Source organism: Schistocerca piceifrons, chromosome 7, assembly GCF_021461385.2.
Source record: "Schistocerca piceifrons isolate TAMUIC-IGC-003096 chromosome 7, iqSchPice1.1, whole genome shotgun sequence".
Classification (NCBI taxonomy): domain Eukaryota; kingdom Metazoa; phylum Arthropoda; class Insecta; order Orthoptera; family Acrididae; genus Schistocerca; species Schistocerca piceifrons.
Window position 1 is genome coordinate 168,954,209 of NC_060144.1, and position 144,179 is coordinate 169,098,387.

Below are 144,179 nucleotides of genomic sequence, written 5' to 3' on the forward strand. Positions count from 1 at the left end.
CGTTCTAAATTTATTTCCAGACTTCTCCGCAGTGTCTCATGAAGTAATGGCATGTGACACTATTGATGGTTAATCAGTCTGCCTTATCAGCTTTCAATGATGACTCAAAAAGAAGATTCTACACTACCAGAAAGAGAATGCAACATCGACAAGGACAAGTAATGTGACAGTTAGTCCCACATCGCAGAAGTAGTGGCTAATAAACTTAGACCAATTCAAACACACATTTCGCAGAAAAGGGTATCCGAACAGTCACACCATACAGTGTACAACCCCTCTCTGTTGGCTATTCAGGCGTGTATTCTCACATGAAAATGATCATAAAGATGCTAAATGGCATCCCGCGATAGAGTATCCTGTGCACCTAACGCCTTTTGCTGTAAATCGGCACTGGAGAACGATTCTCATTTCATCATGTTCCGTACGGCGGCCCCCTTGGTGCTTCTCGATAGGACTGGGCTATTTGCCGGTACTAGGTTTCACCCTCTCTCTTCCCTTCTTTGGTGACAACCCTAACCAAACACTACACTGTGCAGTCACTCCCACAGCCATCCACACGACGGAAACTTGGCACTTGTTAATAGGTCAGAGGAAGGCAATGGTGAACCACCTCCACTAGGACCTTCCCATGAGCGGCGGTGCAGGATTATTGCATGTACTCCCCGTACGCTCATTTCCTGAGTAAGGGACTAATTAAAACGTACGTTGCAACACCCTCAGGGACTGTGTCAGTGGCTCTCCGATATAATACGTGCATACTGAGGGTTTGTGGTGTTAGTCATTTGTTTCTCACGGTCACCAGCGATCACGACGCTTCGGAAGCCTGTCTATGCTCTCTCTGCTTTGACTCTGCAGGTAGCAGTTGCGCTCAGTTTAGGGATGAACAGTGTTTGTAACTTTAATTCTAGTACGCAACCATAGCTTTACCATATGAATGGGGTCGGATTGTGGGCGCCTGCATGAAGCTGGATGGATGTATCGAAGAACTGGTGCATATGATGGGTACAGTTTATCGCTGGTGTGTCACTGGTTTCAACAGTGGTCTGTGGAACATTCCTACATCTGTAGACCAGATTCTCGTCGTCCGTATAGTACAGACGTGCGTCGGAAACGACGCATTGTGCGAGTGGCAGTGGTAGACTGAATATCATACAAGTACAAAATCTGCTCACATTTTCACTGCTGTGTCATCAAGGACCATTTGGAACCATATTCTTGCAGCAGGACTGAGAACACGCGCTAATCTGGCCACGCTACCACTGAGACTACGACAACGCCAATCATAGCTACTCCTGTGTCGTGAAAATGTGCAGTGGTGAGAGGAAAGACGCGCTGTTGTTTCCAGTGGTGAGAGTAGGTTCTGTGTGCATGGATATACCCGGTGATCTGCCTATTCCGGAGCGCATTCGTCCACGACACACAGGGTTCATCCGACGCTTCATGATGTGGTGAGGGGGGAGGCCATCAGTTACAAATCGCGTTTACAGTTGATGTTCATGTAGGGTAAGGTAATCAACCAGTGTTCGCCACAGTGGACAGGCTGTTATCCCCATGCTACTGGCATTTATTCGAAAGGAAGGTGATGTATTCTTTCAGTAGGACAATGCGCGTGTACATACGTCTACTGCGGCATAACATGCTCTTTATCGGTTTAAAACAGCTACCCTGGTCAGCGACATCACCAGATCTCTCGCCAGTTGAACACGTATGGGGCACGATGAAATGAGAACTTAATCATTCTCTAGTGCCGATTTACAACAAAAGGCGCTAGGTGCACAGGAAACACTATTGCAGGATGGTATGTTTATGATTATTTTCGTGTGCGAATACACGCCTGGGTTGCCAACAGAGACAGGTAGTACACTGTCTGGTGCGATTGGACGCCCTTTACTGGGACATGTGTGTTTCATTTGGTCTAAATTTGTTATACAATACTTCAGCGATGTTGAACTACCTGTCAAATTACTTGTCCTTGATGGTGTTGGATTTTCTTTCTGGTAGTGTAGAATATTCTACTTGAGTCACTATTGAATGCTGATTTTATGTGATATTGGCAACAAAAGTCGACCTGTTGATAAACACTCCCGGGTTTTTCACAGAATGTCAGGATGTTATTGCGGTAATCACAAGAACCTTGCAGATCATTAATTACTAGCACTGTTTCAGTCACACTGTCGCAGATGCATAAGGCAATATCAGTCGTGGAAAATGGATAGGCAGAGGGAGACCAAATCTGTAGCCTGCAAGTTTGGTGGCTCTCGATGTTTAAGGTTTTTTCTGTGGAGTCACATGAAACAATTTGTTAATACAATGGACATTCAAAATGCAGACACGCTTCAATGTTCCATATTTCTACAGCTAAATGACGGTCCCTTATATAGGTCCATATTTATGTGCATTATGTCCTACGACCCTTCTTGAAATTGGAAATGAGCTGCCTTTTCTTTTCCCAATCTCTTGGTTCTCTTCGTCGCTGCAGCGACCTATCATAAAATGCTGCTAGAAAGGGAGTAATTTCTTTTGCATAATCTCGTTATATCCTCATAGGCAAATCAATCGATGCAGTTGTCTTTTCACTGTTCAGTATTTTCCATTGATTTTTCATTCCGTGATAGCTATCTCGATACTACGATTTCGGAATTTGTGTGATGACTGGTAGGACAAATCGTACTACGATTTTCCGCGGTGAAACAATTTCGGGAGACAGAAATCAATATTTCCACCGTCTCTCGGTCATCTGTTTCAGTGCCACTGTGGCCATTTAGTTTCTGAACAGATGACTTCCGTTCACTCGCTGATGTTATATAAGAGAAGAAGTTTTTTGGATTGTTAGATCGTTCGGAAAAGTTTTGCTTCGTATCGACTGAAATATTCTAGAATGGCTCTCATTCTACATCTACACCTGTATCTACACCTGAATAACTAGTATGCAGTTCAGTGCCTGGCAGATGGTTCGTCGAATCTCTTCCACGATACTTCTCTCCCTTTCGAACAGGGACCGGTACAAAAGGACCACTTACATCTTACAGTGCGATCTCTGATTTATCTTATTTTAGTACGATAATCATATCTCCCTACATAAGTGGGCGTCAATAAAATATTTTGGCGTTCGGGGGAGAAAGCTGTAGATTGAAACTCTGTTAAAAGATCTCGCCGCAACAAAGAAGGCCTTCGTTTTGATAACTGCCACCCTAATTTGCGTATCATGTCCGTGACACTCTTTCCCCTATAATACAAAACGAGCTTCCCTTCTTTGAAGTTTCCTAATGTCCTCCGTAAATCGTATCTGGTAAGGATTCCGTAATGCATAGCAGTATATTAGCATAGAAAGGGCAAGAGTGGTGTAGGCAGTCTCTTTAGTAGGTTTGTTGCATCTTCTAAGTGTTCTGCCAATAAAACACTGTCTTTGGTCGCCTCCAAACAACATTACCTGTCATGGTTTGAACTTATGTTCGCCGTAATTGTTATTCCCAGGTGTCTAGTTGAACTGGAAACCTTTAGATCTGTGTGATTTATCGTGTAGCCGAAATTTAACGGATTCCTTTAAGTACTGATGCGGATGACCTCATGTGTTTCATTATTCAGGGTCAATTACCACTTTCCCCCCACACAGATATTCTGTCTAAATCATTTTGCAATTGGTTTTGTTCTGATGACGGTAAATGATAGCATCATCCGCAAACCATCAAAGACGACTGTCCAGATTGCCTCCTTAGTCATTTATACAGTTTAGGAACAGAAGAATGCCTTGCGCTCATTTTGGTTTCACTCAACTTTTGTTTGTCCACTACGCTTTGAGTTCGTAAAACCTGTGATGCAGCTGTCTTTGTTTCCGCGGCAATTTTCTAATACGGCTACTGACCCACTGTAGATCCCTTCCGTTCCTCACAACTTTGCTCGGTCTAACTGTCGTAACTGTCCGAGGCAGAGCACCAGTATGCGGGGTAAACATTAAAGTGCGCATCAGTACCTTTGCTTCTTCATAAATACATGAAAAGGCAGTTGTGACTTTGCCGCAAATCCACCTGCCTAACGATGAGAACGATGAGAGACGTGAACGTCTGTCTGTCTGTCGCGCGTTATCTGCTCTTTGCTGCGTTGTGTGTAACGTTACGTGGAACTTACAGGTTTTCACCAGCGAAGTTCTCACATGGTCTATGTTTTGCAGAAATGCGTGGTGCATCCTGGCTGTTTGTCGTCCTTTCGGCCGTCCTCTGCGGCAGCGCTGAAGAGGCGTCCACGGTGGGCGACGAGAAGGACGTCACTGTCGTCCAGGACACAGCCGTCAGCGATGACGGAGTCACAGTCGTCGATCGAGATCTGATAGGCGGAGGCCCCGACGATGAGGACGTGCACCTCGACGCGGTAAGTCGTGTTAGTTTGATGTTATTGCGTATGTTGGCGCCGGCTGCGATGGGACATCCCTTGACGGGACAGCAAGTAAAAAGGTATTGCAACGTCTGCGTGTTCGGTTTCCATGAGAACATAGACACCCCACAGGCATAGCGAGTAGCTATAATTTTAGTGGGAAACCTATCACGTTCAGCAGACAATAAATATCACTGAATACACACTTCAGTATGCTCCATGTAACGCCTCTGCTGTCGTGACTATGTGTCGACGTTTAAGATGAATCGTCTGGCCAAGAATCCAGACACACACACACACACACACACAATTATAATTTTTGAATGAGACAGTGTTTACCTAGAAATAAAACAGTTCCAGCCCCTCAATTCGGATTAGTTCCGTTAGTCAAATGCTGGAACTGGAAATTCCCTCCCAAATACTCCCAACTCGGAGCCCCTCTACCCCACTCGCAGCCTGCTGGGGTGTTTAGCTGAAAAGAATGAACTTTGCTCTACACTGCCGCAGAAGCTGCAATACCCTTAGGAACTGTGTTTATTGGCCCCAGGGTACAAAATGTTGTATTGTTAGTCATTCGCTTCTCATTGTCATCGTCGATGAGATGGCGCTCAGAAGATCTGTCTGTGCGCACTCTACTTTGAATCCGCAGGTGATAACTGGGCTGAGTTTCGAGGTGAACAACATTCATTATAGGGTACAACCATGCCCCACCAACGAGTACATACTACTGTTGAACAGCTTCAGCCATTTGAATGGGGTCTCATTGTGGGCACCTGCAGGAAGCTGGGTGGATTATCGACAGACTGCTCCACATGTTGGACACAACGATCAGTGGTGTGTCACCTGTTTTCAACGTTAGTCTATGGAACATTCCCTCACCCGCAGACCAGCTTCTAATCGTCCGCGTAGTACAGACGTACTTCAAGATGAACACATTTTGTGAAGAGCGGTGGCCGAATGAACATCATCCAAAGACAAATCTGGGCACATATTGGACCTGTTATGTCATGAGGGACCATTGGCAAGCATCTGCTTGCAACAGGATTAAGATAACGTGCGTCTCTGGTCAGGCCACCACTGGCACCATGACAACATCAAAAATTGCTATTCTGATGTCGCGAAAGAGTTAACTGGAGAGAAGAATGCCGCTCTTTTGTCTTCAGTGGCGAGACAGGTTCTGTCTGTACGCGAGTGATAAAAATACAAGTATATGGCGCAGAGTTGGTCAGCTGCCTGCTCGAGAGTGCATTCGCCCACAATATACAGTCTCTGTCCCAGGCTTCATGGTGGTGGTGGCAGGGGATGAGAGAATTAGATACAACTTGCGATCACATTTGTTGTTTTGGGAGGGTAAAGAAACCAGTGCCCGCTACATTACACAGGCTGCTATCTACGTGCTACTGCCATTTCTTCGACAGAAAGATGAGGCGCTTTTTCAGTAAAACAATGCACGTTCACATAAGGTTGCTGCGACGTGACGTCTTCTCCGTGGATGTAGAGCTATTTCCCTGTCCATTTAACTGGATTATGTTACACAGAAACCAATAAGGATACAAAAGGAAATAAATATCATCATTCAGTATTATCTATCCCGTCATTTTACTCATTCCACTAGGAGCTCTAACTCAGCCAATTACTTCTGACTAATATTTTCATCTCAACATAGACTATGTTGGTGTTCAGTTTCTTACTTTAAACGATTCTTAACGCTGTTGAATTGTTCTCTATTTTTCCTACTCTGCCCATTATGACTTCTCATGCTAAATTGCAAATTTTAGTGGTACGAATTAATACTCAGAAAAATATGAAAGCATATTGTTTTTATGTATTAACTCATAAAATGTTAAATATTGTATGAAATAATAAATTATGACCTGTACATCGAGGAAGATGCTCTATTTGTCACTGGGAGCTACCTTCCAGCTGGGAAAGACTTTACTCAGTGATTACAGTTCATATAGTTTGATAGGTTGGTTGGTTGATTTGCGGTAAGAGACCAAACTGCGAGGTCATCGGTCCCAATGGAATAGGGAAGGTTGGGGAAGGAAGTCAGCCGTGTCCTTTGAAAGGAAACATCCCAGCATTTGCCTGAAGCGATTTAAGGAAATCACGGAAAATCTAAATCAGGATGGCCGCATGCAGGATTGAACCGTCGTCCTCCAGAATGCGGAGTCCAGTGTGCTAACAACTACGCCACCTCCCTCGGTATAGTTTGAAACTGTGTAACTATAGGGAATCACTTTCCGTCAAGTTTTCTTTCTTTTTTCCTCCTCGGCTCCTCGATCATGAAAATTTTATTTCGATTGTGTTAATATCTATGAAGTGTCACATTCTCTTAAGACAATCATATTTTGTTGAATCAACCATACTAACATGATTCGAAAAAATATGGCAGTAGGACAGTCCAGATTAACTTGGGAAAAGATTTAAGCTGTATCTTGCTCGATTACTATTTTTTATGTATATTAATAATGTGTGCGTTAAATAACAAGTGTTTCTGTAAGGCTGGTAATTCAGATTTCTACTGTTCACACTGATGACCAACATGCAAAGTACTCTGGAATGCAAAGTTTAAGGGAGAAAGTAATTTTCTTATAAAATGCGTGTTTGACCATCAACTGTTTTTATTTTAAGCTCAAATATCGACTGGTTTCAGTCACGGACCATCTACACGGATTACGGTTAAAACAATTTAAGCCACAGCGTCATATCTGACATTACATAAATAATGGCCACGCCTCATGTGTAGAGTATGTCATGAATTCCAGTAAACGACACAGGACTTTCAGAAACAAACATACTAATAACAAGCGTAACCAGAGCAGTACAGTTGCTTCTAGAAGTCCTGTCTCGTATACTGGAATTCATGACATACTCTACACATGAGGCGTGGCCATTATTTAAGTAATGTCAGATGTGATGTTGTGGCTTAAACAATTTTAACCGTTTCCAGAATGAGATTTTCACTCTGCAGCGGAGTATGCCCTGATATGAAACTTCCTGGCAGATTAAAACTGTGTGCCCGACCGAGACTCGAACTCGGGACCTTTGCCTTTCGCGGGCAAGTGCCCTACCATCTGAATTACCGAAGCACGACTCACGCCCAGTCCTCACAGCTTTACTTCTGCCAGTATCTCGTCTCCTACCTTCCAAACTTTACAGAAGCTCTCCTGCGAACCTTGCAGAACTAGCACTCCTGAAAGAAAGGATACTGCGGAGACATGGCTTAGCCACAGCCTGGGGGATGTTTCCAGAATGAGATTTTCACTCTGCAGCGGAGTGTGCGCTGATATGAAACGTCCTGGCAGATTAAAACTGTGTGCCCGACCGAGACTCGAACTCGGGACCGTTGCCTTTCGCCGGCACTCGGTCGGGCACACAGTTTTAATCTGCCAGGAAGTTTCATATGAGCGCACACTCCGCTGCAGAGTGAAAAGCGAGCTATGTTACTAGGCAGTGAGACATCATGCAAAAGTTACTTTTTCCTTAAGTGCTGCACACCAGTGTAATTGAAGAAGAGAGTTTCTGTGAGACAAACTTTTTTAAATCATTGTACACGGGTAATCCTTAGGAATTAAGAACCAAGTCATCATTCTCATTGTATGTTATGAAGTGCACACTAAATCCCTGTTTTAATGTTCTTGCAGCCTGGCCTTCTTACGAAGTATGGGTATCCGGTCGAAACATATGAAGTGACGACTGAAGATGGCTACGTACTGACAATGTTCAGGATTCCCTATGGCAAAAAGTCGCCTTTGACGGAAGGAGAACGCAGACCAGCAGTCCTTCTCCAGCACGGTCTCATGAACAGCGCCGACGACTGGTTAATCATTGGTCCAGACAGGGCTCTCGGTAAGTTGATGCTGTGTCCACAACCAGTGTTGCAGTTCGGAATCCCCGTTCTTGTTTTATACCCAATTGTGCATGATTCTCTGCGTATTTCAGCTATTTCAGTGTACACTGTCACACGGCCGTACGTTAGTTTTAAGCTCGCTTGTCCATACTAAGAATAGCTATTTATCGTATGGAAAATGTTGGTAGATTCAAGAAGATCGTCATTTCAATTCTTGATTTATCCTAATCCTTATACGTACAGGTGCTGAGTTAGTATGCTAGATCGGTCGCAAACTATTGAAGCATTCGTGTGGTCCGCGGTTCTCAGCTGTATTTTATAATAATGCGCATCTACCAGCTAAAATTCGCAACCATAAACGTCAGCTAACGTTAAGAGCTTCGTAAGAGTGTAGTTCTCCTGCTCTGTAACACACAAAAAATAATTACTCAGACAGTAATATTTAAACATGTGCTTAATTGTAATTGGCTTGGTCAATACCGCCATGAGCTAACTAAAGTTGGCCGCTTACCTCAAGGGCAGAAGGATAAGTAGTGCAGCGACCGCAGGGTTAGAGGGTGTGAGAGAGGGACCGTTTTATTGCTTGTCTTCCGAAATGAGAACTGTGCAACTCTTACCGATCAGCTGATACTGTACAAATTTTAATACGAAATTAACATGGATTCGTGAATGCGCGTTAAAGACAAATCTTTGAATCTTCAAATCCGGAACTTGTTTGTAGAAAGGGATATCCCAACAGGAAGAAGCTGCCTGTCTCACTGGAGATAGTGAGTCGTTTTTCAGACGAAAATCCCGCCTTTGAATTATACTAAAGAAGATATGGTTTCATTGGAAAAAGCTTGAAAATTAACAAGTTCCGTGTCTGTTTTTCCTGGAGTTGAAAGAGCAGCAGTTGATTCCTGCAGCTTCCTGGAAAAGGTGTTCTACCTGAAAGGGAGGATATCGTTGCCTGGAGATGCTGTTTTTTGAGGCAACTATCTAAATCCAAACCTCACGACGTCGTATGAAAAATGCTGATCATACCACGCCGACTGCGAGGGCTGATGGCACTGCTCCAGAAAGAATGAAAGCTCCAGCTGGAAATGGCAGTCAAGGCATCCTTTTACGTACTGGAACAATAGGTGAGTTTGTTCCAAATGCTTTGTTGTTGTTTACATCAAAGAAATCGGGGGAGTTCCAAGGGGAAACGACGCGAAGGGAATTTAAAGAATGGTTCGTACACTCTCTGCTTCCAAACGCACAAAACAACTCAATTACAACATTCAATCGTGCACCATATCACTCCGTTCAGTTACACAAAGTTTGCACATGCAGCAGCAGGAAGAGCGACATAGTGGGGTGCATAGACAAGAATGGTATAAGTTCGTTTGACAGGGAAATGAAAAAAAAGCAAAAATGGTGGAAATCGTGAAAGGGCATGAATAATGTAATATCACTTATGAGATTGATAAAACTGTAGAATAAAATGGCTATAGTATGGGGCGCCTTCCTCCATATCATTGCCATTTCAGAGCAATGGAAATCACGTGGGCTCAGGTAAAATCACACACTACGGACAGAAATAAAAGTTTTAAATTAAAAGACGACGAAATTTAAGCGCATTACATGAAAGGAATACAAACGTCTCAAAAATGAGATCGACAGGAAGTGCAAAATGGCTAAGCAGGGATGGCTAGCGGACAAATGTAAGGATGTAGAGACTTATCTCACTAGGGGTAAGATAGATACTGCCTACAGGAAAATTAAAGAGACCTTTGGAGATAAGAGAACGACTTGTATGAATATCAAGAGCTCAGATGGAAACCCAGTTCTAAGCAAAGAAGGGAAAGCAGAAAGGTGGAAGGAGTATATAGAGGGTCTATACAAGGGCGATGTACTTGAGGACAATATTATGGAAATGGCAGAGGATGTAGATGAAGATCAAATGGGAGATACAATACTGCGTGAAGAGTTTGACAGAGCTCTGAAAGACATGAGTCGAAACAAGGCCCCGGGAGTAGACAACATTCCATTGGAACTACTGACGGCCTTGGGAGAGCCAGTCCTGACAAAACTCTACCATATGGTGAGCAAGATGTATGAAACAGGCGAAATACCCTCAGTCTTCAAGAAGAATATAATAATTCCAATCCCAAAGAAAGCAGGTGTTGACAGATGTGAAAATTAACGAACTATCAGTTTAATAAGCCACAGCTGCAAAATACTAACACGAATTCTTTACAGACGAATGGAAAAACTAGTAGAAGCCGACCTCGGGGAAGATCAGTTTGGATTCCGTAGAAACACTGGAACACGTGAGGCAATACTGACCTTACGACTTATCTTAGAAGAAAGATTAAGGAAAGGCAAACCTACGTTTCTAGCATTTGTAGACTTAGAGAAAGCTTTTGACAATGTTGACTGGAATACTCTCTTTCAAACTCTAAAGGTGGCAGGGGCAAAATACAGAGAGCGGCAGGCTATTTACAATTTGTACAGAAACCAGATGGCAGTTATAAGAGTTGAGGGACATTAAAGGGAAGCTGTGGTTGGGAAGGGAGTAAGACAGGGTTGTAGTCTCTCCCCGATGTTATTCAATCTGTATATTGAGCAAGCAGTAAAGGAAACAAAAGAAAAATTTGGAGTAGGTATTAAAATCCATGGAGAAGAAATAAAAACTTTGAGGTTCGCCGATGACATTGTAATTCTGTCAGAGACAGCAAAGGACTTGGAAGAGCAGTTGAATGGAATGGACAGTGTCTTGAAAGGAGGATATAAGATGAACATCAACAAAAGCAAAACGAGGATAATGGAATGTAGCCGAATTAAGTCGGGTGATGCTGAGGGAATTAGATTAGGAAATGAGACACTTAAAGTAGTAAAGGAGTTTTGCTATTTGGGGATTAAAATAACTGATGATGGTCGAAGTTGAGAGGATATAAAATGTAGACTGGCAATGGCAAGGAAAGCGTTTCTGAAGAAGAGAAGTTTGTTAACATCGAGTACAGATTTAAGTGTCAGGAAGTCATTTCTGAAAGTATTTGTATGGAGTGTAGCCATGTATGGAAGTGAAACATGGACGATAAATAGTTTGGACAAGAAGAGAATAGAAGCTTTCGAAATGTGGTGCTACAGAAGAATGCTGAAGGTTAGATGGGTAGACCACATAACTAATGAGGAAGTATTGAATAGGATTGGGGAGAAGAGAAGTTTGTGGCACAACTTGACCAGAAGAAGGGATCGGTGGGTAGGACATGTTCTGAGGCATCAAGGGATCACCAATTTAGTATTGGAGGGCAGCGCGGAGGGTAAAAATCATAGAGGGAGACCAAGAGATGAATACACTAAGCAGATCCAGAAGGATGTAGGTTGCAGTAGGTACTGGGAGATGAAGAGGCTTGCACAGGATAGAGTAGCATGGAGAGCTGCATCAAACCAGTCTCAGGACTGAAGACCACAACAAGAACATGAAAGCACGATGTCTGTTCTTTTGGACATGTGTGCACAATTACGTCCGACATCCTGCGGGGATCTCTAAGTAGCGAGCTTAGAAGAATGGACAGGGACTGCAGATAGGTGGCGCTAGATGAGAATCTGGGTTAGTCGAGAGGCGTGTCAAGCAGCCCGCGGAACTGCGACGAACATAATGTCTGGGTGGCACAGTGATTAACACAACAGTAGACCTCGGTTCGGTCCGCACAATGTCTTGATGCAGCTGATATCAATAATCCCTTTTCTTTACCTTTCCTTTCTCCCCCTCTTCCTTCAATTTGAATAAAAATTGGACAGTATTACTCCCACAAAACGGAACAATATTGCTACACACATCTTGTTACACATATATTGTTACATCTTAGATTCGGGGATGGCAGCAGTAGCAGCAGGAGCGAAGACAGTGATCGCCACATAATAGATGTGGCTAAGGAATACACTCTCACTTAAGACGGTGATTCGCTAAATTCTTCCATGAGACGGAGGTATGAGATACATCTCCGCATTAAAATATGTACTGAGATACTGAAACATCGTTATCTTTACTCTCTCACGACATATATTCCCAAACCTTAAATTCGTTTGGATTACGAAGAACCACGTTTCAAGCCCCCAGTGTTATTAGCGGTTGTTCACGCTTTAGTGGCACAACATTGGAACGGCTCTACAATTGTCTTGTGGGACGATTCGGTGTCGTGTGACGGTTGTGAGCTCGAAGATAATCTGGAGGTGGTAGTTTGTATTACGAAGTCATGATGCTCGATATTTTTGTCCTCGATACTGACGAACGTATATCTGTCTCTCTCTCTCTCTCTCAACTGTCGGTAGACAACTGATTCGCAAGTAGACTAGTAAATTTTCCTTTGCCGAAATCATAGGCATAACAATAGTCTGCATTTTAAAACTTTTTGTCAGACGATTTCTTGAATATAGGTGTTCTTGAATCAATTATTTGTGCTGGTTCTAGAAATAACTCCAGTTTTTGTCTATCACGTTAGGTATTTACACAAAATAAGACGTAATTTTTTGACGATTTTTACTTCTGAGCCCACAAATCTATTCAAACACCATTTCACATAAGGCGAGTTTTCCATTAAAACACATTTAAAAAATAAAATACATTTAAGAAATACTTTACAGATCCCGCTCCTAATGTATTTCGTGACTACCTTATCCAAAAACAAGAAGTCAACAGTGCTCTATTAATTTTTAAACTTTCTCTTCTTTGACTTACTTGCGGACCTTTGTATATGATGACTCTCCCTCTTCAGCATCGAACAATATTCCACCATTGTAGTTGCTTTCAAGATCCCCTGGTACCTCCTCTCCACCTCCTTAATATCTTTGTGAAAACGTTTACCCTGGGCTTCACGGTAATGTCCCAACTTTTCCGGAATGTTGTCGATACTTGAGTGTAGGAAGTGGACTTCCAGTCTCATATTACACCCGATATTCTCGAAATCCTGCAACATTTCTTGAGCAAATGCGTTGCAATTAGGACATTTGTTATTTCCAGAAAGTACTCAGTAACTGATCGGAAGGCGGTCCATGAGTCTTTCTCTTTCCTCTTCATTGTCTTATCAAAATCTTTATCCTTTATCAGTTTATTTATCTGAGGACCAACAAAAATTGTCTCGTGTGACGAAGGGAAAATTCTTGGAAAGTTACTTGAAGCAGTCAGTGTCTTAGAGCCTTTACAAACTGCTTCATCCAGCCCAATTTTGTGTGTAGTGGCAGAAGCAAATTTTCTTTTTTATTGTGTTTCTACAAGCAGTCCGCCAGGATATTATTAGTTCCAGACACAAAATTTCAGTGTTCTGGCCAAACTCTCACTCTTCAACGTGTTTTCGTTGTCCAGCTGTCCCATTCGCGTATAAAGCAAGGGGTTTTTGTGGGCCCAGTTTGTTGTCCTAATAATATTCCGATAATTCTGAAGTCTACGTCTACGTGATTACTCTGCTGTTCACAATAAAGTGCCTGGCAGAGGGTTCAATGAACCAACCACCTTCAAGCTATCTCTCTACCGTTCCACTCTCGTGCGGCGCGCGGCAAAAAAGAGCACTTAAATTTTTCTGTGCGAGCCCTGATTTCTCTTATTTTATCGTGATGATCATTTATCCCTAAGTAGGTGGGTGTCAACAGAATGTTTTTACAATCGGAGGAGAAAACTGCTGATTGAAATTTCATGATAAGATCCCGTCGCAAGGAAAAACGCCTTTGTTTTAATGATGGCCACTCCAATTCACGTATCATGTCTGTGGCACTATCTCCCCTATTTCGCGATGGTACAAAACGAGCCGCCCTTCTTTGAAATTTTTCGATGTCATCCATCAGTCCCATCTGGTGCGGATACCACACCGCACAGCATATATTCCAGAACAGGGCGGACAAGCGTGGTGTACGCAGTCTCTTTAGTAGACTTGTTGCACCTTCTACTTTTTCTGCCATTGAATCGCAGTCTTTTGTTTGCTCTACCCACAACATTATCTATGTGAGCGTTCCAATTTAGGTTATTTGTAATTGTAATCCCTAAGCATTTAGTTGAATTTACAGCCTTCGGATTTATGTGACTTATCGCGTAATCGAAATTCAGCGGATTACTTTTAGTACTTATGTGAATAACTTCACACCTTTCTTTATTCAGAGTCAGCTGCCACTTTTCGCACCATACAGATATCTTATCCAAATCATTTTGCAGTTCGTTTTGGTCATCTGATTACTTTACAAGACGGTAAATGACAGCATTATCTGCAAACAATCTCACAGGGCTACTCAGATTGTCTCCTACGTCGTTAATACAGATCAGGAGCAATAGAGGGCCTATAACACGTCCTTGGGGAACGCCTGCTATTACTTCTGTTTTACTCGATGACTTTCCGTCTATTACTACGAAATTTGACTTTTCTGACAGGAAATCACGAATCCAGTCGCACAACTGAGGCGATATCCATAGGCATGCAGTTTGGTTAGAAGACGCTTGTGAGGAACAGTGTCGAAAGCCTTCTGGAAATCTAAAAATATGGAATCCATTTGACATCCCCTGTCAATAGCACTCATTACTTCATGAGTATAATGAGCTAGTTGTGTTTCACAAGAACGATGTTTTCTGAATCCGTGCTATGTGCCAATAAATCGATTTCTTAGAGGTAATTCATAATGTTCGAACACAGTATATGGTACAAAACCGTACTGCAAATTGACGTTAGTGATATAGGCCTGTTATTCAGCGGATTGTTCCTATTTCCCTTTTTGAGTATTGGTGTGACTTGAGCAATTTTCCAGTCTTTAGGTACGGAACTTTCTGCGAGCGAAAGTTTGTGTATAATTCCTAAATATGGAGCTATTGTATCAGCATACTCTGAAAGAAACCTGACTGGTATACAATCGGGACCGGAGGCCTTGGCTTTATTAACTGATTTAAGCTGCTTTGCTACACCGAGGATATCTACTTCTATGTTTCTCATCTTGGCAGTTGTTCTTTATTGGAATTCAGGAATATTTACTTCGTCTTCTTTGGTGAAGGAGTTTCGGAAAACCGTGTTTAATACCTGTGCTTTTAATGTATGACCAGAATCTCATTGGGTTTTCTGTCAGATTTCGAGACAGAGTTGCGTTGTGGAAATTATTAAAAGCATCTCGCATTGAAGTACGCGCTATATTTCGAACTTCTGGAAAACTTTGCCAATGTTGGGGATTTTGCGATCTTTAAAATCTGGCATACTTTTTGCTTCTGCAACAGCGATCTGACCCGTTTTGTGTACCAAGGGGGGTCAGTACCATCACTTATTAATTTATTCGTAGACGTCACTTCGTCTCAATTGCCGTCGATACTATCTCTTTGAAATCATTCCACATATTTTCTACATTTGCGTGATCAGATCTGAAGGAGTCGAGATTGTCTCTTAAAAAAGCGTTAAGAGCATTTTAACAGCTTTTTTAAATATATGTACTTTTCTTTTCTTTTTGCTGATTGTAGGTGTTTACCACAGATTAGCCACTCGTGTTCCTCATAATGGACACTTGTTAAGAGTATCTTAATATTCTCATACGCCTCTCTCAGTTGAAATGAATGGGCCACAGGAATGGACCCACACACGTTACCATTATGCAGTAACAATCCTTCAGGCTCTTCGCTGAGGAGTCTAGAAGAAGTTCCCACTGAGCAGGATCATGTTCAGTGCCATAGAAGTGCATTAACTGATTCACATTGCTGCAGTAAACTAAGGAGTCGTCCTGTGAAAATAGAGCAACTAGTTCTTTCTCTCTATGTCCGTATCATGAGCAATGAGTTTCTGGTTCCAGAAGATTCTTAGTTTTTAACAGGGAGCCAAGTATTTCCGCAGATGCTTTAGGCAAATTGAAATCTCGTACGAAATCATTAACTTCGCTCTGACAGAATAATTGTGGAGTAAAGTCATATTCAGATTCGTAGACCTCACTATCGTCTTCGGTAATTGCATCGGCTTCATTTTCATCATCGTCTTCTGCCATTTTCTCTAAAACAGCTGGAGGAAGAAAATCAATCAGATCTTCTCCACTTGCAACTGGCCTAACGGCTGAATCAAAGTTTGCCTACAGAGCACCCCTGAACAATAACTAAGCAGATTACCATTCGTTAAGGCGATTTTTGCACTACCTCCACACCATTTGAATTGCAAAACGCATGCTTGGTTCCTTTCCACAATCCTCAACGTAACAGCGGCGAACTGTCTTTGGCGCCCATCACCTGTCCTGGTCACCAACTTTCATTTTAAAAGAAGCATGGTAAGCTTTTTTCACAAAGTCTGTTTTAACCATTCTCTGATAAGGCACTGTATAATTTCCACAAATGCAGCAGAAAACATTTGGGTCGTCCGCACACTTGTGTGTTACATTGCAGTAACAGCAAAACAACAGGCTAACTGTTTTATTAATTCCTTTCTTAAAGATACAGAATATTCGAAATAAAACACTGGTAACGTAAGCTTGTGAGGTAAACACAATAACTAATATCAACAGGTGTAGCAACCGTAAATTATACATTGCCGTATTGACAAAATTTCCCTCCAACAATATGCATAACCTACTGGCACAGCAATATACTTTGAAGCAGATTGCGGCAACGCTGTATGTGACGGAAAAAACTTAAAACAGATTTGGAATCAGCATAAAAAGTTGAGGTAGAATCAATATTAGTTTTCAGTAATCTGATACCATGCAGGCTAGTGTAATGTATCACATATTATGTGAAATTTGAATTTTTGACTGCCTGGTTGCTCAATCGAGCAATTATTTGAACATTAAATATCCATACAAAATAAAGTCCTATTGATAAATAAATTGTCTCCTCATGTTGGTCTTTTCATTAGCTGAAAAACAGTACAGTAAAAGTTTCCAGAAGACATTACATTTCTATAATTTGGTTGTAACCTTCATCGAAAGTCAATTACAAGTTAGTTGACCTTCATTCGAAATAAAATGCTTTATATGTTTACAACGAATCTAACATTCTGAAATTTTTAATTGTTTCTTGTAGTCGGTTTTTTGGAAAGGAAAGAACAAAATTTGAAAGTAAACAACGTTCGAGTCAATATTACTTTCTATTTATTATTTGTACTAGACATTTCAAAACAGAATGATTTTTGTGGGCTTCTGTCGTACAGAACAGTTTTTCCCTAGACTTTACTAGTTGCAATTTTTGATTTAGCTCTTAATCTAAGTCCAACATATATTGATGCAATATTTTTAACGACTTTTCTTCCGTTCATATCTTCTAGGTCGAATGCAGAATGTATTGAATGTCGTTTAGAAATATTGTTTTCATAAACAGAAAAATGGTGAGACATTGAATTAACGAACTGAGCGTAAACCTTGCCCAGATTTTCCACAGTAGCAAAACTACGAAAATTCTTCTCAAATAAATTATAATTTTATAAACAGTTTCAGAAGCAAATTTAAGTTCTCCATAGAGACTTTCTAAGTAAAAGCAAAAGCATCAGACAGGCTTTTTACAATATGCGTTGTCACGTACATGGACATTCTCAAAAATTAACAACCTGGAACACTCACAACACTTAATAAATGGATCAGCGTTTGTTAACAACAGATACTGCTATGTATTACGAAATATTGTTGATGTAAGTGCCAATATTTATATCATTAAGGGTACAGCAATAATTTAAACATTGTCTTACTGAAGCATCATTGAAATCAAAATTTTCACTCTGAACATGTTGGTACCTAGTGTGCAAGGGAAAAAAGATGATTTGCATTCTGAAGAAGATCCTCTTAGTCGTACTGAATCCTAGTCAAGGTTTGTATATTAAAATTATGCAATCGGTTGGCTGTATACTTCATATATTGAAAATTTATTTATGGTTGTGCCGCCAGCAAAGTTTAAAATTGTGGAATAAAGATGTAATGTCAGAGCAAACTGTCTTATGATATCAGAGTACCTTCTGGCTTGTTTGTCTCATATAGAGTTTTTCAACTGGTTAACAATGAAATGTAATGGAAAACTACTAAAATTAAATTTCAAATGATTGCTGTTGAAGTGTCCTTTTTTCTTAAATTGAACCATCATCTGGGTCACCACTGAAATCAAATCTTTTTGTTTCTTCGGCTTACAGCCATTTGTAAACTTCTCGTCTTCTTCCTCAAATTTATTTTTGTTGGTAAACGGAGAGTTGTCTCCGTTCCTTTGTTTTCACTAAGTGCTTCAGGAGACCTTACCAAATGTATGTCTGCCTAGTTCACATACTGCAAGGAAGGTGATCACTGAAATTTTGCACTCACCATAGTTCACAATTGTAATTGCTTCTCTAGAATAATAACAAGCAACACTTTAATGACAAATGTTGTTTTAGCTGTTATCTCGTTGATACAGCTATACCTTAAATGCTTGTAATGTATTTAACTTACCTGAGTGCCAACAGATTCTTTTCGGACCAATTATCTCCTTGCAACCATCGTTTTCTGCATATATTTAGGCAAGTCAAAGACAGACGGGACTGCATCGTCTGTTAAAAATCTTAGTAATGCTCTTGGTCTCGCTTGGTACCAATTGCACTGTAGGAAGTAGCGAACCAGTCATCTCTGCAAATTGCTTGTACCTATAATTTTAGAATTTCCGGCCGAGAAAAGGGAAATCTGCGTAAACAAGAAACAGCTATACAATTGAATACGAGAAGCACCACCAACAGTAGTGTAATTTATACACTAAATACAAAGTGAGAAACACTTGTTCTGAATAAAAATATAAATTACCTATGAAACTGAGCTCCACGTCCTTTCTTTTAGAGTTGTCTATAACCATAAGCTACACATTGCTTCACCGTTATACGTTTATAAAAGTAATACGAGTAAATCGTTCACAACTTATTTTCAAACGAGGGAAAGCATGAAACAACATGATATATAAGAGCGGAGTTGCCAATCTAACAATAATTGACCGTCACGATTTTCATAGATACAAAGCACTACAGTTGTCTTTCATGTTTGTATTGAAGACCACTGGTTGACCGAAACGGCGTAACAACAAACATCCGTGTAGTAGCGTTCGCAACATAGTTGCGGGCTGTCAAGGACGTTACTTCGGCAGCTCGACTGTAATAGTAAGTTCGATAAATATTCTGCCCGAGATGCTGCCCCGCAACGTCAAAAAAAGTTTGGCGATCACTTGTTTAGGTGAATGCGATGAACGCAAGTGCGGCCTTAAGGCTGTGATGCCGTTTTTATGAGCAAGTGCGTTAACAGGAGAGAGAGAGAAGGTGAGATCTTATAACAGAACGTAGCCTGTTTTAAATCATCAATTCTGTGGATGGTTCGATGCCATCTGTGCTCATTTTCTGTTCTGTTCTTATCTTTTATCTCTACGTAATGCTCCTACTGCATTTCCCCTTTCAGTGCCCAGTTACATATTCCTGGCTGCTACCAAATGCTCACTGTTTCATTCTGTCCTGCTAAGTCACACACCCATACGATGCTGTATTGCTAGACTTGCCTTTGAATTTCTTAACAACATTTGATATCAATAATGCTCTTTCATTAAGGAAATATTTATATGCACCAGCCGACCTTTCTCTATCTTCCTTGCTTCGGTCATCATGTGCGCTCGTACTTTCTAGGCGGAGGAGTTCCTTTACTTCTCCTACACCTTCTGTTTTAACAGTTTCGAACAGAAGCCAGGCTTTCTACTACTCAGCAGCGCCTTCTTCTTAATTTATGCGTAACTCTACTTCTGCTATGCACAAGTAAACAATATTTGTGATAAACTACGATCCTGCTTACGTTGCCCTTAGCATAGATTCTCCTTTCTTAATATTCCACTTAAGTTAGTCCCTGTTGGCATTTGTATATGTTGTATACTATTCATCTTTTTCCATATTTTAGCTCCACATTTGTCAGGATTACGAATATCACATTTTCTACGACATTCTCACTGGTTTTCAAAATGCTTGGATTGCTTTCTCGACTATTCTTCGGCTTCCTCCCCATTACTAATCGTAGGGAATTGCGGCACATTTACCTTTTCATCTTTTGTAACTGAACAGGTCGTCGTCCAGTATGTCATTACTTTCTACCTACTTATCTGTCTATTAAATACACATTAAATAAATAGCACAGCCTCCTATCTTAATGTCGCCATTTGCCGGACAGATCAGGGCGATATAACGTCACACAATGCGACGCTAGGGAGAAACGACATTTGGAACAGAGCTGCAAGTCTACCGATCAGCGACTGTACCTCACCACCTGGAACTGGTCCTCAAAAACCACTCTTGCGGTTGCGGGAATGATTCACTGAAAGTAGTCCACATCTAACTTCCTGTTCAGTACTTTTCCAGCTGAGCTAGTGCTCAAACTTTAATTATTTCACTACCATTAAGCTCTAAACTTTTTCTCCAGATCTACATCTACACCTACATACATACTCCGCGAGCCACCATACTGTACATGGTGGAGAATACCCTGTATCAATATTAGTCATTTCCTTTCCTGTTCCGCATGCAAGTGGAACAAGGGGAAAACGACTGTCTATGCATCAGTACGAACCATAATTTCTCTTGCCTTGGAGGAATTTACGATAAACATATATTGGTGACAGTAGAATTGTTCGGAAATCAGCCGAAACACTGGTTCTCTAAATTTTCTCAATAGTGTTTCACGAAAAGAACGTCTTTCCTCCAGGGATTCCAATTGGAGTTCATGGTTTATTTCGGTAATGCTCAATTGTTGAAGGAATCTATTGGTAACGTAAACTGATCAGCCAAAACGTCATGATCGCTGCCCACCGCGGTGGCGTTGCGGACACGTGACACGGTAACAGATTGATGTAAGCGGAGCATCCACGGACGCGTGATCACATTAGCAAAGATATGGGCTGCAAATGGGGAAACCCACTGAGATAAGCGACTTTCACCAAGAGCAGATTATTATTACGCAGAGCCTCTGTGAGACGATCCCGAAAACAGCGAAGGTGGTCGAATGTTCACGTGCTACTGTCGCAAACATCTACGGAAAGAGGTAGAAGGGCAGTGAAACTACCAATAGGCGCTCAGCGGGTGTACGTCCACGACTCTTAAAAGACGTGAGGTTCGGAAGCTTGTCTGTTGTGTGAAGTAGAATAGATGGTGATCTGTGGCATCTGTGCCGTAAGAACACAATGCTGGTGCACGCGCAAGTGTTTCGGAACACACTGCTCATAGAACATTGTTGAACACGGAGCTCTGCAGCAGACCAATCTTACGTGTTCACATGTTGATTCAATGACATCGTCAATTACGATTTCAGTGGGCACGGGACCATTGGGATTCAACCGTCTATCAATGGAAAAGTGTCGGTTCTTCGGGTGAATCACATTTTTGTTACTCAAGGTCGCTGGTCGACTGCACAAACGCCGTCATCGAGGTGAACTGCGGTTCGAAACGTGCAGCGCCCCACGGACGCAGGCTAGTGGGATCAGTGTTATACTATGGGAGGCAGTCTTCTGCTCTGGCATGGGGGCGAATACACGCTGACAGCTGCGAACCAATTGCATCCCTTCATGTTTGATGTCTTCCCCGACGGTATATATGCCCGTGTCTCGGAGCCAGGACCATGCAACAGTGGTTTGAGGAGCATTATAGTGAACGCAAGTTGATATCTCGGCGACCAATTTCGTATGATGTAAATCATATGGAACCCATCCGTGTCGCTATCGGGCGCCATCACTGTGAACGCATATCAGCAGCTCCGTATTTACGTGAATTACGTGACCTGTGCGTAGACATCTAATGCCAAAAATCTACCAACAAACTGCTGGATCCCTGATAGGCGGAATCGGTGAGGTATTTCGTTCTAAAGACGGACAAACAAGCTATTAAGCAGGTGGTATCAGTGTTTTGGCCCTACAGTGTATCTGATAGCAGGCTTCTGAATTGTTCCGATGTCTTCCTTTGATCCGACCTGGTGGGGATCCCAAACAGTCGAGAAATACTCAAGAATGTGTCCTGCTAATGTTCTATAAGAGGTCTCTTTTCTAGATGAGCTACTCTTTCCTAGAATTATACCGATAAAAACAAGTTCCTACCACCGACCTTACGCGAGCGTTCCATTTCATATCGCTTTGCAACGTTACACCTAGATATTTAATCGACAAGACCGCGTCAAGCAACACACAACTCATACTGTATTTGAACATGAAGGACTGTTTTTCCCACTCATCTGCATTAACTTACATTACCCTACATTTAGAGCAAGCTGCCAGTCACCTTACCAAGTAGAAACTGTGTAAATCGTCCTGTATTTTTCTACAGTCACTCAGTGCCGGCACTTTTCCATACACTACAGGATTATCATCTAGTGCCAGTGCACCAGTATGTGTGAGCGACTTCGTCTACAGAAGTGACTTTTTTTGAATTCGTATAATATTTGCGATGAGGCGTACTTACTTCAGTGTTGATATTTACACACACACACACACACACACACACACACACACACTCACACACACACACACACACACACCCACGCACACCCGAAATTAGCGCTACAGGAACAGTTCACAATCCGAAAACAAAAGTTATTTTTCATCTTTTCTGATTAAGCTGATAAGACAAACGAAGACTTTCGGGAAACGGATATGAATTGTAAATGTAGCGGGAGTCCTTACTGTTGCAAAATACGAAGCAATTTAGGAAATTTGGCAATGAAGAACGAAAAGTTAGATATGAAATTCCTGTCGATACCAGTGTTATTAAGCACAGGACACTGCATCAGTCATAATGGACTACAGGAAGACATCGCATGTGTCTTTTCTGAGGAGACATCCTGGAATTTCTATGTTTGATTTAGCCACCAAAGGTAAACCAAACTCCGAATGGCTGGATAGGAGTGCTTTCTAGTTTATAACATCAGGGTACGCTACAGGGGAAGGAATATATATATATATATATATATATATATATATATATATATATATATGAATCTTTTCAAATCTACAGTGAACGCAGTTTTCATTAAGTTCTAATAAGTATACCACAAAGGTCTGTAACGACCTTGTCTAAAATCGTAGTAACTATTAGCACATCTTATGTTATTAGGCATAAGCACATAAACTCGCTAAGGTTCTCTAAATTGTCTGAACAACTGCTCCTAATTGGGTTTGCAATACCACAATTCCTGTAATACAATAACAGCTGCTGATGCATTAATTTTATTTCCATAAAATGTCCTTGCAAGAGCGTCGATTCGAGCGTCGGTATCAGGAACCAGGAAAGAAAACCGAAGACTATCAGTATAGTGTCTGATGCGGTCCCAGGTTTCGTAAAAGAATAATAAAGCCAACGTGAGCCGTAACAATACGCCTTTATTTAAAATGTTATATTACCTTTCCTCTTACAAAATGTTAGTGTTTTACGACGCACCGCGAATGAGTTATTCGAATGGGATGGAAATCGGTAGATGTGATGTACATATACGGACAAACAAATGATCACAATTTCAGAAAAAAAACTGGATGATTTAAATAAGAGGAAGAGCTTCATAAATCGAGCAAGTCAATAACGCGTTGGTCCACCTCTGGCCCTTATGCAAGCAGTTATTCAGCTTAGCACTGATTGATATTGTTGTTGGATGTCTTGCTGAGGGATACCGTGCCAAATTCTGTCCAATTGGTGCGTTAGATCGTCAGAATCCCTAGCTGTTTGGAGATCCTACCCGTAATGCTCCTATCGTTCTCAATTGGAAAGAGATCCGGCGACCTAACTGACCAAGGCAGGCTTTCGTAAGCACACAGACAAGCAGTAGAAATTCGCATCGTACACGGACGGGCATTACCCTGATTATATGTAATCCCAGGATTCTTTGCCATGAATGACAATAAAAAGGAGTGTAGAATTTCGTTTGTGACGGCAAACACAGGTGTCCTGGTATGAAAATAAATGACAACCCCACACCATCAGTGTTGGTTGTCGTGCTGTAAGACGGGCGACAGCCAGGTTCGTATCTCACTGCTATTCGGAGCGTCCCCAGACACGTCTTCGCTACTCATCGGGGGCTCATTTCGAAGCGGGGCTCAACACTGAAGACAATTCTACTCCAGTCAATTAAATTCCAGGCACCATGCTTTCTGAAAACGTGTCTGGAGACGCCCCGGACAGCTGTGGGATACCAATCTAATTGTCGCCCGCCATATGGACCAACAACCAGGAGCGATGGTTTTGGGTGTTACTCCTTTTCGTAGCAGGACCCCTTCGGTTGTCATCAGCGGCAACCTTACAACACGTCGGTACGTCGACTGTATTTTACGCCCCATTTTGATGCCCTCCACGGGAAGCCATCCTGGGCTTACATTTCAGCAAGATATTGCTCGCCCACAAACAACGAGAGATTCTCCTGCTTCTCTTCTTGCTTGCCAAACCCTACCTCGGCAAACAAGGTCGCCGGATCTCTCCCAACTTGAGAACATTTGGCGCATTAAGGGTAGGGTCCTCCAACCAGCTTGGAATTTTGATAATCTAACGAGCCAGTTGGACAGAATTTGGGACAACGTCCTCTTAGGAGAACAACCAGCAACTAGCAATTAATGCCAAGTGAATAACTGCTTGTATAAGGACCTAAGCTGGATCAACGCGTTATCGATTTCCTTAATTTGTGAAGCCCTTTTAATTAACAAATTATGAAGCTTATCTGAAATTGCAATGATATGTTTGCTTGAACATTTACATGACATCTACCGATTTCCGCCCCTTCTAATAATTCCTTTGTGGCGCGTCTTTTTTTTGTCTTAGAGTGTACCTACGACTATAGCGTTTTCGCCTCTGTGCTAGTTTGCTATATATTCATTCACCTTTGTGGTCGGTGTAATCGCTACTGTCCTCCATGACATGTAGCATGTTGAATGGTCTAGGCAGGAGTGAATGCATTTGGACCTATGAAGGTAGCTACTGGATTATTTCCTTTCCTTTCATTTCAGGGTACATTTTGGCTGATGCTGGATATGACGTTTGGCTGGGCAATATTCGTGGTAACTGGTACTCACAGAAGCATCAGGATTACTCTCCAAAAAAAGATAAATTCTGGAAATTCAGGTAAGTTTATTATCGATTAATTTAGCTTTGAAGACAATAAAACTAAATAGCAGCCAAATAAATTTTTTATGGGGATTAACGTCCATCTGTTATGCAAACAGCTGTTGTTTTTGATGCTCAACACATTCGTGCCGTCATCACTGGGTATTTTTATTCAGTTCCGTACAACGCAAAGAATATGCTTATTATAATGAAGAGGGATGGAGAAAGACATGAAGGCACAATTCGTCAGCCTAAGCAAGACAGCCGTAGGGATGGAACTGAGGATCGGGTAGGACAAGACAAAGATGTTGACACCACCCAGTACTGGAAAACATACACGGCACATTGCAATAGGTGGACAAATTTCAATACGTGGAAGAATATATAACTGGAAGAAACAGTAACAAAGAAGGAATGTATATGAGAGAGGTCACCTTTCGGTATGAGTAGAGTTGTATACAATAAAGAGAATACAGACACAAAGATGAAACACAACAAGGCAACGCTGACGAATGTGGTATTATATGCGGCTGAGACGATAAAACAAGGAAGAAATGATGCAGGTGCTGTTGTTGGTGTTGTGCTCTTCAGTCCGAATACTGATGCAGCTATCCGTGCTAGTCTACCTTGTGCAAGCCTCTTCATCTCTGCATAACTACTGCAGTCTAGATTCAGTTGAACTTGCTTACTGTATTTTGAACCTTTGGTCTCGCTCTACATTTTTTATCTCCCACTCTCTCTTCCTTTACCATACTGGTAATTACCTGAGGCTTCAATATGTGTCCTCTCAACGGATCCCTTCTTTTAGTCGCCGTCCGCTGTGGCCAAGCGGTTCTAGGCGCTTCAGTCCGGAACCGCGCGACTGCTACGGTCGCAGGTTCGAATCCTGCCTCGGACATCGATGTGTGTGATCTCCTTAGGTTAGTTAGGTTTCAGTAGTTCTAAGCCTAGGGGACTGATGACGTCAAATGTTAAGTCCCATAGTGCTTAGAGCCATTCGAACATTCTTTTAGACCAGGCTGTGCAATGAATTGCTTTTTTCCTCAGTTTGATTCAGTTCTTCCTCATTAGCTGTCAGACCTACCCACCCAATCTTCAACATTCATCTATAGCACCAAATTTCAAAAACTTCTGTTATCTTCTTGTCTGAACTACTTATCGTCCGCTTTGCAGAAGAACTTGAAAAAGAAGAGAGAAAAATACTGAGGAAAATACTAGGCCCTAAATGAGGTACTGAGATATGGATGCAGTGACCTAGGGAAGAACTATGTTGGGCCATGAGGAAGAATGCAAACGTAATGACGAAGTGAGTATGGGTAACAACGCCCGCTCGGCTAGCGCTGCTTCCAATCCGCCCGGCGGATTAGTGTCGAGGTCCAGTGTGCCGGCCAGTCTGTGGAAGGTTTTTATGGCGGTTTTCCAACTGCCTCGGCGAATGCGGGCTGGTTCCTCTTATTCCGTCTCAGTTACAATTTGTCGGCGATTGCTGCGCAAACGCTGTCTCCACGTACACGTACACCATAATTACTCTCGCATACAAACATTTGTGGTTGCACTCGTCTGGTATGAGACGTTCCCGGGAGGGGAGGGGGAGGGGGTTCCACTGGGGGCCGAACCGCACAATAAACCTGGGTTCGGTGTGGGGCGGCAGTGAGGTGAGTGGACTGTTGTAGCCAGTTGTGGGGTTGTGAACCACTGAGGGCTACGGGGGGGAAGTAGCCTCTCTGTCGTTTGTAGGTCCCTGGTTCAATAGACATGCACATACACATGGGTAACAACAAGGAGGATAAGAGGAAAGGCAGGGTCAAGTGGGTTTTGAAGTCATGAATAGCTGGTCGGAATTTGGTGGTCAATCTAAAAGGGAAATAAAATTGGAGAAGCAATTATACAAAGGCAAATTATGCCAGAGATCGACGACAGAGAAGGACGCAGGAAATGAATAGACAGTCACCAGTGGAACAGAGAAGAGATAGCGAAATCGAAGATCCTCGGAAAGAAAAGAACGGGAGGGCCAAAGGGAAGGGATGAAAGAGGTTGTGGGATGGTAAGAAGGAAGTCGGATAGTGCGATTATCTGGACTTCTCGATTAGTTTCACAAACGTTCACGCGGCCTTGGTCAAACTACTGGCACTGTTTACCATTTTATCACTGTTGGACCCATACTACATTTGGCCTGCCAGAATTTCACCGTGAATCTATCTGCAATTAAGACCTCTGTGCGGCCTTAGTCAAATTGTTGGCACCATTTCATTACGGCTGGACGCAACTTTGCATTGCATTTGGACCCCCAGAACGTCATGGTGAACCTCTGTGCAATTCAAACGTTTTGTCCACGCTAGTTGTATTATCCCACGTAATTCGAATCTGGAGTACGTTTCCAGTAGTCGTTCTGTTTCAATCGAACGCACTTGTTATCCGTACCGCAGCAGAACTGAGTCTGCAAGAAACCAGGAGATTGTACTCTCTTCTGATAATGCACCGTTCTTGTTCAATGGTCTTAGCATGAGACAAAATGTGTATCTTACTTTCTGAAGTCGCTTCGTATTATGAACTTAGTGGACGAGATAGCAAATTTCTTATGTGACCATCATCCAACCCTATTTGCGGACGTAATGTACCGCACTTCCGAGGCAATAATAAAAAATAGAATAATATAAGCATAATTTTAGTGACATGACTAAGTGTTATAAGCGAAAAGTAGTTATTGTTATACAAGGAAATGCGTTTTTTGTCAATGTTTAAAGTGTGCTGTTAATTAATCTAGGCACCCCACCCAAATTACCCCGGCTGACTGGCACATTAGGACAGAAGTGTAAACAAACGTTCGCTCGTAGCATCCATTTGTTTAACATATGAATAAAATAGATTGTTTATTCCAAATACAAACACCCTTCAAGTTAACATACAACTATGTATTCTTCAGAATATATAATTGTTACCCACAAAATATGAAGCCAAGAAGTTTTTAACATCAATGTAACATTGCAGTTCACAGATACTGGCCAATGTCTTTAACAATGTGCATCTTACCAAAACTTATAAGAAATTCCCACAATGTCTTAACAACGTTAAAACAGTTTCTTCAAACGTAATTCAAGTGGACTGCCAACACGTTTTTTTTTTAAAAAAGCGTAAATATTTCGTAAACATACAAAAATATCAGATAAAGATCGTTCAGCAGAACAATAATAAGTTCACAGAAAACGACAGGCTGTCTGAAAGATAATTTGGTTTGTTGACGACGCATTACCATTTACGTCATACGTTCCACGTATGCTGAACATCTCTTAACGACTAGCATGGCTACTGACGTCTGCTTTCACTACAAAATAGCCCAGCTTCACAGTCTTTGACCATAATGCATCCCGTTTCCTAAAATATGCATATTTTAGTCACAGCGTAACAGTAGATGATACGCAAGCAAAAACTAACGGTAGCGCTTACTGCGCGACAGGAACTCTAACATTCTGCGCGGTTTCTGTTTGTTCTATGTTGTGTCTCCCTACCAGTTTCGCGCAATGACGCTCTGAGCGTGTTTCTTGGGGAATTGACTAGTTGGAACCTGGGACCTGTTGCTGGTAAGGAGACACCAGACCACACATGACATGTAGAGTTCAGAAAAGTTCAGTGAGACTAGCGATGATATAACCAAATACTTAATGATTTCAGCGTCAGCTCCACTGCACTCTCTGTAAAAGAATCTTAATACTAACTAAATTTAGTGGACGGGGTTCAAGGCTTTCCTATTTTTAGTTAGCTGGTAAAATAACGTCGAAAAGGCAGTTAAGTTTACCATTGAAAATTTTATTCTACTCACAAAACCTTGTTTATAAATTGCACTATTGATAAAAGGAAATATTTTAATACAGGATGATAAAAACCAACTGCGTTCAACAAAAATGTGAACGAAAATTCCCTGAGTGGGTTTCCAAGTTCTACACTGGATCGAAGGATGACCTATGCCATATCACATCTATAATTTCAATTAAGTTTCACAAAAGAGAAAACTATCAAAATGGTCTACAGTGACCCTCAATTATCTTTAATTACTTATCTAACTTGTCGTAAATTACAGTGGCTGATGTGGCTTCTCAATAATTATATAACCGAAAAATCATCGCTTTTCAGATTTTAACTTATGTAGCAAATGTGAATACCATGAGCTTCAATTGACGATCGACACTAGTATTACATAAAAAGGGGATGTAACAGATGAGACTTCTGCAGTTCTGAGTGAAGCCTTATGCGCTCAAAAATGCAGCATCATGTGCATTCATTAGCTTGTCGGTGTTCGTCAGGGGGCAGCGGCCGGCGCAGCACCGTACAGATCGCCGTCTCAGAAGCAACTCTCTCATGACTACAATTTACCAAAGTTGGTTTAAAAAAAAAACCATCTGTCTGTGTTTTCATCTGACCAATCAGGGTCTCAATGTTAACCTTAAGCTCCACCTACAAAAATTTGCAACGTAACAGAGACGCGAAAAAGTCTCACGCTAAAACTTGCGGCTGGTGTGGTCCTTTTAGTGTTATCGTAAGATCTATACTGTTCTTCTGGAGGGCTCTAGCTTTTAACATGGACTGGGGTTGGTCCTGGTGGTTAGCTGCGACGTGGGTGTTTGTCCCTTGTTGTAGGGCCTTCTAGCTTAACACAGTTCTGCTCTCGGCTTCTGTTCTCGTTTCTCCCCTCGGAACTGCGTCTGTCTCACGGTGGGAAGGTACGACACGCATTTAGGCATTCTTGTGTTAGTCTGTGGTATTCCATTTGCTCACTCGTTACTCGTTTTACTTTGGTTAATTTAATGTCATGATTTATTCGGAGCTATGTGACATACTACTGGATTTGCTTATCATGTCAGGGTTTTCATGGAAGGTGTTGGATTTGCCTGACACCTTACATATCACCACCCATCGAACTTAATTTTTGCACTGAAGTTAGGCAATGATTGAATCATTGTCTAAGTCAGTCAAAAATGATTTCTTTATCTAAATTTTGTTGCCTACTGTTTAGCCACATTATTCTGGTTCTATGTTAGTTCGTATTACTGATTTATATTTTTATATTCTTCCACAGTATTCTCGAAAATATGTTTATATTGACAAGAGAAGAATATTTTTATGCTATTATTATTATTAATTTTCAATTATTTTCTTTATTTATTTAAGTGTGAAGCTTGTTTTTTAAGAAGTTGGTTATTGAAAGTGAGGAGTCTTTCACATCGATTTTCTTAGAAATATTTGTTTTTATAAATGTAGTAATTAAGTAAAATCTATTCCTAACACATTTTCTGAATATCATGTACAAGTAAAATGTTTTTGTTTCTAGACACTCATTTCACCATTGTTTCACTGACAAATAAGAATTACTTCCAAGAATTGCTTTGACAAAGAAATATACATACACAAGTATTGAGATATTATCCTAACAAATGGTACAAATGTTAAAAGAAGGGAAAACATCAAACAAGATAATTTTTTATTCTTTGTTTTTATAAGGAGAAAATAAGTAAAATATAGTTATTCGTTTATTGTTATGAGGAGAAAATAAGTGGCATATAGTTTTAGTTTTTGTTATGCCTGACTTTTGTTCTTTATATATTGTCCATTTCAGAACTAATGACTTATTTTTATCGATAGTCTATTTTTTACTTAAGTCCGTAGTCAATGACTGTTATTTTGTAGTTTATTAGCTGTCTGGTGTGCTTAACTTATTTAGTTTTTCAGACATTTCTTTTTGCACAATTCCTACAATACATAATTTGATTCACACATTCACACAATCCTATGAATGTTTAAGAATGAGGTTGACAAATGTTTTTGCATGAAGGTGATGGACTTGAGCGAGATGGATATGGGCAAGTGTTTGATGTACAGCTTTGTTCGTCATTCCTTGTTGGCTTTGCAAGTGTGTGTTGCTGTTGTGGAGGTCCCATAATGGAATGGAGCTGTGAGTGCAGAATCTCGTGGTTTACTGGCTTTGTATGCGTGAAAGTCATCGTTATGTGTCGCCGAAAGCTGTCGTTTTTCGTTGTAATACTTCGCAGACGACTACAATAGGATAGGGATTTGGGAAGGTATGTCCCCTATTCTTCACACATCTTCTTTCTTGGTCTCAATCTTGCGAATCTTCAACTTCTGTTTTTCCTGCTTTTTCTCTGCTTCTTACTTGCTTCTTGGTTCTTCTCTGGGCAGGATATGGAAATATTTATTGATAACTAGTCGCTTTGAAGTTCTCCTCTTAGTAACAGTTTGATAAATTGTTTGGGTGTGTCATTTTTACTTTGTGGAAGGTTTCTTCAGTTTCGTGCACCAGTGTGCTGTTTAATAGCAGTAGTGTGACTTTTACCCATTTTTTTTTTTTTGCCAGTGGTGGCTTGCCCAAGCGGTCTTCTCGTTGGGCCATTTTTTGCTCGCTCCGGTGAGTCGGGACATTCCAAGACCCTCTTGGCCTTCCATGTTCCGCCACTCTGTGGTTCCGTGTTCTGCCCCAGCAGGGTTCCGCTTAGCGGGCAGATTTACTGCCCACTTCGGCTACAAGGGCCCTCTGTTGGTCTCGCTGTCCTTTCCCTTCTCTTGACGCTTCTGCCTTGTAGGAATCGTGTCTTGCTAATTACGTCGTTTTCTTTCTTGATATTTCTCGCATTGCAACTTGTGGGTCGTTGCATCTGGTCTTTGCTGGAGTTTTTACAATGGTTCTTACAAATAGTTTTACTTATAATCATCTAACATATGTCTAGTACCTACATTGTTTTGTGCCTTTTTAAAAAGCTTTACAAATTTCGGCACCCTTTCCATGTTACAATTCTAAGATATTTTGAGTCTTAACTTCTACAAGAATCCTCAAATTCGTTTTTTATTGTTGTGTAGTGTCATGGTGTATAGCATTTTAGTATTTCATGCTGTTAGACTATCTATGCTTTATCCCTTCACCTTAATCTGTGCTACTATTGGTGTAATTTTTGTTTTTGTTTTTATTGAAACTACTTTCTTTTTCCCACCTTCCTCTCTCTTCATTCTTCTTTCTCCTGACGATCTTATCTGCAACATAATCTTGAAATATTGTGCTGATTATTTACCAGTAATAAAATTTATCTTCAAACTTTTTGATATGGCTCACATGGTGAAGTGCTAAGGTTTTGCCTGTTTTTGGATTCATTAGTTCCACAACATTATCATGAGAAATTCGGCTAATTATGACAGGTCCATGGTATGCAGCGTAAAACTTATGTATTTTATGTTTCTGTTTGCTGGAGAGATGGTGTGTTTTTACAAATACTTTGTGGCCTACTGAGAATGTTCTTTTAATTGCTGTTCTATCTCCTCTTTCTTTTCTTTTAATGGCTGCTTTTCTGATGTTGGAGAGTGCTGTTGCTATGACTTGTTTGTGCTGCCTACGTGGTACAATAGGAAAACTAACATTTTCCATAGTTAAGTTTGGGGGTTCAATATTTTTAAGTACAGTAACTGGAGGTAGTAGTGTAGTGCTATGTGGCATTTCATTTATTACTTCTTGAAAATCTTTAAGGTATATATCCCAAGTGTTGTGTCTTTTGCCTGCATATAGTCGGCATAAAGTGACTATGTCCTTCATAGATCTTTCTGCTGGATTTACGCTAGGTTTGTACTTAGATATATAGATGGGTTTTATTTTGTGTTGTTTTAACGTGTTCTGCCATTGCACTGATTTGTATTGTGGGCCATTATCCGAAATTATTCGTTTCACTCGACCTACTTGTCTAAAAAAATCTTGTCTAAATGCTTTACTTATAGTAAGACCTGTTGCCTGTTTTAATGGTGTCAAGGTAACATATTTAGAAGTAAGTTCCAAAACGACAAATATGAAAATTTATCCAATTTTTGTGCATGGGAGGGGCCCCATCAAATCTGTTGCAGCTATTTGTTTTAATTTTTTAGGGATTATTGGAAACATAGGTGGTTTGGTTTGGAAATTGACATGTTTAGCCCTCATACATTTTTTGCATTTGACTAATACTGTTCTAATTTGTCTTTCCATATTCGGAGAATGGCTTGTTTGTTTTATTTTTAAAAAGCATTTCTTTGGTCCAAAGTGGCCATTACTTAAATGTGTATACCATATGTACTTATTAATTAGTTCATATGGGATATAAATTAACCATTCACTCGTTGCAACAGTTCGTCTAAAAAATAAAACATTGTTTTTTACGAGATAGTGCTGTCGAATGTCTGGAAAATCCTTACTTCTCCACTTGTGTTTGATTCCTAGTATTTCGGGATCCTTGTCCTGTTCTTTGCCTATGTTTTTCAGTGCTGTCGTAATGTAGTTTTCGAAAGGTACTTGTTTCATATAGTGCATTGTAAACTGGTCTTCTGCTGCTTCCAAAGCTATGTTATTGGATGCACCCTGTGGACATCGTGATAAAGCATCTGCTAGTACATTCGCTGGTCCTGGTATGTGTGTAATAGTGAAGTCAAATTCTTGTAGTATTAACATCCATCTGGCTAACCTTCCATGAGTTAGTTTGGCGGATAACAGAAATTCTAATGCTTTGTGGTCAGTGTATACTTTTGTGATTTTTGAGTTTCTCCCAGCGTATTTGATAATCAAAATATCCACGGGTATGCTGCCGGTCTATAGTGTCCAACGGGCACAATATTTCGGCGATCATACATGTCGCCATCATCAAGTGATCGCCTGATGATGGCGACATGTATGATCGCCGAAATATTGTGCCCGTTGGACAATATAGACCGGCAGCATACCCGTGGATATTTTGATTAGTGTATACTTTTGTTTTCCTTCCGAATAGGAAGTATCGAAGAGGTTGGAAGCCCCATACAATGGCCAATGCTTCCAGCTCCGTGACTGAATAGTTTTTCTCGCTTTTTGTGAGTACCCGACTGGCAAATGCAATTGTTCTATACGATCTTAGCCCTGCCTGTTCGTATTCTTGGAATAAAACAACTCCTAAACCTGTTTTCGCGCTATCAGTGGCCATACAAAAATTTTGTGTTAGATCAGGATGTGCTAAAATCGGTGCTGTTGTTAGTACGTTTTTCACTTTTAAAAATTCTTCATTGACTTGTTGATCCCATACCCATGGCGTGTTTTTTCCAGTCAATGCACATAGGGGTGGTGTTGCGAGAGAGTCGATCCAAATAAATTTTTTATAGAATCCGGTGAGACCTAGAAATCCTCTGAGAGTTTTCTTATTGTATGGAGTACAGAATTCTTTGATTGCCGTTAGTTTTTCTGGGTCAGGAATTACCTCTTTCTCTGAAATTATGTGTCCTAGAAATTTGACCTCTCGCCTTCCAAATTTGGATTTTGTTATATTTACTGTGACCCCATGCTCTTTCATGATCTGTAAAACCTGATTTAATGTGTCATTGTGATGTTCCCAAGAGGGTTCTGCTATAATCACATCATCAACATAACAAGTAATTTTTGTAAAATTTCAGGACTGAGTATAGTATTAAATCCCCTAATAAACGCTGCTAATGATATGTTTAAACCAAATGGCAATCGTTTAAACTGGTAACATCTACCGAATACGATAAATGCTGTAAATTTTCTACATTCTGGGGCTAATTCTATTTGCCAGAAACTACTCCGTAAATCAATTGATGAAAATATCTTAGCACCGTGGAAGTTTTGTATCAATTCCTCTAATTTTTCTGGGCGGTCTGTCTCAGTGATTATGATTGTGTTGATCTGTCTGGAATCAAGCACTAACCTGATGCTCCCATCTCGTTTTTGTACAATATGGAGCGGGCTGTTATATGTGGAGGTAGCTGGTTCAATAATATCATCAGCTAACATTTTAGATATCTCGTGGAACACTTTATTCCTGTAGCTTAATGGGATTGTATAGGGTGGCACTCTAAATGGTTTGTGCTGTTTTACTTCAAACTTGTACTGAAAGTGTTTAATACTGCCAGTCTCAGGTAAAAGTACCTCTGCTTTATCTCGTAAGATACCCTCTAATTCTCTTTTACTGTGTTCCGAAATACCTTGAACTTCTTGCAATTTTTCGTCGATTTGTTTATGGACTTCTAACATGAGTTGAGGCGATTCCCCTTTTTGTGCATACCATTCTAATTCTTCATCCTCTTTATCTCGCGTCATTCTTAATTGTTTGTTTATAACTGGTATTTCTTCTAATTTTAGCTTTTGCTCAAAGAGAAGTGTGACATTCCCGAATGTTACGCTACCTTTCCCCATATCTATTATCGCTCGTCTCTCATTTAAAAAATCTGCACCTATAATCAAGTCTACAGTTAGTTTAGGCATAATCACGAGGTTGGCTTCGATCTTTTGACCTTGGCACGAAAGAGTTAACCTTGTTTATCTCCAAACTTGCGCAGCATTGTTTCTAATAGGACCTTTTACTTTAATCTTACGTGTTTTCAGAACTGGCAATTCCTCGTTGGCATTACAGTGCATGAATAAATTTTCTGAGATCGCAGTCAGTTCACTTCCGCTATCAATGACAATATTGACTGGGATATGCTTTACCATGGCCTTCACAATTGGGCGAACTTTCTGTAGAATAACCTTCGACTGCTACTTCTCTCTCTTTTATTTCCTCTTCTCTATTTCTTCCTTCATTTACGGTTTCTTCAACATCCTCTACTTTTTCCTCATCCTCGTCTATCTTCTCCTTCTTCGTCGCTACTTCCACATAATCGCATCTAAATGCTCTAATTATCGCTTCATAACTTCCTTCATTATATACGCTGGGTTGTGTGCCCACTAGCAACTTATTTTCAACTTCTGTCGACTGCGCATTATCCTCATCGAATTCGCTTTCCCTGGTTTCCATCTCAAATAGCTCTGCAATACTCATTACTTCGTCCTTTCCTCCTACATTCGTTGTGCATGCCTCTGGTAATTCATCTTCCTCGTCAGTATTCTCCCAATTAATTTCTTCCCAACATGATATTGTTATTTTCCTGTCTTCGTTTTCATCTGGTCTCTGCGGATTTGTTTCTTCCTTCTTCTCTTCTCGTGATAAGGTATTTACTTCTCTGTTCAAGGTGCTGCAATTGTCCTGGGTCGATGCGTCATTCTCTTTGGCATGGGCGCTTAGCTGTCAATTCGAACGTTTATCGGGGTTTAGTGGTCTTAGCTCCACCTCTTCTATCTGTATTCTCTTTTCTTGTTCAGCTTGTTGATAGTGGTTTCTTTGTTGATAATTTGTCGGTCTATTGATTATCCAGTACCCGTTCCGGTTGTCGTTATTCCCTCTGTAATAGTTGTTGCCGTTCCTAGGTGAATTATTGTTATTGCCATATTCTCTTCTAAATCCATAACTGGTTCTTTGTTGAAATCTATTGTCGTTTCTTGGTGCGAAGTTATCACGTGGTTCGTAATTATTGTTTCTTCGTACTATGTCTTGTGGATTCCACTGCTTTTTGCTTTCGTTTTCACGTGCGCTTCGTCTTTTTCTTGCGTCATCTTCCGAAAATATGAACTCTAGTTCCCTTAGAATACCTTTAAATGCTTCGACGTCATTGCCTCCGCGCCCTACTAATGATTGCTGGTATTTCAATGGTAACTTCATCGCCCGCAATTTAATCAACTCTCCGGCACTGTATGGTACATCTAAGCATTGATTTTTCTTTGCCATTAATTCGAAAAATTTCACGGGACTCTTCTCTCCTGAATTTTCAAAATATGGGTTCTGTAATAATTCGTACTTCACTCTGTTCTGTTCTTCGCTGGACCAATATCGTAAGAGAAACTTCTCTCTGAAATCTTCGTACGATCGGCATGTCGCTGCAACATTCTGCGTGGTTTCTGCGACTGTTCCTGACATGTGTGCACATATAAAGTCTAATTTGTGTGCTAGCGTCCAGTGATCTGGTAATCCTACTCGGGAATTGATCAATAAAAGTTCATGGATGTAATGAGTTTCCTTCTCGAAAGTGTTGAAATTTTCTGACTGTAAGGAAATGATCGCTGTCGTACTTCGTCATAGTTCCATATGAAATTCGCGATTCTTCGCCACTTTTGTTTCTGATCGTTTCTCCCGTCGTTCTTTCCGGTTGTGGTAGATCCATTGGATATTGTCCACTGTAACTTTCGCGTACCCTTGCGTAGTATCGTTGGAGTGGTACGCAATAATTTCCTTCCATCGGTTGTGAACGTGTAGCTGAATGCATTGCACTGTACTCTTCGCGACCTGGCTTTCCATTGTCAGGTATTGGTTCGGTATCTTGTCTGGCTAACGTTGCCGCTTCATTGCACGATCCAAACTGTCTTGAAACATATATTTGTGGTTCTGCATGTGTTTGTGGTGCCGTTTGTTCATCAAGAATTTCGAAACGTGTTTTTTGCGGTGCAGGCTGTCTGATTTCACGTATGTTATTTTCCGCCTGTGATTGGAATTGAAAATGCATGATATCTTCGTTAATTGCTTGTTTTTCCGGTGCTGCTACAGATACGGATGTGGTTGCAGACTCTGTGCTTATTCGATCTTGTTGACTATCTTGTTCACTGCGCTCTTCAATGGTTTGCAACAACTCTGTTCGCAATTTCTGAAATTGTCGCTTCGTTTGCGCTTCTGTTTTGACTATGCGTTTATCATATCTTTTCAGCGCTGCTTTTGTGATACGTTTGCGTAACACACTGTTTTCAACAATTTCACGCGCTGTACCTGCTGCTTGTCTAGTAATTACGATCTGTTTCCTTAGTTTCATGACTTCTCCCGGGGTGTTGTTACGTAATGTTTTGATCTCGTCCTGAGTGTCATTACACAATGTTTGTACATCCGCTTGTACCTTGTCAATGTCTGTTCGCAATTGATAGTGACCCGTTACTAAGTTTCCTATCACTTCTCGAGATTCTTTTGCCTCGTCTTCAATATGCACACACGACTTGACAATCCATTCACATACTTGTTGGGTCAGAACCAACTTGTCAACAATGTATCCACCACCTGTGCGCTTGCATTACAGAAAAAACTTAATTCTAACAATATTAAAATTCATAACTTAATTATGCTATTGTCTCTGCTAGAATGTCTCACGTTCTATTGAATACTTTCTTACTATCTATCGGTGCAGCTACTGTTTTCGCTATTTATAACTTTAGTAAAAAATTTTTTACTATGAAAATTTTTCAACAGGATATTTTTCTGACCTACGTAGGCATATGGTCGCCCTTCAATCATGGTATTTTACCATCCTGGCAGGGTCGCTATTCTCTAACATTCTGCGTGGTTTCTGTTTGTTCTATGTTGTGTCTCCCTACCACTTTCGCACAACGACGCTCTGAGCATGTTTTTTTTAGGGAATTGACTAGTTTGAACCTGGGACCTGTTGCTGGTAAGGAGACGCCAGACCACACATGACGTGTAGAGTTCAGAAGAGTTCAGTGAGACTAGCGATGATATAACCAAAAACTTAATGATTTCAGCGTCAGCTCTACTGCACCCACTGTAAAAGAATCTTAATACTAACTAAATTTAGTGGACGGGGTTCAAGGCTTTCCTATTTTTAGTTAGCTGGTAAAATAACGTCGAAAAGGCAGTTAAGTTTACCATTGAAAATTTTATTCTACTCACAAAACCTTGTTTATAAATTGCACTATTGACAAAAGGAAATATTTTAATACAGGATGATAAAAACCAACTGCGTTCAACAAAAATGTGAACGAAAATTCCCTGAGTGGGTTTCCAAGTTCTACAATGGATCGAAGGATGGCCTATGCCATATCACATCTATAATCTAGGTTTAAATTAAGTTTCACAAAAGAGAAAACTATCAAAATGGTCTACAGTGACCCTCAATTATCTTTAATTACTTATCTAACTTGTCGTAAATTACAGTGGCTGATGTGGCTTCTCAATAATTATATAACCGAAAAATCATCGCGTTTCAGATTTTAACTTATGTAGCAAATGTGAATACCATGAGCTTCAATTGACGATCGACACTAGTATTACGTAAAAAGGGGATGTAACAGATGAGACTTCTGCAGTTCTGAGTGAAGCCTAGCCTTATGTGCTCAAAAATGCGGCATCGTGTGCGTTCATTACCCTGTCGGTGTTCGTCAGGGGGCGGCGGCCGGCGCAGCTCCATACAGCTCGCCGGCTCGCCGTCTCGGAAGCAACTCTCTCCTGACTTCTCCTTACTACAATTTCCCGAAGTTGGTTTAAAAAAAAAGCTATCTGGCTGTGTTTTCATCTGACCAATCAGGGCCTCAATGTTAACCTTAAGCTCCGCCTACAAAAATTCTGTCTATCCAATGAGAAACGTTATACTTTTCGTGGTGGGGCAATGTTTTTAAAGTTTGCAACGTAACAGAGGCGAAAAAGTCTCACGCTAAAACTTGCAGCTGGTGTGACCCTTTTAGTGTTATCGTAAGATCTATACTGTTCTTCTGGAAGGCTCTAGCTTTTAACAAGGGCTGGGGGGGGTGGTCCTGGTGGTTAGCTGCGACGTGGGTGTTTGTCCCTTGTCGTAGGGCCTTCTAGCGTAACACGGTTCTGCTCTCGGCTTCTGTTCTCGTTTCTCCCCTCGGAACTGCGTCTGTCTCACGGTGGGAAGGTATGACATGCATTTAGGCATTCTTGTGTTAGTCTGTGGTATTCCATTTGCTCACTCGTTACTCGTTTTACTTTGGTTAATTTAATGTCACGATTTATTCGGAGCTATGTGACATACTACTGGATTTGCTTATCATGTCAGGGTTTTCATGGAAGGTGTTGGATTTGCCTGACACCTTACATAACTTTTAAATCTCGGCCAGGAAGGTAACAAAATCTTTCAAGGTGACGCGCAATAGTTCGAACAAAACATAATAAGGTTCAGCGAGACATGCACCACTTCTAATCTTGCCTCAGAAATATATGTAGTGAAACCTCAGCCTTAAAGCAAACCTTAATGTTACTGTGTAAGCTTCACATTAGCCTCGACAGTATAAATCATAGACCACAATTTTACTTGGTGCCACAAACAGAAAAAAAATTCAGTAATATTGGACAAGACAGGCACCGTAATGTTCTTGACCAACATGACGAACGACCGCAATACTGTCGTACCTATAAGCACGCAGAAATAATTACTGACCAAGCTTACAGTATACCGACGGCATTAATCTTTAGACTAAGATGCAAAGACAAGAACATACACAGTGCAATGTTAGTGATGCGTAACCATAACGTACCACAAAACAGCCTACAAACCCTGATCCCACCATCATAACATCGTCCAGTTCAAAAATAACCCGACAAGCATCACCTGAGAGCGCCCCCAGCGCACCACAGCTTATCGAATGTGGCTGTTACTTCCTCGTGAACACATATGCACATGCAGACTCAACCGTAAGCCGTAACATGTATCTGGAAAGACTTGATCCCGCCCGGGAAGCATTCGAATGTCACTGCAACACCAGCATATATTAGCCAGGAGCCCGTTACCACAAGCAGCTAAACGTGGTTCTCTTCGATGGCGCAGAAACCATGTGCTAATCATCCAAGAGCTAAAAGCCTGCTCTCGGCATCGTTCACGTCTAAGTGACTTGTAAATACATTACGGGTCTCTCCAGTCTGAACGTCCACCTCCATTCGCTGCCTGTAGTCACTTCTCACTGTTCAGATTCGCGTCAAAGAAGGCACCCAGCATAGAGATCACTGAGGGCACTTGATGTTGCGATATCTTTGACACAGCCGCTGTCGATAGCAATAGTGCCAACCCTGGGTACAATTGACTTGGAATCCAAAACTCAGATGGTGTACGGTGAAACATGTATTCAGTACACAAAAGGAGGTCAGGGATTTTCACCTGCCCCCAGATGACTGGGTGTTGTTGTGTCGTCTCCATCATCATCATTCATCCCCATTACGGTCAGAGAAAGGCAACGGCAAACCACCTCCATTAGGATCTTGCCTCGTATGGCGGTGCGGGTCTCCCGCATTCCCCTTCGCTCTGTCAAGAAGCATGGGACTTCATTCCCAATGAATTAGGAGCTGCATCGAGTCTGTAAGAAAGAAGACAAATAGATACCACTTACAGGAGAATTTAAAGGCCTGAAAGACTAAAACCATATACCCGACTGGAACTCGAACACAGTTTGCCCCTTCGTGTAGCAACATGAAGTTCCGAATTCGAGTCCCGAGCTACCACCTTCTTTCCAGCAAGTTCTATGAGAAGAAATTTTCATTGCAGGTCATATTTACTTTATTTGCTACGGAAGCTCAGTGTCACAGATCTTACTTAAGCAGCACAAGGTGGTAGGTGGTGCTCATCATAAACCCACCGATGATTCGCTGATGACGAGACATTACGACCACCTGCTTTATAGGCGTGTTGGGCAACCCTTAGCAGACAATACAGCAGAGAGTATACGTGGAATGAATTGGAAAATTCTGTAGCAGGCTTCCGGAGGTATGTAGCAGCTGTTGTCTACATCTACGTGATTACTCTGCTATTCACAATAAAGTGCCTGGTAGAGGGTTCAGTTCCATTCTTGAACAGCGCGCGGGAAAAACGAGCAATTAAATTTTTCTGTGCGAGCCCTGATTTCTCTTATTTTATCGTGATGATTATTTCTGCCTATGTAGGTGGATGCCAACAGAATGTTTTCGCAATCGGAGGAGAAAACTGGTGATTGAAATTTCATGGGAAAATCCCGTCGAAGGAAAAACGCCTTTGTTTTAATGAGTGCCACTCCAATTCACGTTTCATATTTGTGGCACTATCTCCCTTATTTCTTGATAATATAAAACGAGCCGTCCTTCTTTCTACTTTTTCGATGTCATCCGTCAGTCCTACCTGATGCGGATCCCACGCCGCACAGCAATGCTCCAGAATAGGGCGGACAGCGTGACGTAAGCAGTCTCTTCAGTAGACCTGTTGCACCTTTTAAGTGTTCTGCCAATGAATCGCAGTCTTTGGTTTGCTCTACCGACAACAGTATCTAGGTGGTCGTTCCAATTTAGGTTATTTGTAATTGTAACCCTTAAGTATTTAGTTGAATTTACAGCCTTCAGGTTTATGTGACTTATCGCGTAATCGAAATGTAGTGGATTTTTTTATAGTATTTATGTGAATAACTTCACACATTTCTTTATGCATGGACAATTGCCATTTTTCACATCATACAGATATGGTGATGCATTTTGCACGAAATTCCCGGAACTTACAGTTTGTGGGCACTGAGCTGGTGCCCTAAGCGCCCCAAATATGTTCCATACAGTTCGGATTAGACTAACTTGGTGGTGAAGACATCAGCACGAGTTTACTATAATACACTTCAAAGCGCTGTAGCAAGATCCTGGTTTTGTGACACGGACAGCTATCCTGCTAAACGTGCCATTGCCGTCGGGGAAATCTTCAAGCATGAAGGGATACAGGTGGTCAGAATTAATGCTCACGTAGTCTGCAGGTGTTACGGTACATCCGATTTCTATCGCAGGTTCCATGGAAGCCCAGGTGAACCTCCCCCACGGAGTAGTACTGCCAACATCGGCCTGCATCCGAGGCGCGGTGCATGTTTAGAACAGCAATCTCCTGAGTGACGTTGTTCGGGACACGAAATTTCATGGTGTTATAAGAAACGTGTTTTATGCGGCCAGGAGACTTCCTTCCACTGATCGGCAGTCAGACTACGACGATCCAGCGCCCTTACAATCGTAATTGACGATTCCGTTGCGTCAACATGGGAACACTCAACGTCCAACAATGTGCACCTACCAAGTACTAAAACACGCTTGTGCCTGCACCAGCTTTGTCGTCCTATCTACCACAAATCAGCGCCTACCCCACCTTGCAGAGCGGGCAAGCTAGAAGCCTCCGCATTGTGCGAAGAGGCGTGTGCGTCCAACACCTTGACGCCTACTCCTGGTTTCAACTCCTTTCACGCAATTTCCATATATTTTTTCAAACAAAATTCCAAAAAATTCCGCACTGGCTGTGTGAATGATTTTTATTAAATCTGCGACCGGTTTCGCACTACTTACCGCTGCATCCTGAGGCAATCTGTACCAAGAACAATAAGAGCTCATATAAACTACTCGATCCCCCAATTCTGAGATGTAAATTACACTTTTAAATAGCCAGTTTTTTTAATGAAACAAGAAAGTACTCACACACGCTGTTTACAACATAGTAACGTTGAACATTGTCCTGTAGCCACTCCCCACCATTCACGTCCAATATACGGTCATCTGGTGAAAGCGATAATTAAAATTTAAAAATCATTTTGAAAAATATTGCCTATTGTCAAAGTCGTTCATGTCAGTTGATTTCCCTATTTGCAGCCCCTATTGTCACTAGGCTGGTTCCCCATTCGATTCAGCTGCGCTTACATAACAGGTGTTTATCATTAAAGTGCAGCTAATCAGGGAGGTCCAGCGTGGACTGTAATTATCGGCATATAATGCCTGGTAGATAGGTTAATGTGTTAAAGCGGAATCGATTCTCGCTGGAAAACAAATTAGTTCCTGTTGTGGCCACCAGGTGCAAATCTGGCGCTCTACACTGTGTGTTTGTAAAGCTCTGTATAAAGGAATGTATGTCCATCCTTTTCCCCTGAGTTTGTCGCCGTTCGCCGTTCAGGACTGGCTAAAACTGCGTCACGTGACATTAGCAGTCATTGTGGGCCCAAGCGTTACGTGTGAAGCGTAAGAATTGTTGTGTACCTTCGAAGTTTTAAGCAGAATAATGCCTCAGTGCTTTGCTTTTGGCTGTTCATTTCGAAGCGAAAAGGGGGGAACACTGTACAGAATTCCTTCCGAAGAGAGAGATGCAACAAGAAGGAGAATATTCGTCACAGTGAGAAAGGTTGCAGGAACTCGACTCAACCATTCAGTTAATTTTATTCATTTCTGGCCTTTTGTCTTCGTCTCCTTTTTACACTTCTGTTACTTTATTTCCAATCCATTCGAACAGCAAAAAAAGACAGAAGAGCTAATAGGATGGTTTAATGACAATTTAATCACAAAATAGTAATCTTAGAGATAAAACTGCCACAGTTAGCACATAAAACGAAAAATAGTGAGTGGTACCGTACAAAGTTATCATGACCGGTAAAAAGTTTGACCTGGTCGACTGTACAGTATGGTTCAAACTTATATTTACGATTCTCACAATAATAAATTGTACTTTGTTCCACAGAATATAATATAAAAAAAATTGCTCTAGACAACTACCGAACCTACGACCTTTCATTCAGTAACCATTGCCGTTACCAGGAGACTATTATTACTGTTGCAGCCTGGCCGGTAATCGATGTTATATTAATACAAATAGAGTTGTTACTGTTTCCTACAGTCTACTTTTGATCGTAGGCTTAGTGTTATTCGAACACAACTTAAAAATATTATATTCTCTTGTACTTTCGTAATCATTAATGTCAGTCGGCCGGAGTGGCCGAACGGATCTAGGCGCTACAGTCTGGAACCGCGCGAACGCTACGGTCGCGGTTTCGAATCCTGCCTCGGGCATGGATGTGTGTGATGTCCTTAGGTTAGTTAGGTTTAAGTAGTTCTAAGTTCTAGGGGACTGATGACCTCAGCAGTTAAGTCCCATAGTGCTCAGAGCTATTTGAACCATTCTTAATGTCATAGAAAAATTTGCAGACAAAAGTTTTTGAGATAGATCTGACAAAAATCTAAAGTATGCATAATCATATAGGCACCTTTGTCAGTTCTATTTACTAACGTACCGTGCATATATATATATTTCAATCCAATGCTTTATTTGGTATAGTAGAAGAGACATTGGGCGAATTTTCGTAGTACCGAGTAGCAGGAACAAGAAGTATGTCGATATAGAGCTTTAAATTAGCGACGGGGTTTTCCTTACATTTGTGAACTAATATTGGTTCCCTTTTGTCCTGCTGACTATTGGATAGTATCAATTTAACGTTAATTAAGAAAACAGGTGTTCAAACTCGATACCACAACAATAACTGCGAAATCTGTTTTCGCTATTAATAAAGGATAGCAGGAAAAAAACTGTTTCGTACTCGCCACAACAAATGCTTTTCGACTCATTTAGCTTAAATTTGTTCCGTTTGAAGCCATTGATTAGTTTTACAAGTACATTAGACGGTTGAGTGCACTTCTTTAATTTACACTGCTAAATATGCTGAAATATGTTGCGGAAGTCAATATATCACCAGCGGCGCAGTGGGCCAAAATGGCGATCACTGGCAAGTAGGCCGTACTTTCCCTATACAAATCTTTATGTGTATGACGGTACGACATCCACGCTGCCATCTGAATACCCACAACGTGAGTTAACAGCATGGCTATCGAGAAGAGAGATGGTGCTCCGTTAGTGAGATTGTTTTATGTGAACGGCAGCAATTAAAGTGCTGCACTGAGACAGTGTTGCCGATGAAATGCCTGAGGAGACGCCCGATGTCATTAAATGGTTTAAAGAAGATGATACTGAAATTCGAAAATACGGGTGGACTTGGTGTGACATCTGGAAGAGGAAAGCGTCCCATCCCGCTGGAAGTTGTTGTCGAGGTTTCTGTTGCTGTAACTTATCATGCGGCAGGTACATCGACTACGTGCTATTGCTCGTGCAGTGCCACAAGAATTGTCCATCCCATGGACAACGGTATAGAAAGTTTGCGGTTTATATTAAATTGTTATCGGCGCAAGATCCAGACAGTGCAGCAACTGAAACCATCTTGATCCGTAGCAACGTTCTGAATTTGCTCTTCGGTTCCTGGCGCGGATCGATGTTGATGACATGTGGCAGGGCAATATTCTATGGAATGACGAGGCACATTTTGCACTATATGGTGCAGTGAATACACAGAAAGGCCGAATATCGGGTACTGTTAAACAGGGTGTTGTGCACGAACAGCCATTGCACTCACCGTGTAAGACAGTGTGAGGTGGATTCACAAGCACCTTCCAGGTGTACCGTGACGTCTGCACCTTATACAGAGCTCTTTGTGCAGCATGTGATTCCTGCTTTCGAAGAGAGCAGCTGTATGGAAACAGCTGTTTTCATGTAGGACGAGACAACACGTTATGTCTCTCGCCGTTGAAAGATCTGCTGTCCGGAACCGCGTGACTGCTACTGTCGCAGGTTCGAATCCTGCCTCGGGCATGGATGTGTGTGATGTCCTTAGGTTAGTTAGGTTTAAGTAGTTCTAGGGGACTGATGAGCTCAGATGTTAAGTCCCATAGCGCTCAGAGCCATTTGAACCAAAGATCTGCTAAATGCAGCCTCCCACGAACGTGTTACTCCAGAGATTTTCCTGATACATCGGCTGAAACTCTAAATCCATCTGACTTTTAGCTCTGGGGATATCTAAAGGAACTTTTTATGCCCACGTCCAGTTCCTAATCAACTGTAATATGGAAACATATGTGTATACGTCTTTCTTGCATTCACAGCGCCTGATTTGCCCCTAGTGGCGAAATTGGAATTTTTTCGTCCTAAATCGGTTCCACACTAAGTGATTGGAATATACGCCAAGTTTCGCTGCCGCACGATAATTACAGCCCACACTGGACCTTTGTGTGTGCTTCCACTTTAATTTTAATCACTCGCTACTTTCCGTACCGCGCAACATAGCTGCAACGCCACTATTTATTGTCGTGGTGGGCAGTGGACTAAATCTTAGGGGTCACCAGTGAACATTTATGCCGGCCGAGATGGCCGAGCAGTTTCTAGGCGCTACAGTCTGGAACCGCGCGACCGCTACGGTCGCAGGTTCGAATCCTGCCTCGGGCATGGATGTGTGTGATGTCCTTAGGTTAGTTTGGTTTAAATAGTTCTAAGTTCTATGGGACTGATGACCTCAGATGTTAAGTCCCATAGTGCTCAGAGCCATTTGATTGGAACATTTATATTTACAAATTTCCACGCAGATAGTAAGAAATGCACATTATGAAACGAAGTCAATGCTAAACTTGTTAAGTTCAAACGCTAAGATGCTAGCTCATAAGTAAACTGCTCAGAGTTAGCAATTTTTTTCTAGTTGGGTAGTTAGCACCAGATTCATATCTTAAAGTTCTACATCTACATCTAATTCCACATTAGCGCTCAGCAGGTCACCATGCAGTGCATGGCGGAGGGTGTCACTTACCGCTAATAGTCATTTCCTTTCCTATTCCACTCACAAATAGAGCGAAGGAGAAATGATTGGCTTTAACACTTCATACTAGCTCTAATTTCTCTGAACCTGTCTTCGTGGTCCTTACGCGAAACGTACGTTGCCGGTAATAGAATCGTTGTGCAACTGGATTCAAATGCTAGTTCTCTAAATTTCATCAATAGTTCAAACTGGTTCAAATGGCTCTGAGCACTATGGGACTTAACTGCTGAGGTCATCAGTCCCCTAGAACTTAGAACCACTTAAACCTAACTAACCTATGGACACCACACAAATCCATGCCGGAGGCAGGATTCGAACCTGCGACCGTAGCGTTCGCGTGGTTCCAGACTGTAGCGCCTAGAACCGCTGGGCCACACCGGCCGGCTCGTCAATAGTGACAAGCGTCTACCATTTCAGTTCACAAAACACCTCCGTAATACCTCCGTGCTGATCAAACGTACGGGTAACAAATCTAGCGGGACGCTTGCTTCGATGTCTTCCTTTAATCCGCTGCTAGCGATCTAAAACACTCGAGCACCACTCAAGGAAAGGTCGCACTAGTGTCCTATAGGCGGTCCCCTTCCCTAAAATATCCCATTAAACCGAAGTCTACCATTGCCTTCTCTACCACCGTCCTCATGTACTCGTTTCATTTCATATCACTCTGCAGTTTTACCCTTCGGTATTTAATCGATGTGGCTGTGTCAAACAGCACACAACTAATGCTCTTTTCGAACGTTACAGGCCTGTTTTCCTTACTTATGCGCATTATATTACATTTTCCTAGAACGAGCTGCCATCCATCACGCCAAGCAGAAATTCTGTGTAAATCTTTCTGTATCCTACTGTAGTTACTCAACGACCACGCCTTCCCGTACAACGCAGCGTGATGAGGAAACATCCGTAAATTGTTAATCACCTTGTCCGTCAGAGAATTTATGTACACAGAGAATAAGACCGGTCCTATCACACTTCCCTGGGGCACTCCTCATGATGGCCCTGTCTCTGATGAACATTCACCGGCAAGAACAACGTACTCCGTCCACGGATTCCCATTTTAGTTCACGAAGCATCTCCGTAATACCTCCGTGCTGATCGAACCTACGGGTAACAAATTTTAAAACGTCTCCAAGACCCTCGCACATCTGAGAAGATATTCTATGTGCTTGTACGTAGGCTGCGATGTACCACGGCAGCTTCCCGTAAACGCAGCTTGATGAGTGAACATCCGTAAATTGCTAATCATCTTGTCCGTCAGGGCATTTATGTACTCAGAGAATAAGAGTCGTCCTTTCACACTTCCCTGGGGTACCATGTCAAATGCTTTACGAGAACCTAGGAATATGGACTCTGCCTGTTACCCTCCGTCTGTGGTTGTAGGATATCATGTGAGAAAAGGGCAAGCTGAGTTTCAGACGAGTGAAATCCGTGCTGATTTATAGACGGAAGCTTTGCTGTCTCAAGGAAATTTATTGTATTTGAATCAGAATGTGTTCAAGAATTATGGAGCAAACCGATGTTAAGTGTTGTGTCTAGAAACTCTGCCTACTCGGCTCGCTAGACAAACAATCAAACAACTCGTATTAATGAGTTTTATTACAATAAGGCAATTACAGTACTTAACTTTGATAGTGTCGCAAGCAAAGGGCTACATAAAAAGCAATCGGTCTTCGTCAGAATAGAGAAACACAAGTCTGTGCTACATAGAGATTCCTAACGAAGTCACTAACGTTGACGTTGCTATCCAAGTGGCTAATATTTAAGCTGCTATTGAAACGACTAATCTTGAAGCTGCCATTGAAGTAGGCCCCACTAGTCGGGCGCGGCGCTTATGTCCTCTTCACGTAGGGGCTGCCTCTGACGCGTTGTCGTCCTGAAAGGGAGGTCAGTCAGCGTGCGTTTGGCTGACTTCTTCTCACAGCCTTCTCTTCCCCCGTCGTTCCCGACTGGCGTACCGGCGCCGTAACATTAAAAATATGGTTCTGTAATTATGCGGGTCCTTTCTTTTACATTTCTTATTTAGAGGAGTCACCTGCGCTTTTTTCCGCTCAATTGGGACTTTGCGCTCGGAGAGAGATTTGCGATAAATGCAAGCTGGGTAAAGGACCAGCGTCGTGGAATACTCCGTCTAAAGCTAAACTGGAATTCCATGTGAACCTGGCCACTTATTTGTTTTTAACTCTTTCAGGTGCTTTTCTACGCCACGAATGCCTATTTCTGTGTCCTCCATGCGGGAGTCTGTGGGACAGTCAAATGAATTTACAATTCGTTTAAACTTTGTCCATACTTTCTCCACGTCTGTCATACTGGAACTAATTGATTTCCATTCACTGTCTAAGTAGGTTGCTAACCACTGCTTATTTGCTTTTTCTAGAATAAATACTCTCCTACCCCATTTGACGGATTTGTTAACTTTAATACACATCATCGCTATAATGATATCATCACCGATTCCTGTCTCTACAGCTGACATTGTCGATAAGGTCACGTCTGGTGGCAGCTATGTAGCTAGAAGGCCTAAAATATTGTCACTGTTTGTGAAAAGGCAGTTTTCGGAAAACGTGTTCAAAAGTACTTCGCAGTTGTGTCGGTCTGTACTACCAGCAATGAATCAATAGAATTCCTAGTCTATACTTGGTTGACTGAAGTTGCCTCCAACTAACATTGCATGATCTGGGTATTTCCGCGCTACTGAGCGAGACTTTCACTGACTGAGTCTACAAATGTTACGGCGGAATGGAGAGGCCGGTAAAATCATCTGATAATTAACGTAAGTTCACCTAGACCTGCTAATCGTGTCCAGATAACTTAATAGTAATATCTGAGCTTTTCAAAGTAGAAACAGTTGTTCGTACAAAACTATCCATTTAGACACCTCACATTTTCTGTCGTAAAAATAAAATACGTTTTTTACCCTATCTGTCCTATGGCACATGCTGCAGTGTGAGGGAAAAGTGAATGGTTAACCATTGCAATTTTCTTTGAATATTTTTAATGTTTTAGCGGAACAGAAACTCTTCTGAATGAACACATACGTAACAGTAATATAAACAGAATTAATTAATTTATTTAAAGAAATCCGCTTCAGTTGTACTATTGATTTGTTGAAACCACGACCGGTGTCGGAATGTTACAATTACGTCTTCAGGTGTATAACGGAAGCGAATCTCTTTAAATTAATTAATCATGCCTGTCAGTTCCCGAATGTCCTACATAACAAATCTTGTGCTAAACCGCCTTAATATTTAGATTAACCCTAACAAATAAACACATTCTCAAACAACCACTGCGGAAGATCAAACATTTGGATTGAAATGACACTCGAGTCCTTATTTCCGCCTTCTGCAAGTAGTCCCTGTTTTACTGATTTCTCCCACTGCTTTTTGGCTATCGCGAAGATTTTAAACATCACTCACGTTTTGTCCTATCCTTTCAGGGTATTAATTTCTAAATACTGTTGGTTAGTGCACATCTTTAATGACGAACTCTAAAACGCAGAAAGTGTTTTCCGATCAAAACAATTCAGAATTGTATTACATCAAGCTTACGCGATGGTCAGGTTTTCTTTCTTCTCATTTCTGAAACAATTCAGCATTGTATTACATCAAGCTTACGCGATGGTCAGGTTTTCTTTCTTCTCATTTCTGATTTCTGTGATTTTCCATGTCGAAATTGTAGTTAAGTTTGGTATATTACCCCGTCAAGGATTTGAGCTTAAATATTAAATGATACAGATATTTGTAAGATAAAGTGAAAATTAATGCTGTGTTGATTTTGAACGTGTGATGATAATAATGCGACGTGGATTCAAAGGTAACGTAACGTTTTCCAGCCAACTACATCACAGTTTTCCTTGAAATTCGTTCACTTTCTCCCTCTCTCCCTCTCTTTCACACACACACACACACACACACACACACACACACCGCATTTCGTAGACAGATAGGCTGACTGAATTTTGAAACACCGTTCTCTTTTATTCACCTCTGGTTTAGGACAGAGTGTTTCTGCATGCTAGACAGAACTTTCCGTAACTCCTTCGGAGTAGCTAACCCGTTATTTCAGTTACTGAACTATTAATACAGGCACTATGGACCAGGAAATCAACCTGTTTTACTTAATGTCACAAATTTCGTACGGCTGTTAACTATCGTAATTAGATTCGTAACCCTAAAATAAAAATAAAACATACAGAGCATCGTTACGCATTTATAAAGCTGATTATTAACCAATTCCATGAAGATATCTGGCTAAAGAGAATGGGCTGTCATGCAGATGAAAATAACTTTCATTCACGTGTTTCAGCTGGCACGAGCATGGTATTTATGACATGCCGGCGCAGATAGACCACGTTTTAAACGCCACTGGCCACAAGCAAATATTTTATATTGGGCATTCCATGGGAACGACCATGTTCTACGTCGGAATGTCTTTGAAGCATGACTACAACGAAAAAATTCGGGCAATGTTCAGCCTGGCACCAATTGCTTTCATGAACCACATGAAGAGCCCGCTGTTCAGAATTTTAGCACCTTTAACATCCGTTGTCCAGGTAAGAATTCATTTATGATAGTTTAACGCCTTGTATAGACAGACTCTACTCAAACTTCCTGGCAGGTTTCTCTACCAGCACTTGCCCGCGAAATGCAAAGGTCCCGAGTTCGAGTCTCGGTCGGGCACACAGTTTTAATCTGCCAGGAAGTTTCATATCAGCGCACCCTCCGCTGCAGAGTGAAAATCTCATTCTGGAAACATCCCCCAGGCTGTGGCTAAGCCATGTCTCCGCAATATCCTTTCTTTCAGGAGTGCTAGTTCTGCATGGTTCGCAGGAGAGCTTCTGTAAAGTTTGGAAGGTAGGAGACGAGGTACTGGCAGAAGTAAAGCTGTGAGTACCGGGCGTGAGTCGTGCTTCGGTAGCTCAGTTGGTAGAGCACTTGCCCGCGAAAGGCAAAGGTCCCGAGTTCGAGTCTCGGTCGGGCACACAGTTTTAATCTGCCAGGAAGTTTCATATCAGCGCACACTCCGCTGCAGAGTGAAAATCTCATTCTGGAAACATCCCCCAGGCTGTGGCTAAGCCATGTCTCCGCAATATCCTTTCTTTCAGGACTGCTAGTTCTGCAAGGTTCGCAGGAGAGCTTCTGTAAAGTTTGAAAGGTAGGAGACGAGGTACTGGCAGAAGTAAAGCTGTGAGTACCGGGCGTGAGTCGTGCTTCGGTAGCTCAGTTGGTAGAGCACTTGCCCGCGAAAGGCAAAGGTCCCGAGTTCGAGTCTCGGTCGGGCACACAGTTTTAATCTGCCAGGAAGTTTCATATCAGCGCACACTCCGCTGCAGAGTGAAAATCTCATTCTGGGAACAAACTTTAGATTTTCCAGCGTAGTCAAAATAATGACAATACCTCAGAATAAAATAAGGATTTTCGTTATAGTGATTCCAATACCAAACTATGGCAATAACGGACGCAAAGGAAAATAGGAAGAGAGGTTCGGAAGGTAAAATAGAGGTGGATGACGACGGACAAAGCGAGTCTGATTATTCTGATGACGAAGACAGAACTATGGCAGTATAGGGAACAGAGTAAAGAAGAGCAAGAGAAGCCTAAAAGTTAGAGGACAGGACGAGGGCGACGGATAAAATGTATCTCCAACGTTGAGAAGCAAATTAGAAGTTGTTCACTGTATTAGATTGCGGTACATGTCTGAAGTAACAGACACTGCAATGATCAGCAGCCAAATGAAATACGGGAATCATATTCGCATTTGCGAATGTGGCTTAACTTTGGCTGCAGCATGCACTGGTGACAACGAAATTTTGAGCCGGGCCGGTACGCGAACCCGGAGCTTGAGCTTGACCCGAGGGGTCATCTTGACTAACATTTTTGTTTTTCTACTAATTTTTTTACTTTCCTGATTACGGAACCCTTTTGTATCAGACATGCCGAAGAAATATCGAATCAAAAAAAGCTAAAACCAAGAATAAAACACCTACCGGCAGTTTTTTTCACTCATCTGCAAGAAATTTTATTTACGTTCTACAGAGAATTACACCAACATTTCAATAGCATAAAAAAATAAAAGGTACCCTTATGGTGCAGTTTACAGAATGAGATTAACAATTAATTTCTTTAAAAGTTAAATAGTATAACAAATATCCTGACTGACATGAAACTAACATTTTAATAAAATAGTATACTTTGTAAAGTTAAACAAACATCATAAATTGAAAAACACAATAAAAGTTTCAAAAAATAATACTGCTCCAACTACGCTACAAATTTTAATGAAGGTCTTTCACATTCGCCTCGGCCGTCTTAGAACGTTTGCTATCGCTGACCCAGACTTTCTTATCCTATTACTTTCGTCTGCATCCCATAGTCGCCCAGATAGTGTGAGTGCCGTACATGAAGAGATGTATGATTAAAGTCGAAGCCCAGTTGTTAGGCCTGAGATACTAGATTGCAGTGTTGTGTAGTTCTAGTGTACATTTTGCAGTGAGATTATTAATATTATCTGCATATTACAGATGTATGAATATTCATATAAATTGCATTAAGGGTAAGTGCTTAAATTTTTTTTCTGACGTTGACAAAATGATGGTTTTACCCCATACGTGGCATAGAACAGACACCCATGAGGTTTAAATGTAAAAACGTTTATTCCAAAATGTACAAAAAACTATACAAATGAATTTTTTGAAATGTAATGAGACATATATCAACATGAAACGAGAAATTAACACTACATGACGCTGCATTTAAGTTTTAAGAAAAAAAGTTACAAACGAAATTGGTATCTCGTACTTCACAATTTTTACAAGCCTCGTGGCTCCATCCCTTCAGATCAGACACTGAATCCACCCCTCCCTGTCCTTATAGTGTAATTCATTGCAGAATATGCAAGCCTCTTCGTCTTCATTCAAGTCATCGTCACCTCTTTGACATTTGCTTTCACTTTCTTTTCTTTTACCTTGCAATTTTCAGATTCTGTTTGGAGCTTAGATTGAAAAGAAAGCTACCTCTTTGGACACCTTTTATTTTTATTATCCGTGTCCAACAATCAGTAGTTTCCAACTTTCATTCTTTCTGCTTTAATTTCCCTTTGCTTTTCTTTTTTCTTCTCCTCTATCTCCAGTTCTGATTTGTAAGGTGAGGATGTGAGGTTGACCGTTTTTCGTTTTCTCCTTGCATTTTTCTTGTGGACTCCCTCCTTTTCTTGTGGGGGTGGATTAGTAATTTAAGTGATATTAGAAATGCACTTGTTTGCAATGGTACTTTTTGTAGCCCTCCTGGACTTGGCGCTGATGACGTATGTAGTGAACTTGTTGCTCCAAAAGTGGAAGGCTGGTTCCCTTCTTCATTTTGTGCTTCAGAAGTTGAAGGCCGATAACACGTAGCATCAGGTATTACAGATGTAGATGGTTGTGGACGTTTATCATCAGGTATTCTAGAATCCAGACTCAGAAAGGTTGCAGAGACCTGGAAATGTGCAGTACCGGACACTGCAATGTTCGATGCTTCTGTAGCAGTTCATGGCTGAAGGTTTGTAGGATCTGATTCTTCTAATCTAGTTGTAGTTTCAGATGGATCATACAGGTGACCAGGGAACACGTTTCTATTGAATGGGTGTATTCCACTGTTCTCGAAGCCCTTTACGGCAGTTTGCATAAGAGCAGCTCTCGTGAAAGCCCTATTCACAAGCTTACCGATTTGGTAGACGGTGATACTACGCCCAGGATCCGCAATTAACCACTGCCTAGTTTCTTATTCATAGTATGCACTCAAGGGAATCCATAAAAGAAACATCTAGGGGATGAAAGTGGTGTGTTGTATGCGGTGGAAAATCCAGTAGAAAGACACTGTGTTTCAGAGCTACGTCAATAAGACCCAAACTGTTAATATGCAATACACGTCCGTGCAAAATGAGCAAAATTGTTTTTTCCAATGGTGGTAGAAAATTAGACGAATTTCTTAAACCACATTAGAAAAACGTCCTTACTGATCCACCCCGACTCATGGTAAAAGGTGAAGGATCCTGAAGAAGCATCGTCCGTTAACAATGGATTTTATTTCTTGCTGGAAGATACAAAAATCGGCTGCATTAAGTTCCCAGGTGCACTCATACGTGTTTCTACAGTAAGGAGCACACCACGTTCTGTACAAGATAAACATCCAACTTGTTTTTTTCACAGAGGGGCTAATAACATTGAAGGTTTGTCTGGGACTGTGAGAACCCCTGTCTCATCCACACTGTACCACCGTTTGGTTTAATTTTGTACTGTATATAAACTGACGCCAAAAGGTCAAAAAATTTCCCAACGGCAGCTTTATTAAAAGCTCAAGCTCGAGCTAAAATGTATGGTCTGGTAACCTTAATTTTAATTTAGGATGTCGATTAACGAAACCGTAATACCACTCATTACCTGCCAATTTTTCGACTCTGTTGAAGGTATTGTTTACGATATTTTATGTGCTGAATCAAATGTCAGCCTGCGTAGATCAGAAACTGTAAGGTCACAGAGTCTGTCTTCCATAAATAATACATACTCAACTATTTCCTTTTCTTGAGCTTCAGAAAACACAGTATCATAGCGACGAAATCGCTTTTCAGAAGCCAGCTCGTGCGTCAATTCGTTTTTTCGCTATTATTTCATCCTGTCAATCAAGGTTGTACGAGGTATATTGAGAAATTCAGTTGCTGCAGTATATCCCATTAACACTTCAAGAACCACATTTACTGCCTCCCTCATTCCTTGTTATGACCATCTCTGCCGAGTTGTCGCACATAGTTCCTCACCATATCTGAAATGAAATTGTAGCTGCATAACTTTTACGAACGTAAAAAAAAAATTACAGTTAACATTGTTTGCTGTGAGTGATAAAAAATCAAAGAAAAGATTTTATCAGTTTTAAGAGAACATTTTACTTGAAATAGAAATTTATCTTAGGCTCTACTAAAAATTCCAGTTTCCTGCTGTTTCTATTTATTTGTGTAACAAGTAAAACAACATTTATGTTAAATAAAAAGTAAAATATCAGTCCAAAGCCTTTTTATTTCCTGTTTACTTCCATCCCCATTGACAGTAAATTTTTATGAAACACTTAATATTACTAATTCGGAGTTTCAATTGTATTATACAGCATAATGAAACACACTGCGGGGCAAGACCGACCTTCGTCGGTTTTTCCCACCAGCGGTTGACGGATCTGCCCCACAATACACAATGAAAAAAAAATACGGCGATTTCAGTTTATCGAGCAACAGTTGCCAGGCTACGTTGCATGGGGGCTTAATTATTAATAAATTTGAAAATCATTTTTAATTTTGGTGGCTGTATGTCCGATTACGCTGTGTCTCGTAAACGGTTGGCCCTGACTAGTATTATTACGCAATCTGACTGCATAGAACAACAACAAGAACGAAATGGAAATTTTCGTTAACACAGTTAATTAATTAAGTCCCCAGCAACTATAAAACCTACTAAACCAAAGCACAAGTGTAATTGTTCTGTGTGTGGGAGTGTGACTCAACGTACACATCTGGCACGGTTCTTCTTCAACAAGACAAGAATTTTTAAATACCAATTATACTGACGTGATAAAAGAAAATTAGAAATACTATAATTGCGTAAGGAAAGCAGAATTACACTCTAATACAAGAACACAAGCCAGATGCTTTGTTGACTGAACCTGTAATGACGCATTATTCAGGACATTGAAATAATGAGAAAAAAAAGAAAAGTAGTTTGTTACCTTAATTTATATTGATGGAAAGCACTCTAAACATTACAATATCTCCACACCGACTTGCTACTATCACATCTCAACCAGAACTCTCCAATATCACATCTCAGCAAGCACTGCCTACTAGCTCATCTCAACAAACACTCTTCACTACGACATCTCAGCACAGACTACCACGAGTTCTCCCAAGGCACTGACTACTACGAGTCCTCGACAGGCACTGCCTACTACGAGCTCTCCCCAAGCACTCTGGAGGCGGCTGAATAATACTCTTTGGCGCAATCTCTGGCGCAGTGGCTCAGTGTAGCCACCTTTCAACGTTTACTGTAAAAATACAACTAAATACACTGAATAATCATACTTACTCACTGATAGTAAATCAGATGGCCGTACTAATTCTCAAAACCATAAAGAAACTTAGTGCACGTTGGAAAAGAAACTGTTAAAAACTTCAAAAGTTTGCACAATCCAACCAATGGTCAGTATGCAAACGAAATCAAGCTCGAACTACTCGCAATCGCTGCCTCTTGACGAACTCTTAATGTTGCCTCCCGATAGCAGCTCCTAACAGGAAATCTTCTACGAGTCGGTTTGACCCGCCCAATCTGTTTTGCCCCTTTCTTCCGTTTTTCCACATGTCGTTCAGATACACTAAGCATGAAGTATTTTGAAGATTGCACTAGTCTAAAATACTTTAGAATCGCTAAGCTATCATTAATATTAATGTAAAATTTTTTCTAATATGATTTATACCTGAATAAATACCTCTTACTATGTATTGGTTTCAGACGATCCTGAAACTAATTGGAGCTACGAGGTTTGCTCCTAGCCCAGAGTTAATAAAACGTATCCAACCGAAAGTCTGTCAGAGCAACGTTATCACCGAGAGAATATGTAGAAATATAGTATTTCTCATCTGTGGCTTCGATAATGATCAAGTTATTGACGTAAGTTACTTTCTTTCCTTTACAGAACTAGTTATTATAGATAGTGATCCTAAATCTGAGCCGGCCGAAGTGGCCGTGCGGTTAAAGGCGCTGCAGTCTGGAACCGCAAGACCGCTCCGGTCGCAGGTTCGAATCCTGCCTCGGGCATGGATGTTTGTGATGTCCTTAGGTTAGTTAGGTTTAACTAGTTCTAAGTTCTAGGGGACTAATGACCTCAGCAGTTGAGTCCCATAGTGCTCAGAGTCATTTGAACCTAAATCTGAATCTCTACACCTTGTATTTAAGTTTGTTAATGCAACAGAGTAACTTCATAAAGCGGCAGTTATCCATTCTGGGACTAAATAAATGATGTTGTTGTTGTTGTTGTGGTCTTCAGTCCTGAGACTAGTTTGATGCAGCTCTCCATGCTACTCTATCCTGTGCAAGCTGCTTCATCTCCCAGTACCTACTGCAACCTACATCCTTCTGAATCTGTTTAGTGTATTCACCTCTTGGTCTCCCTCTACAATTTTTACCCTCCACGCTGCCCTCCAATACTAAGTTGGTGATCCCTTAATGCCTCAGAACATGTCCCACCAACTGATCCCTTCTTCTAGTCAAGTTGTGCCACAAACTCCTCTTCTCCGCAATTCTATTCAATACCTCCTCATTAGTTATATGATATACCCATCTAATCTTCAGCATTCTTCTATGATGATACCACTATTTATCTAGGTCTAGAAAACACTGTGAATTATCTGGGTGTTCATAGCTGGTGTGTACTTGAATACGCAGAGGACACCGGCACCCCTTCTGCGACATGACAGGTATCTACTCTGTAACTGGGACCCTGTGTTCCACCTGCGTCCTCAATGACATGGCGAAAAAATGAGCCGGTGGCCGAAAATGTTATTACCCTTGAAGACGCTTTCTAAAGCCAAGTTTAAGTGGAAAAATTCTAATGCATGTATACATCAGTGGCGCATGATGGCAGAAAAAGAATTTGCATCTCACCAGGCAATGATACCTCAGGCACCTAATAGAGTGAAAGTGATTTTAGCCTTACTGCTGTCGGCAGGTGACAGAGAACAATAGCCAGGTCGGAGCTGGGATCAGGGCCCATGATACATTTTAACACTACAAAACGTGTAGTTGAGAGATGCTGACGGACATACCAGTAAAATTAAGCGTTAGGCGGTAATTTTTTTAGAGGGTACGTTTTAGGGAAATGTGATCCTTTTAGAATGAAAAAAGAGTGAATTACTCAAAAGCAACGAAAGCTGATAAATACTTCGGTTGATCAGACGATGAATCCGAGCTGATCAGAATGTAAAAAAAAAATTAACTAAAAGTGAATACACACCCACAAGGAGACGTTCCCAGCCTTGGGATCGACTTTCTGGAACCATCTATACGGTTATGTAGGTTAAGATTCCAAGTATCATACACTGCAGCCATTCACCGTGGTGGGCACTCATTTGTGAGTAATTGACGAAATAAAATTTCGGAATTTTGTGTGGCACTCAGTAGCGTTAAAAAGTTGCAGCCTACAGTCTGGTTGCGTAGTGGATAGATGTTGGAATTATTTTGCATTTTCAAATATTTATTGAAATTACTTTGATCACAATTTTTATACAGTTAATTGATTTAAGTGTAATTTTTTATTTTCTTTCCTTTGCCACATCATTTTAATCATAATATCAAGTTCTTCATTTACTCTCATTTTTCTTCCTCTCATTCTTTTTCCACTTGAAATGTTTCTTTATGTGTTTTTAATTAATTTTATCTATTAATTTCGATTTATGTTTTGTTTTGTCACCCTATTTTTTCGTCGACATTAATGTTTTCATTGTATTTATTTGTCATTATGTTTGAATTTCGTTATATTGATAAGACATTCTTCCATTAAAATCTTCACCTGCGTTATTTTGTCTTTAGTACAATAGGTATTTAGGTTATATTTTAAATGTTTCTATGACGATTACCGTAAAAAAAAATGCACCCCTGGTAACGAAAACTACATTTGTCACATCACTGCACATTCAAAATATTTATTTTGAATGTGCAGTGATGTGAAAAATGTAGATTATGTGGTCTTTTGTTTTTTAACAGATAGATCGGAATTTTCAAAAAAAATAATATTGTAATAGATGAATATAATTAAATCCTCATTCACAAAAATTCCGATTGGAAAAAGAATATGACGAAAAAATGAAACAAACGAAAAGAGTTCATATGGTGATTAAAATAATGTGACAGTATTTAAAAACATTACATTTAAACCAATTAATTGAATAAAAATAATAAAGTCATTTCGATAAAGATTTATCTATAAAAAATTATTGCATCTGAGAAAATTCGAACCCACAACCTCTTGCAAGAGAAACTTATTATCCCAGCCATTACTCCTCGTAATTGGACTTGTGATGGATGTTTCTTAATGCTATTGAGCATCATGCAAAATTTCGAACTCTTTTAGTCAGTTACTCGCAAACGAGGGCCCATCAGGGTGAACAGTTGCAGGGTATGATACCTGGGATCTTAACATACAGCACCGTATGTTTGGTTTCAAAAAATCCATTCCACCGCTGGGAACTTCTCCTTGTCAGCGTGCATGCTTGTGGAGAAAGGAGACTTTGATGTACTGCTACTGGTGGATGCTGTGCTGGTGCACATAAAATGTGATGCTTTGAAATCTGCAAGGAAACGTTCAACATTTTGTTAACTAGTGGGAACAAGGACAATCAGACAGAGTCATTAGTGGGATTTGTAGGGTCAGGTCCGGTTTGGTCGCAATCACTATAAATATGACAATTGCACATAGAGATACTGATGTCTCCTGTTTACAGCGTGCGTGACTCATGTCATCTGACGTCAGACTGCAGTTTGCAACCGGTAATGAGATGAACCAACAGATTCCTGTTAAAGTTAGCCTTTCAATGTTCCCTTTGTCTCAAAGTCAATAATACCCAATACCCGAAAAAGGGACCCAGAGATTATTATTAACACTGTGTTTATATAATTATATTTAAACCTTGATTTATAATGGAAATCTGTTAATTGGTTTCCATTAAGTGCTTTAGGTATTAATTAATGTTTTTATGATGTAACTTCTGTTGATTTGACTGTGGTGGAAATTAGATAAATAGTGTAGAAGTAAGGCCAATTATAATGTAACTTCATTACATTCCTGTAGCTGAGACAACATCTTGTAGTGTTTACTGACTGGAAATTCTGCATACAAGTGTGTTACTTTGATTGGTCTGTCTGTCTGATAATTTTCTGCGTTCATCAGTAGAGTATTTGTGATTAAAGTAACGTACTCCCCAAGTTGCCTAGCGTAAAAAAACCGTCGCTGCAAAAACTGTTTGCCCAAAGTCGCCATAACGCAAAGTGAAAGTGAATTTCCTCAGAAGTCCCACAGCAATCAGTGCAGAGGAACAACCAAGAGCAGCTATAGTCACTGGTAACAACACGGAAGTTATCGTTCTTGTGAAACACTGGCTCTTTATTCACACGAAGTAATGAGTGCTATCAGCAGGCGATCCTAGACTGATTCCATATTTGTAGATTTCTAGAATGCTTTTGATACCGTTGGTTCGTTTCTCACTAGGGGCTTCTAATCAAATTGGTGCCTATGGAGTATCGTCTCATAAGGAAATTGTCTAATCCGTCATGTCGAAACCTGTCCTGGAATGTTTTATACAGGTAGAATACACCGAAAGAAACACCACGTAAAAAATTTTAGGTCCTAAAATAACTGCAGGTAAAACTGTTGAAATATGCGAAATTCGTAATAGGCAGTTGGAGAAATCTATACCCCTGCGGCAGCTGTAGCAGCAGTGTATACGCAACACGGTGGGCACGTGGTTGACGGCACATGGGCAGGCAGATGACGCGGCAGAACACGACCGTAATTTCTAAAGCGAATTTCAGTTTATATTGATAGTTATCCGGACACAACTCTCAACAGATACTGTTTGCTTGAATTTGCAACTTATTTTTATATCAATAATAATTAGCACTTGCTTTTGCAGTATTGCTAGCCGGCTGGGGTGGCCGAGCGGTTCTAGGCGCTTCAGTTTGGAACCGCGCGACCGCTACGGTCGCAGGTTCGAATCCTGCGTCGGGCATGGATGTGTGTGATGTCCTTAGGTTAGATAGGTTAAAGTAGTTCTAAGTTCTAGGGGACTGATGACCTTGGAAGTTAAGTCCCATAGTGCTCAGAGCACTATGGGACTTAACTTCTAACGTTAAGTCCCGTAGTGCTCAGAGCACTATGGGACTGAACTTCTAACGTCATCAGTCCCCTAGAACTTAGAACTACTTTAACCCAACTAACCTAAGGACATCACACACATCCATGCCAGAGGCAGGATTCGAACCTGCGACCGTAGCGGTCGCACAGTTCCAGTCTGTAGCGCCTAGAACCGCTCGTCCACTCCGGCCGGCATAGTTTGTGAATGCTGTGACACATTCGTATACAACAACGTCAGTGATAAGTATCAATGGATTACAGTTTCCGCAGCTTTGTAGCTTTCTTCAGGAACCTCGGGGCAGATTAGTATCAAAAATTTAAAGAAAACGACTGTTTAGTTGCAAAAATTTTGTAATTGACGTAGCAAAATCTGGAAAAATGGGAGAGAATAAGTTTCAGTATTACATCCGATGCCTCTTCTTACCAGTAGCGAAAAACAACTCATTTCTTTTGTGGCACTCTTGACCTGCACAGAACAATATCTCTGTAGGAGGACGACGAAAAGACTGTTAATATAATTTGGATTCCACTCGCCACTAATAGTGTGATTCAGCCTTTCGATAAAGAAAAGAATTTTTTCTACAGTGTGAAGCATCTTTTTCTGAAAACCGTCGGACAGTATAATTTCTGATAGCTGTATTTCGTTTCATATTTATCAGCGGATCGGTATAATTGAACTTCTGACGTTCGCGCATTTTCAGTTTGCATCACCACATTTTAAGAACTTGATCAAGTATGCCTGATACGCAGCATAATATACAGAGCAACGGCCACGACCATTTCTTGCTCCATGTTAATTTTATCTGAATAATGCTAGTAATTACTGTTAAATGCCTGAATGAACTGATTTTTCTTTTATCAGCTGTGCCTGGTGCATAGAAAATATTTTTTTCGTCATCCAAGTGACGCTTCGCGTTTTTGTTGCGAATACATTGAATAAAATGTAACTGTTTCATTGTTAATAAAATCTACGCTACTTAAATATTACCACAAGAACTGTGCTACAGAAATTGTTATAAAGTATATAATGCCTACAAATTGATGCCCCGATTGATGGACGTAATCCGTAATGTAACCTCTTAGGAGGGCTATTCGTAAAGTTAGGTCCGATCGGGCGCGAAATGGAATCGATAGTGAATATCCCACGAAGCTATGCAGAGATGTGTTGAGCAGTGTTACTATTATCCCGGTCAATCGCGTCACGTCACTCTTTTCAGTTTTGAACGCATAGTGAGCACGCAAAGATTCTTAGAAAATAGTGCCTCCAGCCAAGTATGAGGTCCTGGTGAGGGACTTCACCCAATGTCATGCAGCCCACATAAGATTAACTGTCATGTGTTTCCTAACTCATGACAATTCCCGGTCGCACTCTGCAGGGGCAATGAAGATGCTCCTGCAGCATTTTCGATAGGACGTTATTCATCACCAACACTTCGGCCTATAATTAGCTCGCTCTAAGTTTCATCTCTGCTCACATGAACCGCTGGCTATGAAGACAACATTGTGGCACAGACTGTAGACCAATGTAGAGAATTGGCGGAAAGATAGATGGGTAGCTTCTATGACGAGGGTATTGGAAAGCTGCTGCAAAGCTACGACGAGTCTTGTAAGTCGGAGCAGAGACTATATAGAGATGTAGCTTGGAGGTGTAGCTAACTCGATTTTCACAGTGGTTTCCATTTCACGACCTGTCAGTCCTTTCTTTCCGAATTGACCTCGTACATTGCCTTGTGTTTCTATCCTCTCCTAGTCACTTGTGTAACAATTACATATGCGGCAGTTTAGTTGTCGATATGAATTGCAAGTTATTCAAACAAGTAATAAATTGAGGCACTTTTGGTGCGGTATAAGTGCTTAAATTTCCCATGTGAGCGCTTTGGACATCGCACTACGTGGCGCTACGTTCTCTTATCCCGGCTGCGTCTGTTTATTCGCACATTCGCGCGGTCGGTAGGAGGAGCTGTACGAACTGCTGCTATCAGTGTTTCTTCGTGCGTCAAATATGAAAATTTTGCCGTTTTTTTGAAGAAATATTCGTAAGGTGCCTTAGCACCTAAAATTTTGACAGGGCCTATCCTTTTGTGTATTATTCACGTGTGAAAAATTTCAGGGCTGGTTTCGACATATCGGATTGTGCTATTGGTTTCGTGATTTCCTGTCAACATGACCACAGTACACAGTCATCGTGTAAAAAAAGAAGTGATACCTGGTGCTCCTAAATGAAGCATTATAGGACTCATCTACGTAAACGATTCAGGAGAGAGTCTTAGCAGCGCTCTTACTTTGTTTGCAGACGATACTGTTGTTTACAGCATATGAAAGTAATCATCAGACGATGGAAGAGTAATTAGAAGATGCAACAGATCTACTAAAGAAACTACCTGCTCAACACTCGTCCGTCCTCTTCTGGAAACGTGCTGCACGGTGTGGGATTCTTACCAGATGGGGTTGATGGACGGAAGCGTAGAAGTTTAAAGAACGGCAGCTCGTTTTCTGTTTTCGCGAGGTTGGCAAGCTAGTATTACGGGTGTGGTAAACGAATTGGGGTGGCAATCATTAATTGCAAGGCATTTTTCGTTGCGGCGACGTCTTTTCACCAAATTTCAATTGCGAAATTTCTCCTTCGAATGTGATAATATTTTTTGACGTGCAACTACATAGGGATAAACGATCATCGTAATAAAAAAATTAAAAATTGAAAAAAGACGACAAAAAACTTCTAAAAAGTAAAAAAAAATACATATTGCCCCTTTAAGTTTAATGTAAATGTAATATTCCGATCCAAGCGTTGTAGCGCCGAAGGGCCGGAAAGTAAATAAAAAGAAAGGAGTTAACAGCAGCTATCTTTTTTTTTAACAGAATACTTATATTATTGCTAGATATAAGCCTCTTCTGTTTGGCGTCATCCCTTCCAGTTCCTTCCGTCTCGCATCCACACCTCGCATTAGTTAGTGAAGTTGCAGTTACTCATTATATAAACACGAAATTCAATTTGTCTGTAATTAGCATAACGTTGTTAAGGAACAGCGTTACCTAGTTGTTGTTGTTGGTTTAAAAGAGAGGGGGAAGGGACAAAACTGCGAGGTAATCGGTCCCGTTACCTAGTTATTTTATACCGTGCTTTTACACAATTACGTACCAGCTTAACTAAGTTTGTACGTAATTACGTAAAAGTATGTACTGATCTATCTTATGAGGCCTATGTCCTGCAGTGATTTGATGATACGTACTGGCTCATGCTTCATTAACCCACGCGCTCCAGTCGCGCGGTGCGTCGTATGTAGCGCTCGGGGAGTGACCAGGCGCCGCCAGGTACCCTAAGGGGGAGTCGCATTAGGGCAGGTGTCGTTGACGGTTGCCTCTGCACTGCGAATTTTTCCGAGTAAATCAACTAACACGCAGACTAAACGATTTGATATTGTTGTTTCAATATTTACGCTTTTTGCCTAGGTAGCTTACTTTTATTTAAATTTCATACGTTGCCATTTTTATATTATTTTATTTACTTAGCGGTCCCCCGACGCAACGACGCTTCGATCAAAATATTACGACTTATACCAAACTGCAAGGGGCAATACATATATATAGGATTTTTTCGTAGTTTTTTAAAATTTGTAATTTAAGTCTTATTTAATGGTTTTTAATGTTTATATTTTGCTAGTAGGCTCGGTACGATCCACATCCAACCCCGCAATCACGCAAATATTGTCCGGGACGATACACGAAATGGCAACGCGAGATCTTGCCTCGCCTAAATCTGCTTATTCTCATAATATATGTTTTTTCATAAACATTATTATACTTGCAAGATTTTGGCAATGCAGTATTTAAAAATACTGTTATATTTCGAATACTTTGCACTTCTCACTTGTAGCTACTATTAGTAATTAAAATGCATTAAAAACTATCATAGTATTTTGCCATTTTGACTTATATGATTTACATTTTTGTTTTTTTAATTCACACATCTATTCATCGATCCGTTTTAGTATATATTTAGCCGATTTAGGTAGTACAAGCAATAAGCAGTGGCGACAATTCTAAATCAAATCGGAAGATAGGGGTCTGCCACTGAACTCTTCTGCAGTAGGCTGCCTTAACTATTAGGATAAAATCATGTGATTTAGGACTGAAAGCTAGACCTCAAAAATACCTACAAGCAAGTCTGAGAGAGCATGTGTTTGTCTCTTATAGTTGAGTTACAGTCACCCTTTTTCTGCTTAGTGGGTGCTAAAACGGGCGACTTCAAAAAACAAAATTCATCACTGTTGATCAACATTTAACTAGATATTTTTGAGCTCTACACTCTGGTACTACGTAACTTGATGTAGCTTTTATGCGTTACGTAGCGTATATCGAGAGAGCGCGGTGGCGGAAAACATTTTTACTGAATTTAGCTGATGAAATTTAAACGGTTGAACAGACTTTTACGGAACGTAGCTAAGAATCACCCCGATTAAACCAGCTTTCAAATTAAAAAAAAAAAAAAAATACTACCTTAAAATCGGACCTTTCGTTTGGGGACTACGATGCCACAGACAGATACGTAGATACACACGTTAAAATAACACCCCTCTGCTTGCGTCGGGGGTTAATAAGAAAAATCAGAGCTCTCACGGGAATACATAAGCTTTCATTTATTCCCGCGCGCTGTTCGAGAGTGTAACGATAGAGAAATAGTCTGTAGGTCGTTCGAGAAACCTTCTGCCAAACAATGAAGTGTGAACTGAAGAGAAGTGTTATAAATGTAGATGTAGTTGTAGATGTAGATGATTGCAGTGGGGTTTGTACAAATGGCTGTTCTACTTATTGAAATCTTATGTTATCATGAAGAAGCAGCTTTTCTTACAGAATTTCGTATCCGTTGGCGAGCAGGCTGACATTTGCTGCAAGGGATCATTACCGGTGATGTAATGGCATTGCATTTACTTGGAAAATTCAGTAGCCCAGTGTGCTAACACAGGGTTCTGAAAAACTTTGTTGTGTCTCTGAGATCAAACGCGACCACCCGTGTACGTGTTCTTTGTCTTTCCTGAGTGACACCTGTTTACCTGTTCGTCATCACTGAAAATATTATTAAAGGACACACACATGTACAACACAGTTCACAGCGTGCTACCCTATTGGTATACGGATGATTACAAATAATTGCACTGAAACATTCCGCATCAACGGACTGATTGCGCGTCGGCTGCACACAATGTTTTCATATGATAACCCATCTCGCTCGGTCTCCTACTTCCTTATTTCTTCCCGTCAGGTATCATCAAAGACAAAGTTAACAAATCTGTCCTTAATCAAGGTTTTCGGAAATGAGAAGGTTAACTACCGCAGCTATGAACGATGTCACGAAAGCCTCTTTTACAGGTCTCCGCGAGAAAGAGACTATCGCCTGGATGTTTATTCCGTATTACTCACGGGGTCCACAAGGAGTTCTATATGCACCGCAACCGAGCGAGGTGACGCAGTCGTAAGGCACTACTAGACTTTCGTTCCGGAAGTAGGTGATTTAGATTCCCGCCCTGCAATCCAGATTAGTACTTCAGTGATTTCCTTAAGTCGCAGAAGGAAAATTCTAGGATTTTCCTTTTAAAGGACATGGCCTGTTTCCTTTTCCATGCTTCCTCGCCGGCCAGAGTGGCCGAGCGGTTCTCGGCGCTTCAGTCTGGAACCGCGCGACCGCTACGGTCGCAGGTTCGAATCCTGCCTCGGACATGGATGTGTGTGATGTCCTTACGTTAGTTAGGTTTAAGTAGTTCTACGTTCTGTGGGACTGAAGACCTCAGATGTTAAGTCCCTTAGTGCTCAGAGCCATTTGCTTCCTCTATGCAAGTTTGTGCTCCGTTTTTGATGACGACGTCATCGAAGTCACGCTGGATCCCAATCTTCCTTCCTTCCTTCCTAATCTAAGTAATGCGTAGTCTCTGTCATTTGAGGTAATAGAAGATATTGTATTCATGTTCTGTGTTAGGGAAAATGTAGAATTATTAAATACCTCAGTAATTTATAATGACTCTGCACAGAATCATGAGTTACTCAACAAATTTTCCGATATTCTTCTGAAAGTTTTTCGTCCAGTATCTCTTCATCTTTAACTTGACATTTGATTCCTTTACTGTCATCAGTCTTCTGACTGGTTTGATGAGGATCGTCGCGAATTCCTATCCTGCACTAACCACTTCATCTCAGAGTACTTGCATCCTACGTCCTCAATTATTTGTTGGATGTATTCTAATTTTTGTCTTCTCTTATAGTTTATACCCTCTACAGCTCCATCTAGTACCATGGAGGCTGTTCCATGATGTCGTAGCACATGTCCTACCATCCTCTCCCTTCTTCTTGTCAGTGTTTTCCATATGTTCCTTTCTTCGCCAATTCTGCGAAGAAACTCCTTTATTTTATCAGTCCACCTAATTTCGACATTCTTCAGTAGCACCACGTATCAGGCACTTCGATTCCCTTCTGTTCAGGATGTTTATATGTTATGAAATACGAGGGCGTGCTGGAAGGTAATGCCTTTGCAGTTTTTATGTGAAAACTCTTAAAGCTTATCAAGTGAAACAACCGTTTTTAATATTCTACATCTTCAGCTCCAAATTGTGAGTGTGACATGGCGGCGTGGAACGTAACTACGCCAGTGCGTGAGAAACAGCGTGATGTAATCGGGTTTCTAGCCGCAGAAGAGTTTATCCAAACATGGAGCACCCCTCCTTCAGCATGACAATGGCGGACCTCACACGAACGCTGAGACACCTGCAGCTATCTGACGCCTTGCTTTCACTGTCATCGATCACCCTCCATACAGTCACGACTTGCCCCCATTCAAATTTCATCTGTTTCCAAAAATTAAAGAACGATCTCGAGGACTTCACTTTGATAATGACGGAACGGTGCAAGCAGAAGTAATGCTGTGGCTCCGTCAAAAAAGTCAAACATTCTACAGCGTCAGTGTCAAGAAACTGATTTCACGCCGGGAGAAACGTGTTCATTGCCAGTGTGACGACGTTGAGAAATAATTAAGTAGACAAGAAGAATAAAGATAGGGAACGTTAATTACGTTTGTTTTATTCGAAAAGCTTTAAGAGTTTTCACACAAAAATTTAGGAGGTATTACTTTTTATCACTCCTAGTATTCCCCATCCTCCATTGTTTCTTCGTTTGCTGCTCTTCGACAGAGGAAATAAGACTTTCACAGAGCCGGTAAAATAACAATACCTCGTACGTATCTTCACAAACCTGTTATTCGTTGCCACTGTTCAATGTTACGGATGATAATCTTTCTTGCCCACCCATCTGTTCTAAAAGTTCCACATTGACCATTTAACGCATTTAACTGTTGGTAATAACGATTTTTGACTGTGTGAAGTGCTTCATTTCCCATTAATACACTTTATTTCTTGCTTCATTCACACTGGACGTAGAAAGTGATGTAAACCAACTGATCGTGATTAAGTTTCGCTCGTATACTGTAAAGTAAGAGTTATTTACTTCTTTGAGCATAATTTGACGATACAACATATAATTAAATTATTAATCTGACTGTTCTTGTCCAAAAGTTCGTTGCATCTCAACTAGTTGTTAAGACTGCGGCAGTACCCCACTGTTGTACGCTCTCGGTGCTGAAGACAGCCCATTATCGTTATGTTGAAGTAACTAGATAAGTAAACGTTTCTAAAGGCAAAGAAGGCGAATATTGCCGCAGCATGACTCTCTGCTGTGTTTTTTGAGCTGTAATACAAAGTGTGGCTGGGTGCATGTAAAGCAACGTGCATCACAACAGCAACTAGCCTCGCTAGAGGTAACAAAATGTGAGTCTTGAAAGTGCCTCTCTCGTTATTTTCTTTCACCAAGCCCCACAGACCGCGCATAGAAGTAGGCATACCAACCTGTTCCAAACATAAATCCCGTTTGTTTCAAACATATATCCTGGGGGGGATATCACCATGATCTATCATCTCTCGCTTGAGCTACAAGTCAAAATGAAACTACGACTCTGCGTTGCACGCTCAAATTGCGTCAGACCAACCAGATAACGTATCACATTCTTGAGTACCCCATGTAGTATATCGATGTGGTCAGGTCCATTTTTCATGTAGCACTGGTGAAGGAAGCAATGATGAGCAGAGAGCTTCAGCCAATGCGCAGGCTGTCATGGAGATGGCAGCTACGTGAATGGAGGAAACCCCACAACCTTCGCATAGTATACTTAACTATATCCCTGCTTTGTGCTGCGTGCCAAGCACCTAAGCACTATGGGACTTAACATCTGAGGTCATCTCTCCCCTAGACTTAGAACTACTTAAACCTAATTAACCTAAGGACATCACACACATCCAAGCCCGAGGCAGGATTCGAACCTGCGACCGTAGGAGCAGCGCGGTTCCCGACTGAAGCGCCTAGAACCGCTCGGTCACAACGGTTGGCGTAGCACCTATGAAATCAGAAGCGGCACACCAAGGAAACAAATTATTACATCTCTGTTGTAATCGAAATTCAAGGCAGTTCAATGATATGTTCAGCAAAGGTATTTACTACTCTAAATTGAGTAATTTATTCTTTCATTTGACAGTCTTACAGTCATTTTCCACACCATACCATTACTACTATTACCTACCTTAATTTTTAAAAGTTTTACAGGGACGTCAGTCAACTGTCTGATTTGCTGCGGACCACCCCATCTGTGCCAACTCCTTCGTCACAGAGTAGCACTTACACGCAACGTCCTCAGGTACCTATTGGGTACTTATATTCTAACCTCTGCTTTGAAGTGAAGTTTTTGTGGTCTGCAGGTCCCATTAGTACTATGGAGCTATTCTCTGATGACTTAACATATGTTTTAACATTTTCTTCTTAGTTCTTGTCACTGTTTTCCGCATTGTCCTTTCCTCGCCGACTCTGCAGAAAACTTCCTCATTTCGTGTCTTAACAAACCACATAATTCCCAACCTCCTTCTGTAGCACAACAGTCCAAACGTTTCGGGTGAGTCTCTTCTTTTCCAGTTAATCACAGTCCATGATTCACTTCCAAATGTATGTCCTCAAAAATTTTTTCTTCAGATTAAAACCGATGTTTGAGGCCAGTAGTCTTTCTACCAGGAATATCCTCTTTGTCTTTATTAGTCTACTTTTTGTGTTCATCTTGTTTCGTTCATCATGCGTTACGTTCCTTCCAATGTATCAGAATTCCTGCATTTCGTCTATTTCTTGAGCTCGAATGCTGATACTAAATCTCATTAATACTACTCCTTATTACTTTCGTCTTTCTTAGATTTCCTCTCAATTAGAATTCCGCTCTTGTGAGATTGTTCATTCATTCAACAGGTCCGGTAATTATTCCTAGTCATCACTGAAGATAACAGTGTCGTGAGAGAATCTTATCGGTGATATCATTTCACTCAGAAATTTAATCTCACTGCTGAACCTTTATTTCTGTAATTTCTTTCCCGATTTACGGATTGAACAGTAGGGCCGAAAGACTTCATCCGCACCTTATGCCCTTTGTAATCTGTGAAATTCGTTCTTTCCTTATCGTTCTTTCTTGATACTTGTGCATGTTGTATATTACCCCTCTTTCTCTATAATTTACATTTCGAAATTTAAAGCATCTTGCACCATTTTGTATTGTCGTAACCTGTTTCAAGATCGACAAATTCCATGAACATGTCTTCTGAATTCTTGTGCCCCCTGTATTAACAAGTGCAGTGTAAGGGCCCTCTGAATTGTTATCTAACAAATCCTCAGTTTTCTTTTCCATCCTCCGCATATTATTCTTGACAGCATAATGAACGAATCTGCTGCTAAGTTGATTATGTAGTACTTTTCGCATTAATCTCACATTGCTGTCTTCGGGATTTTGTATACAATATTTTCTGAACTTCTGCAAGTATGTGTCCTGGCTCACAGATTCTGTACATCAACTTGCATAATAGTTTGGTTGCCACTTCTCCAAGTTTCTTTAGAAATTCCTTATGTGACTGCAAGTCTTCCAAAGCTCTGTCGACTCTAACTCTAGTATTAGATCCAAAATCTGATACAAATCGACTCCCGTTTCTTCTTCTATAAAGCCAGCAGACAGTTCTTTCCCATCGTAGAGGCTTTCACTATACTCTTTCAACTTATCCAACTCTCCTCTGCGTTTAGCATAGGAATTTGTTTTACTCTCTTTTCTTTTAATTTCACTGAGGTTTGCGTTGATTTTTATATATGATGAATCTGTTCTTCCAAACACCATTTCTTCTGAGACATCTTCACGTTTTTCATGGGGCTCTTTCGCTTTAGCATCACTGCACTTACCTGATTTCGTTTTTAAATGACTGGCAGATTTCCAGAAGGTTTCTGACACCGTTACTCACAAGCAATTTCTACATAAACTGTGTGCCTATTGAGTACCGTCTCAGTTGTTCTACTGGATTCGTGACTTCCTGCCAGAAACTTCTAAGTTCGTAGTAACGGACGGAAAGTTATCCAGTGAAACGTAAGTGATATCTGGATTTCTCCAAAGAAGTATTATAGGCCCTCTACTGTTCATAATCTATGCAAACGGTTTAAGAGACAATTTCAGCAGCCCTCTTAGACATTTTATACATGATGATGTCATTTACCGTATCGTAAAGTCATCATGAGATCAAAACCAATTGCAAAATTATTTAGACAAGATATCTGCATGGTGCGAAAAGTGGCATTTGAATCTAAACAATAAAAAGTGGAGGTCATCTACAAGAGTACTGAAAGGAATCCGTTAAATTTTGGTTACACCATAATCCACACAAATCTAAAATCTGTAAATTCAACTAGTTAGTTATGTGTCGAATGTGAGTCAAGGATTGCGCTTTATTGACAGAACACTTTGAAGATACAATAGGTATATTAAAGACACTAAGCACGTCTGCTCTCTTCTGGAGTATTGCGGCGCGGTATGGGATTTGTACCACGAAATCACAGCGAGTTGGGGTGGGACTGATTAAAACGAGGGCGTTTTTGGTTGCAGCGAGATCTTCTCACGAAATTTCAGTCACCAACTTTCTCCTCCGAATGCGGAAACATTTTGTTGGCACCCACATACATAGCGAGATATGATCACAGTAATAAAATAAAAGAAATCTGAGCTCTTAAGGAAAGATTTAGCGTTCGTTTTCTCCGCGAGCTCGTCGAAAGTGGAAATAGCTTGATGGTGGTTCGATGAACTCCCTGCCCGGCACTTAATTGTGAATTGGAGAGTAGTCATGTAGGTATAGACGCAGCATTTACACACAGTCACTTTTCCACAGACGGAATTCCTCTCCCAAGTACAGTCTTGTATCATAGTTCTTAATCTTGTTCTTATTATCAATAGATGATGACAAAATTTTTACCTTTTTCCAAAGTAACTTTTAGTTCTCAGGAATATTCGCTAGCGTGTGCTTTTACACTACACATAATACTGGTAGTGGCCAGTAGTGGGTTGAAGTCTTGCGACAACTGCCTATTCCTGGGGACCTATTGATAAAGATAAAATTGACAGACAGTGCAACTTGTTGTTATGGATATACGATAGAAAAAAAACCTTTTGCCTTTAATGAGGATACAAGATATCGTTCACTCTCCATGTTCTTGTCTGCTGTCTCCGTAAATGACTAAGGAATCTTCCTCTGTGGCACTTTTACATGAGTCTCTTGTACCAATGTAGCCTGCTTCAACCAAAGATGAATGTTACATTTAACTGAACAACTCTTGTTTTCGATAAGTAGAAATATCTGTAATCGCATTAGTAACGTACTAATATTGACTCTAACATGTTTCATTTTTGTCTTTTTATAGGAAAAATTAGGGGCAATTTCAGCACATATTCCTGCTGGATCTTCTATTAGGCAATTCATACATTATGCACAAGGCATAGCCAAAGGTAAATGTGCAATAAAATTATAATTACATTCATATTATAAAACAACGTATCCTACACTGTATCTTGTCACTTTTCGTGCACTGTCTTCAAACATAGAGTTTTAGAAGTTAGTAATCTTCCACATTTTCTGGTTATGTGGATGCCTGAGGTATGTGATTCCTTCATTTTGGCAAGAAACATTAGCATTACTAAATTCGTCTTTGAAAATGAATCTCTGTTGCGAGCTAACATCCCAAAGATGTTCGGGCTCACATGCGGTACCTCTTCGTCGAAATATCTTGGCTGAAACTCGTCTAGGGGTTGAACTGCACGTGTCGCATTACACGTCCTAAATTAGACACTTGTGACCCTTTGGTTAAATTGTGTGGCTTATGGCAAGTTTGCGAAATACAAAGTTAACATAGCATATAATAACAGTAATAATAATATTGGGACCTAAATTAACGACCCACGAATGATGTAGGCCCCACAGTTGCGATTTGGTTAGAATAACGTTTATTCCGAAAGCAAATTAATAACGAAAGTGGTTGTATTTAGAGTTATTGTTACACTCGAGAGCATATCCATTTGACACAGTTCGATAATTCACAATCTCATCGCGAATTTCCACTCCAATACTCCACCTCGTTAAATATGCGAAAAGTTATGGTTCACAACAGGCGCGCGGCTTCTCAACCCTTAGAGACTAAGTCCCGCGAAACCACACTTCCCGAAATTTTCTAAGTCGTTTCACTTCCTAGCTACCTAAAGATCGACTGTCGGAACTGTAGCCTTTGGTGTCTCCAGCCGAACTGTCAGTTTTCGCGTCTCCATCCGAACTGTCCCCTTTGGTGTCTCGACCAGAACTGCCCTTTGCTCGTCTCCGACCGCGTTTCCCGCGTGCCGAACATCTTCGCTCAACTGACTAGAGCAGCTCCCTTTCCTGAAGGCGTCCATCTGATTGGCTACAATTTATTCTACATTACTTTACATTTTAACATATTTAAATAATCAAAGCTTGACCACTTTCACGTTCTAAATAAAATAACAGCAGTAACAATAGTATCCATTACATAATAAAAGTTAAATTCTTTTACATAAAACCAATACAATTGCCTTCTTAACTTTGAATGTCACGGCCAGTATCCTTGCACCAGTGTGCTTTCTGATAAATAAACAAAGAACAAAAGTAACTATTGTGCACTACACTTTACAACAAATATTCTACTACCTAATGTTTAAATAAGGTGTCATGCTGTCATCGTTCAATGTGTTTTGTGTGGAGGAAATGATGATCTGATACTTAACTGAAAATAGTGATAATTTAAGTTTATTATATCTTTTAAACAAATGACGTTGCAGAGTTGATATTTACAACGTTTGTCATTTTAATGATGCTCTTCTATATGAAATATCGATCGTTGAGATCGACCAAAGCTTTCATATTTCAGCATTCAGGTCTTTGTAACAAAACTTGTGAATTTCTCTTTAACAGTAAACCCTAAACAATTAAAGATAAGATCAATAGTCAAGTTTTATTGGGATCATCATGAAAATTTATGGAGGCTGGCAGATTAAAATTACTGTGATTCCCAGCATTACTATAGAATTAAATAGTTTTCATAAATGTTTCCCTTTATCGCCGATCTTACGTCAACCATATTTAACACTGCTACGTCTCCCTGGCCACAAAAGCCTTCTGCTGGGTTTCCCTATGACGTAGGTTCTCGTCTGTATCACACGCACACTACAGCGCTTAGGCCTCAACAGGCAATAGACGCCTGTGAGTTTCCCCAGCTCGTGGTGAATCTGCGTGCGCACTTTGTGGCATCCGGTTCTGGACGACAGGGTTCGTTTCACAATTCCTGTAGGCTGACTCTTTCGTCCAAATATTTAAATGAGAGTGCAATGCTCGTTAACGCACACTGTGAACAACTTTGCTATTTGTATAAAGAGCTATCGGTGCACTTTTCACATTAATTCACTATGCAAATTCGAGCTTTGGACAGTAACCACTAGTTTCGTCGTCAGTAGAGTGAACGACTATCGAATATGTAAGGTACTCACAAAACAGTTACCCAATAAAGGAGAGATGGCGTAATCTACGTCGAGCATAGAGCTTCGTTAAACCCCAGTGTTAAACTGCCCTCTTAGCATTCATGCATTGAATTGACAATCAGTTTAGGGAGTGTACTTTGAAGGAATATACATTCGTGAGTGAATACGTATCCTCCGACAGCTGACAAAGTACGATTGCTATGGAGATTCTGGGACAAATCTATGCGACTAGCGCCCGAAAGCTTTAGTGACATCATCAGCAACATCATCATGATCAGTGATTTTATCACTGGTGTAATCGATGTCCTTGAAATCATGAAATCATCAGTGATGTCATCACCTGTATCAGCAACATTCCACGCCTCCTCCTTATCTCCAACCAATGTTAACACAGTATTAAGAATGCAAGATGGTGGAAATTGACCAGTTGTGTACGTGCGTGCAGTACACGTATTACGGAGCGTCAGTGAACGTCTTCACTTGCTGCTGCGAGGCAGCGAGGGAGGTTCAAAACGATTCAAATGGCTCTGAGCACTATGCGACTTAACTTCTGAGGTCATCAGTCGCCTAGAACTTAGAACTAATTAAACCTAACTAACCTAAGGACATCACACACATCCATGCCCGAGGCAGGATTCGAACTGCGACCGTAGCAGTTGCTCGGTTCCAGACTGTAGCGCCTAGAACCGCACGGCCACTCGGCCGGCGAGGGAGGAAGAGGAGCAATTAAGAGAGGCGAGATATCTCTGCATGTCTCAGCTGTCCTGTTAAGATGCAGTGCCCCCGGGAGACATAGACACTCACAAACGATGTCTGGAAACAAACTGTACGGTCAGCGGGAAGGAAAAGTCAAACACAAAAAAAGGCTACATACGAAGTTTGTTATAAAAAAAGCTTTTTACCATACGTTTTTTTACAATATTCTCATTACATTTTTACAGGCCTATACAAACATTGTGAAGATATTTGCTTTTTAGGATCCTGCACCTCAGTCGGTTAAAACGTAAGCCTTGTAGGATCGTTTTGTTGTCCGTCTATCTGTCTGTTTGTCTCTCAGACTGTCAAAAACTTTTTTTCTCAGGAATGGGTAGGCGTAAAATGCTGAAATTTTTACCACATACTGGGGTATAAGGTCCCTTAGCGGAGCAAACAAATGAAGCATCTATGTCAATGCAGTCAAAAGGTATGGCCATTTATGTCACAGACTTCCATATTCGAAAACTCACTCATCACAACCTACAGAGTACTTCATTTTGGCCTAGAATCAGGAAATTTGACAAGAAGCAAGCTTTCACAGCAAAAGTGAAGGAAAAAATCCGAAAATTGCTAATTCGTAATTGTATCACACGAAAAAAATATTATTTTTGTCTTTGGTTGTCCGATTGTATACCTGTCCGTCTGTTAAGACACCTTTTCTTCAGAAACGGATAGATGTATCAAATTGAAATTTATATAGCATCTAAAGGTGGACGGTCCATTGGTGTTTTATAAGATTGAAGCTTCTAAGTGCAATCAAAAGATACAGCGTTTTATGTCACATATGTTGATAGTATAAAACTCTCTCATCACAAACTATAGGGTTCTTCACGTTGACCTAGGCTCATGAACTCTGACGGGACGCAAGATTTGGAATTACAAGTAAGGGAAAAAAATCAGAAAGTTGCTAATTTGTAACTACGTCACACGCAAAAAAATTCTTTTGCCCTTTCTTATCCAACCTCAAACTTAAAATTAAAAAGCTCTACAGAGTTTAGGCGTTTCTGCGACAGATATCTTACCAGTATCAATATGATAATAGGCAAATTCGTCGAGAGCCTCGATTCTCGGTAGGGATGAACTGTGTATATACACAATTAAGTTCATACGGAACCCTCAGAGGGCAAGACCTACTCTCCTGGCCAGATTGTTCAATATAATCAAATTACGATGGACCATTTAATTTTTCCATCAGAAAAAGGTGCTCTTCGCCTAAAGTTCCAGTTTAAGCTATTTACATTTTTAACGGTATTTGCAATCTTCATTTTTCTTAAGGTAGTGACCCCGAGCCACCGTACTGACCTCATCAGGAAATATCAAACGTTTATCGTCTCGTCCAGATAAAGTAAGATTTTTCTGCCTAAAAGAAGAAACAAGAGGACGCTTGGACTTAATTATGTACTGCACAGTGGATATGTCAGTGTCATTTAACAAACATTCCTGATAATCATCAACGGTAAGTTCTTTTGGTGATGAGTGTTTCACACCTTTTGCGTCTCAGTTTACAGAGCGTCCGGTTTTGCTCTCGGTCCGATGAATTCAGTAATGATCCCACCCGACAACTCATTTATAGATCCATTTTCTTTTTGTTTACACGTGGGTGTTATGAACGTTGTAATCGGGTTAAGCCGCCGTATCAAACCACCTGTCTACATCCATCATTTTTAATGTTATCATTATTTTTATGATATATTGAACTATACATATCGGTGTAACACATTTTAACATTTTTTGGGTCAGATGTTCTCAGCATGCACTCATGACGAAAATCTACAACCAATATTTGGGAAATACCTACCTGAAGGGCCAGACAAACTGGTACACCTGCCTAATATCGTGTAGGGCCCCCGCGATCACGCGGAAGTGCCGCAACACGACATGGCTGGAGGGATTTGACACCATGAATCCTGCAGAACTGTCCATAAATTCGTAAGAGTACGAGAGGGTGGATATCTTTTCTGAACATCACGTTGGAAGGCACCCAAGATATGCTGAATAATGTTCATGTCTGGGGAGTTTCGTGGGCATCGGAACTTTTTAAACTCAGAAGAGTGTTCCTGGAGCTATTATGTAGCAATTCTGGACGTGTGGGGTGTCGCATTGTCCTACTGGAATTTCCCAAGCCCGCACATGAATGGGTGTAGTTATCGCACAGGATGCTTAAGTACGTGTCACGCGTCAGAGTCGTATCTAGACATATCGGGGGTCCAATATCAATCCAACTGCACACGCCCCACACGACTACAGAGTCTCTACCAGCTTGAATATTCCCCTGCTGACATTCAGGGTCGATTGATTCATGAGGTTGTCTCCATACCCGTACACGTCCATCCGCTCGGTACAATTTGAAACGAGACTCGTCCGACTAGGCAACATGTTTCCAGTCAGCAACAGTCCAATGTCGGTGTTCACGGGCCCAGGCGAGGCGCAAAGCTTTGTGTCATGCAGTTATCAAGGGCACACCAGTGGCCTTCGGCTCCGAAAGACCACATCAATGATGTTTCGTTGAATAGTTCGCACGCTGACACTTGTTGATGGCCCAGCGTTGAAATCTGCAGCAATTTGCGGAAGGGTTGTACTTCTGTCGCGTTGAATGATTCTCTTCAGTCATCGTTGATCCCCTTCTTGCAGGATCTTTTTCCGGCCGCATCGATGTCGGAGAGTTGATGTATTACTGGATTCCTGATATTCGCGGTACACTCGTGAGATGGTCGTACGAGAAAATCCCCAGTTCGTCGCTATTTCGGAGATGCTGTGTTCCATCGCTCGTTCGCCGACCATAACACCACGTTCAAACTCACTTAAATCTTGATTACCTGCCATTGTAGCAGCAGTAACCGATCTAACAGCTGCACCAGGCATTAGTGTCTTATACAGGCGTTGCCGACAGCAGCGCCGTATTCTGCCTGTTTACATATCTCTGTATTTGAATGCGCATGCCTGTTCCAGTTTCTTTGGCGCTTCAGTGTATATTGGCAATTGCTATGGCTATAGGATTGCCGGCCGCTGTGGCCGAGCGGTTCTAGGTGCTTCAGTCCGGAACCGCTCTGCTGCTTCGGGCCGGCCGCGGTGGCCGTGCGGTTCTGGCGCTGCAGTCCGGAACCACGGGACTGCTACGGTCGCAGGTTAGAATCCTGCTTCGGGCATGGGTGTGTGTGATGTCCTTAGGTTAGTTAGGTTTAAGTTGTTCTAAGTTCTAGGGGACTTATGACCTAAGATGTTGAGTCCCATAGTGCTCAGAGCCATTTTTTGCTGCTTCGGTCACAGGTTCGAATCCTGCCTCGAGCATGGATGTGTGTAATGTCCTTAGGTTAGTTAGGTTTTAGTAGTTCTACGTCTAGGGAACTGATGATCTCAGATGTTTAGTCCCATAGTGCTTAGAGCCATCTGAACCATTTGAGCTATAGGCTTGTCGAAAACAATGTTGCGTCCGCCCATTTCAGTCATTTTTAAATATGATGCTGCATGTACAATTACGTCTTGCGATCAGAGCTGCAGCTCCGTATCTTCCTTCCCAATATGTTACCAGTTGCATGTCGCTTATTCAATAGCTTTGCCGAAAACCGTATTGCTCATCAGTCTTAAGATTTTTTTTCCGAATTTGTTCTTCACATTCATGTATTCCTAAGTATTAATACCTACATAATTTATCATCCAGGCTGATCGACGGAATGGCAATATGCAGCGAATTTTGCGCATAGTAAGTCTGTTCTTTAGAACTGCTTTAAATTTCTGCGTATAATGAATTACATATTTTTTCTTATTGTTCGGTTTGGAAATTACTTTCTTTGGAATGCCCGGCTTGTTCACGCTAGATGGTGGCGTAATTTTCTCCGCACATGTAGATAGCTCAGAGAGCAGATCATGGAAATTTTCAGGATTCTCTTAGCGAGGATACAGCCCTTGCCTGAATCATAGGGTACGCTCATCACCTTGAAACCCTTAACAGGTATCCATGAAAACTCAGTCTCGTAGTTGTTGCATCATGACCCAACTGAACAGATTGTTAACATCGAGGTCTACAACTCATCCTTATTTTCATCAGAGTCAGCCACGTAATTGAAGTTTGCCACTGAATGTCTATGGAAGCAGTGAACAATAACAACTCTGATGCCGCGCTCAACGGATTTCAACTGCTCGATATCGGTAGTAAGTTGTATTTTTCCCTTATTGGTTTTAGCAAAACGTCCCACGCCAAGCCAGATGTGGCCACATGGTAGGGATATCTGTTTCGTATGTTTTAAGTCAGAGTGTGCGGAACTTTTCAAACACATCAACGAGAAGCATGACATGGCTTTTTATGTATAAGTCTGCGTAATCTTCCAAGGTCTTGTATTCAGATAAGCTCTATACTTTGTAACGTCCCTTTAGAAAAACTATGAATGACTGTGTTGGTAAACTTCTATGTCGTATGATACGAAGACAGCTGAGTAAAACTGAACGTACTCAGACAGTTCTCCCTTTACTTATTCTGATCATCACGAAACTGACACAATATTTTTTTAGCGCAGCGCAATTTGACTTTCAATAATCCCTACAAAAGAATGGCCTTGACTAACAATAATCTATACCTTTCATGAATCACTTACCTCACAAAAATCTTCGTTACTCGAACTACTGCAATACAGCGAGCGCCAGTACTGCTAGCTAAATAAAAGATTCTAACTATTGAAGGCACTAACTACTGATAGTCATAGTTCGCAAATGAAAGATTTTGAAAGGGAACAAACAATGTATTTAATAGCGTTCAAAAGTAATAATATATATGTATGTATATATATAATTTTGTGACACCCAATTAAACAAATTTCCTTTTTCTGACGGACACACGTCCAGATTGTCCGCTCAAAACTCCAACATCTCTCTCATCACATCCACCATTGCTGGCGGCTCGCCTCTAACTGCACAACGCTACGCGCTGTTCACATCCAACTGCCCAACACTACAACAGCGAATATTCCAACAATGCCACCCAGCCACAGGCTGCACACGGCACAGTCAGTGATTTTCATACAGAGTGCTACGTGGCGTTACCAACATAAAAACCTAAACAGCCTACTTACAACTTTGCATGCTCTTTAGTAATATTGTTCTTTGATCAATGGCTTACCACTCTGCAAGCTTGTGAAGGACTTAATCGGCGGTAACTGTTTTTTCACCAAAACGGGTCCGTTAGTTACAGATTCGTAGGGAAATGCGACTTTCTTGTTGCTTTAATCAAACTTCTCGCTATTAGGGAAACGCTTTCTTATTATCTTCAATTCATTGGCCTTTAAATGTGAGACGTACATTCATGTTCAGAAAGAAAACACCTAGAACGACTAGAGACAGGACGTTTATATTCACAGGACATATACATTACTATGTTCTACAGAAATGATTAGCATTTCAGTCACCTCGGTTCAGCACAGGTTGCCCAGTAGGCGCTGGGTCCACCGTAGGCCCTGATAACATGTTCCATACGTTACGGCATCGATGCGTATCAGGCGCGAATGGCGTCCTGTGGTGTAGCCATTCATGATGCATTCATCTGATTCCAAAGTTCACCTGTGGTGGTTGGCACATGGTCACAGCGCTGCACCAGTCTTTTCACCATATCCCACACATTTTTGATTGGCGACAAGTCTGGTGGGTAAAAAAAAAAAAAGGTTCAAATGGCTCTGAGCACTATGGGACTTGACATCTGAGGTCATCAGTCCCCTAGAACTTAGAACTACTTTCACCTAAGTACATCACACACATCCATGCCCGAGGCAGGAGTGGAACCTGCGACCGTAACAGTCGCGCGGTTCCGGACTGAAGCGCCTAGAACAGCTCGGCCACCGCGGCCGACTCTGGCGGGTCAGAGCAAAAGGCTGACATCCTGTGACACCAAGAGGCTACGTATTCGTACAGCAACATGTGGTCCTGCATTGTCTTGCCGAGAAATGGCGTCTATGGTGCTGTGCAGAAAGGGTATAGCTAAGTAGGTCACACTGGCCACAGTGCCCTGGACACGCACAAACTGTGATTTGCGGTTGTATGCAATAGAAACCGACGCTATGGGGCCTCGAGTTGCCTCTGAATGTCCTTTGCGAATGCAGTCAGTGTGATGCCACTTCCTCTGTCTGTGGCGAACGAAATGCGGTCACCATTTTCAAACAAAATCTTGATTCGTCCGGAAACACAATCTGATGCCATTCCCGTCCCCAGTGACGTCCTTCCATACACTGCCGTGTAGCGTGTTTCTGCACATTCACCAAAGGTAGGCGTAGAAGTGGACGACGCGCACTTAACCTATGCCGTTATAAACGGCGACAAACTGTCATCCCTGATAATGTACGATGTGTTCCACTCTTCCACTGTTGCGCCAGAACCGAGGTGGACGCAGAAGCCATTCGGATGAGGTATCGTTCTTCTTGGGGGGGGGGGGGGGGGGGTTGAGTGTTCTCGGTGGTGCGGCCTAGTCCATCTCGTCGTGTTCTAAGGCCTTCCGTGAACCGTTCTGGATACACCCGTTGCGCTGCCGAAACACTTCGTTTCACACGAGCAGGAATTTCCCGAATAGATGCATCACATTCTCTCATGCCAATAATGCGCCCTCGTTCAAACTCACTGATTTGACGATAAGGTTCGCACATACGTCTGCGAGGCATCCTGCTCGTCTGCTCAAGTCACACTGGTCCATTACCTCCGGTTTATGGTGACAACGAGAGCCGCAGGCACATTTTACTGGTAGGTGGTGTTGCGCTGCAATATCGATGTCGACCTTGAATCCGCGGGCCGACATTGTTCAAACGCTAATCATTTCTGCAGATCATACTAATGTACGTGTCCTGTGAATATAAACGTCCCATCTCTAGTCGTCCAAGGAGTTATGACTTTTCTGAACACGAGTGACTTTTTTTTTTCCAGAGAGCACGCCAGAAAGTTGAAGAAATCTACAGGGTGATTTTTTCCACCATGTACAAATACTAGGTATGATCGATAAAAAGGTACAGAACAAAAAGTATATAATAAACTTGTGTCCGGAGATGCATTGTTTCCATGCTACAGACCATTTATTCATACTTTGCCGCAGACCGAGCGAGGTGGCGCAGTGGTTAGACACTGGACTCGCATTCGGGAGGACGACGGTTTAATCCCGCCTCCGGCCATCCTGATTTAGGTTTTCCGTGATTTCCCTAAATCGCTCCAGGCAAATGCCGGGATGGTTCCTTTCAAAGGGCACGGCCGACTTCCTTCCCCGTCCTTCCCTAATCGGATGAGACCGATGACCTCACTGTCTGGTCTCCTTCCCCAAACAACCCAACCCCAACCCCAACTTTGCTGCAGAGACTCTATGGCTTTCCTCCTTGAGACCGGTACTGTTCCTCATACGTCATGCCCTAGCACCCTCTCCTTCCATAGTAATTGGGAATGTTGTGTCCGATTCAATTCTCTTGGTGACTCACCTTGTGGTGTATGGATACAGCGCTGTACACTGTTGTTCCGTATCTGAATCGAGAGCTTGCCGACAAGGTGTTTACTTTCTGTAAGGCAAATGGCAACGCGCGGGGGGCAGCAGCAGGAGACCCATCCCCACCAACAAAAACCTCAGCACTCAATGTTCGCAACAGTGTTTCACTGTTTGTCTGTCCGCCCCCGTTAGCTGCGTGCTCAGCGCGACAGATGTCAATCCTAAGGGCCCGGCTTCGATTCCCGGCTGGGTCGGAGATTTTCTCCGCTCAGGGACTGGGTGTTGTGTTGTCCTAACTATCGGCTGGTCCCGGCGGAGGTTCATGTCCTCCCTCGGGCATGGTTGTGTATGTGTTTGTCCTTAGGATAATTTAGGTTAAGTAGTGTGTAAGCTTAGGGACTGCTGACCTTAGCAGTTAAGTTCCTTACGATTTCATACACATTTGAACATTTTTTTCCCTAACCACCATCACTTCACTCCCATCGACGTGGCGTTAAATCGAAAGACTTGCACCCGGCGAACGGTCTACCCGACGGGAGTCCCTAGTCACTTCCACTGTTTGTCTGATTCAGGGTCATTTCAGAAGGCGGAAAATCATGAAGGGCGTATCCGAACTGTCCGGGCACCAGACCTGGGAAAAAATATGATTACCATCTGGAAGGTGACCGTCGTGTTAGTACCAGGCAGTTGGCCCGCGAGTACAGGGTAAGCCAGCGACCATGAGGAACATTCTCCATGATAATTGCTGCAGTCCTGATTACGTACAGCGTGTTCAGAGCTTACTAGCGACAGACTTTCCAGATCGGGAGCAGTTCTGCCATTGGTTTCTTCACCAGGCAACCACGTTTCCGGGATTTGTGTCATCCATCCTGTTCACAGATGAGAGCACCTTTACACGGAGTTCTATCTTCAACTTCCATAACAGTCATCTGTGGAATAGTATGCAGAACCCCACTGGGATGTTGACAGCGAATCATCAGCATCGGTACAGCCGGAATATGCGGGCCGGGATAATTGGCGACCGTATTTTGCGACCAGTCTTCCTTCCACGTCGCCCAACAGGCCGGAACTGTCGGCGTCTCTTGCGGGTGACTTTGCCTCCCCTGCTGGAGGAAGTGCCATTGATGATTCCAAGGTTTACGTGGCTGCTACATGATGGAACTCCAGCCTACTTCGCCGTTAACGCCCGGACGCATCTCGGCCGTGTTTTCCCTGGATGATGGACGAGGGGGTCAAGTTTCATGGTCTGCTCGTCCACGGAATCTCAACCCATACGATTTCTGGTTATGGGGCCATCTCAACAGTATCGTGTATGTCGATCCCATTCCAGATGTAGAGACACTGGAGCAGCGTATTCATGCTGCCTTTGACACTGTTCGGACGCAGCCTGGCCGATGTGAATGTGTTAGACTGAACATGCCACATCCCGTACACGCATGCGTTGAGGCACATGGAAACAACTTTCAACACGTACTGTAACTGTGGCTGCATGGTACAGCGTGTATTAGACCGCAGACTCTGCAACAATGTGTGAGTGAATGAATGGTCTCCAGCATGGAAGAGATGCATTCCCGGACTTAAGTTCATTAGAGCTGTTTTGTTCTGTATTCTCTCATCAATGAATGTGCTTGTACACGGTGGAAAAAAATCGCCCTGTAGAAAGCCAAATTTTATATTTCTGCAGTATCCCACAGCCATTGATTTAGTCAATGTTACGCATTTTTCCATATTCTCTGCACAGAAACGTGGCCTGGATTCATTTTAGCTGTTTCTTCCATTCGTTAGCTGATGTTCATGATCATGAAATGTGTGTTATAATTTGTTAGATTATGAAACACAACAGGCACCGTAAAATTAAGTCCATAATTTGTATTACAGCTATCATGCGCAGTATCACGTGATATGCTTGTAAAAAGGCAGTGCTCCCTTCGTTTCACATCTTTATTGTTGAGGTATTCTTTGCAGGGGTGACAAATTTCTGCTGTTTGGAACGCTTCTTCATCTTCGGCTTTAATAATTATCTGGTTGTTCTGCAACAGGTAGTTTTTTATTCGCTCAACAATCAGACACAACCTATGGGTAAAATACTCCATGTAATCTGCGCCTCGGTGTAGCTGAAACTCTGCATATTCATGACTAAAACTAAAGTACGTGAAGAAAGCTATACTATAAGGTTTATGTGAGTGAATGTCGTTACTAACACCTGGTCGCAACAAACATTGGATTTTTGCATCAATGAAAAAAAGGTGATTTGAAGGGTTTTTTATACGAGTCTAATTTAAAGAACTGTTTCTCTTATTCGGGCACTATACTTCTGACTGCTGTGAACTCTGAACAGTCAACCGAATGCGATGCCAACTTCTCTATAGAAAGAAAATAGCACGAATAACGTCCGCATTGTTACTTTGTGCCAGGAAGGTCTCCCAACAAGGGAAGTGTCCTGGCATCTCGGAGTGAACCAAAGCTATGTTTTTCGGACATGGAGGAGATACAGATGAGCAGTGATAGTACTGCGTGGTAATCTCGAAAGCTTTTCAATGTAGGAGATACGGTGAACTTTAATGATAGCTGAATGTAGCATCAAGAGATCCATATGCTCCACACGTTTATAATGTTTCGAGACATTTAATGAAACGACGTGAAACTTTCTTTCCTTCGTGTTCCTCCTCTGATGTTCCCATAGCCATTCACTCGTGATCAGTGAACTGAATACTGTAGACATTAAGACACACATCAAAAAAAGTTTTCTATCACCCCAGTTCCCTCAACTCCTGAAGATAGACGTTGACTGTGGATATTGTATCACAGCCACAGTCCCTTTGACTGTTCAGAGATGTCACTGAACCCACCGAAAGATGTAAACTACCATGCATGAGCAACGCCTATTTGACGGAGAGGGTCCGACACCCGATCATTTTCAGTCATTCCGCCAGGAATGAGGTACTCTGCTCGTGTCGTCTGTAGTTCAATCATGCCTAGAAGGTCATTACCGCAGTTCTATCGGGTCCGCATTGATACTTAGTGCCAGGAAGGGTTCTCAACAAGGGAAGTGTCAAGGCATCTTGGAGTGAACCAAAGCGATGTTGTTCGGACATGGAGGAGATACAGAGAGACAGAAACTGTCAATGACATGCCTCGCGCAGGCGGCCAAAGGCTACCACTACAGTGAATGATGGCTACCTGCGGATTATGGCTCGGAGGAACACTGACAGCAACGCCACCATGCTGAATAAATACTTTTCATGCAGCCACAGGACGTCGTGTTACGACTCAAACTGTTCACAATAAGCTGCATGATGCGTAACTTCACTCCCGACGTCCATGACGAGGTCGATCTTTGCAACCACGACACCATGCAGCGCGGTATAGATGGGCCCAACTACATGCCGAAAGAACCGCTCAGCCCGCATCTCGTGGTCGTGCGGTAGCGTTCTCGCTTCCTGCGCCCGGGTTCCCGGGTTCGATTCCCGGCGGGGTCAGGGATTTTCTCTGCCTCGTGATGGCTGGGTGTTGTGTGATGTCCTTAGGTTAGTTAGGTTTAAGTAGTTCTAAGTTCTAGGGGACTGATGACCTAAGATGTTAAGTCCCATAGTGCTCAGAGCCATTTGAACCAAAGAACCACTCAGGATTGGCATCACGTTCTCTTCACTGACGAGTGTCGCATATGCCTTCAACCAGACAATCGTCAGAGACGTGTTTGGAGGCAGCTCGTTCAGGCTGAACGCCTTAGACACACTGTCCAGCGAGTGCAGCAAAGTGGACGTTCCCTGCTGTTTAGAGGTGGCATTATGTGGGGCCGACGTACGCCGCTGGTGGTAATGGAAGGCTGTGCAACTATATCGGCAGTATATTGGCGAGGCAAACGTCTTCATAGACGGCAATTCGCGCCCCCATCGTGCACATCTTGTGAATGACTTCCTTTAGGATAACGACATCGTCCGTCTAGAGTGGCCAGCATGTTCTCCAGACATGAACCCTATCGGACATGCCTGGGATAGATTGAAAAGGGCTGTTTATGGACGACATGACCCACCAACCACTCTGAGGGATCTACGCCGAGTCGCCGCTGAGGAGTGCAACAATATGGGTCAACAGTGCTTGATGAACTTGTGGATAGTATGCCACGACGAATACAGGCATGCATCAGCGCAAGAGGGCGTGCTACTGGGTATCAAAGGTACCGGTGTGTACAGCAATTTGGACCACCAACTCTGAAAGTTTCGCTGTATGGTGGTACAACATGCAATGTGTGGTTTTCATGAGCAATAAAAAGGGCGGAAATGACGTTTATGTTGATCTCTATTCCAATTTTCTGTACAGGTTCCGGAACTCTGGGAACCGAGTTGATGCAAAACATTTTTTGATATGTGGAGATACATTTACATTGTTTTTCTCAAATATTCAGTTCAGTAGGAAATGAGACATTAGCGAAGTTTAATGCAACTGATGGAGGGTCGCGTCAGGGATGTGAAGGGCAACTTTATTTTTTTTGACAGGGATGCTATAGTTTGAATCTTATCTTCTGATAGCGGATATCGTGACGAATCCAATGATGTGTAACAGTAAGGTCTTTGAAGCTCAACGAAGCTCAAAAAGGTGGCATGAACGTCCATTTACAGAAGGTGTTCGAAGTGATGACCGCCGGCCGGAGTGGCCGAGCTACGGTCGCAGGTTCGAATCCTGCCTCGGGCATGGATGTGTGTGTTGTCCTTAGGTTAGTTAGGTTTAAGTAGTCCTAAGTTCTTGGGGACTGATCACCATAGATGTTAAGTCCCATAGTCCTCAGAGCCATTTTTGAACGAAGTGATGACCATTGGTATCAATGCAGTGCTGCAATCTTCCTATCATGGATTGAATGGTACTCCTTATCGCATTGGCACTTATCAAAGCACGTGCTCTGACAATTCTCTCTCATTATATCGTGCATATAGTAAATATTCGACGAATACGGCGCATCCATCTAACGTGCCATTGACACGTAAACACCGTTCGACGGTTTCGCAAGACAACACTAATATCGTCGTATCAAGCGAGTGTGAATGGGGTATTCCTTAGAAGAACAAGTCAATATGCTTCTTATTTACGGAGAATGACAACAAAATTTATTGAGAGCTAGAGACTTGTATGCTGAAAGATATCCTCAACCTACTCACCCTATACGCCGTACATTTAAATACGAGTATGATAAATTGAGGACAACTGTATCTTTAACGCATCAGAACCATATCCAGAAAAGGAAAGTTACTAACGAGAAACGGGAATTGGTACTCTTGCCACTGTGTCTCTAGATCCAAATTGCAAGGGAGTCTGACATGGGCCATAGCAGTGTTGATCGTATTCTGCATCGCCATAATATATCACCATATCAGTCTCCACCAAGAATTAACTGACACGTATTGTATGTGTCGCACTGAATTCTGCCGGTGGACTCAACTTCAGATTCAGAGGGATGACACATTTATTAATTTGATTTTGTTTGCTAACGAGGCTACATTCACGAACCATGGAAATGTTAATGTATATAACATGCATTATTGGGCAACTGAAAATCCATGTCGGCTGCGGCAAGTTGCACACCAAAAACTGTGGTCGGTGAGTGTATGGTGTTGGGTTCAGGAGGACAGAATTATAGGCCCCTATTTCATCGAAGGAAATCTTAATGGTAGGATATACACAACATTCCTGCAAGAAACATTAGGTTTGTTATTGGAAGAAATACCTTTAGGAACAAGGAACAGAATGTGATATCAACACGATGGGTGCTCGGCACATTTTTCGTTGATGGCTGGAAATAAGTTGCAGAAACAAATCGCAAATCGTTGGATTGGACGCGGAGGAGATGTGTCGTGGCCGGCTCGTTCGCCTACTTGGCGCCTCTGGATTTTTTCTTGTGGGGATTCGTAAAAGACATTGTTTATGAAGCTGTTGCAACTACACCTGAAGATATGCAAGAGAGAATTGTAAGAGCATGTGCTTCGATAAGAGCCGATATGATAAGGAATACCACTCAGTACATGATAAGAAGATTGAAGGACTGCATTGTTACCAATGGTCATCGCTTCGGACATCTTCTGTAAATGGACGTTCATGCCACCTTTCCGACGTTCGTTGACCTTCAATGATCTTACTGTTACACATAATTGGATTCGTCTCGATAGCCGCTATCAGAAAATAAGTATCAAACTAGAGTATCCCATTTGAAAAAAACCAAGTTGACCCATGCAACTTTTCTCCCACAAACTTTTCAGGTCCTGTCATACTTTCGGAGTTACTCTTGGTGGCAATAGTTAGTGACTCATCCCGTATAATTAAAGCTGCAAGTAGACAGAGCATAGTTGATACAACCTTTCCTGTCACGACTGGAAGGTCCTGTGACTAGGGCCTCCTGTCGGGTAGACCGTTCGCCGGGTGCAAGTCTTTCGATTTGACGCCACTTCGGCTACTTGCGCGTCGAATGACTGGAAGGTGTACTTCTACATCGGTCACCTTTTGTGACAGTAGTGTCACATACGGTCAGTGATCAATAATGGTAATCAATGATGATCAGTGATGCTCAGTATCAATTATGGTCGGTGATCAGTGAAAATCAGTGATCAATGATTGATAGCGATCATTGGAGGCCATTTATCAATGGCTGTCAGTGATAACTATCGGTCAGTGGTCAGTGATGATCAGTGATCAGTGATGGTCAGTGATCAGTGATGGTCAGTGATCAGTGATGGTCAGTGATCAGTGATTATCAGTGATCAATAGACATTATGCGTCATTTGTTAGGCTTCTATTGTTTAGCATTTACCATTAATCGTTCAATTTTACCGTTTAGTGTTTATCGTTCGTCCTTTAGTATTTACCGTTTACCATTTATCGCTCAATGTTTAGCGTGTACTATTTAGTGCTTACCGCTAGGTGTTTAGCATTGACCTTTCAGCTTTTAGCATTATGCATTTAGAGTTTGCCATTTACCGTTTAGTGCAGAGGCTGGGGTTGGGAGCGGTGCTTGGGGGGGGGGGGGGGCGGAGTATAAGGCACACAGTTGGTCTATTTCCATCATCTTCGATTTTATTGCTGCATCACTAGGTCAGTGACACAGGTCGACTGACGTCACAAATGTAAACAGAGCTGGGCAGAGTCGCTATAGTAGTCCTACCAACAGCTAAATTTTTACGCCAATTCACACTCATTGAGCATGGTGTACATCGAGAAAAAACAGCCGAACCTTTTATTCCTGTTTTTAAGAGAGATCAAAGAGCAGAGCTTCACCAAAACTCAGCAATATGGCGGAGGCGGGCTTCTATTTCGGCTTGAGAAAGTCTTCCTATATTCTAACTTCGTTAGTAGTACCCGCTGCTACCACAGATTACACTGACGCTAATGATGAAATGTCACTGGTCGCGTCTTTGATGTAATGTGGTCTTTCCCCGAAGTGACCTGGTCGAGTCCGTTACTTCTTCGCCGTTACTTCTTCAATACACAGTTGCTATCCTGAAGAAGGCAATAGTACTGTAGTCGAAAGCTTGAATTTTAGTAGTAAATTACACCGAGAAGTGTATCCAGAACATTTTATACAACATATCCGAGGTCGTACCTTTACAACAATGCAAACATACTCGTTTTCCATTACTACCTGAAAACACGCACAGTAATATTGCAGTAGACACTGATTCTTATAACTGTGCATGACATGGATCACGTTGTTATTGAGACAGCTTTATCTGATGAAAAAGGAATCTACATCACATTATACGTACCTGCCATCTTCAGATTTAAAACGAAAATAGAGGACTGTTGCTACCACTAGCAGCTGTTGTGCGTTGTTACTCAAGACTTATTTATGTACTCTGTAGTTGCGTGCACCACAACTGCATTGTATTTACATCTGAAAGAGGAGCAGAAGAAAAGTAAAAGGAAACATACTTGGGTGAAGCCGTGAGTTTCACGGCGAGATGCCAAAATCACCCAAAAAAATCTGTTACGGGAGCTGCAAGTCGAAAACGTTAAGTCATATGAAAATTACTTGTGAATGGACGAGAGTACATTTCCATATGCGCTCAGGAAAGTGGCTCCTTATATTACGAAGCAGAACACTTACCTCAGAAATGCTATGTCCGCAAAAGACAGACTTACAGAAACACTCACTACGTTTACTTGCGACACATCTTACGGAAGACGAAAACCGAATTTCGGAAACCATTTTCCGCTCTCGTGTTTACATGTTAAGGACTTAAATGGATTTTCTAGTGTAGTTAAATACAGCGTCTAGAAAACAGCTGTTCCAGTTTCTGATTTACTCAGCACAGTTGTTATTTCTCTTCAGTTAGACATTAGAGGTGTAAACAGCTTTGTGCTCAGCGTAATGTTTCTACTCACCCTTCACCGTACAAAAGTCAGTCTGTCAATATTAGCCGAAAATTTTTAAAAACTAGACGTAACCTGACAACCGAAGCAGGTTTCATAAACGATTGCACGTTTACGTGGGAGCAAAAGTCGATTGTGGAAGTGAAAAACCGGTAGCTGGAAGTGAATTTCCTACATCGGTTTTGGGGCGTTCACTTCATCAACCAGAAGCGGTCTTGGGGAATCGGTATACGAAATCTGGATTTGGGAGCTCCATTGTAAACATAGTGACTGCGCTTTGCTCCGAAGAAGGAGTATCTGAAGGCAACTACCTGTTTAGTTCATATCAAAGCCATTTAAAATATGTTTATTCTTACAAAAATTGTAGATCTCTTCCTTTATATCCTCGAGGGTACACCCTGGCCATATTTCACGGCTAATGGCCTCCGAATTTTTTTAAATAACTACTGCATCTTGTTATTTTATTTTTGTATTCGGAATGCCGCAAGTTACACAGCGCTTTATCTGGCTCGTACAATTCTATCAATTTCCTTATAGGTGTGACGCACCATGTAAATTTCGGTCATGTAGATAAACATTGGATGTCAAACAGCTCTAGTGATGTTAGCACTCCAAGCGGTTACATTTATCTATGCAGTAAACATAAGACGGACACTTTCTTTGACCAAATCTAATGCAAGGCGCCAGATTAGATCAAAGAAAATCTGACCGAGACCTAACTTTGACAAAGTGTCTTATATCACGATCAAATTTTATTTCACACAGAAACTTCGTAAAAAAAAAAAAATCTGGTAGTGTAGTACAGGTCAAAGAGTAAAGGCCATGATATTCTGTGTCAGTCTTCGACTACCTACAGTTATACAAACACCTTTTTTACAATGTGATATACAATAGAACACAATATGTTGTTACATAGATTCATGGGAGCTGTATACTCGATTATTCTGTGTCCAGACGAATTCTTTCAAATTTCACAGAGAACATGATTTCACGATAACCAAAATATATCATTGCAGTAATTCCGCGATCCATCTGCTAATGCTTTCAACACATCATTTTCTCTTTTTCAGGTCACTTTAGGCAATACAATTATGGCATCTTAAAAAATTTCAAGCGTTACGGTAAGGCCACGCCGCCTGACTACAACCTTGCGAACGTCACTGCACCGGTCTATCTTTTCTACGGGCCTAACGACTGGCTCGCTGGACCTACGGTAAGTTCTCGGGGTGAGTGATGACTGTGTAAAAATAACAACAGCGAATATCAGATTATTCGTTGTATACTTAACCAGGTTGTTGCCGTTTTGGCTTTCAGTCCGAAAACGGAACTGAGGCAGCACTTCACACTAGATTATCCTGTGCAAATTTCTCATAGCCGGGGTTCATAGTTATGCAGAGTTTTTTTAAAAAGACATCACGGACATCATATTCGCTGTTGACTGTAAAAATTATTTATTTCACTATTGCAATTTCGCCTTTCGGGCCATTCTCAATTGGTACTGCAAAAGCTTCTTAACTTGTTTCACTGCTGTAGATGTCAACTTAATTTTATCATTGGTGTATTTTGAAGTTTCGTTATTGGATTTACATTGCTTGTTAAACGTTATACACTCTGCTGTCTTTAGAAATTTATTCTTCGTTCACTGAAATTGCAGTAAAACCACATATGCCTTGCTAGGCACGCAACTGATTGAATTCTCAAGCTTTACTGCGATTTCAGCGTACTAAGATTAAATTACTAAAGACAACAGATATATAAAGTTTCACAAGCAATGTAAATCCAACGACGTAATTCCAAAATACATCAAATACATAAAACTAAGTCGACATCTACAGCAGCAAACGACCTAAGAAGCATTTGCAGTACCACTTGAAAATCCCCAAAAGCCTAAACTGCATTAGGCAATAAATAATCCTTACCGACAACGACGAATATGATGTCCTCTTAAAAATATCCTTTGCAAGTCGCTTCATATCTGAATAACTACTGCAACCTACATCCTCTCCCTCTACAATTTTGCCCCTCCCTGTCCCCTCCCCGCTGCACCTCCCTCCATTACGAAATTGACGATTATTTGACGCCTAAGAATGTTTGCTATCAGCGGATGCTTTAGTTTAGTCAGGTTGTACCACAAATTTCTTTCATCCAATTCCATACAATGCCATATCATTAGTTATTCTATCCACCCTTCTAATCTTCACGGTTTTGCTGTAAAACCACATTTCAAAATCGTCTACTCTCTTCTAGTCTGAACTGTTTTATTATCAAACGTTTCATTTCTGTAGACAACTACGATTCGTATCTTAGCACTTAAATTTATAGTCGATATTAACAAATTTGTTTTTTCCAGAAAGACTTTTCTTGCTATTACCAGTGTGCATTTTATATCTTCCCTGTTTTGGTTGTCACTTATTTTTCTAGCGCGTGCAAGGATCGCCTGCAGGGGGAAAACGACCACTGGAAATTAAAATGCAGCCTCAAGAAAAGCTCTACAGCTTTAAGTTGTTTTTCTGTCCAAGTAGCAAAACTCATCTACTACTTTCTACTTTTAGTGCCTCAATATCTAATATAGTTCCCTCAGCAACGCCTGATTTAATTCACCTACATCACCTACCCTTCTTTTATTTTTGTATCTGTCCATTTCATATCCTCTTTTCAATACACTAGCCATTTCATTGAACTGGTCTTCGAAATACTTCGCCATCCCTGCAAGATTACGATGTCATCGGAGAAACCTCAAGGTTTTGTTTCTTCCTCCTGAAACTTAATTCTCCAAACTTCTCCTTGCTTTTTAATGTTTGCTCAATGTACAGGTTGAATAGCACTGGGATTAGGTTACGGCCTTGTCTCACTCTTCTCTCACCAGTTACTTCTTGTCCTTGGACTCATATAACTGTACATGAAACGTATTCGCAGTTGAGAATATGGACAACCATCAGCTGTATAATGAAATTACGACAGTGAAAATTTGTGCTGGACCAGGACTCGCGAGCACTCACCCTACCATCTGGCTATCCGAGCATGACTCACGGCTGGACACAAACATCCATCTCTTGTCAGCCATTTGTTTACAACCTGCTCTTGTACATTCATTATGTATATTCCCGTATATGGGAGACATTTTAATGAAAGTCGCATGCCCGGAGTCGGCACATAAATGCGCTATTGCGGTGCCTGTGTTGTTCACAAGTACGATGCATAATTCTTTTGGACATGCACTTCTGAACAACTGAGGCACTACAATATCGCATTACACTGATGAGTCAAAACATTATGACCGCTGCCAACCGCGAGGTTGTATGCTACCTGATGGTACTGAGAGCACATGACGCGGTAAGAGAAGTAGATGAGCGGAGCAGAGACGAATGGGGGAATCTCTCCATCAACAATAAGTGGCGTAAATGCGAAATCCGCCGACTTAAGCAACTTCGTCAAAAGCCAAATTGTTGTGGCCCAGCGCCTGGGAGCGAGCGTATTGGAAACGGCGAAGCTGGTCCTGTGTTGGGGTGCTGTTGTCGTGAGTATCTATGGAAAATTGTCGAAGAATGCTGAAGCCACGAGTAGGCGACAAGAAGTTGGACGTCCATACCTCACCACAGAACATAGGGATTGGAGGATTGCCCGCTCTCTAAAGCAGGTTAGGTGGCGACCTGTGGCAGATCTGACGACCGAGTACACTGCTGGTGTAGCCACAAGTGTTTTCGAGCACAGTGTTGAACATGGTGTTCCGCAGCGTAGGAACCCTACGTGTCCCACGTTGACCCGACAACGTTGTCAGTTATGATTACAGTGGGCACGGGACCATCGAGATTTGACAGCGGATAAATGGAATCGTGTATTCTGGTCGGATGAATCCATTTGTTGTTAAACCATGTCGATGGTCATGTCCAGATACGCCATCAGCTATGCGAACGTCTGGTCTAAGCATGCAGCGCACCACGGACGCAGGCCAGTGGGAGCAGTAGCATGTTATGGGGGACATTCACCTAGGCTTTCATGGGCACCATGACAGCTGTGGACCAAGTGAACATTGTTAGGGACCACCTGCAACCCCATATGGTTGATGTCTTCCTTCACAACGATGTCATCTTCCAGCAGAATAACTATCCGTGTCGCAAAGCCAGATTCGTGCTGCAGTGGTTTGGGGAGCATGATAGTAAACTCAGGTTGATATCTTGTCCATCAGTTTCGGCTTATCGGATGAAACCCAACTGCGACGCTATCGGACGCCAGCTCTGCACCCACAAACCAAAAGACAGTAACGTACGGGAAGTGTGTGACTTCTGCATAGGCACCCGGAGCCACAAACCTATCAATTACTTTTCGAATCCGTGGCACGCAAGTGGACCGTCACGCTTTCAAGTAGGTGGTCATAATGTTTTGGCTCATCAGTGTATAGAACTGTAGTCTGGATTCTGAGCAAGTTGTAAATAAGGTTATGCTAGGCGTTTTTCCCCCTGCTACCTTCAGAATCTCAGAGTGTACGCCACTCAACATTGTCAAAAAATAGTCTACGTATACAAATGCTATAACGTAGGTAGGTCCTTCTTCAGTTTATCTTCTAAGGTAAGTCGTAGGGGCGTTATTGTGTCACGAGTTTATGTATTTCTTCTGAAGCCAAACTTTTAACCGTTTAATTCTGTTGGTATCGTTGCACAGGATTCTGATATGACAAGTTTGATATAGGGCGCATGAAATCGCAAGAGTCGGGAAATGCTTTAAATTAGGTAGTGAGAACGTAACTCTTGCTGCCATTTACAGACGAAATCATGCTAGTTAATTATCGTAGATTCATATTACGAGGGTAGACTGAAAAGTAATGCACAAGTGCTTGTAGAACAAAAAAACAATGAGGAAGATGAGGTAAAAAGTACGTTAATGTCATTAATGCCCAATTGTTAAGCTTCAGAATCATAGTCTCAACGTGTAACGAGTTTTTTCATTACGCCTCTGAAAAATTATTCCGACTTTTCTCGAATCCAAGATTTTACAGCTGCCTTCATATCATCGTCCAAGGCGTAATGATTACCCTTGAGATTTCTCTTGAGTAGAGGAAAAAGAAATCGCAAGGCGCAAGATCGCTCCTAGTAAGGAGGGTATGGAATCGGTTCAGACCTCAGTTTTCGCTGAGCCTTTTCATTTTCGCGCAAGATTGTTGGTTCCAGGCTGCCTCCAAGACTACAAGCTTCGCATGAATGGTGCTTTAGAGCCTCTGTGTGATGAAAAGAATTTACCGCTGCCCGTCGTACCAGATAATCAGTCACATAAATTCGGTCAGCATCCCAAAACACAGTCAAAAGAGTTTTTTTACGTATGGTTGTGTTTTGAACCTTTTCGCCTGAGAAGAAGTATGTCGATATACGGAGCATTGTCTTTTCTCCTCTGGGTCGTAATGGTGGATCCATGACTCGTCACACGTCCCAATATTCAAAAGGGAGCCAGTCTCCTTCGTCCCGGAACCGCTTCAAATGCTGCTCGCAGTACTCCTATCGACGCTGTGTGTTCTCGTCTATGTGACGGTATGGTATCTATCATGCACAGATTCTACGGTATCCTAACTGTTTAGTAACGAAGCCGACATTTTCTTTGGATATTGCACTATTGTTCGCGATACGCTTTGGTGTGATTGGCCGATCATTTTGAGTCAAGCTTTCGACGAGTTTGCGATGTTTATCGTCTGTGGTAATGATTGCACATCCGCTGCGCGTTTAATTAACAATAACTTTTCCAGACTCGCTACACCGAAATTTTAGTACTCATTGATTTACAGTAGATCTATCAACAGCACGTCACCATCAACAGACATTAAATGAGGAGAATCTCTCTACGAGTCACATTTTCCGTTACTCAGAATGCAGTGGATGAATGCAACGCATTCAAACGACACATGCGTATAGGGGGGGATGTTACCTTCCACATCTCACCTGGTACGCTTCTCAGCATCATTTAGGTCGCATTCTACAAGCAGGTGTGCGTCACTTTTCAGCCCGCATTAATTTTCAGGCTACCCTTGTAGTTCACGACATTCTGTTTTTAATTGAGCATAACACCAAAACAGTTTTTTTTGAGTCAACAAGCTTCTGAGTGGTTTGATACAGCCCACCACTAGCTCCTCCCTTGCTCCAACCTCTTCATTTCCGTGTAACACTTGCATTCTGCATCCTCAATTATTTTCTGGGTGCGTTCCAAACCCTGTCTTCAATTAAAGTTTTTACCGTCTGAAGTTGCTTCGGGTACCAAGAGGCTATTTTCTGTGGCCTTAACACATATTCTGTCATCTTGTCCCTTTTTCTTGTCAGTGTTTTCCGTATGTTAGTTTCTTCGCCGAGCCGCGCGGGATTAGCCGAGCGGACTCAGGCGCTGCAGTCACGGACTGTGCGGCTGGCCCGGCGGAGGTTCGAGTCTTCCCTCGGGCATGGGTGTGTGTGTTTGTCATTAGGATAATTTAGGTTAAGTAGCGTGTAAGCTTAGGGACTGATGACCTTAGCAGTTAAGTCCCATAAGATTTCACATGAGATTGAACATTTTGTTTTCTTCGCCGTGTCTGCGGAGAACCTCCTCATTCCTTATCTTATGAGACCACCTAATTTTCAACACTCTTCTGCAACATTACAACTCAAACGCTTCGATTTTCTTCTGTTCGTCTTTCAATTTTCCTCGATTCACTACCGTACACTACTGTGCTCCAAACGTAGATCCTCAGAACTTTTTTCCTCAAATTAAGGCCTATGTTTCATACGTGTAGACTTCTCTTCGCCAGGCACATCCTCTTTGCCTGTGCAGGTTTGCTTTTTATGTCCTCCTTGCTTTGTCCATCATGAGTTATTTTCCAGACGACGTACTGGTGGAATTACAGCTATGAGGAGGAGTCGTGAGTCGTGCTTGGGTAGCTCAGTCGGTAGAGCACTTGCCAGGAAAAAGCAAAGGTCCCGATTTCGAGTCTTGGTCCGACACACAATTTTTATCTGGCAGGAAGTTTCATGGGTTATTTTGGTTTAGTTGCAGTTGCGTTCCTTAACTTCGTCTGCGTCGTGACGAAAAGTTTTGATGTCAAGTTTCCTGCTATTCTCATTTCTAATACCTTTCATTACATTTGTCCTTTTTCGGTTTACTCATAATTCATATTCTGTACTCATTAGAGCAGAGTCGGCCACGGCGTGACAAACTTCACACAGACCGAAGGTACGGACCATGGTCGGCCGGAGTGGCCGAGTGGTTCTGGGCGCTACAGTCTGAAACCGCGCGACCGTTACGGTCGCAGGTTCGAATCCTGCCTCGGGCATGGATGTGTGTGATGTCCTTAGGTTAGTTAGGTTTAAGTAGTTCTAAGTTGTAGGGAGTGCTAACCTCAGACGTTAAGTCCCATAGTGCTCAGACCCATTTGAACCATTTTATGGACCATGGGCGGGCCAAGGCTTGACCCTCCCGACTTTGCTTTTTCCTTCAGAGGAGTTTTCGATACAGCGCGACATTTCACTTAGTGTTGCGATGTGGCATTTCTCGGTCGGCACAACTCTATTCATTTCGGCAGAATTGTGGTGTCAGGGCTGTTTACCCTTCGCTCTTTGTTCGTGGCATGATGGCCGTTCACAGTTTCAGTGGATGTTTGCACAAAAGAGACAATGTAGCGATCTATAGTCACACGCCTTTAAACATGACTGGGAATGACAGAATACATGGATGAGAATTCTCGGTATTTATTATGCAATCACACAAGCGACGGGTGTGGCAAATTTCCTATGAAACGACATTACAAACCAGACAGAAAGAGTTTAAAGATTTAGCAGGCAATGAAAGAACAAAAAATTAAAACAGTCTGCAGACGGGATTCATTGTTCAGTACATCAGCAAACACTTAACTTCTAAAGTTTTAGGCACGCAGCACGTGAAGAAACTGGTGGTACGAATATGAAGTCGCATGTGTTATTCCACCGTCATTCGCAACTGTTTTTTATGGAACTGATCAAAGAGTATGGAAACTTTGTGTATTACTCAAAAAAAAAATCGTATACCCGGAACGATTTATTGAATTTAAATTCGCTATCGTTGAATTTATGAAGGAAAAAAGGAGTGCAAGAACGAAAATGAAAACATCTAGAATGGATTGGAAATCTTATCTTTTGAGTGGACTTCAGACCACACTGTCCACAGCAAGGCAGTGCCCGATGCAAAACAACTTCTTTCTGGCTTGATGACGTTGCACTTAAAAAGAAAATCGCGTAATAGAAGGGACACATTCTAACAAACGCAGCCCAGTTCCCTGAGCTCACTGACGTTAAAGAAAACGCGAGGTCTGAAGAATTCTTTGTGGCCTTGAGACAAGTACAGGGATAGTTTTCTAAAGGTTTTGAGGATAATGTTGCTCGTACATCTGTTTTCGAGACCGTTTGCCGATCCAGTTGAAAGCCCCCTTGTGTATGTGCTGATATAACAGATTGACCTGCAAGGTAATTCCAGATTTAATGACAAATGTTTATACGTTAAAATTGTGCAGGGCGTCTACATTGCATTCCCCAGGTAGAATTTCCATGTTTCCAGTATGAGGTTGCAAAAATGCTACAATATGTCGATCGACTTATTTGCGTGAGAGACCTTTTCTCGATTATGAAACTGAACAAGTCGCTATTATGTCACATTTTGAGTGCGACAGCTTGTGAAATTAATTGCATCTGTCCGTATGCCGATAGTTTCTACCAGATAAAAATTTTATTATCTCTTCAGCGCCCCAAAAATAATCGATTAATACTGAAAATTTATTTCATTTGTGAGCTGTTTGTTGAGATATGTCAAGTATAAAAAAAAGTCGTATGCAGTGTGACTGCATTACCATTTAAATGCGGTGCGTTCGCATTTTTCCCCTCTTCCTCCTCCACATGCTCAGACGGCGTGGCGTGGCGCTGGTGGAAGTGCGCATCGAAGCAGAGCGCGTTGCATCTCACGTCGTGGCACGGCACGCGAGCCGAAGTCTTACCCTGCTGTTAATTGGAATGTTGATTATATTCAACACAATACTGCGAAATACGCAATGCTTGCCTCATAAAAGTTGATTATTTAATTTCTGGTAAGTCCCCGTTAGTAAAATAGTGTTTTCTGTGCTCTCAAAATAGTACAGTTCCTCTACCTCTCTAGATTCCAGCCTTTGTATTTTCAATAGACGATAGTTCTTCCCGTCTCGATACTCTTCGTCCGTTGGTAAATGGTCTCTGATCTGGTCGACCTTTTAGCTGAGCTGTATCTCATTTTGTTTTACAGCCTGTGGACTTCAAAGTTTCAAAGCTGTGCCACCCTACATTTATAATTGATTCGATGATAGTAGCAAATGTAGGTAGAATGTAGCTCCTTACGTCTCTTCACCATTTTCAACCATTTTGCAAGTAATCGTTGAAATACTTTATTTAAAATGCATTCTATCTTGCATTTTTCTACGTACACAGTACAGGTGTCACTTAAGTAATCATCAGAACTTTTTACACCCTAATCATATATGCCATTCTCATGCATAATATCCACTGCCGAACTATCGATCGCATGTGAAATTCTACACAAGCAACGAATAAGAGAGATAAATACGCTATTTGTGCTATATCCAAACGAAAACTTTCTATTTGTATCCGATCATTAAAGCTACTTCAATATATTCTATCCACAGCGATCTATAAAAAATTACAAAACAAATCTAAATTCTCGAATGTTTCATCTGTCAAATAACTTCCTGCATTACACCTCTCTTTGAAACAATTCCAGAACTTCATTTTATACCGCAATAATAACTTCCATTGGAAGTTGTTGTACGTACTTTTTGTATGAGTTGTTACCTAAGTCACAGCAGTCATGTTCTGCAGGAATGAAACAGAGGAAATGTTGTCCAAGTACTGTAGAAAGCGTACTGTAGAAAAACGCCTTAGCCACGGCATTAATTTGTTTCCAGCATGAGTCATTCACTATGGTTTGTGCTTGCGCTATTATGAAGCTTCCTGGCGGAGATTTGTGAAGTCTGGAAAGTAAGAAACAGTTACTACCAAAAGTGCTCCTCCCCCCCCCCCCCCCCGCCCCCCCTCGCCACTCCTGTTGTACTATTAGAACATCAAGTTAAGCACCAGACTTAGGAGAAGAGAATGCGTTATGTACCAACAGCCCTGTTGAATTATACAATTTAATACTGCTCACGTAGTTTACTAAACAGATTCTAGAATCTGTTTAAATAAACGATAATTCATGTCTCAAAACTATGTTATTATTAATTAATTCACAAATGAAGGATATGGGTGTTCATTCTTTCCGCGCGCAATACGAGATTGGAATAATAGAGAATTGTGAAGGTGGTTCGATGAACCCTCTGCCAGGCACTTAAATGTGATTTGCAGAGCATCCATATAGATGTAAAACATGTTCTGTTGTAATTTCACTGTTAATTACGTCTTTTTTACACCTAAAAAAGAGTGAAATCACTCAGTTGAAATTGTTTTCAGTTGTTATACATATTTGTATTTTGTAAGGCTTGTTTAATTCCTAAGATAATAAGTATTTTCTTTTGCAGGATATCGATCGTTTGCACAACCAACTTGGAAATTCAAAAGAAAAGAACCAGATTGAATTTCCGAAATTTAACCACTTGGATTTTATATATGGCAAAGACGCATATGATTTTGTGTACAAACCAGTTTTGGACGTGATGAACAGTTATGAAAAAGGAACAAAATGATTGCAGAAAATGAACTTGTATACAGTTAAGAGTGGAACGAGAGAAAATTAATGATAGCCTCTTCACGAAAATGGTACTGAACTACTTAAATGTATCACTATTAATCTGTTAATTTTCAGTGGTTAACAAACACTCTGTAACTACGTATGTATTGTGTTTTCTTTATATTTCTCCAACTTTTCTTCCATTACTGTTACTGTATTACTCAATGTACTGCGACTTGCACGTGTTGTTCTTGTTCAAAAATGTTAAAATGTATGTGAATTCCTAAGGGAGCAAACTGCTGAGGCCATCGATCCCTAGTCTTACACACTACTTAAATTGACTTAAACTAACTTATCCTAAGAGCAACACAAACACCCATGCCCGAGGGAGGACTCGAACCTCCGGCGCTAGGGGCCTTGCTATCCGTGACGTGGCGCCTCAACCGCGCGGCCACTCCGCGCGGCGTCGTTCTTGTGCTTTTTAGGTTGAAGACCGGTTTGGCGAAGCTGTCCACGGTGGTCTACCGTGTGCAAGCGTATTCATCTCTTCACAACAACTGTAACCGAGATCCATGAGAACTTACTTAATGTAGTAGCCACATAGTCTCCTTCATACACTGAGGTGACAAACGTCACAGGATAATGATATGTACAATACAGATGGCAGTATTATCCCGTACACAAGGTATAAAAGTTCAGCGCATTGGCGGAGCTGTCATTTGTGTCCAGGTGTTTCATTTGAAAAGATTTTCGATGTGATTATGGTCTCACGACGGGAATTAACAGACTTTGAACGCGGAATGGTAGTTGGTGCCAGACGCATGGGACATACCATTCGGAAATCGTTACGGAATTCAATATTCCTAGATCCACAGTGTCAAGAATGTGATGAAAATACCAAATTCAGGCATTGCCTCTCATCATGGACAAAGTAGTGGCTGACGGCTTTCACATAACTACCGAGAACAGCGACGTTTGCATAGAGTGGTCAGTCCTGAAAGACAAGCAACACTGCGTGAAATAACCGCCGAAATCAATGCGAGACATACGACGAACGTTTCCGTTAGGCAGTAATGGGCTATGTCAGCAGATAACTGATGCTAGTTCCTCTACCAACTGCACGACATCGCCTGCAGCACCTCTCCTGGGCTCATGGTGATGTTGGTTGGACCACAGTCGACCATAGACCTTGTAGTGGGACGAAATTAAGCGTCACCCATCCACCAAAGTCAGCCCAGTTTGCAGGTGACTATAAGTTTAATTTAGTTTTGTTTATGTGTTTTCTTATTATTTGTAATAAATGTGAATTACCTAAAAGTTTTGTATTTTTTTTATGTGTTTCATGTACGGAGAGATCGGCGCAACGAACGGGGACAGCATCTTCGTTGCCGCGACCAGAGAGGAAATTGCTGGCCGCTATACGTCGCGGGTCGACAGCCAAGGAGCAACAGAAGATCCTGGAACCGAGTTGTTGCGTCGTGTTTCTAAAAATTAAAAACGAATTTTTATACTCTTTTTGTACAACAATAATGAGCTTAATCTTATTGAGAGGTTAGTCACTGTCTGTCAACGCTCAAGTTCACATCTGTATGTGTAGGAAGCTAATAAAATAGTGTATGCTATTAAAATTGAAACACGTGTCTTGAAGATTTATTTATGAAGAATTGTGTGAACGGATTAATAATATATTTGACAAGATTATTGATTCAGACAGCGTTGGCCGAAACTTTGAATCTAAAAAGTTTATTTAATGTGTGATTCTGATATCGATTAGATCAAGATAACGTGTGTCGATATAATTTTCTGAGGAGAAACAAACGAAATTTAAATTCGAAAAAGTTACGAAAACCAATTGGCCCAAGTGTTTTACAGTTTCGTTCAAGAACCATTCTATGACAATTTAAAAAGAATATGAATCATTTTTGAAGTGAGTGTAACTGACGTGGGTGACGAAGTCTGCACATGGTCATACATATATCAAACGAAAACCTAAATACGTAACGTTACACCGCACCGTGGCGACCTTAGAAACAGGACTTGTGTGCAACTAAGGCACACAGGTACGAAACAAGAAATCAAGAGTCCTTCGGAAGTCAACGCGAGTTTTCGTGGAGCCTTCACCAGCCAGCGGCGACTTCGTGGGTGTGGGCATCTGACGGAGCCGCAGCCAAGCAGTACGGTCACGCAGTTGTTCCACGAGAAGGCGCATCTGTTGGGCAGCAGCTGAACGCTGCAAACCCCGACAACCTTTTTTCTCCCTAAACTAATAGGCCCAGTACGTCAGCTGCGGGGCGTTCCTCCGGCTGGTATTAGAGGTGTTGCTGAGGGCTTCGCCTGTCTACGGCGGTGCAGGGCGTGGTTGCAGCCAGCGACGTTTCCGGTGTTCGACTCAGCGTCCTGCCGGTTGCGGAAACGGGGTCGCAGCATCTCAGCGGCTGCCTCGACGGCTGTTACATCTGCAGCCCATAGCAGCACACTGATCATCGAGAACTACAAATTACAATATTAAGTGTCCGGTGAGTTTGTTTCAAGTTGGAAGTGGAGTGTTGTACATAGGAAGTGTGCTTTTACAGGATTGTTGATTACAAGTCTGCGTGTGTAAATAGTTAATATTTTACAATAATGTCGGGAAGTGAAATGTCAGACGAAGAGCAATCTATGTCCGATAGGAGCATGAGATCCCTTTTTAGGGCGATCGCTAAATTAAAACAATCTAACGGGGATTTCCTAGCTGAATTAAAACAGTCTAACGAGGAATCTACTGCTAGATTAAAAGAGGAACTAAAACAGGAATTAAAACAGTCTAACGAAGAATCTACTGCTAGATTAAAACAGTCTAACGAAGAATCTATGGCTAGATTAAAACAGTCTAACGAAGAATCTATGGCTAGATTAAAACAGTCTAACGAAGAATCTATGGCTAGATTAAAACAGTCTAACGAAGAATCTATGGCTAGATTAAAACAGTCTAACGAAGAATCTATGGCTAGATTAAAACAGTCTAACGAGGAATCTACTGCTAGATTGAAACAGGAACTAAAACAGGAATTAAAACAGTCTAACGAGGAATCTACTGCTAGACTTAAAGGGGAGCTAACAAAATCAACAGACAGGTTGCAGGAATATCTTAATGAAACCAGTCGAGAATTAAGTGATAAAATAGAGTCTTCTAAAGTTGAAATGCAGGAAAAATTAGTGGGACTTAGTAATAAGATTGCTGATAATTGTAGAAGGTTAGAAGAACATATCCAGGAATCGCGCGAGGAAAAAGCTCGCATGCGACACGATATTACTGACTTATCCGAGAGACTAGATAGTGTCAATATCTTAGTTGTAAATGAAATACAGAAAAATAACGATATGTTACGAGATGAATTTTCTATGCAAACAGAAACTGTTCGCAGAGAATTATTGAAATCTATTAAAGAGGTCTCTACCAAACCTGTAGAGATTTCTTCAATAGATAATGTAGAATTAGAAACATTAACTCATCAAGTAGAAAAGGACCATACCGAAATCGAAAACATGAAATTTTTAATTACTGAGATATGCAGTAATCTTGAGACTGCCAAAGATAATAATATTGACGAAGGTACAGAGCGTTCACATCGTGAACACAGTGAAGAATCGATATTAGCTAATCGCGTATCCAATACAGAAATGCGGATACAGGAAATTACGAAACGGTTATCGGAATTAGATAATAACGAGAACATTTCAGGTAGCAGAGGTAATAACATAATCAGAGACAACAGTCGCATCGAATTTGCTAGCACGGATGACAACAATATGAATAAGGCAATCACGGCAAGCCAATCCGATGCAACTCCGTCTCTGCAAGCTAAACAAAATCCGACTATTTCTCTCGCAGAATGTCTGGATGACATAACAACAAATTCACATGTAGCAAGTCGATTTCCTGTATTCAAACCAGGAGGCGAACTGCACCCTATAATCTTTATAAAAGCTTTTGAAACATCATTATCTCCTAAATGGAGTAATGAAAAACGCATTCAATTTGTAATAGGACATTTAGAAGCAGAAGCTGCGGAATGGGCAGTACTGCATAGAAATGAATTCAGGGATTGGGATGATTTTGTTAAGCAGTTTAAACAAAATTATTGGTCAAGAGGAAAACAACAACACTTAACTTTAGAGTTGTTAGACCCTCCTCCATATTCTAAACGGTGGGGAGGTTATAGGAATTATTTTGAATGGAATTTAAACCGTGCTAAATTAATTGAAAGTCATTTAATACGGGTCCTAAGTAGTAGGTTACCGTATTACATAAAGGAAAGAAAAATGTTATTCTACGAATTATACAAAACCTTAATAATGGGGACGAAACAGTTAACACCCGGGGTGTGTGGTTATATTTTAACAACTTGTTGTATTGGAAAGCACAGAGGGAACACCAGAGATGGAAAATCTGCATTCCGAAAACTGTTGTGGACGAGTTAATTACTTATATTCATGAAGGTTACGGGCATTTTGGAATTCATAAATGTATTAAACATCTAATGAAGTATTATTATTTCAAAAATATGTCACGTATTGTGAGAAGTATTATTAGGGCTTGTGAAACCTGTCAAAAGGTTAAAGTTAATAACAAATCCAAGCGTTATAAATTATATGCTGTAATTCCTCGAGGTTTGTGGGATCTACTATCATTAGATTTTTTCGGCCCTCTGCCTCGGAGTTCAGGAGGATTAACATATGTGTTTGTTGTAATGGAATGTTGGTCCAAACATGTGAAACTATATACTTTGAAACGAGCGAATACAGCAAGCGTTATACGCTGCCTCACCCGAAATTACTTTGTTAACTGGGGCATTCCTAAACGACTTATGTCTGACAACGGTAGTGCCTTTATTAGTCAAAGATTTCAAGATATGATAAGACAATATGGAATCAAACATATCTTAATTTCGAAATATCACCCTCAAAGTAATTTAGTAGAAAGAGTCATGAAAGAATTAGGACGATTATGTAGAACTTATTGTGCACATAAACATACTCGGTGGGCCAAACTAATGCCTGAATTCGAAAAGATATTAAATGAATTGCCTCACCTAACGACGGGATTATCACCTATAGAAATTTTAGGCAAACGAATTATAGGTGAGCCTTTACTAGCTGCTTTACCTTGGCCACCAGTAAATGAGATACAACAAGATATTCCAGACGAAAAAGTTTGCGAACAGATTGTAAAAAATGCCGAACGGAGAATTAAAAGTTATAATCAACAGGCTATAGAACCCTCATTTCAGGTAGGAGATCTTGTGTTAGTACGATCTCATCCTAAAAGTTCTAAGATCGGTAAGGAATGTAGAAAATTCTTCTTGATCTTTGAAGGTCCATATGTTGTACATAAGATTGTACATCCCAAAGCATTACTTCTTATGGAACCTTCATCAGGTGTAATTAAAGGATTATATAGTGTTGATCAAATGAAACTCTTCATTCCTAAATAAGTTAATATTTAGTATATGTTACACACGGAAGAGCGTTCATAGTTTATTCATGTGAAGTTTTCGTGATAGTTACGTGTTATTTTAAATAAATGACAGAAAGCTTAAACAGGTGTTCTACAATAATCTACTGGTACTTCAAAAAGAGAAAGATAACCAAAAGGGGGATTTATATGGAGGAAACTTTGCTCTTAGGTCAAAAGGAATTTTGCATATTTTAAATTTACTCGGATAGTAGGAACCAAAGGGGATGGTTAATAGTTTTAGGGACCATGGGCGTCCAGAGCTATATGGCTCACGAGAACATAGCAGAGTGCCTTTAATAGAGGTTTGTAATAGTGTTAATATAGAACACACCAAATGGGGCTCTCTCGCTTGTTTCTCCTAAATAAATGGCCATTACCCAACAAGGTGTCCGAAGGTAAAGAAAGCCGTGCCGAGATTCTAAAGAGAGTTTTGCTTGATTTCTTCTTGACCTCAGGCATAAATAAGGCATTAGGGAAGAGAATGACGTAAAGTAAATAGTACTATTAGTTATTGTGAGAAACTTATTAGTAATATACATTCTTGAAAAGAATAACTCTAGTAAATAAATGAAACTGAAACTAATCTATCACAATTTGAACGCTCTGTCCTAATGTACAACGTTAAAGAACGTACTAAATTAGTATTTATTAGCAACTATTAACTGAAGAGGAGCAATCTCCCTATATTCGGTTACGAATTACCATAAGAGCACAATTAAGAGTAAATGACAAATAGTCACAACGATATCGTATTAAAAGGATTAAATCTATCTAATAGCAAAGACTCTAGGTTACGTAAAATGTGAGGAAAATGTATTAACAGTTAAATATTGTATATTGAACAGTTTTAATTCCGGTTAAAACCTGACAAACTGAGCTTGTGGGTGGGGTATGTAGTGGGACGAAATTAAGCGTCACCCATCCACCAAAGTCAGCCCAGTTTGCAGGTGACTATAAGTTTAATTTAGTTTTGTTTATGTGTTTTCTTATTATTTGTAATAAATGTGAATTACCTAAAAGTTTTGTATTTTTTTTATGTGTTTCATGTACGGAGAGATCGGCGCAACGAACGGGGACAGCATCTTCGTTGCCGCGACCAGAGAGGAAATTGCTGGCCGCTATACGTCGCGGGTCGACAGCCAAGGAGCAACAGAAGATCCTGGAACCGAGTTGTTGCGTCGTGTTTCTAAAAATTAAAAACGAATTTTTATACTCTTTTTGTACAACAATAATGAGCTTAATCTTATTGAGAGGTTAGTCACTGTCTGTCAACGCTCAAGTTCACATCTGTATGTGTAGGAAGCTAATAAAATAGTGTATGCTATTAAAATTGAAACACGTGTCTTGAAGATTTATTTATGAAGAATTGTGTGAACGGATTAATAATATATTTGACAAGATTATTGATTCAGACAGCGTTGGCCGAAACTTTGAATCTAAAAAGTTTATTTAATGTGTGATTCTGATATCGATTAGATCAAGATAACGTGTGTCGATATAATTTTCTGAGGAGAAACAAACGAAATTTAAATTCGAAAAAGTTACGAAAACCAATTGGCCCAAGTGTTTTACAGTTTCGTTCAAGAACCATTCTATGACAATTTAAAAAGAATATGAATCATTTTTGAAATGAGTGTAACTGACGTGGGTGACGAAGTCTGCACATGGTCATACATATATCAAACGAAAACTTAATACGTCGTTACACCGCAACCTGGTGAGATGAGTCTCGATTTCAATTGATAAGAGCTAATGGTAGGGTTCGAGTATGGAGTGTGGCGCAGATCCCACAAAGTCATGGACTCAGGTAGTCAACAAGGTACCGTGCAAGATGGTGGCAGCCTATTGATGGTATGGGCTGTGTCTTCAAGGAAAGGGTTGGGTGTTCTGGTCCATCTGAACGTATTATTGACTGAAATAGTTATGTTCGGCTACTTGGACAGCGTTTGCAGCCATTAATGGACTTAATGATCCCTACCAACTACGGATTTTTTATGAATGACAATGCACACCAGGCCACAGTTGTTCGCGATTGGTTTGAAGGACATTTTGGATAATTCGAAGGAATGATTTAACCACTCAGTTTACCCAATATGAATGTCATCAAACATTTATTTGAGATAACTGAGAGGTCAGTTCGTGCACAAAATCCTGCACCGGCAGCACTTACGCTATTCATGGCTGAATATTTCTACAAGGGACTTCAAACGACTTGATGAGTCCATGCGACGTCAACCTCGTGCACGATAAGTTCCACATATCCTCTAAGCCACTGGACCTATATCAAGCAAACATGATACACACAACACTTACTGAATGGAAAGAATCACCTTAGGGGTATAGCTGCCAAAGGGGTGGGGATGACAAAGAAGTGAAGCCCACGACGAATGAATACCCACAGTTTAATCAACGAGTGTTTGAGAATTAGGGCACTTAATGACTTTCAACAAAGTTTACACATAGTTTCAAACCTTTAAGAAGCATTTTCTCTCTGACAACCCCACAACATGATGAAACAAAAATTTTTATCGTTTATTACAATTTCTCCGTTCATGCAGTAAAACTGACGCATCGCACACGACATTTTAATTTATTACTTCTTTACTACTAACTATAATCATTATACGTTCTGCAGACAGTATTCACATATACCAGTGAATTTATCTGCAAAATTATCTCATTGTGAAACTCATAGTTCATGAGAAATGACTTCTTATACACTATGATGATTGAAAAACTGGCGCATCATTCATGATGTTTAAATTTATTACTTATTTGCTACAAAAACTATTCACAACAAACTTCACAGTTAGTATCCACATATATCGGTGAATGTGCCTACAAAATTATGTTATTTTACTACTCAAAGTTCAGGATATACAGGGTGTTAAAAAAAGTGTCAAGTAGTTTGAGAGGTGATAGTACTAATCGAAACAAGAAAAATAAGTCCAATGAACATGGGTCCGGAAAAACATACTTTCCTAGATAGATACTTGTTTTTAGGAAGGACTGCGTGACGCTTGGTTGCGGATATTAGCACAGTCGTTGCATTCGCAAATGTGTGGGCAGGATTTTATGATGTTTTACGCCTAGTACTTTACCTACCATTAGATGGTTATAGGATTTCCCACCCACGAATTAGCTAGACACCTTCCTTCATTGCTGCAACCTTATGCTGGTGAAACTGATAGTCATCTTAAAATTCATTAATAAATTAAAGGAAATGCACTTGAGCCAAAGTGATAGCCTTGTTAGTTTTGATCTTGTATCGTTTTTTACCATGATTCCAGTGAACAAAGGTATCTATTGTACACTCCTGGAAATGGAAAAAAGAACACATTGACACCGGTGTGTCAGACCCACCATACTTGCTCCGGACACTGCGAGAGGGCTGTACAAGCAATGATCACACGCATGGCACAGCGGACACACCAGGAACCGCGGTGTTGGCCGTCGAATGGCGCTAGCTGCGCAGCATTTGTGCACCGCCGCCGTCAGTGTCAGCCAGTTTGCCGTGGCATACGGAGCTCCATCGCAGTCTTTAACACTGGTAGCATGCCGCGACAGCGTGGACGTGAACCGTATGTGCAGTTGACGGACTTTGAGCGAGGGCGTATAGTGGGCATGCGGGAGGCCGGGTGGACGTACCGCCGAATTGCTCAACACGTGGGGCGTGAGGTCTCCACAGTACATCGATGCTGTCGCCAGTGGTCGGCGGAAGGTGCACGTGCCCGTCGACCTGGGACCGGACCGCAGCGACGCACGGATGCAAGCCAAGACCGTAGGATCCTACGCAGTGCCGTAGGGGACCGCACCGCCACTTCCCAGCAAATTTGGGACACTGTTGCTCCTGGAGTATCGGCGAGGACCATTCGCAACCGTCTCCATGAAGCTGGGCTACGGTCCCGCACACCGTTAGGCCGTCTTCCGCTCACGCCCTAACATCGTGCAGCCCGCCTCCAGTGGTGTCGCGACAGGCGTGAATGGAGGGACGAATGGAGACGTGTCGTCTTCAGCGATGAGAGTCGCTTCTGCCTTGGTGCCAATTATGGTCGTATGCGTGTTTGATGCCGTGCAGGTGAGCGCCACAATCAGGACTGCATACGACCGAGGCACACAGGGCCAACACCCGGCATCATGATGTGGGGAGCGATCTCCTACACTGGCCGTACACCACTGGTGATCGTCGAGGGGACACTGAATAGTGCACGGTACATCCAAACCGTCATCGAACCCATCGTTCTACCATTCCTAGACCGGCAAGGGAACTTGCTGTTCCAACAGGACAATGCACGTCCGCATGTATCCCGTGCCACCCAACGTGCTCTAGAAGGTGTAAGTCAACTACCCTGGCCAGCAAGATCTCCGGATCTGTCCCCCATTGAGCATGTTTGGGACTGGATGAAGCGTCGTCTCACGCGGTCTGCACGTCCAGCACGAACGCTGGTCCAACTGAGGCGCCAGGTGGAAATGGCATGGCAAGCCGTTCCACAGGACTACATCCAGCATCTCTACGATCGTCTCCATGGGAGAATAGCAGCCTGCATTGCTGCGAAAGGTGGATATACAGTGTACTAGTGCCGACATTGTGCATGCTCTGTTGCCTGTGTCTATGTGCCTGTGGTTCTGTCAGTGTGATCATGTGATGTATCTGACCCCAGGAATGTGTGAATAAAATTTCCCCTTCCTGGGACAATGAATTCACGGTTTTCTTATTTCAATTTCCAGGAGTGTATAAGTGATATTTTTCCAGCAGATGTTGTGGAGTTATTCAGACACTGCCTCACTGAATGTTAAAGATCAGCGAAAGATAAACGACATCCGTTGGCTACACCGGGTGTATATAAAATTCCTTGTAGTTGTTGACTGGTTTACATAGTTACCACAAAAAGAAGTGTTAACACCCGTGTCGTTGAACACAAGAGGAATTGCTGCCTAAAACGTACGGATAAATCTAACGTAGCGCAACATCTTTATCAAGAGGGTGATAGCGAAATAAAGTTCACTGAGACGAGTATCGTATCGAAAACATTGTATTATGATGCGCATATGCATGGAGAGGATACTGAGATTTATAAACACCATAATAATTTCAACAGAAAAGAGGAAGGTGTTAAATTAGATAAAATTTGTATGTCAGTATTGCAACGTAAGAATGACGATCAATTACTTTCAGTCGAGAATGTTGGCAGTTTCAGCGATAATCTCTTAGCCGAAGTCTTGTGATAGACTGTGGTGCCCTCTACACAGGCTATAGGAGTATATTCGGCGCTCCCTCGAGTTGTGGTTGCAGTTCGACATTTTAAATCTGAAGATGTCTTCTGCAGGTGGAGAGGAAGCGTTAGGAGAAAGTTTTATACATCGACCACCGTCTAATAGCCCGGAAGTCTTAAGTGATGTCAGTACCTACCGTGAAAGCTTACACTGCACGATAGTACTTCCGTTTTAATCCATGAATTTATGACTTTTCAAGAATTAGAACTAACTGTGACCTATCTGAAAGGAAATCACGAATCCAATCGCACAACTGAGACGAGACGCCATGGTCACGCAGTTTGAGTAGAAGTCGCTCGTGAGACGAGACGAGACTCCATAGTCTGAGACGAGACTCCATACTCACGCAGTTTGAGTGGAAGTCGCTCGTGAAGGACTATCTAAAGCCTTGTGGAAACATAAATACATGGAATCAGTCTGACATTCACTGTAGAAAACACACAGTACTGCGTGAGAATCAGGAGCTAGAATGAAATTTTCACTCTACAGCGGAGTGTGCGCTGATATGAAACTTCCTGGCAAATTAAAACTATGTGCCGGACCGAGACTCGAACTCGGGGCCTTTGACTTTCGCGGGCAAGTGCTCTACCGACTTTTTTTCTCTTTTTTTATTTATGCTTCTTTTTTATTTTTTAGCAGTTTTTTTATCTTTTTTTTGGGTCTCCTTCCTCCCCTTCAACCCAATCTCTGGCTTCTATGCCATTAAAAGAACGTTTAACACAAAGGACGCTTCTTCTGCATCAAGAAAGGAAAACGTGTTGTCACTGCATTGGAAAGTTCAAGGTGCGTTGCTTCTGCAGCAAAGGAAACGTTTCATTCCTTGTTGATGACTCTTTGCTGCAAAACTTTTATTTTCATCGTGTTTTGTTGGTTTTTGTTTTTGTTTTTTTTTAACTTTTTTAATACACAAAAAAAGGTTTTTTTATTGTTTGTTTCCACTGTTCTTTGCGTGAGACATCTCGGGTTGTTGACGGCACTCAACGCTCGTCTTCTCGAGGGTTGCCTAAGATGGTATACCCTAACCATATAGCTTGGTCTCGTTTCTTTTTCCCCGTTTGTATGTGATCTCTTATGTCGGCAGTTGTCTTCTCTTAGCACTGAGTGCCAAATTGCCGGACGCCACACACTGGTTGTGATGTGGGAAAAAAAAGAAAAAGAAAAACACTGAAACACTGCCGTCAACGTTATTAACAGTCGGACGCAGTGCATACATCTACTTCGTCGTTCCTTGTTCGTTTTTTTCATCGTCTTTGTCGTTCATAGTGTCGTTATTCTCAATGCTGGTATATAGTTCGCGAACTTTTGTCTGTAGTTGTCATCCTTCATCAGCAGCTGCGCTTGTGTGGCTAGATATACTCTGTAGCCCTGGTAAGATGGCGCATCTTCGGCTTGAATTAGGTAATGCAGTGTATGTCCTGTCAGCCACGTCCATATATTTTTCTTCGTGATGGGGTAGTAAGTGCCATCAGGTTGCAACACCGATGTGATGGAGATTGTCTGTCTAGCTGTCCTGCAGATAGAGGCAAGGTTCATTCTGCACCATTCCCAGACCAATTTATTTTCTCCGCAGACATATCTGTGTAGCAAGTTGTCTATGAGGGCACACTCTCCACATCTGTCAGTTGCCGACAATCGTATTCTGTGTAATTTTTCTCTCGTAGGTGTGGTCTCATTAACTACTTTATACCACGTTGATCTGATATTTCTTCCGAGCACTTTGTTGTGGATGTTCTTGCAGATTTGAGCCCAATCCCGTAGGGGATATTTCGTCTCCATGCGGTTTACTCTTCCACTAGTATTCATTATCCGGCATAGTTGGGCGGTTGTAAGGTCCTGTATTGGTGCGCTCAGTTGCGCTCGGAGGTAACTAACTTCGAGCAGAAACATCCTGATGTGGTTGGCTTTGTAGTGGGTTTCCCCCAGGGTTATCGGTATTGCCATATTAGTAGATATATACATCCGTAGGGCCATATGGAGCGCGCTGTCTGGGTAGTCATGAAACAGCTGAATAGTTCTCCGTATAAGAAGAGCCTTGCATTTAATTTCAACATCTATTACCCCTAGGCCCCCTTTCTCTGGTAGGAGAGTAATAACATTAATTCCCACTTTGAATATTTCGTCCCTCCAAATATACCAACCAATTGCCGTCATTATTTGCTTGGAAATGCTGTTGACCACAGGGATTGTCTGCCCTACATACCAGATTTTCGAGAGTATCATTTTATTGATAAAGTGCACTCTTTGTATGAGGTCCTGTTCTCTGCCTTTATTTTGCCGGAGACAACCTCTCGTCATAGCCAGAAGCTCTTGCCAGTTGTCCGTAGTAGTTTTCAGAGGGCAGCGGCTCATTCGTATTCCCAACAGCTTGATACCCTCGTGTACTACATATGGGCAGTTATCATCGATTCTAAACCCTCTACTGATCGGCATTAGTTTAGTCTTTCGATAGTTGAGCTTTGAGCATGAGGCTCGTTCATACTCCCGTACACTATTAGTCACTTCTTATAGGTCTCGCTCCGAACGTACGATGACACTTACGTCATCCGCATATGCCACACATTTTACAGTCGTCAAATACAGGGTTAAGCCCTCAAGTGTCCGGTTCAGCAAACGAACAAGTGGCTCAATGGCAATAACAAAAAGAGGCAATGACATCGCTCAATAGTTATTTGCCGGGAGAGTTGCCCATTGATGACGATCCTAGAACAAGCAGAGGTGTATATATTTTTGACCATCGTAATAAAACCGTCACCAAAACCTAAATGGTTCATAATTTGAAAAAGGTAGCTGTGCGGGATCCTGTCAAAGGCTTTGCATTGATCTAGAGCTAAAATTGCAGCCTCCGGTTGGGTAATAGCACTAAAGGAGATGATCTCCCTATAATCCGCGAGACTTCTTAAGATCGTTCGACCAGGGACGGCTGCTGTCTGGCTATCATGTATGATTTTATGTAAAACATGTTTAATTCTCGCTGCTAGAACGCGGGCCGCAATTTTGTAATCGGAGTTGAGGAGGGAAATAGGACGAAATTTATTGACATCATCTGGTGGGTATTCTTTGGGGACGAGTACAATTAGACTATCACTGAATCCTGCTGCCGACATGCTTTAATTTCATTACATATGTTCAGAAAGCAATGTTCGAGTAAATACCAGAATTGTTTGCAGAATTCAGTGGGTAGGCCATCTTCCCTGGGCGATTTACTACCCTGAGCCTTCCTCAAAGCCTCCCGAAGTTCTTCCTCAGTGACATCACTTAGTAATAGTTGTCTGTCCGTCTCGTCGAGGGTCGCTGTAAGGTAGTTTTTCATGATCGTAATTGCCTCGTCATTCGTGGGCTCTGACATGTACAGCCGTCGGTAATAGTAGGTTATATATTCCTTTATCTCATTCTGGGTTGTGGTGACACTGCCATCTTCTGTTTTTAATCTGTGAATCAATTTCTGTCTTGCGCGGCGTTTCTCTTTCGCAAGATGGAAGGAGGATGGGCTTTTGTCATAGGCGCTGTTACCATCGCGAGAACGTATTTTAATTCCTTCCAGTTGTCTTCGTTTCAATAGTGTTAGCTTCGCCTTAATCCTTTTGATCTGTACAAAGTTCTCCTGTATGACATGAGGAGCAGAATACAGCTCACGGAGACATCGAAAATAAAATTCGAAAAGCTCTTTCTGCTGCCGGCTCCTTTCATAGCTGTAACCTTTCAAGCAATTAATAAGTTTAGGCTTTGCGCAGCGTCACCACCACAGCGCGACCGACGGGAAAGTTTGTTGGCGCCTTGAGCAGAGATCCCATACTTCCTGCACCCGTTCTCTTAAACCTTGGTCATTGAGTATTGAAACATTCAGCTTCCAACCCGCTCTGCCACGGTACGTTCCCTGCCGTACCATTCGGATTGTACAGTGATATGCCTCGTGGTCGGAGAAGTACAACGGCCACGTCTCCGTTGCAGAGATCTTGTCCCGCAGGCGTTTTCCTACATAAATTCTGTCTAGTCGGCTGGCAGTTTGAGCGGTAAAATACGTAGAACACTGTCGGTCCCCGTTCAGGATTTCCCAGGTGTCTTCTAGGTCCATCAGTCGAACAGTTTCGGCAAGTGTCGCACAACCGTTAAAGTTCGGCCATTGGTCTTTAGGCCTTAAAACACAATTAAAATCCCCGCCGACGATCACGTCCTCCTCATTCCCCCGTAAAATATACAATAAATCAGTAGCGTGAAAATGTGCTCTGGCAGCTCTGGTTTGATTCCCCGAGGGAGCATAGATGTTTATCAATCGAACTCTATTAATAAGGCACGAGATTCCTCTGCCAGACTCTGGTCTTTTCACGTCCGAGACAACAATACCCTCTTTGAATAACGGAGCTGTGCCTGAGGAGCTATCTGGGATAGTATTTGTCAGTACGTCATACCCAGAAAAGTCAGGTAGAAAATGGTGAGCCACCTCTTGCAGCATCGCGATGTCTGCATCACAGCTATACAAATAATCGCGGAGACTGTGTATCTTCTGCTCTGAAGTTATTTTCTTTATGTTTACAGTGACTATCTTGTAGTCCTGAAAAGGAGACATGAAGTTCTCAATGATAAAAGTCGCTGACCAGTCAGCAAAAGCATGATGTCGTTAAGGAAATTAATACGTATCCGAATCATCATCTTTCCTCAGGTTCGTTGAAAGCTGTCGTGTCACAAGTAATTCTGCTCTCCCGGCTGGCATAGCCTCCTTTGGTGGTTCAGACGTAGTCAGTCCTCGATCCACCGAAATGTCCTCGATATCATCAGCCCAGCTGCCTGCCTTGGACATGTCCATCTTCTGATCTGAGCCCTTTCCCGTTGGACACTGTTCTTTTCGCCCCTCTCTCAGGAGCTGCTGAGAGACTCGATCCTCGTCTGCTGCAGCTCGATTTCCAACCCCAGAGTTCGGCGTGGTCACTGTTATCGCCTGGTCGTGGCCACTCGATTGCTTCGCATCTGTCCTGCCAAGAGTTGCGTCCGTTAATTCGCGGGAAATTTGCGCACCTTTCTCGCGCAGCAGTGGAGCTGTTTTCTCAGCATCCTTGTGAGCGATCCGTTGCTTTTGTGTTTTTTAGGAGAAATGTCAGCCCTTTCAGTTGTCACAGTCACTGAGGAAGAGCTGCAATTGGTAATCCGGTGTTGTCGTCGCTTCCCATTGATTTAGAATCCGCTCCTTTGTCGGTGCGTGGATCATTCTCAACATCTTGGGTTTTCTCGCCAACCTGGGCGCTAACCAAACACGTAGTCTCCGGATCGTTCAGTTTCATCGTCACGTCGGGGGTGGTGTCAGCGTTGCCGTCTGGGGTGGCAGTCTCCATTGGTGTCTGGTCAGCTTCGGTGGTGTCGACAGTTGTGTCCATGTGAGTGACCTCCGTCGCTGCCATGGTCGAACGGATTGCCGCCACATAAGTTAGAGGCATTGATGACATCTTGTTACTAGGAACACTTTCGCCTGGTGGCAACTGTGTAACTCGTCTCTGTACGCATTTTGCGCGAACATGATCAGTTGCACCACACCCAGAGCTAGTGCGAGGCTGTCCACCGTATATAACAATTGCCCTGTATCCACAGATCGTAATACACTCCTGGAAATGGAAAAAAGAACACATTGACACCGGTGTGTCAGACCCACCATACTTGCTCCGGACACTGCGAGAGGGCTGTACAAGCAATGATCACACGCACGGCACAGCGGACACACCAGGAACCGCGGTGTTGGCCGTCGAATGGCGCTAGCTGCGCAGCATTTGTGCACCGCCGCCGTCAGTGTCAGCCAGTTTGCCGCGGCATACGGAGCTCCATCGCAGTCTTTAACACTGGTAGCATGCCGCGACGGCGCGGACGTGAACCGTATGTGCAGTTGACGGACTTTGAGCGAGGGCGTATAGTGGGCATGCGGGAGGCCGGGTGGACGTACCGCCGAATTGCTCAACACGTGGGGCGTGAGGTCTCCACAGTACATCGATGTTGTCGCCAGTGGTCGGCGGAAGGTGCACGTGCCCGTCGACCTGGGACCGGACCGCAGCGACGCACGGATGCACGCCAAGACCGTAGGATCCTACGCAGTGCCGTAGGGGACCGCACCGCCACTTCCCAGCAAATTAGGGACACTGTTGCACCTGGGGTATCGGCGAGGACCATTCGCAACCGTCTCCATGAAGCTGGGCTACGGTCCCGCACACCGTTAGGCCGTCTTCCGCTCACGCCCCAACATCGTGCAGCCCGCCTCCAGTGGTGTCGCGACAGGCGTGAATGGAGGGACGAATGGAGACGTGTCGTCTTCAGCGATGAGAGTCGCTTCTGCCTTGGTGCCAATGATGGTCGTATGCGTGTTTGGCGCCGTGCAGGTGAGCGCCACAATCAGGACTGCATACGACCGAGGCACACAGGGCCAACACCCAGCATCATGGTGTGGGGAGCGATCTCCTACACTGGCCGTACACCACTGGTGATCGTCGAGGGGACACTGAATAGTGCACGGTACATCCAAACCGTCATCGAACCCATCGTTCTACCATTCCTAGACCGGCAACGGAACTTGCTGTTCCAACAGGACAATGCACGTCCGCATGTATCCCGTGCCACCCAACGTGCTCTAGAAGGTGTAAGTCAACTACCCTGGCCAGCAAGATCTCCGGATCTGTCCCCCATTGAGCATGTTTGGGACTGGATGAAGCGTCGTCTCACGCGGTCTGCACGTCCAGCACGAACGCTGGTCCAACTGAGGTGCCAGGTGGAAATGGCATGGCAAGCCGTTCCACAGGACTACATCCAGCATCTCTACGATCGTCTCCATGGGAGAATAGCAGCCTGCATTGCTGCGAAAGGTGGATATACACTGTACTAGTGCCGACATTGTGCATGCTCTGTTGCCTGTGTCTATGTGCCTGTGGTTCTGTCAGTGTGATCATGTGATGTATCTGACCCCAGGAATGTGTCAATAAAGTTTCCCCTTCCTGGGACAATGAATTCACGGTGTTCTTATTTCAATTTCCAGGAGTGTATATGATGGAATGTGTTTCTCCAGCTCTATTTTCACCTGTCGAACACCGTTCAAGACAGGAACTTTGAAGGACATCCATTTTTCCGCAATATTGCTGATAATCGTGCCATAGTTTTTCAAAACTGCATTTATTTCGTCGGCAGGAACTTCAAAAGGTAGTTCGAAAATTCTAACTGTGTGGACACTAAATCCTGCACGAGATACATGAACTTCGCCAATATTACCATCGCTGTGAGTAAATTTAAGGCTACCACCGCATGACTGAACAATTTGATCGTATATTTCAGCAGTTTTAAAGTTTATGTGCGCAGTACTGCTAACGATCGATGTACACCAATTATTTCATCAAAAGATCGTTTCAAAACATTCTCAATCCATGCTTCGAGTTCGTAACCTTTAGGTCGTGCGTATTTCGGATCGAAACTTAATGTCAAAGTATCTTTTCGTGCTACTTCATTTATAGTCAATTCGTGACATTTTTCACACAATAACCCTTAGCTTCGTGGTCGTGCGGTAGCGTTCACGCTTCCCACGCCCGGGTTCCCGGGTTCGATTCCCGGCGGGGTCAGAGATTTTCTCTGCCTCGTGATGGCTGGGTGTTGTGTGATGTCCTTAGGTTAGTTAGGTTTAAGCAGTTCTAAGTTCTAGGGGACTGATGACCATAGATGTTAAGTCCCATAGTGCTCAGAGCCATTTGAACCAACCCTTAGCTGTGTACGCTACAATAGCGTCAACTCACCGTAAACAGCGCTCAGCCGGCAGCAGCAGAGACGTAAACACCAGCGCGCGTCCGCTCGCCACGGCCGCCGAGGGCCGACTGTCTAAAGCTTACACTGTACGATATTACTTCCGTTTTAAACTATGAATTTATGACTTTTCAAGAATTAGAACTAACTGTGACCTATCTGAAAGGAAATCACGAATCCAATCGCACAACTGAGACGAGACTCCATGGTCACGCAGTTTGAATAGAAGTCGCTCGTGAAGGACTATCTAAAGCCTTCTGGAAATATAAATACATGGAATCAGTCTGACATTCACTGTCGAAAACACACAGTACTGCGTGAAGAATAAGGAGCTAGAATGAAATTTTCAATCTACAGCGGAGTGTGCGCTGATATGAAACTTCCTGGCAGATTAAAACTATGTGCCGGACCGAGACTCGAACTCGGGACCTCTGACTTTCGCGGGCAAGTGCTCTACCGACTGAGCTACCCAAGCACGACTTACGCCCCGTACTCACAGCTTTAATTCCGCCAGTACCTCGTCTCCTAGTTCTGCAAGGTTCGCAGGAGAGCTTCTGTGAAGTTTGGAAGGTAGGAGACGAGGTACTGGAGGAATTAAAGCTGTGAGGACGGGCCGTGAGTCGTGCTTGGGTAGCTTAGTCGGTAGAGCATTTGCCCGCGAAAGGCAAAGGTCCTGGGTTAGAGTCTCGGTCCGGCACACAGTTTTAATCTGCCAGGAAGTTTAATAAGAAGCTAGTTGGGTTTCACAAGAACGATATTTTCTGAATCCGTGTTGAGTGTCTGTCAATAAATCGTTCTCTTCGAGATAACCCATAATGTTCGAACACAATATACCTTCCACAATCCTAATGCAAATCGACGTTAGCGATATAGGCCCGTAATCCATTTCTTCTGTATTGGTGTGTCTTGAACAACTTTCCAGTGTTTAGGTACGAATTTTTCGACGAGGGAGCGGTTGTATACATGCTGATTTTTTCCCCGTGTACGAACTCTAGTTATTGATCGATGAGAGGATACGGAACAAAAAATGTCTAATGAACTTATGTTCGGAAATGCATGGTTTCCATGCTAGAGACAGTTTATTCAATCATACATTGTTACAGAGACTGCGGTCTAATACACGCTCTACCATGCAGCCACAGTCACAGCATGCGTTGAAAATGGTTTCCATGTGCTTCAACGAATGCGAGTAAGCGCCGTAGCATGTTCTGTCTCACACGTTCACGTGGGACAGGCTGCATCTGAACGGTATCAAAGGCAGCATGAATTCGCTGCTCCATTGTCTCCACATCTGGAATGGGCTCTGCATACACGATACTTTTGAGATTGCTCCATAACCAGAAATCGCATGGGTTGAGATCCAGTGAACAAGCAGGCCATGCAACTGGGACCCTTCGTCCGATCCATCGACGAGGAAGATACGATTGAGATGCATTCGGACGTTAACGGCGAATTGGGGTGGAGCACTATCACTTAGCAGCCACATAACCCTTTGAATCATCACTGGTACTTTCTCCGGCATGGGAAGCAAAGTCACTCGCAAGAAACGTGGATAGTTCCGACCTGACAGGCGACGTGGAAAGAAGACTGGTCCCAAAATACAGTCGCCAGTTATCCCGGCCCACACATTCTGGCTGCACCGATGCTGATGATTCGCTGTCAGCATACCATGGGGGTTCTGCATACTGTCTCACAGATGACTATAATGGAAGTTAAAGATACCACTCCGCGTAAAGGTGGCCTTATCTGTGAATAGGGTGGATGACGCAAATCCCGGAATCGTTGCTTGGCGAAGAAACCAGCGACAAAACTGCATCCGATGTTGAAAGTCTGTCGCTAGTAAGTTCTGCTCACGCTGTAAGTGATAAGGGTAGTAACAACTGTCGTGATGAATGTCTTACACTGTAGTCTGGCTTATCCTGTACTGGCAGGCCAGCTGCCTGGTACTGACACAGAGTCACCTTCCACTGCGTTAATCAAATTTTCCTCCAAGTCTGTTGTCCGAATATTTCACGTACATCCTTCATGATTTCCTGCTACCTGAAAAGACCCTTTCTCAGTTAATTGGCGAAACACTGTTGCAAACGTTGATACTGTGGCTGTTGTCGGCGGGAATAGGTGTCCTTATACCACCTTGCTGCCCGGGGCCCGTCGCCATTTGCCTTTCTGTAAGTAAATACCATGTCGACAAGCTCTCGTTTCGAATACAGAACCATTGAGTACACCGCTGTGTAACATCCACTACAAGGTGAGTCAGCAAGAGGATTAAATCGGACACAGCATTACCAATTACTATGGCAGGAGAGGGCGCTAGGGCATGACGTATGAGGGAAAGTACCACCCTCTAAGAGGAAAGCTGCGTATTAGATCGCAGTCTCTGTAACAATGTATGACTGAATGAATGGTCGCTAGCATGGAAACTATGCATTTCCGGACATAAGTTCGTTAGACCTGTTTTGGTCCGTATCCTCTCATCGATCAGTCCCTAGAGTTTGTACACGATGGGAAAAGTCACTCTATCTGGTTGCTAAGTGTGTGGCTATTGTATCAGCATACTCGAAAGGATCTTGACTGTTACACAATATGGACCGGAGGCCTTGCCTTTTCTAAGTGATTTAAGCTGCTTCACGCCAGCGAGGATATCTACTTACAAGTTGCTCGTATTAGCAGTTAGCCTTGATTCGAATCCAAGAATGTTTACTGCATCTTCTTTGATGAAGGAATTTCGGATATCTGTGTGTAGTAACTCTGCTTTAGTGGCACTGTCATCCGTAATGTCACCATTGTTATGGTGTAGTGAGGGTATTGATTCTCTCTTTATACTGATGTGCTTCATATACGAACAGACTCTCTCTGAATTTTTTGCCAGATTTCGAGACCGAGTTTCGTTGTGGAAGCTATTAAAAGCGTCTGGCAATGAAGTTCGTGCTAAGTTTCGAACTTCAGTAAAACTTTGCCAGTCTTGGAGGTTTTGCTTCTCCAACAGTGTTTTGACTTGTTTTGCTGCCGTGGGGAATCAGCACAGTCTCTCATTAGTTTATTTGGTATATATCTCTCAATTGCCGTCGATACTATTCTTTGAATTTAAAACACATTTGATCTACACTTACATAGATTGGAAGGAGTGGAGACTGTCTCTTAGGAAGGCAACAAGCTAATTTTTACCTGTTTTTTTAAATAGATGTTTTGCGTTGTTTTTGGTGGGCTTTGAAGTTACGGTATATAGTCTCGCTACAAGAACCTTGTTGTCATTAATATCTGTATCCGTCATGGTGTTCCCTATTAGTTCAGGAAGTTTTATGCTTACCACCGTCTTAAACCATGTTTTTTCGTCAGCATGTCGAGGGTAGGTCAGCACTAACTATAATTGTATGATTGGGGTAACTATTTGAAATAACACTCAAGTTTTCTTAGCTGTTCAGGAACTATCATCTGAGTCGGCGGGACGATGAAAGGAGCCAATTATTAATTTATTCCGGTTGCCATGTGTAACCTTTACTGATTCCAGCTGACAGGAGCTACATACTTCAGTTTCACTACGAGGTAAACTACTTCTGACACCAATAAACGCTCCACCACGAACTCCATTTAATCTATCTTTTCTGAACACGGTTTGGTCCTTTGTAAAAGTTTCGGATGCACTTATTTCCGGCTGTAGCCAGCTTTCCGTACTTATAACGATTGGAGCTACAGTGGTTTCTATTAGTGCTTGGAACTCTGGTTCTTTCCCAATACAGCTACGACAATTTACGACTACAGTGCCGATTGTTTCTAGGTCTACCTTCCTATATTTTTCCTGCACACTTTTAGACTGACGCCCTCTCTGTAGTTTACCGAGAGCTTCTAACCTAAAAAATCGATCAATACCGCTCACACGGCCCCGCTTCCCGTGTAACAACTTCCTATGCCTATTTCTCTAGTGATGAACCATTACATATAGTCTTCGTTTTATTGTATTCCGAATTTTATTTGTTTACTGCTTGGTACGGCAGGCAAAATGTGTCACTGAAGGGAGATATGCCTTTTACCTGCCCTTCTTAATGTGGTTTAAACGATTGTGACTTTTATACGCTGTTCAAATGGCTGACGTTCACAAACTCTGTCTCTAATGAGAAAAATATTTTCTCCCGCCTGACTTAAATTATTTATCACTGCAACGTACAATGTGTAACTTGAAGGTCGGTCCTTGGTCTAAACTGGTTATCTGTTAGTAAATATACATTACAGTAACTTTTGGTGGTCCTACGATGCCGCTATTTTAGTGCATTGCAACTGTGCAGCACTGTTTACAGAAAATATTGTGTGTAATTATTCAGCCGTGAACGAAACTTCTGAAGTAAAGTTCTTTATGTAATTTTAATGTTTACGTGTCGAAGGATTGCTGTCTGATTTATCTCAGATATAGATAGGAGCCACGAGTAGTTTCAATAATTATATTATTAAACAGCTATAACGGTCAGCCATTATTAACTACTTCCAGGGCCCACAAAAATTTGAGTTTCAACATTTCGTGTGATTATTGACCAAATTTAAAAATTGGTAATGCTTTTACAATCTGCTTATAAGGAACTATAGTTTTAGAATCTGCGCATTAAGAACTATAGTTTTGCACTGAAGGTTTAACGAAATATGAGACGTAGTCCATTAAAGTTAGAAACTGTATGTCTTGAGCCAGTGTAACACAATGTACGTATTACCCAAACCATATTCATTCAGTATTTCAGAATGAGAGTATTTAACGACTTCCAGCAAACTGCGCATATAATTTCAAATTTTTGGAATATTTTTTTCGCTGAAAGTCTCCAACAAAAAACTAAAGGAATTTTTTTTCGCTTACTACATTTTCACTGTTCATGCAATGACACTTAAGTATTAATCATGACTTTTCATTTATTACCTTATTCACAACACATTTTGCAGATAGCATCCACATATTCCACAGGATGTTTTACATCTTCAAGCATAAAGTTTTTCCATGCTTAACATCAAATACCTATATTTAACACATAAAGGTATTCTGATCTTCCATCGTAGTGGGTGGTGGGAAAGAAGCTGCTTGATGATATTCAACTGTAAATAAATTTGCCTCTGGCTACAAGGATGGTTTTTAATTTCTTTGATTGGTAGTCGATTTCGGGACGGCCAATCTCGTCTTCAGATGCATCTGTTCAAGTAACGGAATTTTCGAAAAAGCGTTACATCAGAATATATGCAACATAACAGCATTGCAAATTTATTGCATTTTACTAGTTGTCACACCTACCGCTTACAGGATCAGGTTAGAGTTCTGGTGCTTAGGTCAGATTATACATGAAAATACCATTACTCATAGTGAAAGGCTAAATATTAAGCTGATAATACTTTCTATCATACGCATGTTAATGTCACTGTATTTGGCTGGCAACCAATTACACATTTGATACCATTCTCTACAAGCATCAAAAATTTATGTCATTAAAAGCAAACCTCTATCATAAAAGCGTGTAAATATTATTCTGAAATGGCACTGAGATATATTGGAATACTGTTTTATGTTCCATGGGCTACATAGCCAAGGGTTTACAATCAAGCGAATGTTCGCCTGTCAAAATTTAACACGAAAAAAGTGATAGTTGCTAAAAGAACAGAAGTTACATACGTGGTGTGATTACTTGTAATCATAGATAAAATATTAATAAAATAATTTTTTTTACCTTATGAGAGTTAAATGTCACCATGTAATGTTGGCAAACTATTTTCGTTACAATTAAGGACCATTTGTGGTGGAAGTGTGGTTAACACTCTACATAAATGTAAATTATTTACGGAGTTAAACTCTTTATGATAAAATCGGTGGAAGGTTGCCAGGTCATAATAAAATAACCGGTGAGCAAGACGTATGGACGAAAGTAACTTTCTCATGATGTGCGCTGCCAGGTAACATAGTTCGTTGGAACTTGGACCATTCATAGAAAGAACTGCTACAGTAAAGTACAGAGGGGAACGACAAGAAATATCAAGTGAGGGAAACGAAAAGAAATGTCAAGTGAGACGAATAGAAATGATACTTTTATTCAAAGTTATGATGCTTCACTGGACATTAGGAAAGGCTGGGATTGTCACTTAATAGGATGTGTGATCACCAAGGACGGCAGTGCATGCTCTGGAAGGTGCTCCCTTGCTGGCCATAAGGTTGGTAACGAGTTCCTGCAGTACGTCGTTCCATTCTTCCACTAGTGCAATTGACAACTGATGGATGGTCATCGGTGCTTATAGATATGCCGTAATACGTATCCTCAACGCATCCCTCATGTGCTCGATGGGATTTAAGTCGGGGAAATGGGCAGGCCAGCCAGTCCATTCGCCGAGTATAATCTCCTTCCAAAGATCATCTCCACCTGCACAATTCGATGCAATCACACGCAGTCATCCATAGAAATGAAATTAGGACCAAATGCATCAAACGCAACTCTAAAACGACGCTAATAGAGAAAGTGTACAGTGTCGTAGTAATGCTGATTGGTGAGTGTACCATGTACAAAGAACTGGAAGTTAGTACATCCCTGTAACATTTCGTCCTCCGACACCAAAACACCAGGACCACCAAAGCGATCACGTACTAAAATATTCGTGGGTGAATTACGTGCTTCCATCTTTCGCCATGTGAGGGTACGTCCAAAATCACTACTCAGACTGAACATTCTCTAATTCGAGAAGAACACGCGACCGCACTGCTGCCCCTATGCTCTTTGCACCGTTCGTGGATGTCAACTTCCTGCCAAGATGGCCGCCGAGTAAGTGACGCCAGAAACCATTTCCAGAAAGTTAAGTGATTTAGACAGGAATATAATTTAGTTTAAGGCCGACAACAAATTAAATACGTGCATTAGTGTATCGTTTAGTCTTGCCATTAAAGGTTTGACTTTTCTTTGCGTATTTTTTCAGAAAACACGAAAAGATCGTAACTTCGCGAAGCCGCGCTTAGGCTTAAATTTTGTAAACGTGTTTGTTTCTTGTTTCACGGTAATTTAACTAGTTTCTCGGTAACAAATAAGTAAACTACCGTAAATAGCGTATAACTTCATTGTTTAAATACAGATTTCAGAAAAACAGCGTAACTTTATATCAGAAATTTGCCTATATACATTTGTTTATAGGCCTAATTCTCGTAACGTTTTTGGAGAAACAAAGTTAAAGTATCTCGTTTAATTGTCCTTTTTTTTCATTCCATCGAGTGAAATATATAATAAATAGCGTATACCTTCATTGTTTTAATACAGATCTCAGAAAAACAGCGGAATTTTAAATCAGAAACTTGCTTATATACATTTGTGAATAGGCTTAATTCTTGTAACGTCTTTTTTGATTTTCGGTAATTTAATTGATTTATTCTAGCTAAAGTATTATTTTTGCCATGAGTGAGAAGTGCCTGACTTGCCGTAGAATTGTTAGTTCCGGGGTTTGGTGTGATGGATGTAGTAGTTTTTTTTCACTGGGTGGACTGCAGTGGCGTGGGTGTTGGGAAAGTGGATCAGGCTCATCAGTGGTTATGTAGGATTTGCAGCAGAGATAGGAAGATAGTGGAACAGGAGGGGAAAATTGCTGCCCTTCAGGCTGAGCTAGATCAGGCTAGGGAAGATCTGGACAGGTTAAGAAGGGAGAAGGGCAAAGAGAGGTGGGAAGTGGCAACAGGTAGCAGAAGGAACAGGCCTAGAACCAAGTCTGACAGTTTTGTGGTGAATGTCAAAAATAAGTTTGACCTGTTGCTTCAGTTAGAAACTGATGAGCCTCAAGCAGAGGTAGGTGTAGACAGGACACAACAAACTTTCAATAGGAAATTGAAAAAGAATGTAGGAAAGTCATCGAAAAGGAAGAAAGTTTTGTTGTTAGGCAGTTCTCATGCCAGAGGTGTAGGCCAACTTCTGCAGGAGGAATTAGGACCAGAATACCAGGTCACAAATTTTTTCAAACCAAGTGCTAGTCTGGATCAGGTGACAGAGGATTTAGGTTCACTCTGTAAAGGATTTACCAGGGAAGACACCGTGGTTATTGTGGGAGGGTCAGGGAACAGCATCGACAGAGATCCTGGGTACAGTATAGAGTGTGACCTGGTAAAGATTGCGTCGGCATCGAGACACACCAATGTTGAATTTGTGTCTGTCCTGAGACGCCATGACCGGCCTCGTTTGAACTCTTCTGTTGGGAGAGTTAATTTGGAGTTGGAACGGCTGCTTGGGTCGGGTGCGGGGGCTCATATTGGTGTGGTTCCTGTTGATTATCTCAGTAGGTGGGACTATACCAGGTACGGCCTACATCTCAACAGGAAAGGGAAGGGGAAACTGGCTGGGGAAATAGCAGGAAATTTAAGGGGGGGAGGCACTGCCATGAATGGTAAAATACCAGTGGTTACAGGTGTTGGAGCAGCACCTTTTTTAGGATAGGTAAGACAGAAAGATGTCAAGTTCTACGAGAGGTCAGGATTGAAACAAATCTTCAGTTTAGGAAAGAAATTAAACAGCACAATTCTAGCACATTTGATCACCAATCACAGCTATCAATTATAAATTTTCACCAATCACCAGAAATTTTATCTCCACCAAGTTGTATCTCAGTCCTAGGTAATTGCATTGACGAATTAAAGTCACCCAACCCAGTTGACATAATCTGCCTCTCTGAACACCATGTGACCACTGGTATAGGAACTAGGCCTAAGCACAATGAGAAACTCAGACAGGAGAGTACTGCAAATGTTAGAATAAGAAAAGGTTCTCATAAAAGTATAATTAAAAATAATGTAAGTATATTTCATCAAAATATTGGGAGTTTAAAGAATAAAGTAGATGAGCTTCTGGTTTGTTTAGAAGAGTTAGGAGCTGAGAATGAAACAGATATACTATGCCTGTCTGAGCATCACATTGTTACTGATATGGATAAGGTAAATGTAAGTGGATATAAGCTCTCTGCACATGTAATGAGAGAAAATATGGAGAAAGGAGGAGTTGCCATATGTGTCAAAAGTTATCATTGTGCAAAAAGTATAGAAACAAAAAAGTTTTGTGTAGAGAAACATATAGAAGCATGTGCCTGTGAGCTTAAATTAAATAAAGACACATTTATAATTGTAACTGTATATAGGTCCCCATCAGGAAATTTTCATCTATTTCTGAAAAATTTGGACTCCTTGTTGTGCTATCTGTCAGACAGGGGGAAGCAAATTATTATTTGTGGGGACTTCAATGTAGATTCTCTGAAAGAGGGTAATAGGAAAAATGACCTTGAAGTATTACTCGGTTCTTTCAATTTGACACCCGTTATTGATTTTCCTACTTGGGTGGTAAAAGATAGCAGCTCACTGATAGATAACTTCTTTATAGACCAAGATAAGTTTAACCAGATAAATGCTCAGCCTGTTGAGAATGGTCTTTCTGATCATGGTGCACAGCTAGTTACAATATATGACATAGCTCCATTCAGCAATACTAAACAGTCCTCGAGGCAAAGTAGTACGTTCAGTCAATGATTTAACAATTGCAAATTTCAGGGAAAGCCTACAGCAGTTAGACTGGGATGAGGTGTACCGTGAACCTGATGCCAATTTAAAATATAATTTATTTCATGACATTTTTGTAAATGCATTTGAAAACTGCTTCCCCAAGAAAATAGTTAAATATACTCGTAAGAAACCTTGTAACAAACCATGGCTTGCTAAGGGTATAAAAATATCTTGTAACCGGAAAAGGGAAATGTATCTGACAGCAAGAAAGAGTAGTGACCCAGAAACTATCAAAAATTATAAAAACTACTGTGTTATATTAAGAAAAGTTATTAAAAAATCCAGGAGTATGTGTATCATGTCTGAAATCAGCAACTCTGATAATAAAATTAAAACAATTTGGAATATTATTAAAAGAGAAACAGGTCAACCAAGAGCAGAGGAAGACAGTATTACCATCAAATTGAATGAAAACTTTACGAACAAAAAGTCAGAAGTTGAAAATATTTTTAATAATCATTTTCTAAATGTTGTGGATATAGTAGGATCCAGGTGTTAATTAGAAGATGCTAGGCTGCTAATGGAAGAGGCCATACCTATGCAATTTGATACAATTGAAATCTCACCCACTTCTCCCTCTGAAATTAGGAAAATAATAAACTTGCTTAAAAGCAAAAACTCACATGGAATTGATGGCATTTCCAGCAAAATACTAAAAGCTTGTTCTCAACAGGTAAGTAAGATTCTCAGCCACCTGTGTAACAGCTCTCTGGAACAGGGCATTTTCCCCGATAGACTGAAATATGCTATTGTTATACCTTTGCATAAAAAGGGGGATGGATCTGATGTCAACAATTACCGTCCAATCTCCCTTCTAACAGCTTTATCCAAAATTTTTGAGAAAGTAATGTATTCAAGAGTAGCTTCACATATCTGTAAAAATGAAGTACTAACAAAATGTCAGTTTGGTTTCCAGAAAGGTTTTTCAACAGGAAATGCCATATATGCTTTCAACAGTCAAATTTTGAATGATCTGAATAACCGAACACCACCCATTGGGTTTTTTTGTGATCTTTCAGAGGCTTTTGATTGTGTAAATCATGAAATTCTGCTAGACAAGCTCAAGTATTGTGGCATGAGTGGGATAGTGCACAAATGGTTTAATTCGTACCTAACTGGAAGAGTGCAGAAAGTTGAAATAAGTAGTTCTCGTAACATGCAAAGATCAGCACATTCCTCAAACAGGGGAACTATCAAGAATGGGGTTCCAAAAGGGTGAGTCTTGGGTCCTTGCCATTCTATATTCATGAAGAGGCAAAGTTAGTTCTCTTTGCTGATGATACAAGTATAGTAATCACACCTGACAAACAAGAATTAACTGATGAAATTGTCAATACTGTCTTTCAGAAAATTACTAAGTGGTTCCTTGTAAACGGACTCTCTTTGAATTTTGATAAGACACAGTACATACAGTTCCGTACAGGGAATGGTATGACGCCATTAATAAACATAGACCTTAATCAGAAGCATATAGCTAAGGTAGAATATTCCAAATTTTTAGGTGTGTCCATTGATGAGAGATTAAATTGGAAGAAACACATTGATGATCTGCTGAAACGTTTGAGTTCAGCTACTTATGCAATAAGGGTCATTGCAAATTTTGGTGATAAACATCTTAGTAAATTAGCTTACTACGCCTATTTTCACTCATTGCTTTCATATGGCATCATATTTTGGGGGAATTCATCACAGAGGAATAAAGTATTTATTGCACAAAAGCGTGTAATCAGAATAATAGCTGGAGTCCACCCAAGATCATCCTGCAGACATTTATTTAAGGATCTTGGGATATTCACAGTAGCTTCTCAGTATATATACTCTCTTATGAAATTTGTTATTAACAACCAAACCCAATTCAAAAGTAATAGCAGTGTGCATAACTACAATACTAGGAGAAAGGATGATCTTCACTATTCAAGATTAAATCTAACTTTGGCACAGAAAGGGGTGAATTATACTGGCACTAAAGTCTTTGATCACTTACCAAATAGTATCAAAAGTCTGACAGATAACCAACAAGTATTTAAGAAGAAATTAAAAGAATTTCTGAATGACAACTCCTTCTACTCCATAGAGGAATTTTTAGATATAAATTAAGAAAAAAAAGAAAAAGTATTTAAAAAATAAAAAAAAAATAAAAAATAAAGAAAAACAAAAAATACAAAAAAATAAAGTTGTTATATTAACTTAAGTATGTTGTTAAAGTAACCTAATTATGTCATGTATTAGAAAATTCGACTCGATCCACATCATTACGAAATATCGTATTCATGATCCATGGAACTAGTATTAATCTAATCTAATCTAACAGAACACAACGTACTGGTCGTCCGGTGAAGACTCCACTCTCATGCAGTCGTCGGGCCAGTGTGGAGCGTCAGATTGCGTTCCTTGTACAGAGCTGTGACAATTATTAGACTCAAGGTTTTTTTTCGTAAAATGAAAACATTTTATAGTTTAGAAGCATTTATTCACAAAATTAAAATACATTAGTACTTTGTGTGCAAGTTTTTGTTCTTAATGAGCAGTTCAACACGTCTTGACATCTTCATCATGGTGCCATACTTATATGAATTTCTCTATGAGATGCAACTTCATTGTAACGTTGATCTTTCTCAACTTCTGCTTAAAACTTGCCCACAGATTCTGTGTAGGTTTCATGTCTGGACTATTCCCAGGCCGTGGCAACGTTGCTACATTATTTTCAGCCAAGAAGTGCGCAATTGATTTAGCTTTATAACACGGTGCATCATTGTGCATGAACACAAAGTCACCGTCAGGAAACCATTTCTTCGCCAGAGGTAAAAGCTCAGAAAACTCTTCGTCAACCGTTCTTCGGACATACCGGCTACTTTCTTCACACAAGGAGAATACTGACTAGTCAGAAAAGCAGACCCGAAAGGAATGAATTATTTTAATCATAAAAAGTCTATGATTTCAAATGTTACATGCTCATATGAATCGTTCTGTACATAAGAAAAATTCTCCATGTTGAGGCGTGGGGCCTTATATCGGTCCTCTATAGAGCCCGTGTATAGGGAGAGTGACTCATGTGTGCACAATGACAGATGGTCTTTAGCGGGTTCAGTCGAGTACGTAGTTCTAATTTTCACCTGCTAGAGGACAGCAGTGCACAGAGACATTCAAGAAACAGGCCAAGAGAATGTTTTCGTGAATTGTTATATTTATTTCTTGAAGACTTTTTTGTTTATTTACAGTTGTACAGTTTTGTATATGCTAGTAGTAGTGTGGATGATGCGCGAATGTGCTCTAAAGTAAATAAGTAGATCATTATTCTACTGATAAACGCTGTACGAACTAGCGTGAGAAATTTTTACGACAGTGTGAAAGCAGACGACAGGGAATTTTGTATCATAATGTGTTAGGTAAGTTTTGGAAAGCTAGTTCGAGTGCAGATGAAAATAGTTAATAATTTAAAGTGTAAACAAAATATCAGAATGTTAAATATTTGTTTCGGGAAAAAGTACAGTCGAAAGTGTGTTACTTGTTGATTGGTTAGTTATGAAAAGCGCGGACGAACGCGAGAGAATATTGTTTTCCTATTGGCCTTAAAGAAAACTGACCAATCAGAACGGAGTATTCTTAGCGCGTCTTTTGTCTTGGAGACAGAGAATTCTCACAGGAGTCTAAGGAGACGGAGCGCAGCCCCAGCCTTTCAATGGTACGGTCGTGTGTAGTATGAGTTCCGAAGGAAGTTATAATTTGTCGGTTTTAGTTGTGCTACATGTTTCAGAAGTGTTTTAAAATGAAGGCACATTTATTCTAGTTTGTTTTTTACAAAGTACGGATTTTTACGTAATGTTGTGTAAGAGGAAAGACAGTAATTCCGCGTGGCATATAGAGAAGATCGGTGACTAAGAACTTGAGTGCATTAGACACCGATAAACTTAATAGTACGGCGAGCATTTTCATTTAAGAAAAATCCGTGCTTAGTAGCTGTTCAGATTTCGGGAAATACGTTACCACAAACTTGATAACGTGAATGAAAGGGTTTGTGCGTGACTGTGTCAAGATTAGCACGGGCTTGGCAGTGAACGTGCACATTATCAAGTTTCAGAATATGCCGAAGTGTTGCCAGTATTTTCACTTTCATTCTAAATTAAGACCTTTTACCGATTCTTAGAACAGTTACGTTGTATGCAGCCTGGTGCGAGTTACAGTACGGTAGGTTTCTGCTCGGCTTTCCTTCCAGCGATTTGCTGCAACAAGTTCACAGGTCAAATAAGGAAACGACAGGTGCTTTATTTCAGTTTCTATAATAATGCGTGACATCACCAACAATTTTAATCTTTGCACAATTCAATGCAGGTAATGGACGAAAGTAACAGCATATGGATGTAGGTGAGTGAAAATGCCAATATCACATGGGTGAATAATTCTAGAGTGAGACAAACTAGGAAATATCAATATTTTCGATTTGAGTATAATAATTTTCACACCTCTGTAGTCACGTTAAAAGTGGTCGCAGTTGCGCCCGCCGTTTGAAGTGGGTCCCTTCTTGTTTATAGCACAATGTAGAGATCATCCGCTGCTGTAGTTGCCCAAGGTCGACCCTGTCCTCTCCTTCAGCTGGCAGGGCCTGTGGTTAGGAGCGCTTCCCACGCACGTGAAACAATGGTGTGAGGAATACCAAACTTCTGGGCTACTCTCGTCACATTACGACCTTCTACCAGTTTCCCAATGTGTGAAGTCACCCAGATGTTGTCTCCAGAATACATCGTAGTGAAGGACACGTCCACAGTGAACCTGACCGCTCGCTGACTGACACATACTGTCTTTTCCCGTTCCTTCGACTGCCTCGTGTTGCGGAGCCAGCATCTTTTGGCAATATAATCGAGCTGACCTCACGCTATATGACGTCCTACTTTCTGTGCACGACTGGGGGACATCTGTGCACTTTCATTCATCTCCACCACCGAGCAAGGTGGCGCAGTGGTTAGCACACTGGACTCGCATTCGGGAGGACGACAGTTGAATCCCGTCTCTAGCCATCCTGATTTACGTTTTCCGTGATTTCCCTAAATCGTTTCAGGCACATGCCGGAATGGTTCCTTTGCAAGGGCACGGCCGATTTCCTTCCCAATCCTTCCCTAACCCGAGCTTGCGCTCCGTCTCTAATGAACTCGTTGTCGACGGGACGTTAAACACTAACCACCACCACCACCACCACCATTCATTTCCACCGAGTAATTACTTTCTTATGTTACTTTTTGCAGAGCCGTGTACTATTCTGTGCAATACTGACTGCTTGGTCATATGTTAAAATCAGGTAATTGTGAGCATCTAGTAGGACAGAATAATAGTTACTAGGGTCACTAGGAACCATTTTGTTTCATACATGGTGTAGTTATCTGCTTTTCCCACACACTCAATTTAGTCTGTCGTAGGTGGGTGTGCACTTAACTAACTATGAGTCAGGAAGGCATGCGTATTCAAATACAGAGACGTGTAAACAGAATATGCCACTGAGGTCGGCAACCTGTGCAGTTCTCGGCTATAACCATTACAATGTCAGCTTATCAAGATCTAAGTGAGTTTGAAAGTGGTGTTATAGCCGGCGCACGAGCGATGGGGCTTAGCATCTCCGAGGCAGCGACGCAGTGCGGATTTTCCCGTACGATCATTTCACGAGTGTACCGTGAATATCAGGAATCCGATAAAACATCAAATCTCCGACATCGCTGCGGCTGGAAAGAGATCACGCAAGAACGGGACCAATGGTGACTGAAGAGAATCGTTCAACGTGACAGAAGTGCAACCCTTCCGCAAATTGCTGCTGATTTCAGTGCTGGGCCATCAAGTGTCGGCGTGTGAACCATTCAACGAAACATCATCGATATGGGCTTTCGGAGCCGAAGGCCCACTCGTGTATCCTTGATCACCGCACGACACAAAGCTTTAAGCCTCACCTGCGTCCATCAACGCCGACATTGGACTGTTGGTGACTGGAAACATGTTACCTGATAGGATAAGTTTCGTTTCAAATTGTATCGAACGGATGGACACGTAATGGTATGGAGACAACCTCATAAATCCATGGACCCTGCATGTCAGTAGCGGACTGTTCAAGCTGGTGGAGGCTCTGTAATGTGGGGCGTGTCCAGTTGGAGGAATATGGGACCCGTGATACGTCTAGATACGATTCTGACAGGAGACATGCAAGTAAGCACCCTGTTTAATCTCCTGCGTTCATTCATGTCCATTATGCATTTCGACGGACTTGAGCAATTCCAGCAGGACAATTCGACACCCCACTCGTCCAGAATTACTCCAGGAACACTTCCGCTGCCCACCAAACTCCCCAGACATGAACATTATTCACCATATCTGGGATGCCTTACAACGTGCTGTTGAGAAGAGATCCCCACCCCGTCATACTCTTACGGATTTATAGACAGCCCTGCAGGATTCATGGTGTCAGTTCCCTTCAGCACTACTTCAAACATTAGTCGAGCCCATGCCACGTCGTGCTGCTGCACTTCTGCATGCTCGCGGGGGCCTATACGATATTAGGCAGGTGTACCAGTTTATTTGGCTCCTCAGTGTATTTTCACGTTTGTTAATGTCATTATCAGTTTCATGATTTAAATTATATTCAATCAAAATTTTCAAAATTAAAGCAGTGTAGCTGCTACAACAACCTGTTACCAGTCACTACCTTGTTTCTCATTTATTTATTTATTTATTTTTGCGGCAAATACCACAGTAATTGTGCACTCAGTGAATTTTTTAAATTTACTCACGAGTTAGGGTGTATTTCCGATGTACTGCCTTATGAATATCATTGTCTGTATCTTGTATGTTGAATTGCTTGTAAATGGGTAAGATGATGATATTGAGTCAACATTATTTAAATATGTTCCACTGAGGTGTTTTGAGGAAAACTATAAGTAACAGTAAATGATGACGCATACTCATATATGCTAACTGCTGGTGTGGGTAATGATAGTTATATAACATATCATAGACTTTGGAATCGTATGGTGAAGTTTGATACACATCTGTAGTGCCTTAACTGCAGATAAATAACTATATGTAATTTAATGAGTAATGTACAAAAGAAGAATAAACTTTTTTGAAAAATGATTTATTTGAAGAACTAAAAACATACAAGTCGTGGTAATGGTATGTCTCAGCGATTCCTTATACATGTGTCAATGAAGTGGCTATTTGTCGTGCTTTGATGGCAAAAGTCTACTGTTTACAAATCTCCTCGCTCGTATTTGCGCATCAGATCCAATACATGTCTATAAACTAACTTAGGTGCATCTTTGCCATATGTGAAATCGAGATGATTAAATTTCTTGTATTCGATCTTGAACTTCTTCTTTGGATTTCCTAGTTGAGTGTACAAACGATCAATGTCCTGCAAAATAACGGACAACATTTTAGAAAAGCAGTGCAGTTGGGTGTTAGGCATTGAAATGTTATGAAACAACTCAACTACGTTCAGTAAACTGAGAAGCTGTTCTTAGAAGAAAAATATTTCGACTTTATGAAATTTAAGTATCATTTAAATTAAACTTGTGTGTGATATAAATTAAACTTTCAATTAAAGTTGATCTTAACCTCAGATGTATAACTAATTGCTGTCTCAGTCATAAAAGACAAAAAATGGCTGCGGTAAATAAGGATGTACTGTCAGTTCATCCAGAAGAAATTATGTATGAAAATTTTAACTGTATTTAAATTTAGTTCGGGAAATATGCCTTAAGAATTCGACTAATTGAGCCAGGAGTGTATAAACGTAGATACACATAGTAAAAGTAGTTAAACGTTCTGCGTACCTTAGGTCCTGCCAGCCAGTCGTTTAGACTGTAGAACAGATAAACCGGAGCCTTGACGTTGATCAGCTTGTAATCAGGCGGCACACGTTGGCGGTAGCGCCTCATATTCTCCACGATGCCATAGTCGTATTGCCTAAAGTGGCCTGAAATGCAAAACATTGTGTGAGTAATGTATCAGCTGGCGTACTGAGCAACTCTTACAAATGTACGTATTGTCAGTCCGAAAGCGAACTAAAAGTTCGGTATATTATCGTGAAACGGGATGGTCTATGATAGCAGACAGAAACTGGCAAGTTAAATGAAAAAGAAAAAAAAAATAGTTTCGAATTGCTGCTTGAACGATACAGACATACAAAGACAAAATTCAGTAGGGCAGTGTGTGTATTTTGCAGTGTCTGTATCGTCCGAAGGAACATTGCATCCAACTATACAGACAACGCAAAATGCCGACACTGCCCTAAGGTATTTAATGTCAAAGCAAGAGAATCTGAACAGCAAAATGTCTCTTTCTGTGCGGGAATCATACGGCTTGCATGCGAGCATTATACTCGTACGACGTAGACACTAGGACATATGGAAGTTTGGGTCTGGCAGTGATTCGTCCACAGATAGCCCAACCCGTTATGGCGACAGCCCGAGTAAAGCGGGGAATCCGATTTCGAGTCAAGCTCGGACACAAATTTTCATACGTTACTAGTAAATCGTATAGTCATTGTACAATCGTTTTTGCAGTTGGCGATTGCATGTGATAAACACAAAATTGTTACATATTTCTGAAAGTAGCTTATTTCCCACATGATCATTTCGGCAAAGGTGATATGTGTGAATAACTTACCTCTGTCTATGCCTTGCGCGTAATGTATGAACTGCCTGGTGGAGGATCCAGCAGGGATGTGTGCAGAAATTGCCGCTAGCTTTTCCTATGGGAAGAAAAACAGAAGTGTTTCAGTAAGATTGGAAGAACTCGGGCGGTATGTTACGTTTCTGCCTTCAAAGTGGAAGTGAGAAGGAAGATTATTATTTCAAGTCCTGTCGATGACAAGGTAATTAGAGACGAAAAAATGCAACTGATATTAATGCCATCAGTTAATGCTCCACATGTGAGAAGAATGTTGACATTTCCGGTGACCACACAAGGTACTAAATCACTAACCGTTGTTCCTTTTCCCATGTGTAAGGTAACTTATTTATGGACTTTTTTATTATGGCAAATATGGGTTATAAGGCCTACTCTCAAATCTAACCAGACCTTGTCCGAAATTTATTAGGAAATTTATTGTGACACTTGAGTTTCAGTAGATGATACTGCAGTATGTACTATAGCATTTCCAACGACAGACAGAATAAAAATAACAGTAACTACACCAGATAAACATTTACTCTTATTTGAGGAGAGTGCTGCCATATAGGTGATTTAAAGTTGGTAAATGTGTTGACTGGTGACCGTGGCAGTATTGAGTATGACGGAAGAAACAATAGAGGAAGAAGTGGACACGCTGGATTGTGAGGATGCGGCAGGGGAAGAAGACAGGACGAGAAACAGGCACGGTAAATGAAAAAGAAGAAGAAAAATAGTTTCGTATTGCTGCTCGAGCGGTACACACATACGATAAAGTGTGTAAAAGTCGTTTGCAGCCCTTGCATTGGTAACATTTGTTTAAGGGCTGGGTATTATTGCGAAAATGTTACAGAAACTCGTGGAGATGGATGCGATATGTTTTGCAGTGGGAGTACCCATGAAGCTGCTGTATGATTAAATGTTGGTCATAATATTTTGAATTAAGTACACATTCCGTCAAGATCACTGAAAAAAATAAAAAATAAATAGTTCGAAAACAGTGGTATTCCAAGAAAATAGTTCTAAAAGTGGCTGTTAAAGAAATTTGAGCTGCAGGCGTTACACGGCATCTCTCATAGAGTCGGAGAAAATTAGAGTGTGATGGAGGGTTGTGAGTAGTGCTTGGATGGTTCAGCTGGTAGTGCACTTGCAAGTGAAACAGAAAGGCCCCAGCTTCGAGCTGCGGTTCGGCAAAAAGTTTTAATCTGCCAGGAAATGTCAAAACGAATATAGCTTAGATTTGCGAAACAAGGATTTACTTCTTAATTACATGAGGAGAAATTATGCAATGTTTTGTTGTATAAATTATGAGGATGACACACCAAAGTGCTTAATCTTTTTCCTCAAACTCAACATTGTGCTGAGTTTAGCGTAGACTGCCGTATGCCTTTTTGCAGGAAGTGGAGGGCACCAACGGAGCAAGAGTTTTTAAATATGTCTTACGTCCGGGTAGAACCAGGGTGGTGTGTAAGTCATAACTTACATTCCGTTTTATGATCGCAGGTACGTGATGTGTGAAGGAAGATAATGAAGAGCGTGATCACTTGCATGTTTACCAATTGTTATGAAGCATAGACATAGCGCACAACAGTCATGTCTTACTATGCATACGAAACATAGGAACAAGAATTTTGATGGCATATCTTGGGCCATGTCGACCAGAATAAATAGCAAAGAGTATATTGCATTGCGTTGTTGCATTTCTGTATATTTGAATGGCTAGTCCTACATAACAAAGTGAAGACTTTTCATACTTGAAATAAGTGAGACATGGTTGAAGCTAGAGAGCAGACACATCACCTCCTGGAAAAAAAATGACTGTGGCCAGTGTCGGAGAGTCTTAAGAAGTAGTACGCTACCATGTAGATGCACTTAAAATTGCTGTAAGATGAATTGCAGCTCCAACTCAGCAACCACTTTGAAGAGGACTCGCAAAAAATAAAGTCAAGGATGCAGTAGCTGAGGTGGCAAGTGCAGCCATCAAGAAGCGGAAAGACAATGTACGTCGAAGGAATGACAGAGGAGGCTCGACAAGAATTTCTGGGGAAAGAGGCGCAAGAGATCTACCGGAAAGCTAATTTCTTTAAGAAGGGATACCAGAAACGCCAAGGCAATAATAGGACCATGCTCACCATACTCACTTGGTTTAAGAATCATAAAAGAAGAGATCTCGAGACACTGGAAGATTTCAGATTGGTTATACGAGATAATGGTTAGACAGACGTTTAGGAACCAGATTTTAAATTGTAAGACATTTCCAGGTGCAGATGTGGACTCTGATCACAATTTATTGGTTCTGGACTGTAGATTAAAACAGAAGAAACAGGGAAAAGGTAGGAAATTAAAAAGATGGGACCTACATAAGTTGAAAGAACCAGAGATTGTTGAGTGCTTCGGATGGTGCATAAGGCAAAAGTTGACTAGAAGAGGGGAAAGGAATGCAGTAGAAAACGAATGGGTAGATTATAGATAAAATACTGAAGGTAGCAGAGGACCAAATAGGTAAAAAGGCAAGGCCTAGGAGAAATCCATGGATAACACAAGAGAAATTGAATTTAATTGATGAAAGGAGAAAATTTAAAAATGTAGCAAATGAAACAGGTGAAAGGGAATACCAATAAAAATGTAGCAAATGAAGTACGTGAAAGGGAATACAAAGTGGCTAAGCAGGAATGGCTATAGGACAAATATGAGGATTTATAAGCGTATTTCACAAGGAGAAAGATGGGTACCGCCTATAGGAAGATTAAAGAGGCCTTTTGGGAAAAGAGAACTACCTGTATGAATATCAAGGACCTCAGATGGAAAATCAGTCCAAGTAAAGAATAGAAAGTTGACAGATGGAAGGAGTATATAGAGGGTCTATACAAGGGAGATGAACTTGAAGGCAACATTACAGGAAGGGAAGAGAACGTAGATGAAGATGAGATAGGAGATATGATAACGCGAGAAGAATCTGACAGAGCTCTGGAAAATTAGATATTCGGTCAGAATCACTGATAGCCTTGAGAGAGCCAGCTATGACAGAACTCTTCCATCTGGCGTGCGGGACGTATGAGACAGGGAAATACACTCAGATTTCAAGAAGAGTGTTGTAATACCAATACCAAAGGAAGCAGTTGCTGACAGGTGTGAAAATTACTGAACTATCAGTTTAATAGGTCATGGTTGCAAAATACTAAGAAGAATTATTTACAGAAGAATGGAAAGACTGATAGAAGCCAACCTCGGGGAAGACCTGTTTGGATTCTGGAGAAATGTAGGAACACGCGAGGCAATATTGTCTTTCGACTTCCCTTAGAAGATAGGTTAAGGAGAGGAAAACTTACATTTATAGCATTTGTAGACATAGAGAAAGCTTTTGACACTGTGGACTGGAATGCGCTCTTTGAAATTCTAAAGGTAGCAGGGGTAAAATACAGGGAGTGAAGGTATGTTTACAGCTTGCACAGAAAGCAGACTGCAGTTAGAAGAGTCGAGGGGCATGAAAGGGAAGCAGTGGTTGAAAAGGGACTGAGACAGGATTGTAGCCTATTCTCAATGTTATTCGATCTGTACACTGAACAAGTAGTAAACGAACTAAAGAAAAGTTTGGAGAAGGAATTAAAGTTCAGGGAAAAGGAATAAAAACTTTAAGGTTTCTCGATGGCATTGTAATATTGTCAGATGCAGCAAAGGACTTCGAAGAGCAGATGAACAGAATGAACAGTGTCTTGAAAGGAAGACATAAGATGCACAGCAATAGAAGTAAAACAAGGATAATGGAATGTAGACGAATTAAATCAAGCGATCCCGAGGGAATTAGATTAGAAAGCGAGACACTTAAAGTAATAGCTGAACTTTGCTATTTGGGCAGCAAAATAACTGATGTTGGCCGATGTAGAGAGGATATAAAATGTAGACCGGCAATGGCGAGGAAAGCTCTGAAGAAGAGAAATCTGTTAACATCGAATACAGATTTAAGTGTTAGGAAGTACTTTCTGAAAGTATTTGTCTGGAGTGTAGCCATGTATGGAAGTGAACCATGGATGAGTAACAGTTTAGACAAAAAGAGAATGGAAGCTTTCGAAATGCGCAGAAACATGTTGAAGATTAGATGGGTAAATCACGTAAATAGTAAGAAGGA

General features: G+C 41.6%; 2 protein-coding genes across 2 annotated transcripts in view; one reads left to right on the forward strand and one right to left on the reverse strand.

Annotated features, from left to right (window-relative positions):
• Nucleotides 1-4,170: 4,170 nt before the first annotated feature.
• On the forward strand, nucleotides 4,171-103,365 carry LOC124805528 (lipase 3-like). The gene is made up of 6 exons (XM_047266096.1): nucleotides 4,171-4,365; nucleotides 8,016-8,220; nucleotides 25,128-25,242; nucleotides 51,581-51,827; nucleotides 93,709-93,876; nucleotides 103,201-103,365. Exons 1-6 carry the CDS (start codon nucleotides 4,171-4,173, stop codon nucleotides 103,363-103,365), a joined length of 1,095 nt encoding a protein of 364 aa, XP_047122052.1.
• Nucleotides 103,366-138,629: 35,264 nt separating this feature from the next.
• The window catches only part of LOC124805529 (lipase 3-like), an 18,667-nt gene continuing 13,117 nt past the window's right edge, over nucleotides 138,630-144,179 (reverse strand). The window contains exons 7-9 of the mRNA XM_047266097.1: nucleotides 140,051-140,135; nucleotides 139,216-139,358; nucleotides 138,630-138,794 (exon numbers count right to left, since the gene is read on the reverse strand). Of these exons, the coding sequence (XP_047122053.1) occupies nucleotides 138,630-138,794; nucleotides 139,216-139,358; nucleotides 140,051-140,135 (393 nt within the window). The remainder of the gene's footprint in view (nucleotides 138,795-139,215; nucleotides 139,359-140,050; nucleotides 140,136-144,179) is intronic.

Bases quoted from the DNA above. Each gene is read 5' to 3' on its own strand.
- LOC124805528 (XM_047266096.1), top strand. From the start codon at position 4,171: ATGCGTGGTGCATCCTGGCTGTTTGTCGTCCTTTCGGCCGTCCTCTGC. The intron at 25,243-51,580 runs GTAAGTTTATTA...CACGTGTTTCAG, and splicing joins GATAAATTCTGGAAATTCAG to CTGGCACGAGCATGGTATTT. The intron at 51,828-93,708 runs GTAAGAATTCAT...TGCTAATGCTTT, and splicing joins CTTTAACATCCGTTGTCCAG to CAACACATCATTTTCTCTTT.